The following is a 118,135-nucleotide window of genomic DNA, read 5'->3' on the forward strand; positions in this document are numbered from 1 at the left end:
GGACAGTCATTTGGGAACAATATAAGTAGGAAAATTAGCCTAGCACGGCTGCAGCTCACTGCTCCAAGAGATGGGTCAAATCAAATGCGGAGAACAAATTTCACTTACACCAATGTATGTGACAATAAAGATTATTATTAGTCTGCAGTTGTCCTTTAAGTAGCCTACTTAAATACAATTTTGACTGAGATACCTGATTCTGAATGATTTAATCTGTACATTACTTGAGTATTTCCATTTCTAATAGGCCAACTATAACTTCTCCACTACATCTCGGATTGGATCCAAAAATATTGTAGCCTACTTTTACTCAACTACATTTATTTGACACCTTTTGTTAGGCTACTTGAAACAGGATATTCTGCATAATGATTACTTTCTACTTTAGTACTTTAAAGGAGTAGTTCACCCCCAAAATGACTTTTTTCTATTGATTAGTCAGGCCATGGAGACTAGAGTTCAATAATATTTTTAGTTTTTTGTCACATTCCTAAGACAAAAATGTGATAACAATAAATTTACCCCCATTCGTTCCGGATGGTGACCCGTTTCGAAACGGGTCCCCATCCGGAATCAATGGGGGTAAATTTACTCGAATCAAATTTTTGTCTTAGGATAGGGATGTGACAAAAACCAACTACTCTCCATGGCATGAGTAATCAATAGAAAAAAAGTCATTTTGGGGGTGAACTACTCCTTTAAGTACTAGGCCTACATTTTGATACCAATACTTTTGTGCTTTTACTAAATTACATTTTGAATTCTGGACTTTTACTTTAACAGAGTGTTCCTACATTACAATATTGATACTTTTACTTATAGGACATTTGAGTACTTATTCCCATTTATGATTTCTACCCCCTGTGAGTACCCTCTACCACATACATGGTATTAATACCGGAATACTGATATATTATTGATTTCAGCTGTTGCAATTCCAAACATGCAAACATAACCCCCTTTATTTCAGTCTATATTAGTAGCTTAATAACTAGTATAGTAGTATTAAAATGTATTTTTTTATGTCCAATGTATTTGTATTTAGGTTCATAAAGTTAACATGAGTATATAACTAAATGCGTTAGAAATTAAATCAAAATGTTACATTTCAGGATTCCAATTAAAAAATAACAAAACATAATTCAGGATTCCAATTCAAAAGAAGCAAAAATAGCCGATCTGCTATTTTTGCTTCTTTTGTATGAGATATTAGAATGACAAAGTAGGACGTAGCAATATGCAATGTGGCCCTCTGGAGTGAAGGTGGAAATATAGTGGCCCTCGCCATCATCAAAGTTGCCCACCCCTGCTCTACCATGATCATCATCCTCTCCCCCTCTTTGCGTGCGTGCGCGTGATGCAAGTCTCTCTTGCGCATGCGCAGATCAGATTAACCGGGTACACAAGTTGAAGGAGAGCTTTTATTGTGAAGGCAGAAACACTTCCACCAACAGGAAACAAGTGCATTGAGAGGAGGAAAGGAACTCCCTGCTGCTGCTGGGCGAGAAGAGAGCTACAGCATCAGAAGAAAAACATCCTTCTATTGTTGATCAAAATGTCTTTATAAGGTGGCAGGATATTGATACACAACGATCGTGTTTTCAAGCGTCTATAATGGCTGGCGAGGAGGAGAGGGGGGTCGTGCGAGTGAAAGTCAAGGTAAGAAGAAGAAGAAGAGCATTGCTTTGCTTGTGTGTTACACAGTGATGGCCGCACAGTGGTGATGTGTTGGAACTGGCTGTCTAATAAACACACCATTGTGTTAATTTGACACCAGTCACGAAACAAGTTCTAAATTGACGGCAGATTCGTCTGAGCTCAACTCAAACGGATCTCACCTTTTTATTTGTTGTTATTTCAAGTCGGTAGTTAACCTGGCTACATTGCGTCTGTGTCTGTTAACGTCAACCGCTACTGTGAACGTCATCTTCTCAGTGTGTGACCACCAGTGTCTGTGGCTGGCTGGACGTCTGCGAACCTCTTTGGGAGATGCAGTTGTTGTTGTTATTTGTTTAATCTCAATCAGTGGTAGAAAAAGTACTTGCATTCTTTACTTGAATACAAGCATCAATACTGCAATGTAGAAATACTCTGTTACTTACAAGTAGAAGAGGTCCTGTATTAAAAATGTACCAAAAGGTACTCAAAGTAGAAAGTACTCATTGTGCAGAACGTGCCATTTCAAGTTTTCAAATAACAATCTTTTGAAAATAGCAGATCTACAAGCTCACAATGCGTCGCATCAAAGAAAACAAACAAATGATCTTCATATTTACACATAGACTAGTAGCTGAGATAAGCTATGACGTCAGTGTGTTGTATGTACATGGGATTAAGGTGCAAAAAATAAGTTATGACTTTGCTATGTTTGTTTTATGCACTGCCATGCAGATGTGATGACTGACAAGTGTTGTAATAACATATTTATTTGTTTAATATGGCATACATTATATTGTGCATGGTTTAAAGATTATTTCTCAACACTTCTAGAAATATGACAGGGCGCAGCTTCCTGCGGAGTATCGCTCATTTGCTGTGGATCCACAGATAACATCACTGGAGGTGCTACAACACATACTCATCCGCGCCTTTGACTTAAATGGGTAAGAGAGATGGATGGCTTGCCTGTAGTGCTGCTTCTGCACATATTAATCAGCTGATAAGTGGAATGTTTTTGTTGTTTAAAACTATTTGTGTGCCCTTTTTAATTGTTATTAATGTAATGTTTTGGTATATATTTAGTTAGTTATACCCTGTATAGTTCACAGTGGTTCTCAACCTTTTCAGGCTGTGACCCCCCCCCCCCCCCCCCCCCCCCCAAAAGAATCCTATTTGAACTGGGGACCTCCCACCCCGACAAGCACTTGGAATGTAGGACGAGTTGAGGCATTCAATTTTGTTCAACTTGGTTCCACAGATAAATATTGTGAACATAGCAAATCTATTTACAAGGTCAGCCTATTTTCACAATTATTGCCTCTGATATTATTTAAGAATTATAGTAAATGAAAACCAGTTTTTTATAGTACAGTTTGTTGATTATTTTGATTCAGTAAAGTTTTCTTTTCTTTTAGCTGAGTATCGAATGCTGAATGTGAAAAGCCTGTCAGTTGCAGCCTGGCTAGTAACCAGCCTTTGCAATCATTTTCCTTTATTGTTTTCTGCTTAGGAAGCAACATTTTGGGATCAGTTACTTGTGCCGTGATCGGGGCGGCGTGGAAGTATATCTTTCCCTCCTGTCTGACTGGGATTTGGACGCTGCATTTGTCAGTGCAGCCAAACCCTATCTACAGCTTAAGATGGACATCAAACCTTCAGAAGATAGTAAGAGGACAAACACTGTCTGATATCCAAAAGCGGTTGGTCACATCTAGACTAGAGCATCTAACCTACTCTATCCGTGACTATTTGTCCATTTCCAGGTCCCGTTATGGAAGACTGGGACATCATCAGCCCCAAAGATGTGATTGGCTCAGAGCAGCTTCCTGGGGAGAAGACCAAGTCCTTGACGTCTGCTGCTCTCCCCTTCACCCAGTCCTTGTTGTCCCAGGTTACTGATGACCTTCCTCATCCAGTCAGCCATCTCTTTTACCAGCCGCTCACTGCAGCCTTGAGTCAGGTCCTTTGCTCAGCTTGTCCTCTGCACTAGAGCCTAACCGATATATCGGTTTCACCGACATATCGGCAAATATTTGACTTTTTACTATAGTATTATTGGCAGTTATGCAGCCGATGTGTCCTGATCTTTAACCACTTTCAACCTGGCGGCCCTATTTTGGGCATGTTGATTGTAAAGTGAACATTTTGTAATGTTTTCAAAAATGTTCAGAAATAGCAGATCTACAAGCTCACAACGTATCACATTGCAAAGTGTTGCGAGCTCTTTTTTGAACATGTTTGAATAGGGCTTAAGTGGTTAAATGAAAAAGGTTACGCATTTGTGTATATTATATTTACTAGCCATTGTATATTTAAAGTTAAATGTTCTTTTCATATGTTGTAATTTAAGTATATACTTAATTTAATTATTTGAAATGTCAAAAAGTGATTTGTGATTGTTCAATTATCGGTTGTTTAGGACCACGATCGTCATCAGACCCAAAATTCTGGTTTCGGTCTACTCTGCACCTCACATTGACTCACTAGGAACTCATATTCTTTTACCCTTTATGTGTTTAGATGGGCCGGACCTTGTCCAAAGTCCAACAAGCCTTGACTTGGTCTTATGGGGAGGAGATCAAGCCTTTCAAGCCACCCCTGAGCGACGCTGAGTTCCACAGTTACCTTAATGGACAGGGCCAGCTGACACGACCTGAGGAATTGAGGTTACGAATCTACCATGGTGGTGTGGAGTCTTCACTACGAAAGGTAGTTGACCTGTGTTCTAGTCTGTTCCATACCCACCAAAGTTCTACAGCAGGGGTCTTCAGCAGGGGTTAGAGTTACTACAGGGGGTCCTCCAAATCTTTGAGTGATAGAATTTTCTTTCTCCTTTTTTATATTAACCACTTGAACTTTAGTGTCCATATTCTGAGAACTTTAGCCAAAAATAGCAGATCTACAAGCTCACAAGCTTTTCTATTTTCGGCAAAGAGCTTTGGTGTAGAGGGGAAAAATAGCAGACTAAGTACAGAGTGAAAGGTCAAGTTTAATAAGTATCTACGGTTCTAGTGGTTAAATATCTTAAACCACAAATTGACATGATTCCAAAATACACTGATGATTGTGTTGTCAAACAATGAAACTATATGTCCCTGCTTCATCACTCTCTCAATGAAGGGATCCTTGGCCTGAAAACATTGAAGACCCTTGTTCTACAGTGTAATGTTCATTCATATTATGTTTTCACAGAGGAGTTTGTTGTGTAGCCTACACTGAGGGACAAATGATAATTTCCAGACTCATGTCAAAATATTCCACCTAGTATAGATGAGGAAATAGCATTTGAATACAATGGTCGACCCTATTTATTTGAGCCAGAGATTAGCCTTCCCTACATACAGAGGGTCAAACAGATTTCACCTTTAAATGACAAAGTTGACAGTATTTCAAAATGCATGAAGATTAAATCATCTCATAACTGCCCCTGAGCAGATTTGCTTCAGACTTCTCAGACTCAGAATGTGAGGTTATTGCAACTTTTATTATTTGCATTATTGGCAATCATTAACCAGGTGTATGGGAAATGGATCAGGTGTGGCCTGCTGCGTTTTTCTTCTCTCTACACCGACATTTTAAATACTTAAATGCAACATTGTTTTTCCACAGTTTGGTTCAGTTTATTTTTTTTAAATCCCCAAAATAGACTTTTTAAAGATTTGTTTTTGGGCTTTTATGCCTTTATTGATAGGACAGTAGACTGACAGGAAATGGCGAGAGAGATGGGGAGTGACACGCGGCAAAGGTCGTCCGGATCGGGAATCGAACCGGCGATGCCGCCAGGCATCCATGCCTATGTGGCAATGCCTAAGTGGAACTGCAGAATTCCTGAAATTATTTGTTGTTTCATATCATTGAAAATAATATTTTGACCAATGTCTTGTCACAACATGGTAATTATGTAACATTGATCTCGTGTTCTCAGGTTGTGTGGCGGTATCTTCTCAACGTGTACCCTGACGGACTGAGTGGGCAGGAGAGGATGGACTACATGAAGAGGAAGACCAGAGAGTATGACCAGCTGAAGGGGGAGTGGTCTGTCAGGGTCAGCCCCGAGGACCTGGAGTTCATCCGGGGGAACGTTCTGAAGGACGTCCTGAGGACGGACCGTGCCCATCCATACTACGCGGGCTCGGAGGACAGCCCTCACCTCACCGCCCTCACAGACCTGCTCACAACGTTTGCAATCACACACCCACAGGTGAGTAAAGCCGGGGTCTTCAACGTTTTCAGGCCAAGGACCCCTTAGTCGAGAGAGAGATGAAGCAGGGACCCCCACAACATGTTAGATTCCATATAGTTTTCATCTTTTGACAGCACAATCATTAGTGTATTTTGGAATCATGTCAATTTGTGTTTTCGGATATTTAACCACTTGAACCGTCAATACTTAAACCTTTCACTTGACCTTTCACTCTGTACTTAGTCTGCTCTTTTTCCCCCCTACACCAAAGCTAGCCGAAAATGGCCGATCTACGAGCTTGTAGATCTGCTATTTATTGCTAGTGTTTCTATCACACAAAGATTTGGAGGTCCCCTGTAGTAACTCTGAGGACCTCCTAGGGGTCCCGGACCCCCTGTTGAAGGCCCCTGGTGTTCTTTCCTCTAAACTACAACAAGATTTTCTGCAGCATCTACAGTATGTGTGCTATATTTCCATATGAATTCTCGGTTTATTCCACCATGGCGCAGCCGATAGAAGCAGGTGGCAGATTCAGGTCAGTCAGGCAGGGAGTTAGGCAGTACCTCTGCATGCAAACGTGGCTGGGTACTGTGCCACTCAGTGTATCGCTGGTCAGACAGGATCAGGTGTTCATATTCGACTTCACATTTCAACTGACTTATTCCATGATGACTTATGATCACTGATGTTATGGTTATTTAAAGTTTTATAACACATCAAATATATAATGATGCAACACATTTTTCCCTCAAATCCTTCACTGTGCCTCCGGGCTTAGCCGGGCTCACCAACAAATGCAATTGGCCATGTTCGTGGGTGGGGAGTCAGGCGTGATCTTTGTCGTCACTCTAGTGTCTCGTACAGGTTGATCGCATGCTCAGCAGGTTAGGAATCATTAAAACCCATCATTTCAGCTATCAGTAAGGTTTTGTTGCTTGTAAAATGTAGACTTTGTTCACTTGCCATCGTTCCTCTGCTGAAATGGAAACTTGTTTTGCACTTGTTTTTCAGCCATCGTTCCTCTGTTGAAATGGAAACTTGTTTTGCACTTGTTTTTCAGATATCATACTGTCAGGGAATGAGCGACATCGCCTCCCCTATACTTGCCGTCATGGACAACGAGGCTCATGCGTTCATTTGCTTCTGTGGCATCATGAAACGCCTGGAGGGGAACTTCCGCCCCGACGGGCAGCTCATGTCCGTTAAGTTCCAACACCTGAAGCTGCTCTTGCAGTACTCAGACCCCGAGTTCTACGCCTACCTAGTCTCTCGTGGAGCAGACGACCTCTTCTTCTGCTACCGCTGGCTGCTCCTAGAGCTCAAACGGGAGTTTGCCTTCGACGATGCTCTCAGGATGCTGGAGGTAACTTGGAGCTCTCTGCCCCCTGATCCCCCCGAGACGGAGGTGGAACTCCTGGGGCCGCCGTTGGAGTCGGATGATAGAACCACGCAATGCACAGGGAAGAACTCAATGGTGGAGGGGTGTCTCAGGGACGATGACGAGGATGAGGGAAAAGAAAGGCACCGCAGACGGCACATGCTGAGGCCTTCCAGGGAGGAACCGGACGGAGGCAGGAAGGCTGGCATTGAAGAAAACATGAGGCCAGATGCAGGAGATGGCAGAAAAGGTGATGGAGATTGTAACATATCATGTGTGGTAAAGGAAAAGTCTGTCTCCCCGGCAACTCCTTTGGAGAAGCAAGCTAGTTATGGGGATTTTAAATACTACAGCGCCCGGAATGATGATAGCTTTGATATGGAGGATGCTGACCCACCCGAGGAAGCCCTGGAGTTAGTAACCTCGCAGCCTGATTCGGCCGCCCCAAGCCGCCAGTCCACAATGGACAGCGAGGAGGATCCCGGTGAGCGAGTGCCTCTCATAAACAACCACATTATTTCCTCTCCAGAGATTGAGGGGAGAAACCCGTCTAGCGCACAAAGGGTATCCCCAGCTTCCCTGTTCCCCGGGGGCTTAACCAACTGGAAAACGAGTTCATCTCCATCCCCTACCTTTTCAGCTTCACCCTCCAGCTGGCCAGGCGACTCGCCAGACTCTCCTCCAGCAAAGTACCCATATCCAACTGTAACCAATGGAGAGGCTGCCTCACCAGAGACCGCCCAGAGAGGACTGGCCACCTTTGGCCCTGTGCTCAGCAATACCGGAGCTAACTCTCCCACTAACCCCACTGTAAAAACCTCTGCTGCTTCTCCGTCAACGTCCCACCCTCAGAGTAGATCTTTGCTGTCGTCTCCCATTTTGTCCTTTGGTAGAGGCTCTTCATTGCCCTCTCCCTGCAACAAATCCCCCAGTACCTCTGTCAACATGACCAACTCTACCAAGTCAGAGAGCAGCAGCATTAAACCGTGCTCTCTGCCTCCACCTCAAGAGTTTGGAAAAGGGAATCCTTTCATGCTGTTCCTGTGCCTGTCTATCCTGCTGGAGCACAGAGACCACATCATCAAAAACAGTTTTGATTACAATGAGCTAGCTATGCACTTTGACCGCCTTGTCCGCCGACACAACCTTGGCCGGGTGCTCCAGCGAGCCAAGGCGCTGTTCGCGGACTACTTGCATAGTGAAGTGTGGGACTCCGAGGAAGGGGACGAGGTCAGCTCTGACTCCCCGACCACAGCGACTGCTGCTCCACTTTCCCCCTCTCCGACCCCCTCTGGCAGACCCCTTTTCACCCCTTTATCATCCCCTCAGCCTTCATCTCCAAATTCCACTTACAACCTTGCTACCACAATTCCATCCCCAATATCCCAAGTAGCCTTTTCACCCTCTTCCTGATTCCTTTGAGTGGCCTGATATTTGCATTTTGTACCATATCGAGATTGGCGGCTAAGGACACCAATATGGCAGTTTTTTGTTTATTTTTTTCCCCCCACTCTCTTTTTCAAATTTGTTAAGGATTTGTTTCTAAATATATAATTATGCACTTTGTTGATGAAGATGTTAATGATCCCAGTGTGATTTTAAAAATTGCCTGCCGAGAATGAAACCCCTGCGCAGACTTTGAAATCAGGTTCCTTTTTGGGTACAGAGTTCACTACATTCACTATCAGAATTTTTGAGACACAAAACCGGCCTCCCTGCTCTCCAAAATATCGGAATCGGCTTTAAGAAAATCCATATCTAATGACATGGAGAGCATTGAACCCAATAAACTGACTATTACCCTTGATTTATACTTTGTTGCATGCCATGTCGTGCAACCAAGTATAAACCACCATTTAGTGGCCTGCTGGAGATGCCTGTTGATGGTGTCCCACTTTGATGGGGCTAAAACTAATGCTTTTTCTCCCCTTTATGTACTGTATATTCCAACTAATGTATTTCTTATTACTGTGCTTGGTTATTTATTTGTTTTCTGCCAAGCTATCAAATATGCTCTCACCTTTTTTGGTATTTTTTTGACTTTCAAATATTATAACAATTTACAATTTAGGCATTATCGTCCTAACAGGTATGCTCATGAAAAAATATGTATTATTTATTCCGCTGAAGAAAGGACTATTAATGGATGGATTTGAGATACACTAAAGGACTTGTGCCACAAGAACTAGACAATAGAGACATTCAAGAGGATTGGATGTCTAACATGATAAAACCTTTACAGTCGGAAACACAAGCAACAACTTAACCAGATATATAAGAGCCACATTTTTATTGGCTATTTCTATAGGTTTTCCCATGTAAAACCTTGGAAAACACAAACTCTGCAATATGTGACTTTTTTTAAATACACCATCCCCCCAGCATTGTTATGCTTTTTTCCTCAGAGAGTTATAGAAAATCAAGAGCAAGAGAGACATGCAAGTCAAGACTGGGGTTGGATTTGAACTTGGGTACTTGTGGCTTATGTGAGTCTGTGCACTAACAGGCTGAGCCACCAGTCACCCCTTCTCTAACTGACAATTTGGTTGTGCTTTTTTGCAAGTGTTCCTTTTGAATGAGGACAAATGGCTAACCATATAGTGCACTTAGCCTCTGTTGCCCTTGTCATTTACTTTGTTTACAAGTTATTCATTTTTTCAAGTCACAAAAGTGATTTAAGCTTTGTTTAGTTGGTTTATAAACTCAGCCTTTCCAAACAGGTGGTGTATCTGCATAGGGGAGATCAGGAGCAACATGGTAGTACATACAGTACATACACTGCAGGTCATATATTGTTATCCTGTTATCCAGACCACATAGTTTTAAAACCGTTTTGAGCCAAGCCAAACAGTACCAGACTTTGGCTATGTTCACATTCACATCTTTGTCTGTGAACATACATTAAAGTGGTATAACCAGATGGTGATGCTAGCAGGTGAGCTGAACTCACTTAAAGTACCTGATGACCCATGTCTGTATCTACATTTATCATAGATAAAGTGTTGGGAGTATTTAAAGAAGTACATTATGTACTAATCGATCAATTCCATTTAACTTCAAACACATTTATTTTGAATCAATCAGTATTTGACCTCGTTAAAATGCATGACACCTGGTTTCAGAATTCTTTCAGAGATTTGTTGATGCCAAGAGTCAAACTAATTTAGGATACGTTTGAAATGTATGATATTCTGCTTCTTGAAATACATCCCAGGACTTTTCTATATTTTAACTATGTTACAGTATGAATATATTTGAATGCAGACTGTGATAATGACTCCTTTTTACTAGATTGTCCAGATTATTGGTCTGTATAACATAATGATCACCTGGGCTGTTGCACCCCTTAACTATCGGTAACTTAAGTATTAATTGTGAAGTATGTTATCCATCCCTTTTATTCAGGAAAGGACTACTACTACTACTACTTCCCAAAGATGGTTGTTTTGTTCCTTTCTGTTACGTTTTAATGTGCAATCCAGTGTTGTTTTTTCCAAAGAAACTTAAGCTGTGTATGCTTTAAGTACTTAGGCTACAGTACTGTGTTGAAACAACGTTACTGAAGCTAACGTGATTCTCTTAAGTAGAGGTCACAAATGCACAGTCTTGATAATTAACTTCCGCAATGGCTAGTGTAAACTTCTACAGATCTCTGGACCAGGCACCCACAGAATGAATTTACGACAAACACGTGAATGTTTAGACATTCTCCATCTCAGAACTCTTTCTTTACTGTAAAAACTAAAATCAGTTGGTATGTGCCATGAAAATAAAAACATCAGCCTAGTATGTCCAACCTTTGGCAGAGAAGTGCCTCGTCACCAGTTGTGAACAAGTAGCCTTGATTTATGTATTTTATGCCCATACTTTGTCCTTTTTCATCTTACCATTATATTCTAAAGTGCTATTGTAGGATCAAATTTGTTTCATTTATTGATGTTTTGAACAAGATAGCAGATCCTTTGTTGTTGGGTGATGATATACTGGAATGTGTAGCTGCTCAACATGATTTCTACTTTTGTTAGATTGCACAATTATTCTTTGTTGTTTTCGTTGTTCATTTATATGCACCTTCCTGTCTGTGTTAACCAATTTCAACCTTTGTCCATATTTTAGGCATGTCATATGCAGAATTTAACAAAATTTGCTCAAATAGCTGATCCACAAGTTGTTACGATGAGACACGTAAAGCTTGTAGAGCGGCTATTTATGTGATTCGCCATATGACATATAGGGCTTAAGTGTTTAAATACATTTAATTCAGCCTGGAATTCAGAATGCTGGAGATAGGCAGCAAAAGTGATCGTGTCAGAACTCCGATTGCCACAATGCTGGACACACAGGCCTACTGAACGTGCTTCTCTTTAAAGCAAGATCTGAATTGACATTCGTTGAGATGGCCTTGTGATTATTGTGATTATTACAGTTTGTTTTGTCCCATTGTTTTGTATAATAGTATGTACTGTAATAGGTATTTAAAAATTAGAATCAATTGATGAAACTTGCTGCACTAAAAGTAAGCAATGTGTGCATTTGTACAAAATATACTTCTCATAAAATTATATATGTACACACAAGATACACTTTTTAATCATACACTAATGTATCCTTGATTGTGTATTGTACACAAATAAATTTCTGTTCCATGCAACTGGCTTGCAAAAGGAATGTGTCTACTGTCTAGTGAAGTGCTCAAATTTCTTGATTGACCCATTTGGATCAATGTACTGTATATATGTACAGGTAGCTTAACACAAGAAACTAAATGCTCACCTCTTTGTTTTGTGACCTCAGATGTTCTGAAGAATGTGAATTTCCAAAAGACTAATGTGATTCACTATGACTGTAATTCTAAGCCACAGTTAACACACAGCTCTAAATGGAAGACCTGCAAGTTTATTAATCTTCAAAGTATAACATATTTGAAGCAACACTGCAGTAATCCCAGTAAAACCTACAGTAGTATATATACCCTAGTTCCATGAGGTGAGCTGAATTATTTTATACTAGCGGTTCGGGTGGCTACACAGCCATCACATCTAGAGTTTGGGCCCTTATGCCCATACTGTATATGGAGATATCTGTATCTGTCAGTCCTTGTCCCTTAATGCCCATATATGGATATCCTTGATGTTGGCAGTATATGCCAATATATGGGCATGCTGATATGCCCATATATAGGGATGGGTATCGTCTGCAATACTTTTAATGGTATCGATTGCATGACGTCGATACTATCGTTTCGATACTCTGGAACGCACCCCTGGCCGGTCGCATCTGTAACAGTTGGGCTACTGAGAGTTTAGTAGGCTACACTCGTTACTGTGGAAAATAGCCGACAATAGCCTATAATGTTTATTATGATGATTATCCAATGTCTATACTCTCCGCTCCGCCGCACTGTGTGATAATCATCGTCACCTCACCGCAGCAGCGGTAGAGCAGTTAAACTTAAATAAAAAGTATCGAATATGGTATCGAAAAGGGTATCGTATCGATTCCCAGGTATCGAAAAAGGTATCGTATCGATTCAAAGGTGAACGATACCCATCCCTACCCATATGGAGATCTCTATCTGTCAGTCCTTGTCCCTTTTATGCCCATATATAGAGATCACTATCTGTCAGTCCTGTTTTTTGAGCGGTGGTAAACCGCTCCATAGAGTGGCTGTGCGTGTGTCTGTAGCCTTTTTCCTCACTTGCTTTTTGAGCGGTGTTAACCGCTCAAAAATAACTGCTCACTTCACACTGGGTGTGATTTATTTATTTATTTACCGGGGACAATACACATTAATCAACATTTTAGTTTTCACATCAGTGCGTTAGAGTTGGCAAAGAGCAATAATAATAATAATGGTTATCTATAATAACTATCAATACAAAACATAGACCTATCAGTACAATACAATAATACAATCAAGTAAACCAAAACAATTTAGTTCTGCTGTTATTTTCCCCTCTCTTGCTATTTTTCCTTCTTCCCTCCCTCCCTCCCCCTCAAAATGCCCTTCCCTGTCGTCCCATTGCTCTATACTGCAGGCAGAAGCACATTTTCAATAAAATACTTTTCAATTTTTGGATCATTCGAACAATATGTACAAAGACTTTGGTGACACAGCTTTTACATTTTGGAGCAATTGGAACAAAGACTTTGGTGACACGACATGTTTCTGAGATAAAAGCTGTGTCACCAAAGTCTTTGTTCCATCGTGCATACAGGTTAAGAGTCTGTGGCTGGACGGAGGGTTTTATACGCTTCAATGAATCTTCAAAGTCTTTATGCTGGATGTTGCGCACCTTACTAGCAGCCATGTTCCGGACTTGTGTTGGCCCCAGTTCCCTAATTGGCCCAAGTGACGCATCTTTGGCTAATGAAGTGAGATCACTTCCTGAATAACCCACAGTCACTTGTGCTAAATGGACCATCTCTGTTTGGTTAAGTGGATTCCCATTCTTTCCCAAAAGATTTCTGAGCAGCTTGAATCTTGTCTCCTCATTTGGTAAAGTCACATAGACTCTCTTTGCAAAGCGCCTGAGTACTGCTTCGTCAAGCTCCTGAGGCCTGTTGGTGGCCCCCATTACCAACACTCTCTCATCTCCTCCTGACTGCACACCATCAAACTGAACCAGGAACTCTGTTTTCAATCGTCGACTGGCATCATGTTCTCCTTCACGTCTTGCACAAAGCAGGCTATCGATTTCATCAATAAAGATGATCGAAGGCTGTAATGCCTTGGCAACGGCGAACAATGCTCGGACAAGCTTCTCACTCTCTCCCATATATTTAGAGGTCAAACTGGAAGCACTGATGTTGAAGAATGTAGCATTCGACTCCACTGCAATCGCTTTAGCCAACATTGTCTTTCCATTTCCTGGAGGACCAAATAGGAGCAATCCGCGGGCTGGACTTCTCAGGCCAATAAATAGCTCTGGATTCAATGAAGGAAAGATGACAATTTCCTGGAGTGCTTGCTTGGCCAGTTCCTGCCCAGCAACATCTTCAAAGCTCACAGTTGTGCCACTGTCAACAATTTCATTAAGAATCAATTTGGCCAGTGTGCTGTCCACATTCTTGAAGTTTTTCATGTCCATCTTTTGAGGCTGCTTCATACCAGATTTTCCATTTTGTATTTTTCGCCCTTGTTGAGTGTCCTTTACATCATTGGATCTGGGAGCAGATCTGAAAGTAGTGGAGGGTTTGATGTGATTGCTTGCAGCACAGCCAGCGCCTACTCCAGTCTTTGACTGGGGTGGAGAATCATTTGAGACATTCTGAGGATGTTTCCTCTTAGATTTTACTGTAGATTCCAAGACTGGAAGTCTTTCTTTTACCATGGCGAGTCCAGTCGTCATTTTAACCTGAAGACTCTTTGCCTGATCATACAGCTCTCCCTGTCCTGTGACCTCAACTGCAATACCTCTTTCAAGCTCTGCAATGCTTTTCTTGTACCACTGACAAGCCTCTTCCTTCACACCTGTATTGTCTTCATCGATTCGTAATGCCAGAGATATGCATTTGAACGCCTTTGTGTGATGGCTTATTATAACTTTGCAGTTGTCTTTGTTCCTACCTACATTTGTTGGTGGACATGATTCTCTTGCATTGAAACACACAGCCGAGTCAGTGGGAGTGCTCTTTTTACCAGAGCTGTAACGTTGAATACGCCCATGCACATTTGAAATAATCCAAGGGCTGAATACAAAATAAACAAAATGTACAAAATACTGTCTCAATGTTTCAAAATGATGTTGTATTCTGAACAACATCGTAGCCATCACAGTTACCAGTACAAGAAAAAGTGAATCTACATTTCAATTTCTGTCCATTTAAAGGCTGGTTTTACTCTGACATCACACAGTGTCACAGTGACACTGTGTGACGTCAGACTACAGCTCTGGTTTGTGTTTGTGTCACAAATGGAAACTGTTGCTATGCAACGGACCAAGCGCCCCCCTGTTGTCATAGTGACGAAGCATGATTTGTTTATGATTATGTTGTCGTAGTGACGTCAGATGTCCTCCCTCCAGCTGGCTGGCCTGCTAGCCCTACCAGCAAGTTTCATGCTTTTTAAGGGTGCTAACCACTTCTACGTCTGACCTTTTTCTAAAAGTGCACTTTTGTTGCTTTGCTTATCTGCTGAACTAAATTCCGTTTACACCTTTATCTTACAAGTAATTTGTCTCATTACTAGCCACAGTAGCCAGCCTTGTTGTGTAGTGATTCGTGATGAGCTGGGATCGAACCACAGTCTCCCACTCGCCAAACCGACACGGTTTTTAAACGTATACGGAGAAGTAGGCATTTGCACGCTGATATTCAGTAGTAGGCCTACGGCAAGTCAGACTCTATACTACATCTATGGTTGTCTGACTCTTATCCAAGGCCACGATGACTCCAAACGACTGCGCAGTAGAACTAGAAGCATGGGGAAAAAAATATTTGATGTAATTGGCTCGAAACAAAATGCCGAAACCCGGGATCGAACCAGGGACCTTTAGATCTTCAGTCTAACGCTCTCCCAACTGAGCTATTTCGGCGGTAAAGCACTACTGTTTCTCAGTACAAAATAAACAAAGCAAATAAATGTTAGCGCGGTCGCGGTGAATGATGTGTGTTGATTCTCTCTCTAGAGATCATAGAATTGGGGCCGGGCGGTTCTAGCTGGCATAACTGTCTATCAGGTTGTAGCGGGCAAGCAGTATGAGTCATTCTGTGGTGTAGGGCGCCCCCAGGTGTGCTAAGAAATAAAACTGTTCATGATCAAAATTCATAATTACAAATTATTACAGACATATTTTGAAGACACATTTGCATACCTATTATAGGCGTATAGGTAATGTTCTACTGTGTTCATTATTCAAAAGGGACTTTCGTGGATGAAAATTAGGAGGTGATCAATAAAAAATGTGCGTAAATGAGAAGTCAACGGTTCGTTTCGTTCTCTACAACCAGCAGGTAGCGCTCTTCTCTTGTAAATTTGTGACGACGTGTGACTCTATGCGTGTGACCTAAATATCCCTGCAGCGTTTCCTGTTCCGGGTCGTAATATTGTAGCGAGCGGAGCAAAACGGTCAAGATGTTGGCCCGTTTGGCTCGTTTGGGGCCCCCTTTGGCCCGTCTTCGGCCCGATGCAGCGTGCGGGGCTCGGTTTGTATCGCAGTCGCAGCCATCCGGAGCCGCTGGCTCTGCCACCGTGTCTGATTTACAGCCGTCGCATGCCGGGGAAAGTCACGGACACAGCGAGGTCAGCCCGTACGTGAAGGTGAGTTCAGTTCAGTTCAGCCGCTCTGTTGACAGACTGTCACTGGACACTGTCCAGACACACTTGAAAATCTGGAAGAAAACATAAGGGTAACATGCATTAAACATACAGGCTAGTTTTCTACGTTAGCTAGTCAGCTGTGGTCCTCAAACATTTTCATTTCAAGAACCCCAAACTGTTTTATTAGGCTGCATTTCTAATAGTGAAATTATACTGTTTATCATTTTTATTATCCCCACTTGAGAACCACTGGGCCAGGTTGATATCTGATATTAACTGAGAGTGCAGCCTATCAATTAATGCCAGATTGGTGTAGGGCAGGCCTACAACAACAACCCTTAATATAACACTGAAAGTGTACAAAATACAAATGGGACCATTTGGGGACATTTGTATGCTCTCAGTTGAATGGATAAATGAACACTGAGGATTTCACTGCGTGCAGTCAATCAATGTGCACACGTTTTGTCTGATTTTAATACTTAGAGCTTATTCACCAATCATCAGGTGCATTTCTTCTAATCGATCTCTATTATATACCAGTCCAGTCTACCAATACCTGCACACATGAATGAAAATGACTTGAGGACTGGGAAAGGGCTTGGATATTCTCTGCTAGACATCCTCAGATGAGCAACCTTTGTGGAAATATGATTGAGTTTAAACACTTCCAATGCTTATACTCTTATTAGTTATACTGTCACTTGCAATGTGGGTATTTCTTATTTCTATGTTTAATGTATTAAACCTTTTTTTTTATTTTTTATGTTCTGTCAGAATCCAGATTTCCATGGGTTCTCAACTGATCCTGTGGTTGACGAATGGAACATGAGGATTGGCTTCTTCTTTGGCATCTCTGTGGCGCTTGTTATTGGTGGAACATTTATCCATTACCTACCAGACCATGGGTGAGTTGATTTATTTAAAAAATGTCACTACATGGCACTGTCCATGATTTTGTTATTGTCTTTTACTTCATGGTTCAGACTTTATAATAGTAATTATAGCAAAGTGAACGATTAGTACCTTTTACGTAGCCAGTTCATGGTGGGAATGTTACGCTGTTATTCGCCTTACTGTTCTGTAAAAAGGTATGGACACATTGTACCACCTTTGGGCTGGCAGCGGAGGTGGTCACAGAGGTAAATCGACGTCCGTGTAAAAGGCGCAGTCACAGGGCAGGACGTCTCTCTCTCTCTCCCTTTAGTTTATCCTCCAATGTATTCATACTCACACAAAAACACAGCTTCAATGCATCTATTTTCACAACCTGACCTGACAGGAGACTGGTTGTGTGGAGTGGACAGGAGATTCAGTCTTTATAATAACAATACACTTCTTTCTTTCTTTCTTTCTTTCTTTAAAAATAAATAAATGCATAGGCTATCTGGCTGTATAGTGTACTGACTGACAGCTGTGATGATATCTAGTTGTATGTACGTGGGAGAGAAAGAAAGGATTGAGCAAAAGAGAGAAAGGGAGAATATATTTATGATGATAAAGTAACTTTTGTACTTTTCGAATTATCTTTTTCAATACAGCGTTCAATACGAGTGGTTTGGAAAACAGCTTTTATGTTGCTCTGTGAAGAAAAATGCTTAAAAATACAGGTGCTTCTGGGACTGCTATTTTGTGAAATAAATGTGTAGTTGGGTATAATTCTAAATCTACAGGAGCAGCTGTTATTAAACAGCATAATACTAGATGCTGATGCTGCTGTGTTACTGTTACACGCCACGCCTCTGATTCTGGAATGCTGGCATACAACGTAAGACCCATACAGGCATCTTTGTTTGCTTCTGTGTAAGAAAAAAGCAAAGCTGACATTAATGATGGCTCTTAAATGGGATTTCTGTATTAAAGTGTGTATTGATCGACCCATGTATATCAAAGGGCAGAAGGCACTTGAAGACTACCCAAATATTACCTGTCTGCCCCTATTCCAAATAAGAATAAGAAAATATAGTTTTGTTACACTAATGACTAATGTTGGTAATCATGTGGTATTAAGACAAAACCTACTGGGACTAGCGTGTTACAGGCACAGTAGGTAAAACATTGGTTTAATCCTTAAATTGGAATGCAGTGTTTATAAATTCCTCTTAATATAAAGTTTGTTTTTGATGTAAAAATATATATTTTGGTACCTGTCCTCGAAGGATGATATGTTCAGACTATGAATGATTGGTGATATGAGACTGAAAATTGCAGGACAACTTTGCAGAGGAGTGAATATTGCAGATTGATCTTGACATCGTTTTAGAAGAGGGAATTACAGTGTGATCATGTTTGTTTCTCTTGTCTTAACCCAGCATGCGGCAATGGGCGAGAAGGGAAGCTGAGCTACTGATCAAGCAAAGAGAAGCGGAGGGTCTTACTGTAATGGATGAGAACTACTATGACCCAAGCAAGATTGTGCTGCCTGGAGGTGGAGAGGAGTAGGATGTACAATAAGATTGACATTAACTGTAAATTGTATTAGATTATTATTGTGTAATAAATATGTACCTGTTGGAAATGTGTGATCTTTGTGAACAATAACCTTATAATGGCTTGACATGAAAAACAAACAAATGAATCAATCGTACCAGCTCAGTGGTTAGTTAAGAGTGTCTGCCTGACATGAGAAGGTCAGTTCAATCCATTGCTGAGTCAATACCAAATACTATAAAAATGGCACTCTGCATCAAGGGTTAAGATATGGGTGTCTTTGTGACATAGTAGTGTCATGTATCTTGCATCTTATGACCTATGTTATTCATAATCCATCTTTTACTTGGGAATTCCTAAAAGGGAACTTGACCCCTCTTACTTAATTTTCTTCAAAATGTACCACTTATGGTTCTTGATTTCAGAGAATAGATGATCCCTCCATATTTGAAAACGGTTACAGCTTTTGCTTTAACTAAATTATGAGTTGTTTAAAACGAATTATTTCAAAATGTACCCTTTTAAGTGGATGGAGAAACTTCATTGAGAATTGAGAGGAAAGAATAATAATGGAAACATTTGCATCAGATGCATGTTGAACATTTCCAGCCTTAAGTAATTTAACCCAAAAGAAATTGGGTGTTTTTTTGTTTTGTAATTTATATATTCATACTTCATTCTGATTAAATGCTTTATACTGTAGATGACAGTTAACATTCAAGATGCATGCATTTGGTTTCACAAGTCAATAAGGAAAATTACGATATGGATTATGTACAGTATATAAAAGTGACTGACTGCACAATCATACATACTAGATTAGTTTAATGAATCAAAGACTAACTGCTTATACAGTATGTGTTAAGTAGGTGCAGTGAAATGTTGGTGTAGACTGCCGTTGTGCTACTACAACTACAAGTAATGTCCAACATATTTAGTACAAAATAAAATACAAGTAGGTATTGAACAGTTTTCTTATTTTATTTTTATTATCATGATCCATACAGGTCTACGGTAGGCTACTAGTACTTAAGTATACCGTTATACATTGTAATAAGAATAAATACACCAGCCATATGATGACGGCATTCAGCATGGGGCCAGAGAGCATCCTCAGATGGACAGATTTCTTTTTACAATGGCAGATTTGTCTGGTTCCCAGGCTATCACTGCCTGCCTGGCATGGGAACTGCACTGACATCAACCGCAAAGTGCAAGAGATTGTGATACGGTCAGCTCAGAGCATCAGTAGACGTGAGCTTCCCTCCATTCCAGGTGGCCCTCCACTTTCATCTTGGTGTCCCTATTTTGAGCATGTCATGGGTGAAAATAGGGATTAGAGGTTAACTCTTAATTATTCTTTAGCACAAAAATCAATTGCACACGTTTTTACTGATTGGCTTTTGGTTATATATTTTGGCTTAATATATTATAGGCTTAAAACATGATATTAATTATGCATTTCAACATTTAATGTTTGCAATTACATTTTATTTTAAACCCTAGCATCTCTTCTTGGGCAAACATTCAGCAAATAGCATATCTACAAGCTTACAAGGTGTTGTGTTGTTGTGACACGTGAGCTTGTAGAGTGGCTATTTCCAGCAAAGATATTAGGGGTCGTTGATGTATAGCTAGGGTTTAAGTGGTTTTGTTCATTTATATGTGGATATTTAAACATGTCAGCCTACAAGATAGTTTCCTGAGGAGGGTTATAGGATGCATGACTCCAATTTGGGCAAGGTTTCAGCTCGATTCAACAACATGAAAGCAACCTGTACAACTGCAATTTGTTATTGTTCGCTTATTACTCAGCAGTCCTGGTCTTGGGTGAGGACAAAATTCAAGTTGAGGAAGCGCTAAGTTCTGAACAGGGCAAAATCTGCACTTGGCTTTGCGATAACAAACTTGTCATTACACCTTGGTAAAAACAGAATCTATTATTTTTGAGTCCAAACATACCTGTAGTAGGATTAATGCAAATAATTTCATCTTCAGAGTTGACAATATAGTTATCTCAAGTAAAGAGGTTACTTATTTATTATTTAGTATACCAGAGGCTGTTTACATTTCCGACTAATGAAATATTCAATAGAGGTTAGTTAAATTGTTATTTACGGTATTCAGTATTGTTGATGGCATCATATATAAGATGACATCATCGATACTGAATATATATAACTAATTATAACTGTAACCATTTCAGATCTGATTTCATGTGCTAGGCAGTGCTGATGCATGCTCAACCAAAGGGAAGACGTCGTACGTCAATTACATTTCTCCCACATAACGATATATCATGGCTCACAAGCTGGCCAACTTGGGCAAAGTGTTGTTGCGTCGACGGGTGCTTGACTGCTCTGGTGAGGAAACATGCTTCTCCCGCTGCCTATCCACCCTGGACCTCATCGCCCTGGGCGTGGGCTCCACACTGGGCGCTGGTGTGTACGTCCTGACTGGAGAGGTGGCACGTGAGAAGGCGGGGCCCGCCATTGGCCTCTGCTTCCTCATCGCTACTCTCACCTCCATGTTGTCGGGGCTATGCTACGCCGAGTTTGGTACCCGTGTGCCCAAGACAGGCTCGGCGTACCTCTACAGCTTTGTGACGGTTGGAGAGATCTGGGCGTTCATCACAGGCTGGAACCTCATCCTGTCGCATGTGATTGGCACGGCCAGCGTGGCAAGGGTATGGAGCTCCACCTTTGACAACCTGGTGGAGCAGAAGATCTCTGGCTTCTTCAGAGCCACCATGAAGATGAAGGTTCCTGGAAACATCTTTGCGGAATACGCTGACCCCTTTGCCCTCTTACTGGTGCTGCTGCTCACTGGCCTGCTGACGTTCGGCGTGAAAGAGTCAGTGCTGGTTACCAAAGTCTTTACGGGCATCAACCTTGCTATTCTAGGCTTCATCACCATCTCTGGCTTCATCAAGGGGAAAATGGCCAATTGGAACCTCACAAAGGAGGACTTCCTTAGCTTCATGAAGTCCACCAACCGTAAAGTGGACATACCTGTTATTAATGACAACTTTGGCAACGGTGGATTCGCTCCATTCGGCCTGAGCGGAATTCTGTCCGGCGGCGCTACCTGCTTCTACGCCTGTGTAGGTTTCGACTCCATCGCCATATCAAGTGAAGAATCTAAGAACCCCAAGCGCTCCATCCCCATAGGCATCATAGCATCCCTACTCATCTGTTTTGTTGCCTACTTTGGTGTGTCGGCAGCACTCACCCTCATGATGCCCTATTACCAACTCGACACTCAGAGCCCCCTGCCAGAGGCGTTCAACCATGTGGGCTGGGCTCCGGCTAGATATGTTGTGGCCATGGGCTCTCTCTGTGCCCTCTCCACCAGCCTTCTGGGCTCCATGTTCCCCATGCCCAGGGTGATCTATGCCATGGCAGAGGATGGGCTGCTTTTCCGAGTTCTGTCCAGGATCAATGCCCGCACTAAGACCCCTCTCCTGGCTACTGTGGTCTCCGGCATTGTTGCTGCCTTGATGGCTTTCCTGTTTGAAGTGGCGGCTCTGGTGGACCTCATGTCATTTGGGACTCTGTTGGTTTACACCATAGTGGCCATCTGTGTGCTCATCCTCAGGTACCAGCCAAGACATTTGAATTCCTCCAGCCAGACAGAGTTAGAGGACCGGCCCCTTCATGAGAGCTTCATCCTTAAGCTATTGTTCTGCCCCAGCGGGAAGACATCGACACAGACCTCTGGCAACATTGTCTATGCCACCACAGCCATAATCTCGGTGCTGATCACCATCCTGTGCGTGGTGCTGACTTGTAAACAACCAGAGTTGCTGGCCGCGGATCCAGCCGTGGTGACAGCGTGCGTGGTCCTGGCTCTGCTCTGTGGCATCTGCGCCATCATCATCTGGAGACAGCCTGAGAGCAAAGAGGTTCTCACCTTCAAGGTTCCCCTGCTTCCCTGGCTGCCTCTGTCCAGTGTGTTCTTCAACATCTACCTCATGATGCAGCTAGACGTGGGCACGTGGTACCTCTTTGCTGTCTGGATGGCAATCGGCTTTGCCATCTACTTCTTGTATAGTGTCAGAAACAGCAGTGAGTCAGCCAGCTCACCTGTGTGCAAGTACGAGCCAACACTCCGGAGCAAGGCCCCCATCTACCAGAGAACCTCTGATGACAGTGACATGGTGGATGGTCTCCCTGTCCGTGTTTAGCCTTGATTATAATGAACGCTTTGCCTACCCAGAAGTGACTAACAATGAATACTGTGATACTCTTAGACGTTGGAAGTAGAGGGACAGTACAGCACCAACCTTTTTGTTTTTATATGGTTTATAATTTGACATTGGCTCCAGATGATACTCTGGCTAATTGACATGTTTGTTTTAGATGGGAATTTTTGCTGATGACTTTTTTCCCTTATCAATTACTCACCCCATGTCATGAAAATTCATGGATATTTTTTTGTTTGTTTATGTCAAACTTCTGAGCCAATATTCCAGTATTTGATGAATTTAAGTAAATAGGAGGTCAATCTTAACAAGAGAAATATATCTTTTTTTAAACTGAGATTACCCTGAGAGAGTGGATTTTAGATTTTATAGTTTTGCTTTGGCCTCCTGTTTACTTCAATTGATCAGTTATTGGAATATTGGATCAGGAATGTGACAAAAGCTCACAATGTGTCCTCGCAGAATGTTGGCCTCAGAATAGGTCTGCTATAGGGTTCATGTGGTTAAACAACATTTCAGAGATGTTCAAATGCATCTTGTGCTTGACTGCAGTAGCGCATATTAAGCCCTTTACAGACCTTCATCTATGCATAAAAGTGTCTTTGACCAAGAACACCTGCCAGGTTGATTCCTAGTACAGAGAGAGCTTGGGGAAGATTTCTGGCACTTCATATTTGGCCATGCATAAATCCCACACTGAAGTGTGTGTGTGTGTGTGTGTGTGTGTGTGTGTGTGTGTGTGCGCGCGCGCGCGCATATGCAGTTAAGCAGTCCAGCCGTATCTTGATATTTCTGGACCGCCTCATTTATAAATGTTAATTTGACCCACTTATAAATTAACCACCAGCTTCCCTATTTTGGGCATTTGTCATTACTTGCGCCAGCAGAGCGTGCAGTACAGTGATGGGTGCTGTCTTTGGGTGGGTATGTGGGCGTGGCTAACTGTACAAAGTTATAGGGCCTTTAGCCAATGAGGGAGCATCGTTCTTGGTGACATCACCACCAACCAACAAGTGTCCTCCTCACATACCCATAGACAGCTGAGCCACATACAGACAGAGCTCATCACTCTACTTGCCCGCTCTGCTGGCTCACAACTGTCACAAGTAGGCCATATTTGGCTATCCAAGCTTGTAAAAGCTTGGAAGATATAAAAAAAGAAAAGAAAACAGTGTGTGTGTGTGTGTGTGTGTGTGTGTGTGTGTGTGTGTGTGTGTGTGTGTGTATACAGGTATGTAATGTCATATCCATGACAGATCTGGACTGGGACAACTGGGTGATCTATCCTGAGAGAGACCTTCATCCTTGTTCAGTGTGCATCCTGCAACCCTCTGCTGGAGCTGCACTAGCCTGGGGCCAGCCTATATACAATGCAGCTAACTAGTAACTGCGTCTGCGTATACATCCCCTCCATGTTTTAACCATAGGTTTTAACATGTGTGGGGATGAAGTCTAGCTCCAGCTAGGCTAGAGCTGAACAACCTGCACTGTCCCTCAACATGACTGGATTTACATCCTATACACTGCAACCTAGAGGTCTAGGCAAGGCAAGGCAATTTTATTTGTATAGCACATTTCAACACCAAGGCAATTCAATGTGCTTTATACAGAACATCGAGAAAAGGAAACAATTATACAATATAGGATACAATTAAACAATTAGGATGCATAAAACAAAAGAAGTAAAAAAATAAAATAAAACAGACCTATACGATTACAGTGCAGAAGACAAAGAAACAGAAAAAGAAAGGTAACTCAATCAAAGGCAGGTGCAGACCTACAAACTATGGTGCGTTCCCAGGGACAGAAAGCAGACCTTTCCCAGATGACCTGAGAGATCTGGATGGTTCATGATATTGCACAAAATCAGAAATGAATCCATTCAAAGCTTATGATGTTCTCACTGTTCTGAAAGTTCTGATTGTTGTCCCGGGACAAATACATATTCATTTGACATGAAAAGGATTGAGAACGAGAACAAGAACAACTGAATTACCTCGAAATCCTGCTTGGCTATTTTAATGTTGATATATACATCCATGGCGCCGCCTGGTGGACAGTTGTGCTCTACTGGGCACTAAAGACTGGTAGGCGAGGTTAACTGGGCACAACACACCTTTTCTTATTTTGCCAGTGTGCCAGGTGGAGGCTACTGTAATATGAGGACCTCCAAAGGCCATTTATATATATATTTGGCCGCGGACCCCCATTTTTTTTTTTTTACCCCTGCAAGAACCCCTTGGGATCGCCGGACCACACTTTGAGAAACAACCCTGGTCAAGTGGGGCTGTGGTGTGGGAGCCTGGGCTGCCTTTTGATTGATTGATTGAGGTATTTAAGTTTTGGATAGGAAAAGGGTAAGGCAATGCTTATTTGTTATTTTCCATTGAGATCCTCTATTCAGACTGTTCTGTAAACTATGCCAAAAAATACTAATGTAGCCTATCCTATCATGATGGAATACAAGTTTATAGTGGATAGATTAGATATTATGAACCGCTGACGGTCGCAGTTCTGGCTGTTCTTTTCATGCCATGTCAATTTGCAGTTTACATCCCGCATCGTACGACGGTGTCGCGTGCCGAAAAATAGCAGATCTGTTTAGGCCAGGGGTCTTCAACGTTTTCAGGCCGGGGACCCCCAAACTGATGGGGAGATGGAGCAGGGACCCCCTACCACCCCGTAGGGTGCGGGGGGGGGGGGGGGGGGGGGGGGGGGGCTACGACATATTTTTTATTTTAAACATGTACAAGTTACAACGAGCATGGCCAGGGTGGGCCGTACCACTACCATTTATAAACATACTAGCCTACTTATTAACTGAGAACCAATGTCAATAATATCAACAATCTGTCAATTGCATAGTAATCATGTATTCAAGCTATTCAAAATGGATAGAATCATGATTTATTTTTAACATAAATGTGAAAAATGGCAAAAAAAAAAAAAAAAAAAAAAAACATTTTTTGAAATCTTTTTTTTTTTTTTTTTTTTGCAATAATTTCGCGGACCCCCTGCAGTACCTCCGCGGACCCCCTAGGGGTCGCGGACCCCCTGTTGAAGACCCCTGGTTTAGGCTATTTATTTTTTCGCCGCTCCGCAACACCGTCGTACGACGAAGCACGCAAACCAGGCTTTACTTCCGTTTTATCGCCAACGCCGAGAGGCGTGTATGTGTCTCCCGTAGGAAGTGAGGCCGATCGCCCCCCGCTACCCCCGCCTCCCCGTTCTTTGCTCCCAGACCACGCCCCCGACCGTCGCGATTGGCCGGCTGTACTCTGCTGTACTTCCTGGCCATGTCCAAGGAAGATCAAAGAAGGAACGGACACCAACGTCATTTTCGTCATTTCAGGCTCCATGGGACGCCGCCATGACACTTTGGCCACCCAAAATTAACATTAGCGTCTATGAGCACTTCGTCACTTCCGCCACCCAAAAGTGGCCACCCGGCGTGCCAACTTCCGGGTGTTGTCTGTTCCTTGTAGATATTCCTTGGCCATGTCCTGTTACTGTTGTTGTCGGCTATGGTGTGCAATTATTATTATTTTCCCCCCCACAGTCGGTCCTTCATAATAATGATAATAATAACAAAATAACTCAAAATAGCCTGATTCCACGCTGGCTACTCCCCCCCCCCCTCTCTTCCCAAACATAATAATAATAACAATAACAATAATAAAATGAACTCAAAATAGTCTGATTCCACGCTGGCTACTTTAGACTAAAGCATCAGTCTCCAGACGTTTTTCCCCCTCTCCCTCTCTTCCCAAACCTGCAGTCACACTGCTTTTCTGTGGGCAGTAATGCCACGCTATTCATGTGGTACAGTAATCGAACTTTACATCATTAGATGGTATTTAGCGACGGTCCAACAACAATATTGTCATCGGTCGGTCGGCAGCGTTGTAAATCACGCGCATTTTCATTTTTCCAAAAGTCCAAACGTCTCCGCGTATTCAAACGTCTCCACGTATGAGATGTGAAAATACTTTTCGCTGTACTGTACTGTACTTGTACTGTACACTGACAATAAATTGAATCTCATCTCTCTCAAACATCCTTCTACGCGTGACAGCACTAGTGCGACGCATAACTCTATGGTGCGACGCGACAACAACAGTAACAGGACATGGCCAGGAAGTACAGCAGAGTACAGCCCATAGATATGGTACAGCCGGCCAATCGCGACGGTCGGGGGCGTGGTCTGGGAGCAAAGAACGGGGAGGCGGGGGTAGCGGGGGGCGATCGGCCTCACTTCCTACGGGAGACACATACACGCCGCCGAGACGGGTATGGCTGCAGGCCTGGAGACACCTCCCTCAGCAGATCTTTCTTGTCAGACCTTTCGTCTCAGAACGGAAGTGTGTGTCGGCGCGCTTCCGGCGCTTACGAGTGACGTCACACAGCAGACTTACAAGCTCACAAGGCTCACAACGCATCACAAGCGCAACGTTTTGTGGGCTTGTAGATCGGCTGTTTTCGCCAACCAACACTGCCACCGGTACCCAGTCGTTTTTAGAGACAGCTACATGGATAAATTATTATTGCAGAAAATTCCTCTTCAAACCATTATTGAACACTGGAAAATAACACATTTCTTAATAATTAGTTAATTTATTTTAATAAATATCAGCGGCGAGGCGAGGCGAGGGATCCCCGGGGACCCCCTCTGAGGAGCGGCGGTCCGCGAGAGAGCGAGAGACACTCCGGTGGAGGGTCGCCGGCGACGGTCAGCGGCCCCGTGGTCAGCGGCGAGAGACCCTCGCAGGGCGGCCGACTCACGGCCACCGTGCGGGGGACCGTCGCCGGCGAGGCGGCGACCCTCCACTGGGCGGGGGTCTCACGGACCGTCGCTGCGGTCGCCCCGTGGTCGGCGGGCGAGCCGGGCGAGGGACCCCCGCAGGCCGGCCGACTCACGGCCACCGTGCCGGGGTGTCTCTCGCGGACCGCCGGTCCTCAGGGGGGGTCCCCGGGTGTCCCTCGCCACTAATATTGATTATTAAAAGTTATTTTTCATTATTAAGAACTTTTTCTTTTTTTGTAATGTTATTTTCCAGTTTGAATAAAGGTTTGAAGAGGAACTTTTGGCAATAAGAATTAATGCAATAGCCTACTGTTATTTATTATTAAAAGTTACTTTTCATTGTAAAGAAACGTTTTATTTTCCGTGTTCCAAAAAGGCAGACAAGCCACAGTACAGTGGAACGCAGCTTCCTTTAAGATTTTTTACCCTGTAGACTTGCCGTTGTTATGGTTGTACCTGAGACGAGAGGTCTGACAAGAAAGATTTCTGCTGAGAGAGGTGACTCCACCCCTGCAGCCATACACTCTTGCCAACGCCGGTAAAAGAGAACTGTGGATAGGGTGATTCACTCGCTCTGCTCATTGGCCCAATCAGCCGTCGCTCACATTTTCCCCGCGTCGCATTGGCCAGATGTCCGAGGCATGGGTGGACGTTATCGGCGTGGCACACTGTAAGGGGCGGGGCTTGAAGGGTCGGGCAGGAAAAGAAAAGGAAGGCGAGGAGGCATCTTCTCATCTCACACGAAAACGGTAAAAGGAAAACATTTTACACCGCCTCTCTCTTGTCGCAGTCGGTGCCGTCATGATCCGTGGTTTATGTGTTAAGTTGCCCAATAAGGACACGCAATAAATTAAATTAAGCTCCTAAAGTTAACAGTGTGGCCGACTTTATAAAGCGGGCCGCTGACCCCCATAAACTAAGCAAAGAGGCTAGCTAAAGTTAGCTCGCTAACTGTGTTAGCTTTGATGATGACGGGAGGGGAACTGCCTGTCTGTCTGGCCGACGACAACACTGCTGAACATTTAGCATGCCAAGTTCTCTCATCAGCAGGGGTCATCAATATGTCTGTACACGGGTGGCAAAGACATGGTCTTGTCCGTGGCACATTTTAGATGTTCTTTTTGACACACCATTATAATCTTCTTATTTTGATCATAAAACCCACTGACTGAATGTCAAGTCTCCAGATTTTCTTGAGAATATGTATGACACTGTATGTATGGCACAGTATGAGTCCACTAGTAGTGGTTCTCAAATGTTTTATTTGCAAGGACCACCATAACTCTGAGATTGCACAGATCCATTTGTACACACTCATAGTAAGTTACAACCCTATTATGATCATTCAGGGCTAGCTCTTTATGTGTTTCTGGTAATATTATTGTCCACTCATTTTGTATGTATGTGGCAAAATGTATATGGTGAATTCTGACAAAAATGTCCACCGCCAATGGGAATCATGAGATCTATTTATACAGATCAAAAGCATCGATAAGTTGTATAACAACAATTGAGTGTTGTTATGTATCATTACCCTTGTTGAAGTTGTGGGTCCTAAAAGTCACAGATGTTGGCATCCTGCAGCCTTAGCAGAAAATTTGACTCCCATATTCCTGAAAATAAATATTATTGGCATTTTGTAATATTTATAGTTAGGGCCTGGATTTGTAGCCAGGGCCTAATACGTTGGACATTTTCAAGCGTTGATTAGCCATGTTTGTTATTAAGTTAATGGCCTGTAAACATGTCACTTCTGTCATGGTGATGGCTTGTCAGCTGACTCTGACCATTAGTATCCCACTGCATCATGTAACCCCTGACACATGTCATTATAAGAAATGTTAGCTATCCTGACAGCCTTGACAGCTAATAACTTTCTTCAAGAATGTGTAACTCAAGGCTTTAAGTAACTGTAATGTGTCTGTCACCTACATAGTGCTGTTTTGACAGTTTCAGGTCTGTCATGGCTTTTAGTGGCCACTCACTACAATTCAACCATTAGAACTCATTCATCATATTTCCCACAACTGTTATATTTAAATTGCACCTAACTTCTGACGGGCAATTATCGCTATTTATATGTGTTATTATTTCGACTAAAGGTTAGGGTTAGTGTTAGGTTTTAGGGATACCAGTAGGTTTAGGCATAGTTTTACAGAGGTTAGGGTTTCGGTTAAGTTTAGGCATAGTGGTTAGCATTCACCAGCGTCGGCAGAATAGCTTTTCACTAGGTTAACATTCACCTGCGTCGAACAAATGTTATGTCGAAATATCGACACGCTCCCACTTCTGACTTCATAACATGATAATGGTGGTATTAAGACCATGGGTAATACATGGGACAAGTTTGTAATTTACCTTTTTTTGCTAATAAACCATAAACATTTGTCCCAAGACAGCAATCTTGACAGATCTGCTTAACTATTTGGAATGAGCATTGTGTGTCTATGCTTGAGCGATGAAAAACTCTTCGTCTCACAGTCCTTCTGAATTATAGACTAAATATACACTCTCCACAACACTCCCTACACTGACTAATTTTCTATCATGTTCAGTGCAGTACAGACCTGAGAGCTCTAGATTGATTGTGTGTTGCATTTCTGTCTTAACTCTGAGATATTTGGTTTCAGATGGCTGCAATCCGTAAGAAACTTGTGATCGTTGGTGATGGTGCTTGCGGGAAGACTTGTCTTCTCATAGTGTTCAGCAAGGACCAGTTCCCTGAGGTCTATGTGCCCACAGTGTTTGAAAATTATGTGGCCGACATCGAGGTGGATAGTAAACAGGTAAGCCAGTTAACTGCCTTTGCACAACTTAGATACAAAAAACCCCCCCAAAAAAACAGATCAAATGTTTTTCCTCAAGCTTATTAACAACCTCTGGTTATCATTTGAGATGCTGTCTATTTCAATTTGGTATTCTAAATATGAATTAATCTTCCACTTGATGGTCATTGTCTTATAAACATAATAATCCGCAAAACATTTGGCGTAACTCGCTGTGCTGGTATTGCCTGATAAGTAGGGATGGTCCGATCAGGTTTTTTGGAACCGATCAGCGAGCACCGATCACAAAAGTTTGATCACCCAATACCGATCAATCACCGATCCGATCAAGTTATTATTTATATTTTCTAAATGTTAATGTTTTAACTTTAATTCATTCATTCACTCATGAATTCATTTATATATTTGCCTTATAGTTATTTACCAGCATTACTATGTATTTATTATCATAGCAGTAACTAATTATTCCTTCAGCACTGTGGAAATCAATACCCCAAAATGGCCTCAAGTGGGCATACTGAACGGCTGGTTGATCGGATTCACCGATCCGATCGGATCGGTGAATTTACCTTTTGATCTAAACCACCGATTATCACCGATCACGCTTTGATCGGCCCGATCCGATCCATTGCCGATTGATCGGTAACATCTCTGATAAGCGACCGTTTATTAGTTTATTTTCTAACGGCATAGTACTTTATTACTCGCGCGAGAGGTGACTGTACGCAAGTGAGACTGAAACTTTAATACATCTAGTAAATGTAATGTTCTTGAGAAGCCACTGTTTCAGTACCTCTCGCATGTTTGTGTTTTGCACAAAGACATTTTGCTAACCACACACACCCCCATTGCTGTGAGTTTTCTTTGACAACACGGCAGGCACACTGACAGCAAGACATTAAGGTTTGGGAGGCCTGCTTGTGCGCTCCAATAGGTGAGCAAGTGCCTGCACAGAGCACGCTGTGAGTCGGCAAGCCGCGTGGACGGAATTGTTTCATCCCCTGTTAACAAATTGCACACGTTAGCAGGCTTGCCCGCTAACCACATCATGTAAACACACTGGCTACAAGTGGGCACATGCCACTTCCACCCAGTTAAAGGGAGGACTGAGTAGCCAATGAAAACAATGGGAAAACTGCAAAAGGCATACACACGTTCCCTCCCACCCCCAAGAGAGCAGCCCGTTAATTTGTGTATTTTGTGGTAAAACAATCTATATATTATCCCCACAGGAATCATTAATAGTGTTTGTTCATAACATGTCTCTCAAGTAAATACATTTTCAGGTGGGTTGCCAACTTAATCCAGTCTGGAGAGTAGTGCCAATTTATCAGTTTCAATTTGATAGTGTTCCAGTTCCAATTTTGCCAGTTCATTTTATTTTATTTTTTCTTCATCACTTCCAATTTCACTTGTTTACCCTGTAACCTGTATGAGTTCTTTATCCTGATTAGCCTGCTCTGACAGTGCTGATGGGCATATACACATCTTAGCAACTACTGTAAAACTATACCTTTGGTAACAGAGGACAGACAGATCAGAGAATAAGTAAGGGGGGGGGGGGGCTTTTATGCCTTTATTGATAGGACAGTAGGCTGACAGGAAATGGGGGGAGAGATGGGGAGTGACACAAAGGTTGTCCGGATCGGGAATCAAACTGGCGACGCTGCCAGGCATCCATGCCTATGTGGTATGCACCTGGACCAGTAGGCCAGCAGCGCCCCAGAATAAGTCATCTTCATGAAATGCCAGGCCGTCAGTGTAAATAAGAAATACATCTTCCTGTTTAACCACAGGAGGCCTATACTGGGACTCCTCCAGTTTTCCCTCCATATCACTAAACATCTTCCTCCAAAATAGCTGATCTACAAGCTCAGCGCATTGCAACACGTTTTACAACTTTATTACTTTTTGGCCTTTCTGACTATCTCCGACCAATCGTATATGTGTATGCCCAGCAGAGAAAGCTGTCAAAGCGATCTATGATTTCTATTGATTTGTTTAGTGATCTTGTTTACTTAAACATGCATCCATTCTGAAATGTACAGAGGGGATGCCCCGAAGTCTAAAAAGACAATTTGTTGAAGCTGTACTGCAATCATTCTAGACATCTAGCATTCAGTGTCTGTCAGAGGAGTCAGTACTGTATTAAATGAGTGATCTGCTCGTAGGTTGAGCTGGCTCTGTGGGACACAGCCGGTCAGGAGGACTACGACAGACTACGGCCTCTCTCCTATCCAGACACAGACGTCATCCTCATGTGCTTCTCCATCGACAGCCCAGACAGTTTAGGTGAGACCTCTATCTTAGAGTTCCTTCTTTCTGTCCTATGTTCTCCTTCTTTTTTGTCTAGAGAGCCTGACCTGATACCTTGTGTTTCCACACAGAGAATATCCCAGAGAAGTGGACTCCCGAGGTCAAGCACTTCTGTCCCAATGTGCCTATCATTCTTGTGGGAAACAAAAAGGACCTGCGAAATGATGAGCACACACGTCGCGAACTAGCAAAGATGAAACAGGTTGGTATCCTATATCTGTGGTTTGGTGTCCAGCCATGTCCTAACCTTATTTGTCCAGGGTATAGGATCAATAAAAAGACTGAGAGGGTGATATCTGAGAATCCCATTGGGTTAAGGGCTGATACAACATTAGGTGGCTAATCAGTGAAAGTTAAAGTGCCACTGTGGAAGGAACTCAACATGGCCACCACGCTTATTGTGTTGATCAAATGGTATTTTGTCCTGTTCTTTAAAGCTATGGGGCTATGTTAAACAAATTATCACCTGGTCATTTGTGGATGCCCTCGGTTAGGTTAGCTAAGGCAATGGTGAATGGCTGGGTGGGCAATAATTGTTAGGGTTAGGCTTACGGTTACACACTGACGGAAGCCTGGATAGTCGAAACGTTTGTTAATTTCTAAGTTAACTTAGCCTACTGGTCCAGGCGCATACCACATGGGCATGGATGCCTGGCGGCGTCGCCACTTGTTTTAAGGAGCGCGTGGTAACAACACATTTATAAATGGATGGCTTGCCATATTTATCACACCACGTCCATGTCAATTCCATTGAGCTTTTTTAATTACAGGAAGACAATCCTCTGACAATTCCTCAATTACTTAATTTAACCTGTGAGAATGTCCACTTCAATTGTTTTATCCTCATTCTTCAATACAAATTATATGTAGGTTTTGTATGAATATCTTGTTGCATGTTAAGTTGTCGGCTAACCATTTCATGTACACAGCAATAAAGGCATTATTGTCTGAACATGGGTAACTGTTTTTGTTACTTGATCTGCCAAAACAGGAACCAGTGAAGCCAGAAGAGGGACGGGACATGGCCAACCGCATCAATGCCTTCGGTTATTTGGAGTGCTCAGCCAAGACGAAAGATGGAGTCAGGGAAGTATTTGAGATGGCTACTAGGGCGGCGCTGCAGGCCAAGAAACGAAACAAGAAGAACGCCTGCGTTTTGCTATAGAGAGCTTGGGAGAGACGGGAGAGGGAGGGACGGGAAAATTGAACCAGGCCAAGGAAAAATCATACGCCCCTTCACAGCAGGGTGGAAAGATTTCACATGGGATTAAAAATATAGCAAACCAGGCCAAAAGAAATAGAGATTGGAGGTCAAATATGATAAAAGGGAGTATACACATTTAGGGCCAAGATGATTGCTGTCAGCTGTCAAGTGATAAAAAAATTGTGCAGTTAAGATTTCCAATTAGGTCCTCAACTAAGAGAAGGTTAAGAGTAACAATACATCTCTCACTTAAGCTTTTCAATGTGTGGTGGTGCCCTTAACTAGGCCTGCCTGTTTGTTCTCTGAAGAGAATATGACAAAGATTGCTATTCTCTATGGTTCTAAGCCTCAGCATTATTGCTGTGGTAGAGACAAGTTTGGAAAGAGATGTGGCATCCGTGCATCCAAAATGATGCGTGCTTGCCAAACTTTGTCAGTGACCTCCATGGCTTGCAGTGTGTCTGTCTGTGCTTGTCTTTTCTGTGCAGCCATTCCGTAGGTGTTTTTCTTTTCTTTGTGTTGCCTATGGATAGGTAGACTAACCTATCTTCATGTGGACCAGCTCTTTTACGAACCAATGGTCCAACATTATAGTTCATTTGATACAAGCAATTTTGATTTATTTAAATAGCTAAATGTTTTTATTTGCCTTTGACTATAAATACATATTAAATGCATACTTGGATAATAAGACTAACAGATTTCTTTTTTAGTGTTTTATATAAGCTTGTTCATGTATTGTATTAATTTTACTTAAGAATTTGGTTGATCATTAGTTTGGGCTTTCTAGTCAGTATAATGATATTCACTTGATGTGGCCTGTCAGACGCACTGTCAGGGTTTGAGAGGGGGTATGGTTTTGTATACGGTTGGGTATTAATACTTTTACAAATTGGCATATTCCCCTTTCAGAATAGTTTTTTTGCCTGCATGCCAGGCTGTTATTGGGAGTGATTATTTTTATTTTATTTTTTATTAATGTTGACCCATTCTGGCATTCCCACCACTCCATTCATCACATCTCAAACACCCCCATCACCCTTTTTTCTCTTGTACTGTATGTTTTAACTTTTTGTGACATTCTACTGGCTTAGTATTCTGTATTAGTTGTGCATATTTTGCTAAATCAACATAAAACAGACAAAAAGTTCAATGCTTGAAAATAAACTCTTGAAAAGAAAATGATGTCAATTATCATCTGCGAAACTGCAAGCAACTCCTGAAAGAGCTTAGGTATGTGAGGCAGAATGTGTTTTGTATACAAATTCACCCTCATGTTTCTTCAGTTCTCTTTTCAATGTACTCTAAAGGAAATAAATTGTAATAGGGAATGACCAAATTTATTATTGCTCATATGCTCCTTTTTACACAAAAAAATCAGTCTGCATGTCATTGTTTACAAGCCATGTACAGTATTTCTGATTCACTGGGAGAGAAGTGACAGACCATGTTATTACACAGCATAGACCATCATTTCAGATGATGTGTGGACGTTTCCCAACGTCATTTTAGGGACTATAATGTTTGATGGAGTCCTGCTACGAATTCCTGGTAAAACGGCTCTGAAATGAAAGGCAAGAGATAATGTTATTACAACGTGTTCATCATCGAACATATATACAGTACATGCATGCACGCACACAGTGTGGAACATACCTGTGTCTGGCTCAATAAAGGAGTGTCTGATAAGGAAATCTAAGACGACCATGGCACAGTTGGGTTTGAAGTCATCGGTGACCAACAGTTCTTTCACCTAAAAATGAGAAAACGTACTCCGCAATCATTACATTTAACAACTGTATTTGAAAGAGGTCTGTTTCATTGGTAACACAAATCAAGCCCTTTATAAACACGACCCTCAATTATACTGCATGTTCAAAAGAAATCAATGATTGGGAATTTAATGGTGCATTTTAGGCAACACAACTTAACAAAATACAGAACCTTTTGAGAGGTTTCTAATATAGACGTTCTATTTTGATCGTCTTAAGTACCAGTTCTTATGCCTTAACTTAAAGGCCTGTCCATACTGTCTCTCCGACTACCGAACCTTTCATCGGAAAGGTCCGGTTCGGCTACAAAATGACGTCACTCGCGTCTTCTAAAAAGCATTACCCCGAATTAGTTAAGTCGGAACTATCGGATGAAAAGTTTGGTGGTCGGAGACAGTATAATAGCTGGTACTTAAGACAATCAAAATACAGCCCAGAATGTTAGAACAAAATACAGCCCAGAATGTTAGAAAAGGGCCCACTAACCTTATGTATGGGTAAGAGGTAGAAGTCTTGCACTTCCCCGTCCCCTATCCTGGGCTTGAAGTCAGGAGGAAGTTCTAAGTCAAAGACAAACTGGCTCTCTGGGAACACGCCCTCCTCATCTTCATAGGTATAGCTGTAAAACAGGTGTTTGATTAACCACCCCTATTCTGGGGAAACATTCACCAGAAATGGCAAATCTAAAAGGAGGAGGATGCAAATAACTTGTGACTAGTTTAACCATTTTAACTGCTTTGATATCATCTTGCTACTTGGCTGTGGCAGGAATCAAATTACCTTACAGTGCTCACAGGGCGGGCTTTCTCGGCGATGTGTGCAGGTATACATGCTTCCTCCTCGCATTCTTTGACCATGGTGTGTTTGATGCTGATACCTGCAGCCAGACCACCTGCTGCCTTGAACAATACAGCAGTATATCTCAATGTCAGACTTTATGGCCCTCCAATGCATGCTTTTGCTAGGAAGGAGGGCTTTCTCCATCAAGTTAAAAACAAATCATTTACAAATGGGCAGTCCTGGTTGAAGTTTGGTATGAGAATTTGTTTTTAGATCTCACAAATCAATTCTAGTAAGCCAGGTATCCTGCTTCAATTAAATACATAATATATTTCAAACACAGTTCCCGATAAATGATCAGCCACTGTAGCTAGTATTAACCAAGCAAACCCTATATACTTAATTGACTGGGGACCCACAGGGTCAATACTTGGCATAGGGACGCTAATGGTTAAGTCCCTTTCCTGTACAAAGTCTGACTATGGCTGGGTTTAAATGTCCAGTTTATCATTGCTGGACTAGTGTTTCTCATGCATCAAGGTGTAGCATGTTAGGTGTAGGCTGAGTTTACACAATGCACACTCACCAAGTTGTCCAGTAGCCCCGGGTAGGTCTGCTTAGTAGGAGAGCGCCTCGACAACCACATCCTCACCTCCCCGCTTTCATCCCGACAGTACCCATTTATGTGGACTCCGTAACGCTTCACTCCGAAAAGACCTGTATATTGTGCATAAGACTGAGAGGTCATTTCTGCTTTGTTAGTGAAACGTCTACAGTGGAGAATGACAGGAAGCAGAGGCAATGACATGTAACAGGAAGGGTCTGGAACCCCAGCCCAGACATCACAGTCAGTTCTTTGCCTAAGGAGTGCCAACACTCACTGACAGAACCACCAGGGCGGCATCTGCATTACCATTGCTGCTTATGCAAAGCCTCTGGTGACCAAGGGCGTGCCAGAAGCTGATGGAAAAGAATGTCGATCACGTCAATTCCGATCACAGGCCTGTGTTAAATGTCATTCCCCCCGTCTGACCCCAGCTTCCTGTCTCTCTGAACTGAACTCTATCTAAAATAAATATTTAAACGGCCGCTGACATATAAAAAAGGGGGAGAAAAATCTCTTTGTTACGTCAACATTGTTTGTGTGAATATGTTTGTTTATGCTTATTTATTGAAATGGCAAAAATGCTAAGAATAGTGCTCTGGTGGGGAGACGTGACTTTCCCCAGCTACCAGCGCTCTAGAGCGGGAAGAGATAGGAGACAGACTGGCTCTTCCTGACCGGGGAGAAATGCCGATTGCGCAGCGTTTCTGAAACTATTCATTTGTGTGTGTGTGTGTGCGTGCGTGCGTGCGTCCGTGTGTGTGTGTGTGTGCGTGCGTGCGTGCGTGTGTGCGTGTGTGTGTCGGGGAGCTGGAGGAGGAGACGTACATACATAGATAGCTACAGTACATAGCCTAGATCACATAACGTTGCACGCCGTTTCAAACTGTTTTCAGAGAGACCATGTGACTTACTAATATCGGGCCGTGACACAGGCACTTTAAATAAAGCTTTATAGCTGTATATTGAGTGCATGTCGATACTGTCATTGACTTTGTGCGTACCAAAACCTACTTGTGGCTGATCTTTCCATGCACATCAGAGGAGCGTCACAGAACTTTGCCATTACTTGATATTTCTGAAAGAAGATAATAGTTTGAGGATAATGTTGCACATGATTATGTGCATGTATGGAGAAATACTGTCAGGAGGTATAGCAAGAAACAGGTGTGTGTGGGTGTGAAGCATGACACATCACTGAAAAAGTCATTTATGCTTGTTCAGGGTTCCTCACCTCATCTCGCCATCCCTTCAGACATGTCAGAGTGCTGTCTTGCCTAAGGGTTTGAAGGACCGGGTCGATGGCCTCTGACCTGCTCCCATAGGAGTCTAGAGTATGGCACAGTGAAATGGCACCGCTGTGTGGTGGATTGAAAACGTCAGGAAAACCAGCCAAAATGGAAGCAACTTTGGGCAGGATCCAGCCAACTTGTTCTCCTGCAACCTCGAACCTAAGGCAACTTGCACGACTTGAGCCTGTGTGAAATGGCAACCACATTAGATTCATTGCTTGGTTCACACATACATACAGCCGATAGTGGGGCTGCGTCGTGTTCAATATTTATAAAATCATATTTCACTATATAAATGTGTGTGTGTGTGTGTGTGTGTGTGTAACCAAATAGCCTACCTCAATATCTATATTGTGACCATAATATTTGTAATAAATAATCAGTAATGCCTATATAATAACTAAGTGTGTATTTTAGAGGTAAATACATGCAGCTATAACAGTCAGGTATATGTTCAGAAGATTACATAACGTTACTGTAATATCAAGGAAAAGACAACAATACCATATCAGACACCTCATTTCACAATACAATATCGATATACAGTATTGCCCAGCCCTAGCTGGTAGCAGCAGGCATGGCTCTAGAATGAAAGTAGGCTACCTTACTTAAAAAGGAATATGAGCCATTAGGGTTAGCTTATTCGAAGACAGTGTGGATAAATAAAATAAGAGTTACTGTTGTCACTCAACCACAATTTATCTAGCCTAGTAAACTGACTCCTCCCATCTTCTGTTCGAATCGCATTCGAATGAAGGCAGGAAGAGACTGGTTTACGAGGCTACAATTTATCGTGTTTAGATATTCAAGCTAATTAATCCCATGATGAACCCAACATTCACTGCTTCCAGGCACCCAATAGTTAACATGCATGCTGTCTTGTTACCTGGTGAATAAAAGTTATTCATTCGGCGAAGTAGATGAAGCATTTTATCAGACCAGGTAGTGTTTGCCATTTGCCCAGCAGTGAAGGAACATCTGGTCCATCAGATTCACTCGAGTTCAAACTGTGGTTGGGACGACCTAAAAATTCATAAATGCTCCATATTTTTAGTAAGTTTCCAAGTGAATTTGCGCACTGTTGTGGTTACTCCATTTCCCCCAGTGTAGGTGCGCATGCGCTCCAAACAAGCTTTAGACAGACAGACAGGAACCGATATGTTATAACCACATTATAACTCTGGAACCCAGGAGGAATCATTTACTTTGTAGGTTGCAGATCCGGTATGGAGCGGATACGGGAGACAACAGTCTGGCCATGCGAGACTAGTGTGCATGTGCGTGCATGTTTATGCAAATTACCGGCGGATACAGTAGGCGGGCTCTCGACCAGATCTGAGCCCTGAGCAGCAAATAGATCAACTCGATAAATACATTTAATTCGGGATATTTCACTTTTTATTGTCTACTCAGTAGCATCCTTTAAAATTGCCCTGAAAAACCACTTACAGGCAGCAGCCGTTCGCAACTGGTAAAAATAAATGAACCTAGCCCAACCCTACCCTCCCCTGCCCCTTCTTTGTATATAGGCCTACTGTTTGTTTAGACTTACTGTTTTCTTTTTTGTTTTTCTTTACATATCTACTGCATAGTAGCCTACTGTGTTCTATTTGTCTGTCATTCAATGTTATATGAGATACTTCAATGGTTTCCAGTGGAAATAAGCTTAGTCTTTTCATGGATCTCCTTTTAGTAGACCTTGTACCAGTGAACTGTACCGTCATGAAACTGTACCTTTTCCTATGCAAACTTCTAATAAAGTCTTCAATCAATCAATCAAAACTACTCAGGCTTTTGGGTGCACCCCGGACATTTTTCAAGTTGCTTTATTCAGTTTCAGATATTTGATTTTCATTTTATCAGACGCCTCCTTCCTTTACTTTACAAACCCATTGTAATTTCAAACTCCATTTTAACCATGATAGTTCTGATAGTTTAGGATGGGTGTTTTTCATGAATCTAACATGGGTAAAATGGAGTTTGAAGTAGACAAAAAAAACGTTTTTTTTAAAGTAAATATCCCTTTATATAGGCCTAACTTTTTATGAGTAGCGTACATTTCATTAAGCGTCCCACGAAGCTTGGCCAATGAACCAAGCTTCGCGGACACTGTCGGACACTTATACATATATAAACAGACAAAGCCAGATGTAGAAGCGGTTAGCACCACTTAAAAAGAAAGAGGGATATTCTCTGCTCTCTCAATTTGAGAAATCAGCAGGCATCAGCTTCCCTGATTGGCCAATCCAACCTGTTGGCTCCGCGGAATGGCCATCCACCGTGTGACGTTTGTGCTGCTGTACCAATATAAGTTGTAGCACGTGCAATATGACTATTCCTTGGTCTGGTTTATGAAATGTTTCACTGGATAGTGCAACTGAAAGGAGGACCAAAGAGAGCTGGTCTTGTTGCTGTGGCAGTGGGGCACAAGGAGTACTCTTTTGGAGGGTACTACTGTCCATGGGAGAAATCCCAGAATTTGTTCAACATGGGTCAGATTGAGGTGCATGTCTTCAACACAGTGTCTTTGCGCTGGACAAAGTTACCCCCAGTAACAACTAGAAATGCAGACCGTCCCCTTGAGGTTCCAGCCATGCGCTTGGGTCACACAGCTGTTCTGATTGAAGATATCATCTACATCTGGGGAGGGAAAACGTCCATAGATGAGTACTGCAACGTTCTTTATGCATTTGATGTCAACACCCACAGATGGTTCAAGCCCAAGGTTTCTGGGACTGTTCCAGGGGCGAGGCGTGACCACTCAGCATGTGTCTTGGAGAAGGTTATGTATATCTTCGGAGGATCCAGTGATCTTACCGGATACACTAATGACATCTACAATCTGGACAGCACAACAATGATGTGGTGTTTAATTAACACCAGAGGTTCTCCAACGCCTGTTTCATCACGTCACTCTGCCACCATCATTGGGGCAACGATGCTTGTATTTGGGGGCAGAGGGGACCGGGACGAAGACTACTACAACATCAGAGTGTTTGACACAGAGACCAACTGCTGGTTGTGCACGCCTTCTGCACAGCTACTTCCAGAAGGACGCATGTGTCATTCAGCCTTTGCCTACAATGGAGAGCTGTACATATTCGGTGGCTACAACTTTCTTCCCTTCTCTTACTTACGGAAATTAAATGATCTGTGGAAATTCAATCCAGAGACCTTCTCCTGGAAGAAGATTGAGCCCAAGGGGAAAGGCCCGTTTTCATGGCAGTCTAGTATGTGCTGTTGCAGAGTGGGAGATCATATCCTCTTTGGAGGATACACACGTGATGACCTGTACATCTTAGACTTAAATCCTAGTCTGAAGACATTATGCAAGCTAGCGGTTATTCAGTCCGGTCTTGAGCAGTGGGAACTCCCACACGACATCAGGTGGGAACTGGAAGCCATGATCCCCAACGGCAACAGAAAAAGCTATAACAATGTGGTTCCATGAAATGGAAAGACGGGAAAGACAAGATCACCGCCCTTAATTCAGATTGGAAAGAAAGCAGAGTAATGTGCTCACTAGGCAGCATCATACAGGAAAATGAGACCTCTTTTACCGAGAACAGTGCTAGAGCAGACATGGGATCTCATCTCTAAGAATAGAATCTTTACTCTTCATCAGGAATGAATGTAGAAACAAAGTGCTTTGTGTGAAGGAATCAACAGTTTAGGAAAGATGTAAAGGAGAAGACCTTGGAGGGATAGGAAAATTACTACAAAGGTGGAGACCGTAGTATTTTTTTTAAATGTTCCTCTATCATGTTTGAGGTAGTAATAAAGTGAACAGTAGGTCAGATATCAAGTCAAAATGACCAGTTATGTTCTGAAGGCTTTTTCAGTTTTGTCCAATAAAATAGGTTACATTTCACCCCTTACTTTCATCCTGGTTTGTACAGGACACAGGAAATAGGCTACAATAGTGTGACCCTAAGCATGCTGTGTGTGATCAATCCTGTTGAAGCAAGTAACTCTCCCACCCAAGGACATAGACAACCAGTTATAGATGCTTTATTCACGGGGCCAAATAAGTTCTGGTGTCTCCTTAGCCATGAATTCTATCCCATCTGCAGAAACCATGTTTGGCAGCCGATCTTAGTCCATGTTTGACATGTTCCTTATAACATGGCTTTTATTGTGTTTATTTACAAGTGAAATTCCATCCATCCATCTTCAATTGCTTTTCCGGAATTGGGTCGCAGGGGAGCTCTAGACTTCCCTTTCTAAGCAATATTAGTCACTTCCTCCTGGGGGATCCCGAGGCGTTCCAAAGGTCAGTGTGGAGATCCCCCATAGGTCCTTGGTCTGCTGGGGCCTGGGGGGTCTCCTCCCACCACGTTGGGCTTGTTTTTTTCTGTTAAGTCACTAGTAAATATTGGAAGTTGCAGGTGTTTTGGGGCTTGCATAAATTGTAGTTTCTTATTTGGGCTTGCTTCCTTTAAATCTGTGGTTCTCAAACCTTTTCATGGCAAGGACCCCCAAATTATTTGACCAGCATCTGAAAATATTTTGTGCCAGGGACCCCATAGCCTATTTAAAATATTTAAAATATTCCAAATATCTCAAATTTCTTTCAAATGTTTTTAGATCTACAAACTTGTATGCAGGGTTCAAGTGGTAAATATTATTTTGATGCTATATTAAGTAATTTGGCTGGGGACCCCCCTGTGTGTGATCATGCAACCTAGTTGTTTCTTTTGGGCTTGTTTTCAGGACCTGCCAGCCTGTTTCTCTCACAAAATCTGGCAACACTGGTCTGTTTCCTCCTGGTGCTCAAGCGGATGCTGAGGGAGTAACAACGGTGGCCCATCCTCAGAAACAAGCCTGGACGGTCCCTTCCACCCGGGGCCCTCGGCACAGGTCGGATCATCCATTGTCGGTCACAGCAGTTATCAAAGGCCTAATGATCCACTATATGCTCTGCTGTTGTCAAGGACATAAACTGCAACAGATATCCTTCATTGTTGATGTGTGTGTAAATGACATCAAGCAACAACAGCAATGAAGTAGGCTTGCATGCTACCCCATTTGTTCCGTCTGCATAAATTGCATTCAAGAAACAGTCTCAAATGGCTGCCACAAGAATGTCTCTTGGCAGTAAATATTGCAGACTTTCAAAATATCTTGTTTAAATGAATAATTTAAACAAAAATATCTTACAACCATTAGGTGAAAAAATAAAGAACATTTTGTCCAAATTTTAGCTAGTTTCCTTTATAATTCCATTATGGAAGTGCTAATTGATAACTGATTGTTTCTATGAATTCGGAAAGAACCACAAATAGCCTATTGAAAATCTTTATTTATTGAAAATATACAGTGTTTTTTTCAAAATGTGACATGTTTCTTCAACTATCATAATCAGCTCAGACCTTAAGAAATTTGCAGTCCATTAATTGACTCAGCAGTCACACCTTAAGAAGGTGGTCTTGATAATAGAATAGAATTGACTGAACAGTGTTGTTATATGAGCACAGATGGATGTGTGTGTGTGTGTGTGTGTGTGTGTGTGTGTGTGTGTGTGTGTGTGTGTGTGTGTGTGTGTGTGTGTGTGTGTGTGTGTGTGTGTGTGTGTGTGTGTGTGTGTGTGTGTGTGTGTGTGTATGTACGTGCAACTATAAATCTAAACAGGAGGTGGGGCTGTTTGATTTATTTATTTTTCTTCTCGTTGAGGGAATGACATGAGGTGGTTTTCCAGCAAATAGGTGTTAAGATCTTGCCGTTGGAGCCATCCAGGTCCCCAGGGTCTCCTTTATTCAACACCCTTCATGAACTCCAAGAATTCTGTTGGAAAAGGGAAATGAGCGAGGTCAGGTCAGTCACAACACTGTTCCTTAGATCAGTGGTTCTCAACCTTTTCAGGCCGTGACCCCCAAAATAATCATATTTTAACTGGGGACCCCCCTCCACCCTGACGAGCACTATGAGTTGTTGTTGCATAACACGGTTCTACTGTGAAAATAGCAGATCTACATGCTCACAACGCTGAGGCGTTGTGAACATGTAGATCGGCTATTTTCACAGTTTCTGCCTCTAATATTTGACAATTTGACCAATGTTTAATTTGTAATTTTAGAGATATAAAAAGTCCTTCAATTGTCACTTTATAAATGTGCATATACCCTCTATACACTTAAACTTTATGTTTGTTTGTTTGTTTACTGTTGCTTATTGTAAGTCGCTTTGGATTAAAAGCGTCTGCTAAATGCCTAAACTGTAAACTGTAAACTGTAAAACAATGTTGAACATTAAGTTAATCATCTGGGGACCGCCCTGGGGGTCCCGACCCACAGGTTGAGAACCACTGCCTTAGATGGTAACTGTATGTAAGTTGAGTTGATGTGCGAAGCCTTACCATCTTTCATTATGCTAAAGGAAGAACGTATTTTAACAACGTAAGCTCTATTTTACACGTTGACATATGACAGTGTCATGCAGAACTAATGAAGAAAAAAAGCCAAGCTTGTAGATTGACCAATTAAAAACATTGTGTTCTTTAAAGTTTTTAAAATAGGGATTCCATGTTGAAAGTGATTAATTAACGTCCCTACATAGGAGTGGACCTGGTATTGTGTATGTCCTCAGACGATGAGCTTGTTGAATATCATGATCTGAATCATATGACTAGCCTACACTAATACTGTTCTGAGGGTATGCGCGTGACATCATCAATGCCTACTGAGTGGCAAAAAACTACTTTCTGGCCTTGACAGCCCATACATCTAAACAGAAAAGTCCTATCTGATTGCATTAAACTACGTTAAACTCACTTTCCCACTCGATTTGCCACTCGATTTACCATTCACTTTATGCATACGCATACATACGGTACCTTCTATAGCAGTCTGTATATGTGACTATACCAATGTGTAAGTTGCTCAACTTGTGGTCAGTAGCTCTATAGCAAACCTCGGTCGCGTCCGCGTCTTTCGGCCGTTTTTCGGTTCTCACACCCCCGCGTCTGCCTCCACCTCGCCGAGATCTATCTTTTGAGGGGTCCCTGGTTGCTGTGCGTTCAGCCATTCCGGAGATACACTCCTTCACCCATGCTTCACCGTGCACCCGAGTATAGAGACACACGGGAGACTACAAATATGGCCGCCCTAGCGACCCCACTCCAAGATGCGCTGTGATTGGCCGGCAGTGTATAACCCTCGCTGTGATTGGCCGGTAGTGTGATGACGCAATTTTGCCGCGAAAACCGGTCCCCGGTAGGGATCTTAGAAAACATATAAAGAGAAGGCTTTAGAAGCTGAAAATAACGGAGTGGGGGTTCTAAAACTTTAGCGATTTAACAGTTAGGACAATTTTAAGATTTGTTTTATAAAAAAAGTTACATGGTATAACTTTAACCTAAAAATGAATACTGCTGCTAATGGACTTGAATGTGTGAACATCACATTCCCAATGCTCCAGCAAGGAGAAGATGCAGATGATCAGCAGTCCTACTTTACAACTCTCTGTGCGTTGTGTCATTGGGCCCCTTGCTTGTACCGTCATAGTCAATTTTGCCGTCATTGTTCTTGTCTCCATCCTTCATTAGTTCCTCGATGTCGTCCTCGGTGATGGCCTCTCCGGTGGACTCCAGCATGGCCTTCAGCTCCTCAAGGTCAATGTAGCCATCACCATTCCTTTGCACACAAACACAATGTAGCCATCACCATTCCTTAGCACACAAACACAAAGGAGCAGTGGTGGAACTGTACTTCAGTAAACATATCAATACTGCAATGTGCTGTAGAAATACTCCATAATTCAAAATGTACTTGAGTAAAAGTACAACAGTATTAGTATTATGCAATTATTATGCAGAATGTTCCATTTCACAAGCAAAAAAAAAAAGATCTAGATTGGATATTTTTAAATGGCCGAAATGTATAGGGCTGAAGTGGTTAATGTATGTTTTGTAATAATAATCAAAAACAACAGAATTAACTAACTAGAAGCAGTGCTCTTCCGAGCACAGGTCTCAACCAGGCCACACAAATCGGCCTGTTATAGCGCCACCATGAGGCTGATTTGAAAAATGTGGGGCAGAGGTTCTAGATTGGCATCCAGGGAGTGTGTGTGGTCAGTTTGGCAGCGATCGGGCCAACGGTGACTGAGATTAGCTGCTCACAAACTGCGAGGACGCACGGACGCACGCACGCACGGACGGACGGACGGACGGACGGACGCACGGACGGACGGACGGACGGACGGACGGACGGACGGACGGACGGAGGGAGGGGAAAACATACTCTCCCTCAGCCTTCGGCTGGTGGAGACAATAACTAAAGTTTTCTAATAATTTTAGTGGAGTAAAAGTACAATATTTGCCTCTGAGATGTAGTGGAGTAGAAGTAAAAGAACTGGAAATTGGAAATACTCAAGTACAAATACCTCAAAACTGTACTTAAGTACAGTGCTTAAGTAAATGTGCTTAGTTACTTTCCACCACTGGAAATGAGTCATGGGGATTGGCTGCTTGAAGCTGCAATCTAGAATTTATTTGTTAATATGTAACAGATTGTAAAAAAAATTCGGATGTTAAAGGGATATGCCACTTTCAAAGAAACCTTTGGTCAATTTATCGTCCAATCAGGCTTTTGTGAACACCCTGAACAGATTTTAATTTGCTTGATTCAGTATTTAGATATTTGATATTATTTTATCAGACACCGCCATCCAGGGCCTGTTCCTATACAAACCCACAGTAACTTCAAACTCCATTTTAACCATGATAGATTCATCAAAAACACCTGTCCTTTTTTCTGGTGACTCATACTACCCTCCTAATGCGTGAGCTGGACGTGTTTTTTCAAAAACATTTTTCATTTGTTGTCTCCACCAGCCGAAGGCTGAGGGAGAGTATGTTTTCCCCTCCGTCCGTCCGTCCGTCCGTCCGTGCGTCCGTCCGTCCGTCCGTGCGTCCTCGCAGCTTGTGAGCGCCAAATCTCAGTCGCCGTTGGCCCGGTCGCTGCCAAAGTGAGCACACACATTCCCTGGATGCCAATCTAGAACCTCTGCCCTAAATTTTTCAAATGGGCCTTTTCTAGCGCCAACTAGTGGCCGATGTTTGCTAAACACATTTCTGTGCACTACTCTTACAGATTTTGTCCAAAAATCCTACAAATCGGTAGGCAATATCTCGACAGTCATGTGATCGACACGGATCTGTCCGATTTTGCATATTCCATCCTGATTGGCTAAGATTGGCTTCCAAAGTTTGTGGGATTGAGCCGTTTTGAACAAAATGCCTCAAATCACAAACGCAAAGTGCAATTATCATGAAATCGCGCACACACGTTCCCACTAGGCAGAGGAAGAAATGCCACTTAATTTTTTTTAATCAGCCTCATGGTGGCGCTATAACAGCCCGATTTGTGGTTTTACCTATAACTCCACCGATCAGTTTCAAACTTTGTAAGCGCACTCCCTAGAGGCTAAGGATAAACCTTTGCCCTGCATTTTTCACATCAGCCTTTTATAGCGCCACCTTTGGGCCGACTTATGTAAAACACATTTTTGGATATTACTCCTTGAGATTTTATCCAAAAATCATGCAAATCGGTACACAGTATCTCTATAGTCATGTGATCAAGTCCGATCCATCTGATATTTCATATTCCATCCTGATTGGCTAATATTAGCTTCCAAAGTTTGCAGGATTGCTCCGTTTTTGAACAAAATGCCTCAAATCATCAACGCAGCTTGCGATTACCGTGACATTTGCCACACATATTCCCACTAGGTCAAGGAACAAATGCTACCTTTTTAACATTGTCCTGTTATAGCGCCACCAGCAGGTAGACTTTAGCAAAACACATTTTTGTAACACAATGCTTGAAATCATGCATGCAGCGTCCGATTGCCATGAAAGATCTATGGTGAAGAACATATGCCACCCTTTTTACATTGGCCTATTATACAGTAGCACCACCAGGACGCACGCCCTGGTGGAGACCTGTGCTCGGAAGAGCACTGCTTCTAGTTTTTTATGTTTTTGGGGGAAAATGGAAACAAATTATACAATAAAAATGTATTAAAAATAAATAAAATATCTAAATATTGAATCAAGTAAATTAAATACGGTCCAGGATGTTCACAAAAGTCTGATTAGACGATAAAATCACCAAAAGTGTTTTTTACAACTAGCTCTGAAAAAAGTTGTCCGATGGGTGGGCCGCGAACGCTTTCAAGATTTTCAAGTGGGCCCTGATCCAGAAAATGTTGAGAACAACTAGGCTAGAGTGCAATCAGAATCTTACTTGTCAAACATGCGGAACAATTCTGCCAACTCCTCCTCTGATTTTCCTTTGCTCTCCTCTTTCATGCAGCGCACCATCATCACTAGGAACTCATCAAAGTCTACTGTTCCGCTGCCTACAAACATAAACATGAAACATCACAGTCTCATGACCAATGTCATACTCAGTGTAGAATCATACACAGTGCTAACCAATTAAACCCTATATGCCGGTACTTCATTGACCTGGGTCTCCCAGGGGTGTGAGCTTTTGCAGAATGTACACCGACATGCCCACAATAGGGTTCAAGTGGCGCAATTTTAAAAACGCTGAATAAAAAAAAAATCTGTCTCACCATTCCTGAGATATGCCCGATTATATAATTACAAGGCCATGTCCCTCCACAGAAATACAATATGTTTGTTAACTAAAATGAAGTCGCATTTTTGATTTGTCTTGTAGACATGTTTGTGGGAACATTTTGTGAATAGCACAGTGATGTACCGTCTTCATCCACCTCATCGATCATCTCCTGCAACTCTTCAGGGGTGGGGTTTTGACCCAGCATTCTCATCACCTTCCCCAACTCCTTGGTGCTGATGCAGCCGTCCTCCGCATCCTGGATGAAGATGTCAAACGCGGCCTTGAACTCTGCAGAGAGAGAACGGGTAGAACCATATTTCCCCTTTAATTAATAAGGGGAGAGTTCATGAGTTCCTTATACCTCAGTACATGGAAACAATACAATTAGCAACAGTACTAACTATCCCGATATGTTAACCTAATGGTATAGGTGTTGACATTAATGGTTGCCCGTGGCAAACAAATAAAACGTTTGCTTTCAGGTTGCCCGATGGGCAAGTGTGTTTGAATGGGGATGCAACCTTCTTCATTATATATTATTGGTTATTCATGAAAGAACAAATAATGCTACCGTTTTACAAGTAGCATTTGCGCTCATTCAGACTTTCATAGTGACTGTTGCCACTCGGCAGTTATTGACTGGATTTAACATGGATTTGATGTACTTTTCCGGACAAGTAGGCATGACCTTTGGGCAACTTGACCTGTACTTGCCTGATGGGCAATTGTCTCTGAGACCTTAGTGACAACCCCTTATATTAAATTATACATATAAAAATGTGTAACATTTCTTAATATATTAAATTATACATTCTTATGATAAATGAGTTATAAATGAGTTATTGATAGATAGTTTTTGATGGGCTCCTCACCATTTCTCTGTTCTGCTGTTAAGTTCTCAACCTAAAAATAACACAGAGAGAGAGTTAGTTCATTCCTGAAACTGCACTTCCTCACCGCCTGTCAGTCAGTCAGTAAGTCAGTCAACCTGTCAATCAGCTGGCGAGACAGCCAGCCTGTCGGTCTGTCTGTTTGTCAGCGTAGTGTCCCGCCAGCTCTCACTCCCTCTCCTTGAACCCCCTTGACCATGACCTGTCATGGCCACCGAACCACTTCCCGGCCTTGTTCAGCCCTTGTCACAGCATGACAGAAATGTCAGGCTGCTTTCTTCACCTACTATTCTTGTCGTGTGGCAGAGTAAGATGGGAGGGTTGGGGAGGTTGCAGGGGGTTGGATGGGAGAAGTGGGGGGGGGGGGGGGGGGGGGGGTTCTGGCACCATGCATTACTGCTGGCCATTTGCTTGAGCTGACAGCTGTCTCCCCTCTTCTTCCTCCTCTCATTCTATTGTTGTCAGGCAGTGAAATGCCAGAAATCTTCAACAGTCCGTGGAGGACATCATTTGAGAGACAGGGGATGGTAGTGATCAGATCCATATGGTTCAGAATGTTTGTACACCACTACAGGCTCAAATCTTCAGTTTGAATTGAGTATAAAAAAATCACACCCGTGTGAACTGAGCGGTGGTTTACCCACCTCATAGATCATGTGTACCGATTTTTGTGACATTTGAAGAAAATATGTAGGAAAAGGAGCAAAAAGTGTGTTTTGGAGAAAATTCAAGATGGCGGAAAATCTATCCTGGCGCAAATGGGCGTGGCCTATATGGGGAGATGCGTCTTGACCCAAGGAATCCAGGGAAAAAAGAATTTTAATTTTCCGATCTACGGTTCAAGAGTTACGGGGCAAAGCGTAAAGTGGGCCGTTATAGCGCCACCATGAGGCCGAGTGATGTAATTATTTTTCGATTCATTCTTAAAATCATTATGAATCTCCTCTCCGAGGTTTGAAACTGTAGCTCCTATGGTTTACAAGAGAAAAATACTTGAAAGTGATTTCTTGCATTGTCCCATTATAAGTCAATGGGGACAATTAAGCGTAGTTTTTTGCCGATTACGTCGGCATGGTAAGGCGGATCGGAACGAAAGGTAATAGAACACCATTCCCGGCCGAGCCGCACATTTTGATGTATATATTGCGCGAGTGGCGTAAATGGTGCGGCACTAGTTACGCGCCGAAGTTTAGGCTACATACAGACAGACAGACAGACACGGACGGAGACCCACACACACGGCCACGTATAGGAGCGTTGTGACCACCGCTCAAAAATGGACCGATATGGGTTATGACTATGAGGCGGATAATTTCTGTCAATCAAGAAATCCAATCAAATTAGAAAGTACACACACACACACACACACACACACACACACACACACACACACACACACACACACGTGCGCGCGCACGCACAGTGACTGAAAAGCAAAAAACAACAACAACATATTTACTGGTTTGTTGTTCTTAATCTGAATCTTCCTCCATTATCCTTTAATAGTGCCATTTGAAAGGAACTACAATCTTGGACAATGCTATATAAGATACTCAAGCACTTCTTTACAACCTGTTTTTACAATGTATTTTCCCTCGAACAACAAAGCTTTTCTCTTCTGGCCAGCCAGGATTGATAGCAAAAACGTTTGCACACTCTATAAAAAGCTAGTGTTAAATGACACATGCTCTCTCAGCAGTCAGCATATGACCACTGCTGACTCTCCACGCATGCAGCATTTCGGCATTCATTTGGGAACGCTGGGTGACAAGTTGCAAAGCCAACTGTGGTCATGAAGGTGTTTGGAACTTGGAAGAGGCAGTTGTAGTATATCAGTGTTTACTATAGAGCTACTGTCACTTCTTCCTAGATCAGGGGTCTTCAATAGGGGGTCCGGGACCCCTAGGGGGTCCTCAGAGTTACTACAGGGGGTCCTCCAAATCTTTGTGTGATGAAACCTTTTTTTCTCCTTTTTTATATTAACCACTTGAACCCTAGCGTCCATATTCTGAGAACTTTAGCCAAAAATAGCCGAGCTCACAACGCCTCGCAGAGAAGAGCTTTGGTGTAGAGGGGAAAAAGACCAGACTAAGTACAGAGTGAAAGGTCAAGATTAAGTATCAAGTTCAAGTGGTTAAATATCTGAAAACACAAATTGACATGAATCCAAAATACACTGACGATTGTGCTGTCAAACAATGAAACTATATGGGATCTATGATAAGGTTGTGGGGGGTCCATGCTTCATCTCTCTCTCAACTAAGGGGTCCTTGGCCTGAAAACGTTGAAGACCCCTGACCTAGATCATTCACAAAAGAAAAGTGATCTAACAAAAAGCTACAAACATAATATATCTCTGACAGTGTGAAAATGTACATTTTCACACTGTCAGAGTTAACATCTAGGAGGGTCCGTAACATTTTTTTATTGCTCCCTCAGCTCTGGACCGTAACACCGCTTTCTCCTTGGTTTTCCAGGTATTGTATGCTGGCCTTTGGCTAGCACCCTAACACAATGTATACATTTACAGTATGTACATGCAAGGGGAGTAAGTTCCGAGGCATTGTAGGACCAGTGTTAAAGTTAACACGTCTGCCCGGATGGCTTGTTATTTTCACATGTTCCTTTCTGTCTCCATTAGACCAACAGATACCCATTTGCCAATGGAAAGATCACCTGATGCATGCAGCCCATCTACATGCTACTCTATGTAACAGAGGTAACCACACAGTAAAATCTCAGTATACTGTACGTTTGAAAAGTGTACAATGGAAACAAAAGGACCCTTGCAGGTACATCTGGTTCCATTTGTATACTCCTCTACACATACTGTACAAACTAAACAAACAAAATCTCTAAAATGAAGACTGTATGAAGGGCTTCATCCTGAAGCCAGTCGAGAAGTAGTGCAGCAAATCATACCATGACAGAAAATAAAGCTAGATCATATTTGTACTCACCGCTGCTTTATACACATCATCCATGGCAGCTGATCTTCTCTCTGTATCGTACACACACACACGGTTTCCCCCACGAACCTCAGACAGACACACTCACAAAGACTTGTACCAAATACCTGCCACCCATTTTATCGTTGGGAGGGGTGTGTGGGGGGGTGTGAGTGACGCTAACAAAAAAAATCATTGTTGGGGGAGTGTGGCACTAAAATTAAATGCCTGAGCACGTCATCCCGCTGTTCACATCAAGAAGGGGAGAGAGAGAGAGAGAGAGAGAGAGAGAGAGAGAGAGAGAGAGGGGATCTATAAATAGAGGAAGATCAAGGGTCCAACAATAGGGACGCTTTGGCAGCCGCACCTAAATTGGTGACATTGTCTCTTAGCCCAAGCCTCCAGAGTGACTGGGAGAGCCACCAGAAGCTGGAGTCCACACCAGTCTCACTGGTTTTCATCTCATCTGGCCAATGACATGGGCTGGAGTTCAAGTGTGAGGATAAAAGCTCAGCAGCCTTTTCCTCCACCTCTGCATTAGATTTTTCTCTGACTTTGGTCTGATTTGGGAAAAACTTGTTGTAATTCACCTGAATCGTCCTCTCTTAGGGAGACATACAGTACATTGTTATCGTAGATGTCAGGCAAAAGCATTGACCTTCGGTATCACTACAGCTAGGTCATGAAGTGCCGCCTCATTGGAAAGCTGCTACAATGTCAAGTCTACCATGTGGTGTGTTTAACCACTTAGCCACAGAATATTTAAATAAAACATTTCTGGAAATTATTATTATTATATCTATTTTAATCTAAAAAGTATTTAGAATTTTTCTCCCCATACCTATAATGATATGGCCAAAATTGTGATACTGGGGTTAAACTCTGCATATAAAAACTACTTGAATGACATCACTGAACTGGATTCATCATGTCACCTATATCCATTTCACCGTAAATACCTGAGCTTCCTTGAAGCATAGTGTTCGACTTGTTCGACTTTAGATGATAGCCTCCGAATTGATCGTAATTGATATATTATTACATTTTGTTTTCTGACTTTATATATATCATTTTCATATTCAAAGTGGTAGCTTCAGTCCCATGGCAAAATTGTCATTACGGCAATAAACAGATAAAGCTATTTTAAATACTATGCCCTTGACTGGAAATAGTGAGTGGGGTAGGGATAGTGTGTGTGTGTGTGTGTGTGTGTGTGTGTGTGTGTGTTGTGTGTGTGGGTGCGTGCGTGCGTGCGTGCGTGCGTGCGTGCGTGCGTGCGTGCGTGCGTGCGTGCGTGCGAGAGAGTGAGAGAGAGTGGGGAGGTAGGAGGGGTGATAAATCCTTCCTCTGTAAAGCTAGCAGTAGCACTCTGCCAGGCCATCAGACAGCACCTGACATTATCTAGCAGCTGTAGCGTCGGCCGCAGGTCATAGGTCGCGGCTCTGGTTTTGGACGTGGCTGGCATGGAAAGGAAAGGATGGACTAGTATGGTGCCAATCTATTGGCAAAAGGCCCACAGTGAGCTATAAATTGAAGTTACCTGTAGTCTGTCATGAAACTGTTCAGGCCAGTGTTTCTCAAACTTTCAAATTTCAAGGTCTCCCTTTAACTCTTATCATGTACAAAATGGAACCAAATGAACCTGTGAGGGTTCATTCGGTTCCATTTGTACACTGCCAGAGTTACAGACTTGAGTGGGTCAATTAGAACCCCTAGAGGAACCAACAGAGTCCTTGGAATCCACTTTGAGAACCACTGATGTAACTGTTCAGGCAAACAAGAATCGGTCAGTTAAGTTAACAACCACTTAAGCCCTGTTTTATACTCCACAACGGTGTCACACACACAGCTAAAACAGTAGATCTGCAAGCTCACAACATTCTTTCCAATAGGTTGAAAGTGGTTAATTCATATAGATCACCTGGTCAGGTGACATAATCACAACAACTCAGCTGATAACATTTAATGTTTAGCCAAGATACGTTTTGTGTGTGCCTGGGAAAAACGGGGTGTGCCTAATATTAATATTCATTATTGCCTATTTAGTCTTGAACTGGACAATAAATCTGTAAAATCTGTAAATCTGTAAAATTAGAGCAGTTGTAAACAGCTGTGAATTGGATGAAGGTCCACGGAGAGGCGTTTACTTTATGTTTAACTGCAAAAGGTAATATTAATATTCATTATTGCCTATTTAGTCTTGAACTGGACAATAAATCTGTAAAATCTGTAAATCTGTAAAATTAGAGCAGTTGTAAACAGCTGTGAATTGGATGAAGGTCCACGGAGAGGCGTTTACTTTATGTTTAACTGCAAAAGGTAAGATGAGGACAGCTCTTGTGTACTCATGCTGCTGCATGCTCCCTATGCTGTGCACAGCAAAAGAGCACTGCAGTGGTTCTGAACATTTCCAAAGACTGATTGTGTGACTCCTGTCCTGTCTAAAGAAGCTCCTTACACTTGAACCCTAGCATGCCTATATATTCTGGGAGAACATAGCAGAGAATAGCATATCTACAAGCTGACTATTTTCGGTGAAGAGATTTGATGTACAGTAGCCTATAGAGAAGGGAAACAAATACAGAGTCAACTCGGGTCAGGGTTATGAAGTAAATATAAAGGTTTAAGTGGCTTTAAATGTACAGTAGTCTGTAATGATAGGCCTAATAATAATGTAATGGCTGTAAGTTCAGTTCTGCTCTACTGCAACCACAGCAGGACCACAGGACGTCTGCTGTGAGGACGGGAAGGTCGTAGGTGTGTTGTGCAATATTTGGTTTGTCTGAGCAGTTCGGACAACATCTTTATAATTCTCACAAACAGGATGTGGGGATTACACTGGCATTACGTGGGGAAATAAGATGTAAAATTAGTATTGGAAAGAAAAAGATAGAAAACTGGCTGTGCGGATAAAATTGGTGGGTGCTAGAAACCAGTTCACTCCCGCTTCCGGAATTTTGTGTTGAAATGACATACATTTGTGTACTGCGTGACAGAATAAGAAAACTATTAGCGGCACTGCATGAATGACAAAACATTTGGCTTTCTTCATGTCAACATGGAAGTGGTAAGGGGTGTGTGTGTGTGTGTGTGTGTGTGTGTGTGTGTGTGTGTGTGTGTGTGTGTGTGTGTGTGTGTGTGTGTGTGTGTGTGTGTGTGTGTGGGTGGGGGGGGGGGTGTATTCGTCTAAGCAGCGTCTCAAAACACTCGAAGAATTTCTCAGGCGTGTGGTCGCCATCCCAATGGTCGGGCTCGGGCACAAAGCAGCCCTTTATGCGAGCATCGGTATTGGTGACCCAGTGTTTTCCCTTCCTTCACTTGAACAGCTACGGTCCACCACAGCTGGCTGACAGCCAATAGGCCGCAGATAAACCGTCTGCTTGGGTATTTCGGAGGCAAACGGACGAGACAAAGAGAGAGGTCACACACAGTGGCTTGATGTCACTTATTTGACCTCCAATAGGCATTCTTGTCGACTGTGAAGCTCCTTTTTGCGGGTTGTTTGTACAGAGCCGGTGACGAGGGAGACGAGGGCGTGTATGAGTGGAGAGGGCTGGTGGGGGTGGGGGGTGAAGAGGTGGTTACTTTAAGGTGCATGAATGAGGGCCTTTGTCCCCGTCGCCCCCCCCAAAAAAATCCCTTCTCCCAACTCCCCTGCTTCCTCTCCCAGCTCCTACACATATCCTTCGTTCACCTGTGTTTTTTTCTTTTTCTTGGTGGTCTAGGAGCGCCTATAAGAGGGTGGTCCAAGAATCTGGATTCCTCACACTTGTTTGTAAGGCTCTTCCTCCGCACAGTTTGACCAAGAGAGACCAGGAGAGCGGGAATCCTAATGAAGATGAGCCGACTCGGCCTCCTGTGCCTGTGTGTCTGTGCGGTGAGCTCGCTCGCTTACGGCAGGGCCGTCCGACGAGGAGATAGGCCAGCAGGGTCGAAGCTAAGGCATGCCACGGACAAACCTGAACCCTATGACTCCATTATTCCTGGTAAGTCACGCTTGCTTGGGAGGGGTGAAGCGCAATGTCTAAAATTGCCTGTTCTGTGTATTGGTGTACAGGTCAGTCGTAGTGGGACCTTTTCTGAATTCATGTATTCATCTTTCATAGTCACCTCAGTAAGGCTCTCCTTCTTGGTGCTTAGGCTGCTGTGAGACTGAAGTGATGTTCTGTCTCATTTGTGTCAGGTTTCATTACAGTGTATCAGGTTTCATTACAGCGTATGAGATATGCATGTACACAGTAAACTCCCCAGTGTTTAATGCAACTCTGGGACTGGCGGTGTGCAAGTGGAACCCTGACAGTGTACTATTGGTTCCATTTGTACAATCTCAGTGTTATTAAGACTGAGGATTTCACAGTGTACGTGTATGTTTACCCGTGTCTGTTATCCAGGTCAATGCCAAGTGAATGGCATGTCTCTGTTTGATGGAGCTATGTGGTCCACTCAGCCCTGCTCTCTGTGCCAGTGCAGGAGAGGGATTGTCAGCTGTCAGGCTGTACCCTGTGGCGGTGGTAAGGTCCATAGCTCCTAAATAAAACCCACCTCGCTTCTCTCCTCTGTCCTCTACAAACGGCGCTTATCCATACGTAATTAGCACCTAACCTTAATTCCGCCCAACTCCTTTTTACAGTGCATAACCTTCAAGCTATTCCCACACTTACCAAAGTGCTTATCCTTCAACACTCTCTGCTTAAGTGCTAGTCCATTAGACACTTTGTAGCACTGATATGTTCAGCCTTAAAGCCTTAGCACTGTTGTTATGCACTTCCAACCAACAACATGACTATCTCCTCATGTCAGTAACCTTCTTATCATGTTCCTCTTGGCTTATGACAAAGATTATGTTGACTGATGAACTGAGAGATACTATTGAGCCAGGCGGTTAAATTAACACTACGGATTTCTGCCGTGCAGGATGAGACTCAGTTACTGTAAAGTAACTAAGTACATTTACTCAAGTACTGTACTTAAGTACAATTTTGAGGTATTTGTACTTCAAAATATTGTACTTTTACTCCACTACATTTATTTGAAAACTTTAGTTAGGCTACTATAGTTACTTTGTAGATTTTGATAATGATTACAAAACCAAAATTAACAACTTCAGCTCTATCTACATTCCGGCCATTTGAAAATAGCCGATAGACAAGCTCACAATTTTGAGATTGTAGATCTGCTATTTTCCAATGATTTTTATCATTTTGAAAACTTGAAATTGGACATCCTGCATGATGAGTACTTGCTACTTTTTGTACTTTACTGCATTTTCATTTACTCAATTTTGAATTTTTGACTTTTTCTTTTAATAGAGTATGTTGCAGTATTGATACTTTTACTTAAGTAAAACATTTGAGAACTTCTTCCACCACTGTTAATGGGGTGCGTGGCTTGTAGATAACCGGACAGTAGGCCTACAGTGTGTTGACTACATCATTGCCATGTCCATGGTTCAATTCTAGTGAGAGACCTGTGTTGAAATGTCCTTCCCCTTCTCTCCCCGCAAGCTTCTTTCTCTTATACATGAATAAAATAAACAAGAATAATAACATGGCTTCCATGTGGATCTCAGACTTCATGTAGGCTATGCTCTGTGACATCAGTCATCTATGACAACCTGTGACCCCCCAAAATAATCATATTTGAATTGGGGATCCCCCACACCACCCTGACAAGCTGTAACTGTAGGCGTTACATTTTGTTTGACTCGGTTCCACATATAAATATTGTGATAACACCTTGCAACGTGAATGCGTTGTGAGCTAGTAGTAATTTGGGACCCACCCTGCCCAAAATTATGTGGTCCTGACCCACAGGTTGAGAACCACTGATCCATGGCATAATAATTATCTATTGTACTGTATGACTCGATGTTTGGGCAAGGTTTGAATCTGTAACATTTAAATTAAAATAATATTAACAATATTTATATTTGGGGAGTTATTTCCCTTGGCCTGCTGGCAGCGTGCACAGGAAGGAATTTGGATGGCTGATTGGCCCAGCAGCTCCGGACACGGACACGGACACACACACACACACACACACACACACACACACACACACACACACACACACACACACACACACACACACACACACACACACACACACACACACACACACACACACACACACACACACAACCTCTTTCCACACAGAGCCACTCCATAAAAAATAAGAGCATTCTGAATCTGATGGTTTTAAGACTGCATGGGAGATTTTCACCTACTTCTACATTGGCAGCCCCTAGTGGAGGTGAGAGGTAACTGTTATGATACTGGCACCACTTTATGGGGTTATTATTAGGCCAAGATCCCTGAAGCTCACTGATGTGAACATTCAGCATAATCTTGCATAGCTTTAACTCAATACTTTTGGTTAAAACAAAACCTTTTAATGTTCAAAAGTACAGTACTCTATATGATAGTACTAATCACCCGCTTCAGGAAAACGCTACAGATCAATCCATGCCTCGACCACTCGCTTCAAAGACAGTTTCTTCCCCACAGCCATACGAACTCTGAACTCCCTCTGTACCCCACTCCCTCTCCCCCCCTCACCGTAACTAAATGGGTGTCTGTCTTGTTATTGTTGATTCTATGTTTTTATTGTTGGAAGTGGTAATGGTATATATGTCTTCATGTAGGCTATTTATGTCTTGTTCCTTGTCTTTGTCAGAGCTGAAAAAACATTTGTGCTGAAACTAAATACCACCAACCTGGTTGTGTGGTAATAAAAGTAACCTGAACTTGAACTGGATTGCTAGTGTTTGTTCAGTCACAGGGGTCTCTGTCTCCTCGTCCGCAACTCTTTAATAAACAGAAAATACATTTTCAGTTAGCCAATCAGAGAGTTGCTAGGCCTAAGCTTCATTTGTATAGTATTCAAGTTCCAATTTTGTCTGGTCATTTATTTGTGTCATCACTTCCAATTTCAGTTGTTTAATTGTATCCTGATTCCTGACTGAGTTCTCTCTCCTGCTGGATAAAATGAGTGACCTGAAAATACATTTTCTGTTTAATAAGAGACATGGGTACTCGTGTTACTGAACACTCTATAGCAATGAGTAGGTACTATCAGAATATAGAGCTATTTAACACTTGTTTTAACCTAAGGAAATCACTTGCCCTACCTTTGAGACCATGCTTGCTATTACTCACCTTTGCAAATGTTCTTGCATATAGGCTAATGCTTATGAGATTACCCACTACCACCCCTCATATTCACTTGTCTTACTGTACATGCCTTATACATTTATTCTCAACACAACAGCCACAACACATGTTCAATTTTCAGCTTCAACCAGCTGATTGGTGCTCAGATGGTTATGATGAGCGCTTGAGGGGAAGCATTCACATACATCTTATGTGTCTTGCTCAGGGACACTTTGACACATAGACCAGGGTCAGGGGTCTACAGTAGTGGACCCCCAAAATAATCATATTTTAACTGTGGACCCCCACCATGACAAGCATTAAGAGTTGAGGCATTGCATTTTGTATAACATGGTTCTATTGTGAAATGCGAGGCGTTTAAAAAATGTTTGCCTCTAAAATATTTGACAATTTGGCCAATGTTTAATTTGTAATTTTAGAGGTATTAAAAAGTCCTTGGTTTGTCTACTGTTGTGAGAAAACAATGTTTCACATTAAGCCAATCATCTGGGGACCCACCAAAATAATCTGGGGATGTCCCTGGGGGTCCCGACCCACAGGTTGAGAACCATTGGTCTACAGTATGTCACCTTCTGATCTACCCAGTAACCACTAAGGCTAAGCTACGGTCGCCTCATACAGGTTGATGCCTTTATTTGTGGTCCAGAAGCCCTCTACACATTCCTTACACATTTGTCTTTTATGGCTCATTATTCTCTCCCCAGGTTCAAATAACCAGCAATCCAGGGCCCCAAAAGTTAAGAGGCTGGATGATAGCAGGGTTGAGACCCCAGAACAGAGGAGTGGTCCAAGAGCACAAGAGGTCAAAAAGATACCAGCAGAACCTGTGAGTGGATCAGATCTCATTAAACAACAATAATAAGGATTATAATATTATTAATATTAAACATCATAATAATATAGCTACCGGTATTTTGTTTTATTTTAGTAAGACAGTTTGTATTTGCAAAAAACAAAGACACCAGATCATTTTGAGTTGCAGAACGAAACTGAAATGCATTTGGTTCTGTGTCAGGGACAGGATAGACATGCCAAAAATAACAGATCAAACTCACAACCTGTCGCATTGCAACAGACCATGTCGATCCGTACCAGTGTGCAATTAACTTTAAATTAGGCTTAAAGTGCCTTGTGTATTTCTCAGTTGCCACCTTCTGTGAGGGACAAACCAGTGGTAGCCAAGAAGAAGAAACAAGCCTTGCAGCGTGACAGGACGGCAGTGAAGAGGGTAGCGGTGCCTGTGGTGGTCAAGATGCCGGTGAGGGCACCTGCCGTGCCAGCTGCGACCACGCCCACATTCAGCTTTCCTGCGTCGGAAGAGGACTTTGACTTTGACGATGACGACGACGACGACTACGTCGTCGGACCGCCGCCTCGGGTGCAAGTGCCAGCCCGGCCCACCCTGAGGCCCATAATACCTAAACCCAGGGTAACGATGGCTAGGACACCAGTACCGGTACCTGTGGCACCAGGGCGCCCGGTGGTCACCTTCCCTCAGACGCCCAGCTTCATGGAGTCACTGCCCGCTGGATGCCTGCTGTCAGACTCACTGATAGCCTGTGGCAGCACTGGCATGACACACATGCCCATCATCAAGGACCCGGGTGTCAGAACCCTGTACTTGGCAGGTGAGCAAACTGAGGAAGCGTGACAAAAAAGACTGAAATACACTACACCAGGGGTCTTCAACGTTTTCAGGCCAAGGACCCCTTAGCTGAGAGAGAGATGAAGCAGGGACCCCCAGATTCCATATAGTTTCATTGTTTGACAGCACAATCATCAGCGTATTTCGGATTCATGTCAATTTGTGTTATCAGATATGTAACCACTTGAACCGTCAATACTTAGTAAACTTGACCTTTCACTCTTTGACCTTTTCACTTAATCTGCTCTTTTCCCCCCCTACACCAAACCTCTTTGCCGAAAATAGCCGATCTACAAGCTCACAACGCCTCGCAGCACGAGGCGGTGTGAGCTTGTAGGTCTGCTATTTTTGGCTAAAGTTCTCAGAATATGGATGTTAGGGTTCAAGTGGTTAATATAAAAAAGGAGAAAAAAGGTTTCTATCACACAAAGATTTGAAGGACCCCCTATAGTAACTCTGAGGACCCCCTAGGGGTCCCGGACCCCCTGTTGAAGACCCCTGCACTACAAAGTGAAATCCTCAGAGCACCTCGGTGCTCTTTTATCTGTTGTTGTGTGAACAGATTTGTATAAAAACAGCACGAGACGCTTATTTGTACTTGCTGGTCATATTTGCAAGTGTACTTGTCTCTATCACTGCACACTCACAGTATCATTCATAACACTATGATCCATAACTGAAAATCATTAATAAAGTGTAAGTCATAAGAAAGATAGAATAGAATTTTACTGTGCAGGATGAGATTCTTGAAGGGTTTCCCATCGGGTACCTGGCTAACTTGTTTGATCTATTGTCGATACCTTCTTCTTATCCTGTCAGACAACCGAATCAGTAAGATTCCTGCGAGGGCTCTGGCAGGCCTCCCCAACCTAGAGTGGCTGGACCTCAGCAAGAACAAGCTGACTGATGCCTCCATCAGCCCAGGTCTTTTCCAGGTCTGTTATATCAATAATCTGTTAAAACCTCAGTGTTGTTTTAACTCAGAAAGTATAGAGATTGTTTCAAAAATCAATACATTTATTAATGTATAATACAGACAATATGGAACCTGGACAGAGTCTTTTTTGAAGGTTTGTTTTAGGTGTTATTGCTTCATAGACATTAGGATTGAGGACAGAGCAAAGGGTTGACTACCGGTATAATATGACATACGTTTCCAGTAGAAAGTGAAACAAGGGACATTGCGATTATGTGGTTGATGCTCTATCCAGTCAGCTTCCACTGCACACCCCAGGGTGTTCTATTTTAACCATTCAGATCTCTCCCACAATCGGTCAAGGAGCTGTAATTTACACTTGAAGCCACCGAGACCACCTCCAGCTAAAGTGGGCCTGAGATCCTTCATTATACCCGTCAAAACCTGGTATTGCTGAAGACAAACTGTCTGTATGTAGTGTCAACGCCTAGCCAGGGTGCCTGGCTGTGTCCAGTTAAAACTCTCGTGTGTTGTCTACCCCATTCCTAAACACACTCTCCCACATAGCAACCCCATGTTACAAGAGTTTATTGACCATTCTCATGGCACGTTTGCACAAAATCTATTATGCTGTTGTTTTGGTACAGTGCTGTTTGACCAGTGTTGGGAAGATACTTAAATGAAGTTAGTACATACTCTTCATAAAAAGTAACTAAGCTACACTAAAAGCTGTCTTTTAAAATAAGTAGCTATTGAATCTAATTTGTACCTAATGTGGTTGGTATGTGGTTGAGGGCATGTTATGACTCTGAGTGATTGAATAACAACAGTGTAAAAGCAACAAATGGATGAGACAGAGAATTCTCGATGGACAAACTCATAGCTCACTCCAAACTCATCTGTTGAGTCATATTGATGTGCCACTGAAAATGCAAAGCTGGATCTTTTGTCAAGCTACCCACCTGGGTCATTCCTACTATTCGTGCCATTTCAGCCTAGCCAAAACAAAATTGTTCAGCTGTCAGAAGAATATATCTGTCCAGCTTAATTAATTATTTCCTAAAATTAGGACCAAATGCATCACACATGAATGGGACAAATTGTCAGTCAGTCAGTCAGTCAGTCAGTCAGTCAGTCAGTCAGTCAGTCAGTCAGTCAGTCAGTCAGTCAGTCAGTCAGTCAGTCAGTCAGTCAATCAATCAATCAATCAATCAATCAATCAATCAATCAATCAATCAATCATTCAATCAACCAATCAATCAGGTTTGTAATATGGGGGACCATAACAGGGGGTACATTTTATGCTAAAGATGGCAATTACTCCTCATGTAATAAAGAATATGGTGGCACATTGGGAACACTGAGTAAGATCTTTGTATCAACCATATTTTCAGAATTGTGAAAATGGATCAATTTCCTCTATAGTTAAGTGTAACAGGGTGGACATGTTGTGTTTTTACCACAACAGTAATTTTTGTAAGATTTTATTGAAGGGAATCAAGGGATTGCCCCTTGAGATGCAGCATCTCATTTTCAAGAGGGACCCATAAAACATGAAATACAAAAGAACATGAACAGAGGACATAAATACATACAAGACAAGAATACAGATACATTCTTACACAGATAGCTTGCTCACCCTCACCCACCCGCCTAAAACCTTGATAAAAAAGTAAAATTAAACAGTGATACTTATTCTTATGGTATATGGTTTCCTAACAAAACAAAAAAATCTGAAGTCATATGTGCCTAGATTAATATTCAGGGGACATTACAGGCCACACATTAATTTCAAGATTTGAAATGTAAAAAATAAATGTTCACAATTAATGACATTTGGTGAGATACATTAGAATTGATACTATACAATCATAATCATATTTAATTCACCTTGGGAACATATTATTTTTTCTATGGTGGAGAACCTTAAAGATTTTTGGAATTAGTATTTTAGCTTATTTTACACAAGATGTCATGGGGACACAAATGGCACCGAATACTAGGAATGAACCTGACATGTTAAAAACAAACAAATTAAAACCTATACTTGACCTGGCAACTAAGTAGCCGGAACAAAGGCACCCTCCTGTTTTCGCTGTACAGTCTTTGCCAAAAATAGCTGATCTACAAGCCTCAGCTATTTACGCAGAATGTTAGTCCTAGAATAGGGATGCTTGGGTTTGAGTGGTTAATTACTTAAAAGATACATCATTCTGAAAATAGTCAAGCTTTCCACAAGCTACTGGGAAAAGTAGTTAAGCTATAGAAGCTTAAATACTTATAGTTATTGCTCAACACCATGTATAACAAAATGTGGAGAACACAACAGACATTGGAGGGAGTTTGTGTTGACTTAAGCACATCTGTCTTGTGGCTGAGTATTTGTTATTTATACTTTTACTGTAGAGTTTAAGCCCCCTGGTCCAGTATGGCCCCCTCACACTGGATTACACCAAATTGTTGCAGTGTATTGGAGAGGACAGTCACAGTCAACAGACAAACCCACATATAAAACAAGTACAGCATGTTTGGACTTTAACTACCTGTTCTCACTGGGGTGCAATGGTGACTACAGCCAAGAATCATCTGGGAGCTGGCAGTGGTGATTTAATATCTCATATCCATACATCCCTTTAGGGAGTTGTGAGGGATGGGGAGGGGAGTAATGTGCAGTACATGTGTTGACCAATCATTCTCAATGTGAAGTGGATGGTCCACCAGGGGTCCTCGAGGGGTTCCAAGCTGTCCCCATCGAATTGATTTATATGGTAGTTAGGAAATAGGACGCAACTGGACCCTTATGGGATTTACTGTCAGAGTTAAAATGATCACCAAGGATTTTATAGTGTAGAGTAGAGTAGATTGGATTCTCAGAGATTAAACAATGTATTAAATTCTGTTAAAAAGGTTGATCACTGATTTTGACACTTGGTTTGTTTGTTGCAGAATCTGACTAAACTCAGGAGGTTGATTCTGGACAACAACAATCTGACCAAGGTGCCAATGTTTCTCCCAGCTTCCCTGGTGGAGCTGAAGATTAACGACAACAAACTCAGCGGCCTTACGCCCAGCAGTTTCAAAGGTGGGACACTTCCTACATTCTCTGGGGCGATTATTTAACAACTAACGAGAGATGCTCTATCCTAGACAAACAATTGGGAAATAGTTGACTGTTTATGGGGCCTGACATCACAGTGCAAAGGCTACATGAATAGAGAACCTTCAGAGATAGGATGCAGTATGATGTAGCCTAGTTCATCTGTAGGTCACATTTGTTTCTTGCCTTACAATCTAACACAAGAGGTGTGTTATTTGAGGTGAGTGTTTTAGCTAGGAAACAGGGCACATATTCGGACATTGAATGAGCTCAACCGGGGCAACTACTTAAAATGTCTGAACTTTTTTTGGAATGGTCTGTTTAGGATTGTCTAAACTTCTGAACCTGGAACTGGAGGACAACGACTTACACGATGGAAATGCCTCTCCATTGACCTTCCGACCCTTGAGGAAGCTCATCTACCTTCGCCTGGAGGACAATAAATTCCGAGCCGTCCCCTCTGGTCTGCCCACCTCTCTGCAGGTCTGTTTGCAGAAGCTAACCATGCCATGTTTTAAGATCAGAGATCAGCACATGTTGAAAACATGACGCTCCTGATGGAATTTTTCTCGTTTGTCCTCTCAATAGGCGTACAGTTGCCTGGTTAATAAACCAGACTCTATCACACACTTCGTTTTCACGGGGTGGTGTTGTGCGGTCTGGTTTATTAACCAGGCTAGGCGTACAGTATAGCCTACAGTCGAATGCTGAATGTTAATTTGTAACTCTGAAGAGAATGCATGATGAAAATCGTTCACTTTTGTTTAGCAATTGCACATTAACCTTAAACTATATGTTATAACCTGCCCAGAATAGAGTTCATGGGTTCAGGATTTGTATAGCCCCTGTTGTTTGTTTACATTGCGTATTGCACTTACCACTGACCAATTATACCAAGTGACTGAATAAGTCAATTATTTCTGCATATTATAGCTTCTTAGCTATTTCATTCATACGTTTTCTTCAGCTTACAGCTCTCATTGTACATAAAACACACGCGCACGCACACACAAACACACACACACGTACGCACGCACGCACGCACGCACGCACGCACGCACGCACGCACGCACGCACGCACGCACGCACGCACGCACACACACACACACACACACACACACACACACACACACACACTCACTCACACATGGTAGCGGGAAGTGGAATGTATAGTACGCTACACATATAAAACCCTCTAGCATTAGCATACACACCCATGCACACACATATGCACGCAGATAAATTACAGGTAACACTTTTTTTTAACTGATTTTACTATATATTTTTTAAACTTAAAATGTATTTTGTTACATGAGCACATATTCCCAGGGTCAGCATTTTACATAATTTTCATCATCATATTACAGTCCAATTCAATCCATTTCTCCCATTTTTCAAAAAACAACTCTTCCTGTATCCTGAGTCTATGTGTAAATCTCTCCATTACATAAAGTTCCTCCACAATGCACAGCCACTGCTCACAAGTTGGGGAGTCCAGTGGCGTCAGTTCAGCAAAAGCTAAGGTATGGCAGCATGACTGGTGTATGGCAACAAGACACCAGTCATGTTGCCATACCTTAGCAACAGGCACAATGAAAAGTGCATTTTATTATTTCCCCCTGTAGCCAAGGTATGGCAGCTGCCATAGCTTGCCATGCCCAATTGACGCCTCTGGGGGAATCTCATTGCTTTTTTGCTGGCTGCTAATAGCACAACTGATTTTACTATTGTGTTTATAACTTTATATGACTGTGTATAATGATGTATTGTGTAACTGTACACGTAACTGAGTATGACTGTGTGTAATTCTATGCAACAGTATAGCTGTGTTTAACTGTATATACATGTTTCTTGTTTTTGTAGGCTCTCCATCTTTCTGATAACAAAATCGAGGTGGTCCATGCTGGCATCCTGAACAAGACCCTCAACCTGAGGGTCCTGGACCTCAGTCACAACCGCATCCGCGAGGACCGCATCAACCCACGAGCCTGGATTCACCTGTTGTAAGTCTTACAATTCTCTCTGAGAGTGTACAACTCAAATAGACCCGTAAGAGATTTTACTGTGTAATCCTTTTGGCTGTACAACCGTTCTCTGGAATACAAAGGATAGATATGGTGCAAATAGTTCTATAACCTCGTCACTTAATGACTGCAGAAAATAGATTTGTTAAACTTATTTTAGACTTTTATCCCAGTAATATATAGGAGAACAAAAGTCTTATTTTCAATTATATACCGGTAGGCGAAATAAATCAAGGCTTTTAACAAGTTTGATATAGTAGTATTGCATGAACCATATGAGACGTTACTGCCTCCATGAGGAGAGTTTTGAAATAGCACTCCATATTTACTATGGGTTGGCTAAAGTGATGGTTAAACTTGAACTTGTGAGTGACTGACTAACATAATCTAATTTAGACTATTACATTTGTCAGAAAACAAGCAAACATTCTCATTGCAATATGTGGCTCAATATTTAGACTATTTGGCTATTTAATTAATCGTTTTTGTTCAGAATGTTGCTGTAAGGGGAGAGTAGCTAGTAGGAGAGAGAGAGAGAGAGAGAGAGAGAGAGAGAGAGAGAGAGAGAGAGAGAGAGAGAGAGAGAGAGACCTTGGCAGTGTGTCTTATTGGCTTTAAGTAGGCAAGCGTGTTTGTGTGAGAGAGCTTTTGCCCCAATGTTGCTTTTCTCTTCACAATGCCTACAGTATACTTGATTCCCCCTGTGTCCCATTTTCAGGAAGCTGGAATCTCTGGACCTGTCCCACAACAAACTGGTGCACGTGCCCTCTTTCCTCCCCTCTGGCGTACGACAGCTCACCCTCCACCACAACCAGATCGAGCGCATCCCTGGCTACGTGTTCGCTCACTTGCACCCGGGCCTGGACTCGATCCATTTGTCCCACAACAGGCTCCGGGACGACGGCATCGATGACGTGTCCTTCATGGGCCTGTCGGCCTCGCTGTCCGAGCTGCTGCTAGACCACAACCAGCTGCGCTCCATCCCTCGAGGCCTGCTCCAGCTCAAGAACCTGCAGCACCTCCGGCTCAACCACAACCTCATCAGGTACAGTAGCACCCATGCATACTGTAGGTCTCATCAGCTAACACCCATATGTCTCCATGTGCCCACAATCTCACCAATGCCTGCTCAGCTTCTTTCTTTATTCCTAAATGCTCTCATGTAGCTCTTTCTTTCTTTCTTTCTTTCTTTCTTTCTTTCATAATTTCTTCTTCCATTGTTATATTCTTCCTTTCCTTTCCTTTCCTTTCCTTTCCTTTCCTTTCCTTTCCTTTCCTTTCCTTTCCTTTCCTTTCCTTTCCTTTCCTTTCCTTCCTTCCTTCCTTCCTTCCTTCCTTCCTTCCTTCCATTGTTTTTACATTCTTTCTTTTCTCTTTTTTCTCTGACTCCCTCTTTTCTTTTGACTCCCTCCCTCGGTCCCTCCCTCATCTTTCTTTGACTCTGTCCGCTATAATCCATCTCTCTGCGTGCATACGTGTGTGCATGGGTGTGTATGCTAATGCTTGCTTGTGTACATGTGCATGCTGTACAGCTAAGAGTAACAAGAAAATCTAAAAGTATCTTGAGCAAAGTTCTATAGAACTAGAAAGTTGCCTGTGTGTGTGTGTGTGTGTGTGTGTGTGTGTGTGTGTGTGTGTGTGTGTGTGTGTGTGTGTGTGTGTGTGTGTAGTGCACAGTTCTCCCGAGTCAGCAAGATACTCATCTTCATCACAACCTAAGTAACCATAGGCATCCAAATCTCAAATTGCTACCTCATCAAACATGTAATTACTGTTCTCTGTTGTTGTCTCTGTGACGATATGGGAGCTGTAGCTCATCTGACTCTCCGAAAATGTCTACTTTTTTACAGCTTCAAATATTTTTGGATATTCCCAGATTTTAATTCATAATTCAGTTATTGTGCAATATATTTTTCTTCCGTATTTCTACAAAATTCACATTTCTAAACTTCTATGACATATGACTCCGAATTCTAGTCAGAATGACACCAGCAGATCCAACGACATAATACGAATTGTCAAACAAGAAGTGTGTGGGCTTCATGACAGTGGTTTCTGCAAAAAGACACTTGCCTCATCCTCTTTCTTTTATTTTTACTTTTATTTGCAATTAAACAAATTATAAAAATGTCAATGCCAAAAGTAAGGTCACCAAATAAGAAATCATTCCAAGATGCACAACATACTTTTGACTCCTTGTCGGTTGGTCTGGCGGAAAGTAGCTTGGAATGCAAGGGATGCAGTCTCATTGGTTGATTTCTTGTACTGAAGTCAAAGACCGATGCGATGCAATGAGAGTGCGGTCTAGGCAACGCCAACTCGGGACTCCTGAAACACGGCCCTCCACACTCTCTTATAGCATCAGGCTGTTGCACCGCAGTGCATCTACTATAAATAGGTGCCTTTCCTAAATTTGCCCTGTGTTGGCTCCCACAGTGGCAGTTTCATCAAAGATCAAAACAACAAATAGATGATTCATCATGACATGACAAATGTAGTGTGATATTTTCAATTAATTTCAATTCAAACGTTATTCCAAACACACAGGCGGTCCATAGAGTAGGCCTACATATCACACATGTGTGATATGTGTGTCAATATCACACATAACAAAACTAAAACACAAACAAAATCATTGATATTTGATAAGGGTCCATAAAAGTACTATTAAATGTATTAAGAGGGATGTTTAGGGCAGATTCAAAATTGGAGGGTAGAAAGGCCAATCAGCTGATTCATCTGGCCCTCGTCTTCATAAGTACAGTCCCAGACAGGAAATAACTACTTAATGCATTTCATCTCTAAAAACGTTGATTGTTCATTAACAACAGGGTCTGGGTTCTTTCACAAATAACGTTATTTTAGTCTATTACAGAGAAATTGCTTCACCAGGCACTGAACTCTCCCTCAAGTAGGCTACACCTCCAGTGCCTTTTGGTCATCAAGGCAAATAAATGTCTGGGCTATTGTTGGAGCGCAGACTGCTACTTTTCTTTTAAACAACCGCGTCCGTCTGTCCGTCCTTCCTGTCCGCAGCTATGTCCCAATGAACTCCCTGTGCGACACACGCGCCACCGAGGACTCGCCGCTGATCACAGTTCACCTGCAGTACAACCTGATCCAGCGCCGCCTCATCCCCCCCACCGCCTTCTCCTGCATCAGGAACTACCACAGTGTTCTGCTGCGGCCCCAGAGCCACGACGACTATGACTATGAGTGAACCAACACTGTATACTGCTTCTCAAACCTTTTCTGTTCAGGGACCCCCAGTTATATATGCATGTTATACGTAGGCCAGTGGTTCTCAACCTTTTCAGGCCGCCACCCCCGAAATAATCATGTTTTAATTGGGGACCCCCCCCCCTCCCCACCCTGACGAGCACTAAGAGTTGATGCATTACATTTTGTATAACACGGTTCTATTGTGAAAATAGCCGATCTAAATGCTCACAACGTGAGCATGTAGATCAGCTATTTTCACAATTTCTGCCTCTAATATTTGACAATTTGGCCAATGTTTAATTTGTCATTTTAGAGGTGTTAAAAGGTCCTTAAATTGTCACTTTAGAAATGTGCAGATACCCTCTATACACTTAAACTTTATGTTGGTATGTTTACTGTTGAGTGAGAAAACAAAGTTAATCATCTGGGGATCCCACAAAATAATTTGTGGACCCCCTCGGGGTCCCAACCCTCAGGTTGAGAACCACTGTCATAAGCCATGGACCCCCATTTGACGCAATGTTTTTTCTCTGGGACCTCAATCCACACTGTATTCATCAGTGTTAATTTACCTCCGACAGTGTGTTTGGTCCACATGGTTGTACACTGTCAGAGTAACAGAAGGGTCCATTTGGTTGCTAACGATCAATCATTTAGCTGGGGATCCCCTGGGGATCCCCTGAAATCCTGGAACCAATGAACTTACCTTGTTTTTCATACTGATTGCAATTTTTGTGTTGATATTTCAAAATGTAAGGATAACAGGAATGCTTCTATCTTTTACTTTATGACACAGGACATTTGTTTTGGTAACACTGTCTATAATGCATTATGAACATACATGCATTATACACTGTTTATAATATATTATAGACACAAGCTTCATTGCAACAGTTACAATTTACCCTGAGTGTTTAAATAGAACCAAATGGACACGTGGGTCCTTTTGGTTTCGTTCATACACACTTGGAGTTAGTTACAAACCCATGAGATGTCCTTTTGGTTCCATTGATACATAAACAGGATTTTACTGTGTAGTATACCATGCATATCGTGATAGTTTGTAGTTCTAAAGTTACGTTTTGCCCTCTCCAGACTTCCATTGCATTTTTTAACATGAGCCTAAATTTGTGCATTTCGAAACTGTTATGTGCTCTTTTTTACTTTTATAAATTGACATGTATGTGTGATAAAAAAAAATATATGTTGATTTGTGGAGTTGATCTTGTTGAACAAAACATGTGAATATGATCATAAGCCTCTGTTTGCAGAACAACATATATATTTTATTTCATCCAAACACAATGCAACAATTCCATTGGATATCTGTGTGTGTAATAAATGTTGAAGGAAACGTGCGTGATGGCCTACGAAAACACATCATGAATTTGTCCCTATCTCCAACACAGACAAAATACAGAATCACAGCTGGTTGCTGATCCATTGTTTGAGAAACTCCAGGTTTGCTTTCTGCTGCCACTGTGTCTGAAGTTGTCCGGCTCTTTCGTGTCTACTCTAACAATCACATGAGACCATGGAGAGACCAGAGAATTAGATGGTCTGCTCAAACGCTGCCTCCAAGCCTTGAATAAAACCTCCAATTTCCAAATTAGCCATTTGTTTTCAACGAATGTGGTGTGTGGCGCACAAGAGGAAGGCTAAACAGTGTAGAGGAAGAAACAGTTAGGTGGGACGAACCGTTTATATGAGTCATTTTCAGGAGTGTATAAATAAGTCAGTCGGGCTGCAGGTGTGGTCCCCTGTGGTGTTGAGCCTGTTTACATGCCTGATGATGCAACAATCCATATCCCATTATGGTCTCGCTCAACTGTCAACTGTTTATTTGTGAATGGAGAGAATGTTCTAATATGACCTTGAAAAAGAACGGTACAGAACCTGCTTTAACCAACAGTAAAATAGTTTAGGTGTCTAGGTAGTTACTACTAACCAACCTCGCCCACCAGGTGATCGTTAACAACGGGCGGTTTGATCCGGTCTAGGCGGAAACCACAAGCCGAAGAAGCGGCGTCGCTTTGTTTTGGCTCCCTCCCTTTGTTTCCCCAATCCCTATTACAATGCTCGAGTAGCCTAGTGTAGTCTTGCCAGTCGCTACGAGTTGGAATAAAAGATGCATATCCCAAACACATTTTTCAAAAGCAAAACTACGCCGCATCAAGGAGTTTATTAGGTAGGCCCTAAAAGTATGTCCTTGAGCGCAGGGGAATTATTTGGGGTTAAAACTGAATCCGGTTTGATAGTTCCGGCAAATTGTAGTCCTTTGAGTACTACAACATGACGTAAAGTGGTTTCCTCTCCCGTCCGGATCAAACCTCGAAAAGTGAAGTGATCCCAGACTAGTTACTACAGACTTTGGATAATAAATAAAAATGTGTCTCTCATATGGAACTGTCCCTGGCATCTCATAAGGCCTAATACATGCAAGCCATAAAGGCTTGTATTGCGTGATGTAGTTTAAAGTTGTTTTATGCTGTATATGTGGGTCCATCTTTGTCCCTTTTATGCCCATATATGGACATCGCTGATGTAATCAGTATATGAGCATATATATATGGACATGCCTTCTTTTGTGCCCATATATGGAGCTGACTGATTTGTTTGTGGTTGACGCCATTACGACACATTGAGGTTAGACAACACACTCCATATTTGGGCGTATAGCTGCATTGGTAGCTCCTTTTGGCTGAGTCAGAGTGGCGCCAGAGGTCCATCTGCAGCCCGCCTGGCTGCCCACCCTCTCATTAGTCAATTCTAATAAAGGATAACAAGGCTTCTCCCACGTCAGATTGTGACATATAATAAATGGTGCATTTATATAGCACCTTTATCCAAGGTGCTTTACAGAGATTGTGCATTATTACATTCACCCATTCACACACACATTCATGCACCGATGGCGGAGGAAACCATGCAAGGCACCAACCAACCTGCTGGGGAGTTTAGGGATTCAGCGTCTTGCTCAAGGACTCTTCCACACTAACTCTGGGGGAGCCCGGGATCAAACTCTACCCCTCAGCCACTGCCAGAGTTTGGGCACTCTGGTCATCCAGTCTGGACAGTGGTGGACAAAGTACTCAAAAGCAGTAGGCCTACTAGTTTCAAAATATAGATACTGGTAAAATGTTACTCAACTAAAATCACACCTAGTGTGAAGTGAACGGTGCTATTTATGAGTTAAATCATCAAGTGTCCCGCTAGCCAATCAACTTTAAGCCTTATGTTGCAAGAAGAAAACCCTTGGTCACATCTGGTCAGCTGTTGGTTTTTGAGTGGTGGTCAAACCACTCCTAAGCGAGTGTGTGTGTAGGTTTGTATATGTGTACAGTATAGCCTGAGCATGAGCTGCAATACCGCTGGTGACCCACACACACGCACAAGCATGCACGCGCATGCGCACGCACGCACACACACACACACACACACACACACACACACACATACACACACACACACACACACACACACACACACACACACACACACACACACAGAGACACACACACAAACACATACTGTATACACGCACGCACACACACACACACACACACACACACACACACACACACACACACACACACACACACACACACACGCGCGCGCGCGCGCGCTACACACACACAGCCACTCACACACACACGCACCATGCGTTCACTTCAAACTTGGTTTGATTTTTATCTCAGCTGACATCAACCATGCATGTTAGCGTTAACCACTTAAGCCCCATGTTATACTTTGTCGTGTGATGATGTCACAGGCAAAAATAGACCATCTGCAGGCTCACAAGTCACAACACGTCGGCATCATGATGCCTTATGAGCTTGTAAATGTTTGTGAAATTAGGGTTCCAAATCCACCTTTACTAGTGGTTTGGATAGATGAGAGCCCACAAGGTAATTACTCCCAGTATAGTTATTTCTTTCTCACCATAATAACTGCTGGTAAGCTAAAACCTGAACAACAAAGCCTTTATTTATTTGATGTGGTATCCAGGAAATAGAACGGGCCAGGTTGGAAGCTGGAAAGTTCACAGTTCTTATTGTTGTTATTTTTAAATAAAATGTATATCCAAGTTAATATTCCAATTTAAATGTTTATTACTGTGTTATTAACCTTTTAAAAATGTCATGCATAGGTACACGCAGAAAAACCTCTGCCGTTTAATTTAAGACAATCTCAATATGTAACTAGAAATACTGTTCCTACGAAACAGTGTGGGCTCGCTCGTGACTATATTCTGCAGCGTGCTAACTGTGAAATGTGAAGCTCAACCAATACTCCAGCTAACACCACTCCCAATTACTCTCAATTTCACCTCATTGGCTAAGGGCCTTTGTACCGCCTGCGACGGTAATTATTAATGTTAAATAAATATGGATTATGGATAAAATCCATAACCAAAATAAGAGACACGAGCCAAAGGACAGTCCATAGATTGTTGTATTTGAGAGGAGTCAGACAGAGGAGACAAACAGTGAGCGTACCATAGGGGTAGCTTTCTAAATCTCTCTCTCCCAAAATGGAAGTTTAACATGTATATAAAGAGTACAGTTATGACAGTAAGAAGTCGTGGAATTTATTCATTTGCTCATATATCATAACAAGGAAGTAGTAGGAACTCATTGATTCGTTCCTATATCATAACAAGGAAGTAACAGGAAGAAAGGGACACGTAGTGTTGGTAATTTTCCACCACTCGTGACTTATATCAGACAGAGGAAGACAGTGAGTCTGGTGACATACAGTATAAACCAAAACATGATTCTATTCAGGGCATTCAAAGTTATTATGACCTTTAATCAGTTTGCCTGAACCTACAGTATGCGACCAAATTGTGGTCTCTTATATACTGTACGTTCAGTTCATATTATGCCTTTATATGGTCATATGAGACTCATACACCAATAACATAATTATGTATCATAATTTATCCTAACAATCTATCCTTTTCATTTTTGTATGAGGTTCATATGACCTCCATATTATACATTTTATCAGGGTAATAATAATAATAATATTATGAAGACTTTAATAATATTTATAAATTCAAATTTTCAAAAGACTGTAATATATATATTTTTTAAAGAACTGTAATAAATCCTTAAAGTTAAAGAAACTTGACACCTTCATTCATCGTTTCTTACAGATGAATGAAGACAGAATTAAAATTGAATAAACAGATAAAAATAAAGAATAAAGAATGAAAAATGAAAAAAGAAAATATGAGTTGATCGGATGACCATTGATCGGATGATGATGATGAGGATGATGATGATGACGATGATGATGATGATGATGATGTTGACGTTGACGTTGGGGCATTGTAGAGACGTGAGGGAGGAGGACGCAGGATGCAGTTGATGTGGGGTCGTTCTTCTGGGTCTCTCAGGTGATTCCTAGGGGGGACGAAGACTTGGCCAGTTTACTGTTTCAACAACAATTTAGTTCATCATGATAGTGTTTGTACTACACATGGCATCAACAACAGTGCAACAGAATTCTCACCGACAAGGCACGATTTTTACATCGTGCCGCTGCGGTTGATTGGCTCGTGCACTGGTCTGGCCGGGCCTCAGGTCGTGGTTCGTCTGCACCCCATCTCAGTCGTGGTTGTCTTCAGTTGACCCGATTCCTCCTTCCCCACACTGCGGTCCTCTCTCCGTCACCGTCAGCCCATGAAACAGAAATATTTCCAATTAAGTTTCAAATAAATCTTAAATCAATGAAAAACCAAATTAAATAAATTAAAATCAAATCAAAATTAAAATATATTAAACCTTAGACTATAGACTCCCCCCTTTTTTACAACAAGTTGTAAAAGTTAAATAAAATAATTTAAATTATTTAAATCAATGAAATGAGCTTTAAATCATACACTACAGTACAGTACAGTAGCAGCTTGGGCACAGGGGAGTCAGTGATAAGTAATACGCCTCAGGGGCGAGAAGCGACCTTGTGTCTAAAGGTTGTTATGGTAACCAGGGGACAGGAAGTTCCCAACCGAGCTTTATGGGTAATGAAGTCTTAACAGTAAAAGAACAGGGCAATTAAACAAAATACCATAGACAGTAAACAATCAGAACGTTTACGAAAAATAGGAGAAAGGAAAGTCTAAACAGAGACATGTTCCCATAACAATTCTCTCACACACAGACCATCTGACCTTGAAGGCGGCAGATGTCTAACAGGCACACAGGCACACATACGCACACACCTCGACAGGCATGAATCACAGTCAACACGCACGCTCACGCACGCACTCACACAAGAGTGATGGAGAGGGAGTGGAACAGATAAGGGGTTAAAGCGACATTTACGCACACACAGGCACATGCCCGCACTCACACATACAGTATTGGAACACACACACAAGTGCACGCACGCACGCACACGCACTCATGCTCACAGAGATGGGAGTCAGAGAGGGGGGGGTTTACTGAAGCAGCACCCACACGCAAATCTTCTGCTCGCACACACATACAGTACGGTAAATTCATTCTCACAGAATCCATTCATCACATAAATGAAATTATAGTATAATACACAGCCAGAATCCTCTGGAGGATTTTAAATCTTAACGTTACAACATATTATATTAATTTAGGCTAGTTCCTGACTCCCCTGCCTGCATCGCGACTGCAGCAAGGGAGTGAGGGACAGATAAGAGTAAACGGGAATTATCAATACTGTAAACGACCATAATCCTATGGATGGCTCTAAAGTCTTAAAGTTACAACAGTTTAAATTAATTTAGGCATCAATAATTTGAGTTAGTTATTCTTAATCTTAAATCTTAACTTTAATTTCTCAGAGACATTTTAAAACGTCTTAAAAGTACTTAATATTACAGAAAACAGAACTGGTCAGTAACATAGTCAAAGATAAAATATTTGTTTCTCAATTTCCAATGGCTGGGCCAAGCCATGAAAGTGAGAGACCTAAATAAACACAGTATTATCGGTACAGTGAACATAACAGTAACAAACTGACAAATACTGACCCTTCATAGGGTCCAGACATAACAGTAAAAAGCTATAACCGCAACTGACTAGAAGTACTCGTTAAATTCAGGCCGACTAGAAGTACTTGCCCTAGGTTATAAGCCAAACATATAATGACCATTCATAGGGTCCAAACAAACTGACGACAAAAACAACTGTACCGTAAAAAGTTAAAGTCAGTATTGTCTCTGCACTCCTCATCACAATGAGAGAGCGAGAGCACGAACCAGAGATAGTTAAAAATAGATTAAAGGTGTTGTACATACACCCTTAAACTTTGTAAGAAGAAACAAAGAGATTTACGAGTTACGACCATTCAGTATCTATAGATAAGGGTTCATTTACGACGCGTGTCAAACCAAAACGTTATTAGGAGCTATCGGACTCCTCCAGACGGAGGGAGAACATCATTCTCAAATCATATCAATTATCATAACATTAACATCGTTAATTCAAAATTCAAAGACACGACACGTTACGGGGATTTAGTAAATATGTACTTATCTTAATCACTTAGGAATTTGCCGATGCGCAGAGATCCAGGAGGTGCAGCCGGGCGGTGGTGCATCGGTGGAAAATCCAGCCTTTCGTCACGGTCCGGTGCTGCTCCTGGATGTCTACGCGGTTCCACATTAATCCAAAACTCAGATAACACTGTTGTCTAAATAAAATCCTTTGTCTGAAAATACAGAAATGTAGGATTTCCTGGCTGGTTCCAGATACGTGTTGCAACATTGTTCCACCGGGGGAGAGAAAGTGAACCTTAAATGGCTAACAGCCCTGAACACTTATCCGTCCCTCAGTCGGCCAATGTTGCAAACAGTATCCCGGCTCGATTAGGACCATTTGAAATGTAAATTATTAATGTTAAATAAATATGGATTATGGATAAAATCCATAACCAAAATAAGAGACACGAGCCAAAGGACAGTCCATAGATTGTTGTATTTGAGAGGAGTCAGACAGAGGAGACAAACAGTGAGCGTACCATAGGGGTAGCTTTCTAAATCTCTCTCTCCCAAAATGGAAGTTTAACATGTATATAAAGAGTACAGTTATGACAGTAAGAAGTCGTGGAATTTATTCATTTGCTCATATATCATAACAAGGAAGTAGTAGGAACTCATTGATTCGTTCCTATATCATAACAAGGAAGTAACAGGAAGAAAGGGACACGTAGTGTTGGTAATTTTCCACCACTCGTGACTTATATCAGACAGAGGAAGACAGTGAGTCTGGTGACATACAGTATAAACCAAAACATGATTCTATTCAGGGCATTCAAAGTTATTATGACCTTTAATCAGTTTGCCTGAACCTACAGTATGCGACCAAATTGTGGTCTCTTATATACTGTACGTTCAGTTCATATTATGCCTTTATATGGTCATATGAGACTCATACACCAATAACATAATTATGTATCATAATTTATCCTAACACTCACTATGCGACGGAACTCACTATATAAATAATGAAGATAACATAGTGAGAACACAATTAAAAGACCACACTTTTAAGCTATTATTTTCCTATCGATGATGATAATTGGGTCTGAAAATGAACAACTTAAAAAAACAAACATAACAAACCGATATCCTAGATTTTCACCACTGTCACCATTGCCATCTCTCTCTCCCCTTCCCCCCCCCCTCTCTCTCTCTCTCTCTCTCTCTCTCTCTCATCTTCTCTCTCTTCTCTCTCTTCTCTCTCTTCCCTCATCCTGCCTCCTTACTCTCGCCCTGTCACCCAAACCGCAGAGACGAGGGGACCAGGCCAAGTTTTGGTCATGACTTAAAATAATCTCCCTCCCTTTCTCTCTCTCTCTCTGTCATTCTCTCTCTCTCTCTCTCTCTCTCTCTCTCTCTCTCTCTCTCTGTCTCTCTCTCTCTCTCTCTCTCTCTCTCTCTCTCTCTCTCTCTCTCTCTCTGTGTCTTCCCTTGGTCTCTCTGTTTCTCAGTGTGGCTGACTCTTGCTATAGTTTTGTGGCAGGTACTAAGCAGAGCTCCCTCTCTGCTGGCAGGCAGGCTTGTTGACCTTTAGCACGAAGATGAAAAAGTGAAGCAGCTCTTCAGTACAACCTGTATGTTCGTGGAGAGTAATTTTCATCTTTCAACACACTGTGGGACTTACTTGCCTCATTAACGGTATGTATATGACTCATTGGTGGTTAATATTTCACAGATGCTAAATAGACAGAATATGCATGCATGGTTTTGGAGCTTGGCATTGGTACATGGACAATATGTTCTCAATGTGCTTGTACACGTGTTTGTTATCTTTACATTTTAAATGTCAACGGAAAATTGCAATCATTATGAAAAACAACAAGGTTAAAAAACATTGAAAAATGAATGTGTTAATTATCTTCTTGTATTTGTGTGTGTGTGTGTGTGTGTGTGTGTGTGTGTGTGTGTGTGTGCGCGCGCGCGCGTGCGCGCGCGCGCGTGCATGTGCGTGCGCGTGTGTATTTGTGCGCGTGTGTGTGTGTGTGTGTGTGTGTGTGTGTGTGTGTGTGTGTGTGTGTGTGTGTGTGTGTGTATGTATGTGTGTGTGTGTGTGTGTGTGTGTGAGATTCGGCATTAATGGAACCCCATAGTGTGTGTGTGAAGGCTTGGCAAGGCAGAAGGTCCTGCAGTCCTGTCTTCAGTTGTCCAGCACAGACATTAAGCATCATCTGACAGACTGCAGTTTATTTCTCACCAGCCTCAGACACATTATTCATTCTGGTTGGAGATCAGGCATTGTGGCAATTTATTCAGTCCCGTAGGAGATCAAGTATGGGGACACTGACACTTCATTCGGTCTGGTAGAAGCAAGCATGGTGGCAATTTATTCTGGTAGATCAGGTATGGTAGCACTTTATTCTGGTAGATCAGGCATGGTAGCACTTTATTCTGGTAGATCAGGCATTCGGTCTGGTAGGAGCTCAAGCATGGTGGCAATTTATTTGGTGTGGTAGAAGCGAGCATGGTGGCAATTTATTCTGGGTGGAGATCAGGCATGCATGGTGACACCCATTAACACGCTAACAATAGGAGGAATGGAAAATAATAGGAACTGTTTGCCCATGCAATGCCCTGATAAACTCAACAGGAGAGGGTCTCAGGTCAGAAACCTGTGTGTACTCGCAGAGACTTGACCCAGGGCTGACTGTTTTGGAAAAGATTGACCAAGTTGGACTTGGAATTGTTCTATATAAAACTCCTCTATGAGAGCGGCCAGTTCTGTGGCTTCCTACAAGCCTTGCTGTGGTAAAGGGTGTGGGCGTGAGCTCCCCAGAGACGGAGCAGAGAGGGGGGAAGCAGAAAGGCACTCACAACACGTGGCACACACAGGGAGCCAGCTCAACAATGTTGAGGCGCCCCTGGTGCTATTCTGTCATTTTGTTTTGTTTAAAGAGAAGGTTTCACAACATTAGGTGTCCCCCCCCTTCCCTCCAGTTATATACTTTCAGAGTGAAATGGGCACTGTGCTAACAATGTATGTTACTGTCTAGTGCAGCACTGTGGCTCTGTGGTCGAAGACCCCTGATTGCAGCAAACATATAGAATAAATAAAAAAAACTAAAGATAACAGACATAGGTGAAATCTTTCACAATCAATCATTCAAATTAAATTGTCAATTATTTCTCCAACTTTACAGTTCCACATGTGCGGGGCTGCCGGGGCATATTAGTGAAGTTTGATATTTAAAGTACAATCTTTCAAACTGAAGCAAAAGGACAATGTGTACAGTACAGCACCAGCTCTGCTCTGAACGGACAGCGCCTTTCAGAGCATTCTGCAGATGTCATGGTGCTCTGAAGACCACATCTCCTCCCCGCTCCATCATTTCACAGACTTTCAACCCAAACCACTTAATTGTTGGGGGGGTATAAGACGACAGGGTTTTATGTGAGAAAAGGCCATGCAATGAAGATAGATCATATGTGTTGGTGCAAATAGCCATCTCGCATCACTGAAATGAAGGCAGGCTGTCAGGCAGAGAGGGGTTTTCTTTCTATCTTTTTATCTTTTTTGGGGGGGATAAAGTACTGTACTGTACTTTTTGCACAGTGCTGATGAAGCAAAAACATATCTGGGACCACGCTGTTCCGTGACAGAATAAATGCACATAATTATGCATGTGGTTTCGTTTGACTAAAGATTCATATCAACTGAAGTCCCTATTTTGGAGATTTATTTTAAACTCAAACATTTTCAAAAATGTCGAGAATAGCAGCTCTATGCAAGCTCAGAACGTGTAGGTATGCAATGTGTTGTTGTGAGCTTGTAGTTGTCTGTTTTCGCAATATTCTCCAAAATATCAAGGGCTCAAGTGGTTAAATGTAACACAAAGTGTGATCCGGGGACCCCCAGGGTTTAATATAGCATTAATTCTTGTAGACAAGCTATTTTTTTAAAACAACATCTTGCAACGTGATTTTCCCTAAAAATAATAATTAGACATAATATTTTCCTCTGGGGGTCCCTGGCACAAAATCTTTTCAGATAGGGGTCTGCATGTGGTCTAATAGCCTACATACGGTATCAATTTGGGGGTCCTTGACTAGAAAATATTTGACAACCACAGGAATATGCAATGCATGAAATAAAACTCCCATTTATCTTTCATACAGGGCGAGACATCTTGAACAGCAGACGCAGGAAACATGCGTCCCATCACCACTGTGCTTCTCCTGCTGGTGTGTGTGACACCACTATGTGCCCGCTCTGTTGTTCAGCAGTTCCAACAGCGAGGCCTCCCCGATCTGGGAAAAAGTTTTGATGTGGATTCCCTGATGATGATGATGATGAACGATGAGGTGGACGGCTCCGGCTACGAGGAGGAGTCGCACCCCTCACACCCAACGTGCCCATTCGGATGTCAGTGCCACCGGATGATAGTGCAATGCTCTGACCTGGGTGAGTGAATGTAGATGATCAGTGTTCGTTTATAACCTCACCATGTAGAAAAGTAATAATAACTAGAACTACTGTTCCTACGAAACAGTGTGGGCTCGCTCGTGACCATATTCTGCAGCGTGCTAACTGTCATGTGAAGCTCAACCAATACTCCAGCTAACACCACTCCCAGATTTTCCACACCTCAATTGCACCTCATTGGCTAAGGGCCCTGCCTTTGTACTGTCTGCGACGGAACTCACTATATAAATAATGAAGATAACATAGTGTTCTCGCCTTTCAGGCGAGCCCACAATAATTACCGGTAAAACCCTCTCACCAGTGTCCAGTGAGGCCAGTGAGGCGACTCATGACGTTGACCTTTTAGATTGGCTATTCCCACGTCCTTTTTGGCGTTTGACACTTAGTCACGGTCATGCCGTTTTACGTAAACTCGCGATTTTATAACTTTTGATAACTTTTCATCTTTTGTGTATGCTGAGTGAGTTTGAGGTGGATCTGACCATCCTCCTAGGAGGAGTTTGTTAAAGAACAACACATAAAAATGGCATAATATGCAGTAAAACATCACAATAATTTCAAAATGGCTGACTTCCTGATGGGTTTAAGTCATGGCTCCAAGATACTTTTTTGTAAATCATTCAGGGGTGTACCAATTTTCATGTACAGTATGTTGTCAAACCGTATTGTGGGCTTCAACTTTGACATTTTGTAGGAGGCGCTATTGAGCCATGCCCCTTTTTGAGAACATTAAAATATGTAATTTTTTGCTAGCCTGGCATGGCCAGACTAATATCACTGCGTAGATATTAGTCTGGAATCTCTTTGTGGAACTTGCCTACATTTCCAAGGGCAGGATAAAAAAATGCCTCTGGTGATGAACGTGCCCCATATTTGCATTTTGGGCCCTTATAACCCACAACTTCAGGGGCAGTGAAATCCAATCACAACCGATTAAGGCCAGACCAATTCTGCAGAGAGCTTTTTTTCCCCCCACTGGTAGATTAGTCTGGTTTCCAGGCACATTTTTGGCCACATGTGATGTGCGCAAAGTTGTACAACGTTTTGAGCACATTTAGGCCCTCAAAAAACGTGATTCGTTTGTGTGAAGAAGAATCTTTGCAATTTCAATAGGGTTTTGCACAATGCTCAGTCCCTGTGTACGATAATAGCAGTTATGTTTTATTATCGTTGGAAATGTTATGAAAATGTATATATTTTCTTACATTTGATCATGTTCACCTGTAAAGACAGGCCCTAAAATAGTAATGCCAGGTTCAAAGTGGTTACAATTGGTTCAGGGTCTCATATTATTTTCAAATGACAACATTTACATTTGGTTTTGTTTAGTTGAAGAAAAGAAGAAAAAAAGAGTTATGGTGGTCCTTGCAAATAAAATGTTTGACCACTACTACTAAAAAAAGAAAGGTTTGTGTACTGTACATGTACACCTGTTTATATACAAACAGTTAGTACCGGACGGTGAAAGTACAGTCGTTTCTGCCCAGCTACAGTACAATATATCCCACCAGGGACGTGCTGGGCCCCTGATTCAGCCCGGGAAAAAGAGTTGGAGAGGCCCTCATTGCGTGCTATAGAGAGATCTCTATAGCGCTGCTGCTACTCAAAGATTTGCCATTTCAGATCATGACAAGTGACAAGCCAGTGGGCCAATTACATGAATTAGGCCTATATTTCGTTGTTGTTGAGTGGAAACCTTGTATGTCCAAAACCATTTGTTTTGTATTTATCATTTAAAAAATGATTTAAACTAGTGAAAACAGCCGATCTACAAGCACACAATGCCTCGCACTGTGCTTGTAGATCTGCTGTTTTCACTACTTTTGTGCGACGGCCTTGTATGATGAAGCAGGACTTTGCTTTGCGAAAAAATCTACAAATTTGAAACTTGGAGATACAAGGTTTCTGCCCGACAGTGACGATTTACTTTGTTGGCTGCCCAGCCCCAAAAATGGAACGATTTTTTTTTTCTTTCCTAATGGCCAGCCTGGACCGGCCGAGAATGAACCGGCCATTCGGGAGTTGTCCCGCTTTTCCCAATGGCCAGCACGTCCCTGTATATCCCACTGTCTCCTTCCACCCTGTGCCGTGCAACGTGGATGCAGTCTTTTTGCAGCAAATTACATACTCCCAGACAACAACACAAAGTGCAGCATGCTCTCACAGCCCGTAGCCAGTAGCCACACAGCATTACCTAACGTTTAGCAAATTACAGTCTGATGATAAAAGTAGCCGGTTGACTCATAAACCTTTCAGACAGCGCGGAGCTCTTTGTAAAATCTTAACGTTTGTAATGTCCAGATCTGTCCGAAAATATTAAAGCCTGATAAGCAATATTGCTATTCCTGTGTAATAATGTATAGTTTTATGTGGGAAAAAACTAAAACTAAACACATTGTATTCCTCTTCAAATTGTGCAAGAGTTGAATATTGATAGCAGTTGCCTATTGATTGATGCTATTACAGGTCTATATTGGTTACTTTTTTTACTTGACGTTAGTAATGTTATTTTGTTGTTTAAAAAGAGGCTAGGTGTGAAGTGGAATCCTAGTTTCTTTAAAGCAATACATTGTTCTCTATGCACTGTGCTTTTGTGACTATTTACCACATGTAAGTCACTTTGATAACAGCATCTTCTAAATGCATAACTTTTAATTGTAAATCTGTTTCCCCCCCCCCACAGGTTTACATTATGTGCCATATGACATCCCCCCTGACACCAGACTGCTGGACCTGCAAGGCAACCACATTACTGAGATCAGAGAGAATGATTTCAAGGGACTTACCAACCTCTATGTAAGCATCAAACTGTGCAAGATCCATTTTGTTCCATTTCTATACTTACAGAGTTAAATGAACACTGAGGATTTGAATACAGCATATCGTCGTTGTCGGGCGGAAACCTCGTATCTCCAAGTTTCAAATTTGTATGTTTTTTCGTAAAGTAAAGCCCTGCTTCATCATACAAGGCCGTCGCACAAAAGTAGTGAAAACAGCAGATCTACAAGCACACAACGCCTCGCGCCGCGAGGCGTTGTGTGCTTGTAGATCGGCTGTTTTCAATAGTTTACATCGTTTTTAAAATGATGGTGAAAAATGAACGGTTTTGGACATACAAGGTTTTCATCCGACAACGACGATATACTTGGGTTCTGATTCCCACAAGGTTCAACCATATTAAGATGATGGAGGCGTCCAAATATCTCAGCCAGACAAATATAAAATACATTGGGTTGCATATTTTACCTTTGTCTGACTGAGATAAGCTTCTCAGGTTTGAATCAAGCATTTTTTGAGCGGTGGAGCCGCTCCTCTGAGTGGGTATGTCCTTATGTGGCTATGTGGCTGGCCTGCTATGTGGCAATACCTCTGCTGACCACAAACACACACACACACACACACGTTAAGGGAGGGGCGCTGTTGAGCAGGCCGAGCACACTCACACACACGCACGTACGCAAGCACAGTTAGCACGCACGCACGCGTGCACACACACACACACACACACACACACACACACACACACACACACACACACACACACACACACACACACACACACACACACACACACACACACACACACACACACACACACACACACACACACACACACACACACACACACACACACACACCTCCCTTATATGAAAACACCCATCATTGCCACTCAAGCCTCTATTCAGGGTGAAGAGCTATCCACCGCAATTTGAGGTGGAAAGCTTTCCACCTCAAGTCAGAAAATAAGTGGAGGCCATCAAAGTCAGTCACGGTGAAGTCCTATTCACCGTGACTGACTGGTCCAGGTCGACCAATCAGTGAACGGGGTGAAGAGCCTATCTGTCTGAAAGTAAAAATCACACCTGTGTGAACTGTGAACTGAGCGGTGGTCGTGGAGGCTGTGCAACAGCACTACTGGGTGGGTGCAGCGGGGTTAGTGTGCTTTACAATGCTGTAGTTTCTTCACACACTCTAATTTATTTGACCCTAAAACATTCAGTTTGAGTGAGAACAACAGCGCCCCTCCCTTAACATGTGTGGTCAGAAAAGGTACTGCAGGCTTGAGGCTACATACACGGACGGCCGGACGGCCGGACGGCCGGACGGACGCATACACACACGGCCACGTATAGGAGACGGTGTGACCACCGCTCAAAAACAGAGAGATGTTTCGGGACTCGCGGTGGAAAGCTCTTCACCGCGAGGAATGATGTAACGTTGTAGTTTTATGACTCAAAAAGACTACACCGCGGTGGATAGCTCTTCACCGCGGTACTCTGATAGGGGCGTCAGAAGGAACATTGTGTGATTAACTTCACTTTAACACTAACACATGTTTTTTATTTTATTTCTCTGTTTCTCTTATCTGCCCTGACACGCAGGCTCTGGTCTTGGTCAACAACCAGATCTCCAGAGTCCACCCTAAGGCCTTGCTACCCCTCAGACGCATGCAGAAGCTTTACTTTTCCCATAACCAGCTGACCGCCATCCCCAAGAACCTGCCTCCTTCCCTGGTGGAGCTCCGCATCCATGACAACCAAATTAAGAAAATAGCATCTGGGACATTCTTGGGTCTGGACAACATGAACTGTATCGGTGAGTGGATTGTCATTGGCCGAGTTTCCCAAAGCTATTTTAGCCCATCGTAGCTCACGCATGGATGGTCGTAAAGGCCGAGCCCTGACCGTCATGTTCCCGGGTTTACATGGGTTCGGGCAGAGCAACCACACCTTCATTCAGACATCACAAAGTGCTTAATAAAGTCTCACTCCTGTCTAAATACGGTACGGCTTTCTATAATTACCCGTATCGTCCGTGTTCTTTAATAAGAAGCCTTTATCCAATCGCATTCTGTTTTCCCATGTATTTCCTGGCGTTCCCCATGCGCACCAACCCCATTGAGATAAACAGACAGTGATCGGATAAAAAGGCTTCTTATTAAAGAACACAGGGGATACAGGTAATTATAGAAAGCCGCACCGTATTTAGACAGGTGTGATACTTTATTAAGCACTTTGTTTGTGAAATCTGAACGATGGAGTAGTTGTAGGGGGTAAATAAGTCGCTCTGCCCGAACCCATGTAAACACGGGAACATCGGGGGTCTCTACGACCATGCGAGAGCTGAGAGCTACGATGGGCTTACGATGGGCTAAAATCGCTTTGGGAAACCCGGCCAATGTCTCTATAATTCACCACTGTCGTCGTTGCAGTTATAGTTATGGTGCGAACTCTGCCACCCACTTGAGATAAAACATTAAAAAAAAAGTCATATTTATAGTTGTCGTTATAATTATTGTTATTGTTTTTTTATTTGTTATATCGTAATACGTATGTTTTATCATGGTAAAGCCAGCAAATAAGACACGTTTGTATTGTATGTTCATATTGTGTACCTTTCATTACTGTTCAATGCAGAGTTGGGCCGTAATCCTATCAAGAACAGTGGCTTGGAGCCAGGTGCATTTGATGGACTTCGACTGAGTTTCCTGCGCATTTCAGAGGCTAAACTCACAGGCATTCCAAAAGGTAAAAGTCCCATACACACAGTAAAAGCATCTAGGTACAGTATATAGGCTCTGTGCATAACTGTAGTCCCAGTATCCTGAAGGCGGCATACCTGTTTCCTGTTATGATTCATTTTCCAATAGCTTCGAATAGAGGTGACAGGTACTGGTATGCCGTCTTCAGGAAACTAGGACTACAGGTATTCACAGAGCCTATTAACAGGGCAGTGTGGGTGTCGCCAGTGCGATTAATAATCTATAACTGCTTTTCCCCCAACATATCAGACCTCCCTTATACAATCCATGAGCTGCACCTGGATCAAAATCAAATTCAGGCTGTTGAGCAGGGAGACCTGGTACAATATGGGGAGTTGTACAGGTAGGTAAAGAATTCAATTCAAAGATGGCAGGTACTAAAATACAACAAAATACTAAAATGCAGGATCTTATCAAAAATGTTCCGTCATTATTTGTGCTGGCATGTGTGCCATGTTTGCAACTTCATATGTTTATGTGCACGTTTCCTGGTACTATAGGTTGGGCCTCGGCTACAATCAGATCCGCCACGTCGAGCAACACAGTCTGCACTATGTGCACAACCTACGTGAGCTTCACCTGGACAACAACCTGCTGAACCATGTGCCCGATGGTCTGCCTGAGATGAAGTACCTGCAGGTAGTAGAGGACTGGTGGTGGCCAGGAGTGGCTTGAACATCTACACAAAGACAGTGTTTATTACACGGCAAATCAATCTAAACTAAACTAAACCACTTAAACCCCCTATACCAGGGGTCTTCAACAGGGGGCCCGGGACCCCTAGGGGGTCCTCAGAGTTACTACAGGGGGGCCGCCAAATCCTTGTGTGATAGGATAATTATTTTTAATGAACAACTTGAACCGTTGCATACTCTTGAGGAGAACTTTAGCAAAAAATAGCCTCACAACGCTCAAATAGCCACACAACGCCTCGCACGCTTGTAGATCTGCTGTTTTCACTACTTTTGTGCGACGGCCTTGTATGATTTGCGAAAGAACATACAAATTTGGAGATACGAGATTTCCACCCGACAACGACGATATACTAGTGTTGTTGCTGCTCTTATACCACTATTATTACTGGGGTTGGTGGGGGCCAGACAGTAGCCCCCCGCCTATTGGGGAACCCTGCCATACAGTAATCCTCCAATTGAAATCCAATCCCCTGTGCTTGTTTCCCCCACAAGGTGGTGTACCTGCACTCCAACAACATCAGCGAGGTGGACGTGGACGCCTTCTGCCCCCAGGGCTTTGGAATGAAGAGGACCTTCTACCATGGCATCAGTCTGTTTGACAACCCAGTCAAGTACTGGGAGGTGCAGCCCACTACTTTCCGCTGTGTCAGTGACAGAATGGCCGTACAGTTTGGTAACCAGAGAAAATAGTGCCTTAACTGGGTAATGGACTGTGGGGAAATGCAAGCCACCCAGAAGTAAATAGGCTTTATTAGGCAGAATGTCCAGAAAACATTATGAGAAAGATTAGGACATATGCATTGGATGAGACCACAGCAAGCTTTGTGGTAACTTTTGACACACAAGGCTGTCAATAGAACTCATTATGATTGGTTGAAGTTTGGTTATAGTGTGTGCCAGCGGCTACGTCATTGTAGTCCTTAGCGGCCATTTTTTGGGTCAAAACACAGGTGTTTCAATTGTTTGATTGCATAGAACTAATGCTATAGTCTAATCAGAACACCTGTGTAAGGCTGTGTTTACCCAAGAAATGGCCGCTCTTAGAACTACATTTGGCACACCCTATTACTGCAGCTTCCCATGGATGGAAAGGACACATCCACATAGAGAGGTCATTTTGAAGGTAATGAGTCGTATGAATCAAGTTGTTTGACCAGACACAATTTATGCAATATATATATTTTTTCCCTTTTCCACTTTTTTCACTAAAATTGATAATAGCAGTCTTTGTTGATACAAAATCTGATGTACTCACAATGCTTTATAAACTTTGTTGAACGTTGTTGATGTGTTGCCATTGTCATTCATTCTTGTATGAAACGTATTTACACATACCTGAAATGGGGGGGGGAGAGAGAGAGAGAGAGAGAGAGAGAGAGAGAGAGAGAGAGAGAGAGAGAGTCAGAGAGACACAGAGAGAGACAGAGAAAGAGAGAGGCAGAGACAGAGAGAGACACAGACAAACACACTGTATCCCATCAGGTTTGAGAGGCTGCAATGTGTGCATTTTGCCTGATTGGTGATCCTGTAAGGTTACTTTTACTTATTGTTCCAATAAAGTCAAGAGGATTCACTTCTAAAAGGATCTGGCTCGACTTTGTATTATCCACAAGTTTCCAGTGTCCCATGAACCCTTGTATGAAAGTTGGGCATCACTTCCCGTTCTTCTTAGCTGCAGCATAACTCCTGTCCATAAAGGTACAGATATAACTAGAAGCAGTGCTCTTCCGAGCACAGGTCTCCACCAGGCCACACAAATTGCCCTGTTATAGCGCCACCATGAGGGCCATTTGAAAAATTTGGGGCAGAGGTTCTGAATTGGCATCCAGGGAGTGTGTGTGCTCATTTTGGGATCGACCGGGCCAACGGCGCCGGAGATTAGCTGTACACAAACTCGGAGGACGAATGGGCCTGTTATAGCGCCACCATGAGGGCCATTTGAGAAATTTGGGGCAGAGGTTCTAGATTGCCATCCAGGGAGTGTGTGTGCTCACTTTGGCAGCGTCCGGGCCAACGGCGACTGAGATTAGCTGCTCACAGACACAAACTGCGAGGACGCACGGACGGACGGACGGACGGACGGACACACGGACGGACGGAGGGGAAAACATACTCTCCCCCATGCCTTCGGCTGGTGGAGACAATAAGCTCCTGTCCTGTGTTTCATGACTGGTTGCTGTTGCTGCTGTGAGTGACACCTGAATCTCTGCAGGTGGTGATATAACCTCGCGTCACCAGACTTTCCACCTCTGAGGAAATACATGGTTACTTGGTGCTTGCTAAGTGATTAGAATCAGCCGTGTGGAGGAAGTGAAGCCCACATTAACACATTCCCTTTTCCCCAGTAATCTTGTGGATACATTTTCAGAATGGGTAGCAAAAATATAGTAATATAACAAGTAATGTATGTAATACTGTTGCTAGTAATATGTTATTACTTTTTAAAGGAGTAATAAATAAAGATTTATATTACACCTCCTGGGCAACTTGCCCAACTCTGATTACAAATGTTTTACATACAAGGACCAGCCTCTTAGCAAGTCAGCCAATCTGATGCTTTCACTCTTGCCACAGGGCATATACAAAGCACTATTTGTTGACTCATGACACATGCCCAGTAGGACGGGTTACCTGAAGAGATATTCAGTCAGTCTTTCTCTGAGAGACACTTGTCAGGAGCCTATAATGGAATACCAAATGCAGGTAAGAAGTTTTAAAGGTCATACATTGAATTCAATGATGGTTTGATTTGCCCAGATCTTTTTTTATTTTTATTTATTTATGGTAGCATATTTTGTGTGTTTCTCTATAGTCTGATTGTATAACGTATGATGACATTGACAGCAGGTGTAAATTCTTGCCATCCACTGTCTGGTATTTTAAAAGAAAGAAGGGACATCTATCCACTGTCAGATTTATGTCAACTAGATGGATTCCTTCCTTCCACAAGATTTAATAGTGGTGCAGAATAAAAAAAAAAAAAAAAAACAATACATTAGGACAATAATAGTGATTAAATAAAATGTATACCATTGCTAAAACAGGAGAGAGAAAATAAAGCAGAAAACAATATCATGCATTCACCTCAACATGCAATGCAATGCTGCCAAACCTGCTTTAAAACTAGACAAGTAGGTGGAGATCACCGTAAGGGTTGTTTTTTCTGTTGCTTACATGCTATTCTTTAATGAACACAGATTGGTGATATCGTGTCTGCTGCCAAGTTTGGAGACTTGATTGAATTTTCATACCCTATTGGATATTCACACTGGGGAGTATATGAAGAAGATGGACATGTAATCCATTTCGCTGTAGCAGGTGGGGCAATTAAGTTGAATGTCTATATATGTTTACATGAACCACTTTTAACCTACAGTAGCATCTCTACTTTGAGCTTAATTATCTTTATCGGCGAGTATAGGTCTATTACCCCAAGTTTAGCAGAACTACAAGAACACATAGCAACACAAACAATTTGATGCATTGTGAGCTTGTAGACTGTCTACATTTATTATTGGCTATTATTCATCCAACATTGAAGTAGACTATATTGTTGGGCTTAAATGGCTGATTATCTGTTTTCATTTTAAATCACATTTAAAGGATATAATACCTTCTTCACATAATATGTATGTCAACATTGTTAAGCTTTTATTTGAAATACATCTGTGAGGGGATATACATAATGTATTATAATAATTAAAGAAAAGTGATTAGGTAAAATAAGAGAAAAACCTTGATTTTATTTAGACAAATTGAAAATCAAAACACAAACATTTGAGTAAGATCAAATTTGTCAATGCAGGTGTTGTTTTTCTTTTTAAAATTTCTCCTGCTCCTTTTAGATGAGACCAGGTTGATGGCTAATGTGCGCAAGTACATGCAATCAGCTTTCCCAGTGTGTGGAGACCTTCTCCTGGGGCAAACCATGATACGCAGGATGCCACTGTCTTTGGTGACTGTGCCCGCTGGAGCCCACGTGTTGATCAGTAACAGTCGTCATGCATTCCAGCCATCCTCAAAGGAGGATATGCAGAATCGCCTCGATGGCCTTCTCAATGTGGAGTTCCAGTATGATCTGTTCTCCTTCAACTGCGAACACTTTGCCACATTTGCACGATATGGAAAGGCTGTCTGCAACCAGGTAACACGTTTGCTTTGAGTATTCTATTATTAAATCCCTTTTTTCATAGAATCATTAGTATTTGACAATATAACAAACCATAGGATCATTACATTCTAGTATTTACTGTACATTATTATGCCTATAATAATATTTTTGTCCCACCACCCATCAGACTAATGTTTGGAGCACCCATGATTTGTACTACTGCTGCTACTACTTAATAACAATAATAATAACTAGAAAAGATCAATAGGAAATTGCAAGTGTGGTTGCATATTTATTGCCTGGATAGCCAGAACGTCACCACTGCCTCATAGAACCCCCATAAAACTCAAAATAATTTGTGCTGCTTCCTGATTGGCTATGTTCACGTAACTTTTTGGCCGGACTAGAACAATAGCCTGGTTGCCTTAATAATAATAATAATAATAATAATAATACAATAAAAAGGTTGTTTAACAGTGTAAACAAGCAAGCAAACATACAAACAAACAAACTGTAGAATCAAGATCACTACAAAGAATCAAAGAACCATGGAATATAAAAGTGGATGTTCTATTTTGTGAATCATTTGTTTTGCATTTCTTCTAGATTCCTGGAAGACCCAAGAATAAAGAGTGTAAAAAGGCAACAGAATTGTTTGAGGACACCGTTGCCTCCAAAAGGATATCTCAGGACTTATTCAAATAAGCCTGCTTTAACTTCTTTCTAATTTCCAGAGGAAAGTTGTGTGACTGACAAACACTGATGATCGCTGTTGTTGGACAAGGTCTGAATGTATCTGATGTACTGACAGTGCTTTATAAACTTTGTTGAACGTTGTTGATATGGTGCCATTTCCAATGTCATTCTTGTATGAAACCTATTTACATATAGTACCTGAGATGAAACAGAGACAGAGACAGAGAGACAATGCACTGTATCCCATCAGGTTTGAGAGGCTGCAATGGTGGTGACCATGTAAGGTTACTTATTGTTCCAATAAAGTCAAGAGGATTCACTTCTAAATGGATCTGACTCGACTCTGTATTATGCACAAGTTTCCAGTGTCCCATGAGCCCTTGTATGAAAGTTAGGCATCACTTCCTGTTCCTCTTAGCTGCAGCATAACTCCTGTCCATAGAGGTACAGGTATAATATATAAGCTCCTGTCCTGTGTTTCATGACTGGTTGCTGTTGCTGTTGTGAGTGACACTTGAATCTCTGCATGGTGATAACCTCGCCGTCCTCGCGTCACCAGACTTTCCACCTCTGAGGAAATACATGGTGGTGATTACTTGCCCAACTTGCCCAACTCTGATTACAAATGTTTTACATACAAGGACCAGCCTCTTAGCCTGTCAGCCAAACTGATGTCTTCACTCTTGCCACAGGGCACTATTAAATAGTGCCCTGTGGCAATTTTGTTGGCACATGACACATACCCAGTAGGGCAGGGTTACCTGAAGAGATATAGAGGCTATGCGCATGCATAAAGTTAATGGCAAATCGAGTGGCAACCGTGGCAAAGTGAGTTTAGCGTTGTTTAACGTCGTTTAATGCAATCAGATTGGACTTTTCTGTTTGGATGTATGGGCTGTCAAGGCCAGAAAGTTGTTTTTTTTGACAATCAGTAGGGGTTCTAGCCTGACACTCAGCCTGAATTGACATTTCGTTTCACTTCATTAAAAAAATTAAAGGGGTGTGGCTAGCGATTCAGGGTCTGGAACTAGGCTATAGGTGTTCCTGCATAGCTTCCAGGTATGATGACGATGTCACACGTAGGCTATACAGTACCTTCTATTCAGTCAGTCTTTCACTGAGAGAAACTTGTCAGGACTATATAATGGACTACCAAATGCAGGTAAGAAATTTGAATGGTCATACACTGAATTCAATGATGGTTTGAATTGCACAGGAAAAAAGTGAAAATGTATAGCATATTTTGTATAATCTACAGTCTGATGTTATAACTTATGATGACAGCAGGTATAAATAGTGAGTTTCTTGCTATCCACTGGTATTGTAAACCTCTAAGAAAGAAGGGACACCTATCCACTGTCAGATTTATGTCAACTAGATGGATTCCTTCCTTCCACAAGATTGAATAGTGGTGCAGAATTAAAAGAGTACATTAGTACAATAATAGTGATTAAATACAATTTATACCATTGCTAAAACATAGGAGAGAGAATATAAAGCAGAAAACAATATCATGCATTCACCTCAACACGCAATGCAATGCTGCCAAACCTGCTTTAAAACTAGACAGGTAGGTGGAGATCACCGAAAGGGTTGTTTTTTCTGTCGCTTACATGCTATTCTTTAATGAACACAGAATGGTGAAATCGTGTCTGCTGCCAAGTTTGGAGACTTGATTGAATTTTCATATCCTGGATATTCACACTGGGGAGTATATGAACAAGATGGACATATAATCCATTTTGCTGCAGCAGGTGGGGCAATTAAGTTGAATGTCTATATATGTTTACATGAACCTCTTTTAACCTAGCATCTCTACTTTGAGCTCGTCATTATCGGCAAGTATTAGATCTATTACCCCAAGTTTAGCAGAACTACAAGCACAGTGGCTGATTATCGGTTTTCATTTTAAAGAGGTGGTGCAATGATTTTTCCCCCCCCCCCCCTCTAAAACATGATTATCAGGTATTATGATTATACTAGGAAGATTTTTTCAAAAAAAGTACCGGTATACAGAAAGAGTTAAAATTTAGTTTTTATGTGGCCACACCCCCATGCCATTAAGTATGCATGGATGTCATGGTGGGTGGTGACCCAGCTGAAGTTAGCCACACCCCACAGTGTTGGGTGAATGGTAATTTTAACTGACACTTTTGACCACAAGGTGGCAGCCTCCAAGAGAAAACAAACAAATACCAAGAGAATACATAATTGCTCATAAAAACCGCACCAGGGGGTCTAATGAAGTACTTTCAACCTCCTATAGACACATGAAAAACAGAAAAAGTACAAAACAATGGCACCACCTCTTTAAATCACATTTAAAGGATATAATACCCTTTTCACATAGGTATGTCAACATTGTCAAGCTTTTACTTGAAATACATCTATGAGGGTATATCATTTATTATAATAATTAAAGAAATGTGATTAGGTAAAATAAGAGAAAAACCTTGATTTTATTTAAACAAATTGAAAATCAAAACACAAACAATTGAGTAAGATCAATTTTGTCAATGCAGGTGTTGTTTTTCTTTTTCAAATGTCTCCTGTTCCTTTTAGATGAGACCAGGTTGATGGCTAATGTGCGCAAGTACTGGATGCAATCAGCTACCCCCATGATACGCAGGATGCCACTGTCTTTGGTGACTATGCCCGCTGGATCCCTCGTGTTGATCAGTAACAATCGTCACGCATTCCAGCCATCCTCAAAGGAGGATATGCAGAATCGCCTCGATGGCCTTCTCAATGAGGAGTTCGATTTTAATCTGTTCTCCTTCAACTGTGAACACTTTGCCACATTTGTACGATATGGAAAGGCTGTCTGCAACCAGGTAACACATTTGCTTTGAGTATTCTATTGGAATATATATATATATATATATATATATATATATATATATATATATATATATATATATATATATATATGTTACCCCGGCCCGCAATAACATTCAACAGGCAGGACTCCAAGGTATAATAGAAAAATGTAACAATTTTATTATCATTTAGTAAAAATAAGGAATTGCAATAAAACCTATAGTTTTATTCCAAATTCATTTAAAATATCAAGTGAGCAATGACATCAACATATAGACAAATAGAAATTTGGTCACACAAGCTAAACAGCTCTGCACTCTACTTATCAGCATAAGTCTAAATCAAGGAGCCAAACCATGCTCACTTGATTGGCTGATTGGTGCCTTGTACTCAAATTACAAAGGAAACACTACCAAGAAAAAGGAACAGCGGTCAAACCTAGGCCACTCACTCAACATGAACCTACAACCAAATACAAAACACAGTTAACTTACAATACAAATATCCAATAACAGTGGGTGATATTAAAAGTAAAGATGAAACTTTACATTGATGAAACTACATTACCATGTGACTCTGCATGGTTGCATGCAGTGACTTGGTTCACAATTGCCACACCCACACTACTCCAACTGCAGCAGATAAACTGAATGCCAGCACAAACAGGTAGAATGTTACATGATTCACATCATAAGCAGAAATGTATGAAGCCCTTTTCCATGTAGAATTATACTGTACTCACATTACATATCCAGTTTACATGCACAATTCCCTGGAGAGACACTCCTTGCATGTTTCAAACCCATGAACGGTACACACCTGATGATATAACAAACATTTTCCATTTTCAATGTATAACAACAAAAAACAAACGCATCGTAAAAACAATAAAACACCAAACAGGCTTACCACTCTCAAAGTTGCCACTCAACCAAACCTCCTCCACTCACAGCACATTCCCCAGTATGGTGTTGTGAGGACCCACAGGTTGGCAGCCTTCTACCTGCCTGTTCAGAAAGACCTTAAATACCTGTGTCCCTCTAGGCTAGGGGCTACATATATATGGTATACAAAAGTGAATGTTCTATTTTGTGAATCATTTGTTTTTCATTTCTTCTAGTTTACTGGAAGACCCAAGAATAAAGTGTGTAAAAAGGCAACAGAATTGTTCCAGGACACCGTTGCCTCGAAAAGGATATCTCAGGACTTATTCAAATAAGCCTGCTTTAACTTCTTTCCAATCTCCAGAGGAAAGTTGTGTGACTGACACTGATGATCACTGTTGTTGGACAAGGTCTGAGTGTGTCCATGGATTCTCACACACACTTTATTCTTTGTATAATATCCTTAACATCCACACTTTCTTTAGACTTCCATTTTATCACATACACGCACGCACGCATACACACACACACACACACACACACACACACACACACACACACACACACACACACACACACACACACACACACACACACACACACACACACACACACACACACACACGCATGCATACAGGCCTACACACACACGCACGCACACGCACACGCACACACACACACACACACACACACACACACACACACACACACACGTCACACACATGTGAAATAGGCTCCCATTGGAACTAAAGGCCCTTACATTGTTATGTCCAATGGTAATTTACATTAGTTCACAAATGTATAAAACTGCACTGAGAATTTATTGTCCAAGATCTTACACTTTTCAGAACAGACTATTTCTGATTTGTGTGTGCAATTGATAAATCTGAAAGATAGCCTATCACCGGGGGCGCCCCTTATATATCACATATGTGCTGGCCTACTGGTCCGGGCCTATGCCACTTTGGCATTGCCACATAGGCATTGATGCCTGCCGCCGGTTCGATTCCTGATCTGGACGACCTTTGCTGCATGTTACACCCCATTTCCTGTCAGTCTACATTTCTATCAAATAAAGGCATAAAAGTAGTGATGAAGAGACATTGGTTGTGTTTTGATTTATTATAAGAACTCATTTGATGCCACAGATGTTTCCTTAATCCTTTCACAGATGAATACAATTTCCACTCTCTTTTTTAATCGATGTTGCACAGATAATTATCTCAATAGGCTATTACTCTAATCAAACTATTTGCTGCAAGAAATCTTAATGTATTAGGTATACTATTTTAATAAAATAAAAGAGAAGATTTGTGTTGTTTAGTATATTCAAAATTATTCCCAATAAAAGAGGATTCACATGCGACACGTGAGCTTGTAGATCTACTAGAATTTGGATAGCCAAGGGGCTAAAGTGGTCTAAGAAGTTTTTATAATAAATTATATTAATTAACCATTGGTTAATATAATTGGTCCGTTACCAATTCTGCTGGGACCCCATGGAACCCCTTCAAGGACCCTTGGGGGCAGTTGTTTAAAGTAACTAAGTACATTAACTCAAGTTAACTCATTAACTGTACAATTTTGACTGAGTGACTTTTACTTTATTGGACCCATTTCCAATTTTCAGTACTTTTACTTCTACTTCACAATATCTCAGAGGCAAAATTTGTACTTTTACTCCACTACAATTATTTTTAAACTAGTTACTTTGTAGATTTTCATTATTATTACAAAACATGGGCTACATTAACCACTTCAGCCCTATATACATTTCGGCCATATTTAAATAGTAGGTCTACAAGCTCACAATGCGTGTTGTAGATCTGCTTTTTTCAAAATATTTATAAAAATGTGAAGTGAAATGGGACATTCTGCATATTGAGTACTTTCTACTTTAGTTACTTTAGTGCATCTTTATTTTATTGTATTTGTATTTATTATTTGTACTTTTATTCAAGTACATATTGAATACAGACTTTTACTTGTAACAGAGTATTTCTACATTGCATTACTGAAACTTTTACTGAAGTACAACATGTGAGTACATACATTATCTGCTTGGGGGCCTCGGACCCCATTCATTCATTCAAGTTTCCATTCAATGGATGGGTAAGCTCTCTGCTGCCCCCTGTCGTTTTAGAGCTGGGCTCAAATCCACCCGGAAGTGACTTCCATCGTGATACTGGAAGTTCTTTCATTTTAGCTGAAGAACGAAAATGGGCATGAAGATGATAATTCACTGCCAGTGTCCGTGTGAGGAGTCACAATAATACAACAAAACCCTCGTCCCTGGCTTCGACCGACTCGCAGCGCACGCCAGCCGTCTGAAAACACACGCAGCGAAGCGCGCAGCGTCGTCGGAGATCTGCAGAAGGAGCCGAGGAGGTAAACGTGGTGAAAGAAAGCTCGCTTGTTTTCCATGTAGCCGCTAGCCAACCCAGCTAAGCTCAGCTAACGGCTAACGCAGGCTAAAGCCCTAAACCAAACAAACAAACATTACTCACGTAACGTCCACTTTGTTTGTTGTACAGTCAGCTAAGGAGTAGTCATTTTTGTTGCATTCCTGATTTGTGTAGCTAACGGTTAGTAACACGGTATGGCGCTAGTCGTTGTCTTAAATAATAACGGCACAAGTTGTTGTTGGGACTCCTAGCTAACGTTAGCTGTCTGTGTGGAATAACCACCATAATATATCACGGCCTTTGCGTAATTGCTTGGTTTAAAGCAGTGGTTCTCAAACGTTTCATGTCAATGAACCCCATATTGACACGTATTTATAGCCCGCGGACCCTCATATGAAAATGTATGCCAGGCCAGGGACCCCCATAAAAGAAGAATTTTACGGATATATAGCAGTGAATTCCAACCATTTTAATTTCAAGGACCCCCAGTTTGACATGCATTAGGGCTATGGACCCCCATTTAATGGCATTTCTATCTCTGAGACCCCAATTTATATTGTAAAATCAATGTTAATTCCCATTTGTACACTTCCAGGGTTACATGCCCATAAGGATACCATTGGTTCCTAACTATCATTTATCTGGGGACCCCCTGGAACTCCCTCAAGGTCCCCTGGGGTCCACGGACCCCACTTTGAGAACCAATGTACTTGCCAACAACGCGCTGCTAGCTTGTAGATGTTCTTATCGGCAAACGACGCTGTTATGTGTCTTGCGATTGAGAGTTAGTTAGCTAACAGTACGTTTGCTGGCCTAGTAAGCTAAGTGCTAGCGTTATAGTAATGGTCCTCTGACATTTTATAATTAATCAATTTGATGATCAGTTTGATTTCTAGCAGTCGTCGGTTAGGTTAATAATATAGTGACGGCTGTTAGACATTGGACGAAACTGTTAGATTACAAGTTTCTCATGTTTATACCCAGGACTGAATAAAGTTGCCATATGTTTTGGTCGTTTGCACTTAAAAAGTCCAAGAGCACGAATCTCTTATTACAGCAAGCAACCATTAAATAATGAACTGATATGTGTCATGTGGAACAGATGTTTAAAGGGTTCTGCAGACAAATAACAAAATATTGCCCACCCCTGATTTAAGGCTTCGGGGATTAATAAAGTATATCTCATCAAGGCTTTGGGCATTTTGCTTTAAAATACAACATTCTGCCCCAGTGCCATATGAACCTGAAAACTGGCTTTAATTCATTTCTGGCACTTTGTCGAGTGTCAACACAATCTTGTGCACAGCTCTCATTTTGCATTTGGGGGAGTTTTGTTTGAGCTAAAACAAATTTGCATTAAGATCACTTGAATTAAAATTGATGTATTACTTCCACTGAGCACGTTGTCTTTCGCCCACATCCAAACTAGTGTTGCTGGTAGTTTTGTGTTTTACCTCCCCCACATCTCATTTGCACATAGTGAGTCAGTCGGAGTAGTGAACGTCCTCCAGACACTGTGGGGATTCCGGCAGCACTCATCTCCACCTGGCCCTGAGATGACCTCACAGCAGCCTCCACTACCTAATGCAAACATCGACCCTCCCCAGCTCGGCTCACACAACTCCTCTGCCCACCAGGCCCGGCCTCACATTCACGCTAACCAGCTGGACTCTACGCAGAGCAGTGCGGTGGCTGCCCATCCTCCCCCCCGCAGAGCCCTGATGGGTGGACCCGGCTCCTCTGCTGCCGTGGCCGGCGAGGCCGCCAACCGGAACGCTTCCGCCTCCTGCCCCAACTCCACCTCGTCCAGGCGACCTTCGTCCGGGCGCTTTGAACCCTGGCCGGAGGAGGCAGTGGACAACTCGTACGGTCTCTATTCCCTCCACCGCATGTTTGACATAGTTGGGGCCCAACTCACCCACCGGGACGTCCGGGTGCTGTCTTTTCTATTTGTGGACGTTATTGACGAGTACGAGCGCGGCGGCATCAGGAGTGGCAGGGACTTCCTTCTTGCCCTGGAGCGGCAGGGACGCTGTGATGAGACCAACTTCAGACATGTGCTGCAGCTGCTGCGGATCATCACACGCCACGATCTGCTGCCCTACGTCACACTCCGAAGAAGACAGACCGGTGAGTACATGATTTTATCCAATTAAGACCTGGGGCGGACTCTACAAAGGCCTTCTGAATCAGTACTAGTTCTCACACTTAAAAGATTTTCTAAAAAAGTTGAAAATAGAAGCATGCAGCACAGCACTGTCTGTGAGCTTGTATATCTGCTATCTTTGAATAGCCAACACATAGATTTACCCGGTTTCAGGGTAATACCAGAACGGCTTACAAATGATTTGGTCAGCATGGCCAGTGATGGTTCAACCTAGGTGGCTGATACCAGTCTATGCAGCACAGGCTGCACAGTCGTAGAATTAGCTTGATTAAATTAAACAATTAAATGAACTGTCGATGGTTTGAATTCATTATCATTCATTATCACGAACAAAGGCTACATATTATTTGAGCAGCTCAAAATATTATTCATAAATGTCACAACCACTACTGCATTCCACTGAGTTGCCATGGAAAATACTGTACATGAGAGCTTAGTTTATATCTTAAAGAAAAATCATTGGACTAGCTTCAGACTCAAGCTAAGCTGGTTCTCCAACCCAGATTTTCATATAGCTACCATCAGATGGTGGGTTAACCGCTAGCTACATTAACAACTTGGACGCCAGTCGACTTTCAGATCAACTATCTCACTATGGACTTCCCTGCCAAGCGACTTTAATCGACTTTTATATAAAAGCATTGTTTAAGCTTAATAGACGGAGCGAAATGGTTAGCTTACCTTTGGATGGTATCAACTATTATTAAAGCTTGAACTATATTGCATCAATTTGGTAACATCATTTGTACACTGGCCAAGATCTTTTTTATTTCTGTGATAAAAGAAAATGCTACATACTCTTGCAAACATCTGATCAGCAAGAACTACTGTATCTGTCATTGATCGTTCTTGCCTGGCCTCATCAAGTAACTAGTAAATCAAATGTTTTTCAAAATATGCATTTCAAAGTCTCATTGTTGTCGGAGCCAAAGCCAATGCAGAGCCAAATCCACAAAGGCCTATGATTAAGTCTAGAATAGAAGTGTGATGGACGAAGCTCAATTGAATTTGTGTCCTTGCCTTGACATAGCCTAGAGGGCCGTCCACACCAAGGACTATAACTATCGTCAACCAATGTTGTCGTTACAGTTGTGGTGTGGACTCTGCCATCCGCTTGAGCAACAACAATTGTTTTAAACAATATATTTTTAGTTATGGTTAGTGCTTAGTGTGGAGTCTGTGGACCGCCCTTAACCACGTATGCTCTATTTCATAATTCATACTCATATGCTGGTATCGCGTGGCCAATCTACAAACTCAATATTACAGTTTTCACCCACTAGAGGTTCGCTATGCTGCCTTCACACCTACATCGCACTGCCCAACTATTATACTTGTATAAGGAGATCTCTGTATCTGTCAGTCCACCCTTTCATGCCCGTATATGGAGATCCCTGATGTCATCAGTATATGCCCATATATGGAGCTGACTGATTAGTTTGCGCCTGATGCCATGACAACACACTCCAGTCACACATGAGCGTAACATCAGAGGTCCGCCCGCCGGCCCTCCCGTAAGGATTGAAAGTGTTTAACTCTGCTGTGTTTTTTTTCCCTCCTCAGTGTGCCCAGACCCTGTTGACAAGTACTTAGAGGAGACATCCGTGCGCTATGTGTCCCCAAGAGGAACAGGCCAGAGCAGGGAGGCACCACCCCACAGAAGGACAGGTGTGTGCACATTAACCCATTTTACTCTGTATTGAAAATATAAGCCTGTTTAAATTATATCAAATGACGTTCTATCCTCTTGTGCGATCATCAGGCCCTCAGCCGGTGATTTGCTGTTCCCCTAGTGGATCCCAGGTGGGGGTCCAAACAAAGCCTGCCCCCCCTGCACTCAACCGTAAGAGGAAGAGGAGCCACAGCACAGCGGACTGCAGAGAGAAGCAAACCTGCGGTAATAAGACAGTCAAAACCTGGCAACTCGTTTCTCACCCCCTCATTTCAATGAAAGTTACTCCCCTCCTTCCGAGTTTTGGCCAATGGGTTTGATGACATCATAGGCCCACGTCATACATTCACAAACTAAAGCCCATGATGTTCATGTTTTGGCCCCAAACTTGCTGTTCCAGAGTTTGTCACTTCCAAAAGCCCTCCTGGGAACTTGGTTGTGACCCAAAAGTTTGTCTTCATGCAATTTCAGATACTTTGTGCCACACTGCCATAAAAAGTATAAAATAGGGTTTTTAAGTAGGGATGTGAAATAAAATCGGTTTTCGACTCGATTATCGAATATGAGCCGAAAATAAATAAATATATATATATCTATTTTACTTTTCCCCCCAAAAATGTTTTAATTGCTTGTTCAAAAACGTTATAAGAGTTAATGTTTTCCAAATGTGAGAGGAATGGTGTGCAGAAGAAGCCGCTGTCCCTCACGGTGTCTGTGTCGGAGTGCATGTCTGTGTTAATGCATGCATGCGCTAGTCAGGTCTGCGGTCTACAGATTGAGAAACACTGCGCTGGTCTATTGTGTGCGCACATTATATCGGTGCGCGCCGACTGGATTTCTTTACCTCCTGCCTTGTGCATGAAGCCAAAGCTTGTTAATGACAGTGTCGCCATCGTGTGCGGTGATTCTGTCAAGATTGACAATAAAACACAGCACAAAGTATGCGTATTACTCGTCGTCAACGTCAGTGATGTCAAATCACATAATGCAAGACACCCGTGTGGACACGGTCAGATAGCGGGGGGGAGAGAGAGTGCGAGAGATACAGACCAAACCTCCACATTATACACGGCAAAAAGGATCCCTGACAGCCAAGATGATAGCCAAAGATATTAGGGAAGAACCCATTTGCCTTGATATTATAGTGTTGTCGAGAGGAACGGCTTCTGTGAGCCTTGTTTTGTGACGAGCAGCGTATTTTGCCCTCCTATCTCAACTGCGCAAAAAAAAATAATCGACTCTCAAATAGTCGTTTTGCATGCTTATTTTTAAGTATTCACTGCTACTATGTTTGACCCTTGTATCATATCAATCCCTCTACCCAGATATCCGTCTCCGGGTGCGTGCCGAATACTGCCAGCATGAGTCGGCGCTCCAGGGCAACGTTTTTTCCAACAAACAGGAAGCAGTGGAGCGGCAATTTGAACGCTTCAATCAAGCCAACACCATCCTCAAGTCTCGAGACTTGGGCTCCATCATCTGCGACATCAAATTCTCTGAGCTCACGTACCTGGATGCCTTTTGGAGGGACTACATCAACGGCTCACTGCTAGAGGCCCTCAAGGGGGTCTTCATTACAGACTCCCTAAAGCAGGCTGTGGGCCACGAGGCCATCAAACTGCTCGTCAATGTGGACGAGGAGGATTACCAGGCCGGGCGCCGCAAGCTACTTCGCAACCTAGTAACGGGTGGAGGAAGCTCAGCTGGAGGCAGTAAAGAGACCGCATCCTAGACACTCATTCCAGAAAGTGGCAGAGGGGACGGGGAAGGGGACAGCTTTGTCCCTGTCCCACTAGGTGTATAACTAAGATGTGCTCATGTTTTCTGAGATGCCTCAAAGCTGTCCCATAGCTGTTAAGGGAGCTGGAGTGCTTCAAGGTATTCCATGAGAACTGAAGTCTGAGAGAATCTTGTCAGCAACCCCCCCCCCCCCCCCCCTGTAACTTCTGAAGGGAATGACATCTTTTTTGTGTGCGCGCAAGAAGAGGAAGGCACCACATACAGGTTAACAGTGTTTTGAATGTTAAGCTTTTTATTTCTTATAAGGGGAGAGCAGGGGGACAATGCTAATATTGTAACTTGTGCATTGAATATAAAAAAAGGTTTACCATCGTCTTTGGTATCACATAGCTCATTGATACATACTTGTCAACTCCCCTTCGTTGAACGCTAATAATCACAAAAAGTGACTTTGATTTGTTGTCCCTCACCATTCAGGAATGGAAATATGTGAGATAAATGCCTACACCAAGAAAAAAAGAGAGAAACAAGTTAGTCAATCTCAGAACGAGAGAACCTCAGTTCCTCCGATTGATTTTTTTGTTTTGTGTGCGTGTGTGTGCATTATTTCATTGCATTTGGTTTAGTAAGGCTTGATTGGACTAACCCTATTGCTATATTACTGATCTGTTATTGGATGTTGTAGAAAGGTGAAGCCCATAGTTGACTCACAATTTGTTTTCCTAATTCTGAAGACTAGTAGGCTATTTGGCCAAGATTTTGTATATGAGGTTTCCTTCCCTGTAGAATCCACGCCGCCTCCTACACCATCCTTCATGTTTAGCTCATGCGTGTTCATTCTGGAACTCCCTTTCTTGGTCATTCCCAACAATGTGCTCACAAGTGGCTGACAATATCATCATGTTATGAACAGTCGTGATAATTATTACGTTTATATTTTTTAATGTGCAGTCTCTGGTCATTAATGCTTTCTTGATCATTCTGACGTATTTCACGTCTTCTCAGCGCAACATGGAACGGTGTTGATTACTGAAGTCTTGATCAAATTTTACTTATTTGCAGTTTTGTCAACATAGTACACTTTTCTCTGCACAATTTTTAATTGGCAATAATATGTAGCTACTCACTTAGCAGTTAACCAAATGTTAATACTCACTACACCTGTTAAGCTTTGTCTTAAAATTGGAGAAAATGCTTCAGTGACTGCCTAGGTGTCTGGGCAAAATAAATATTCAGGTTTGAACTAGTTTTAAACAATTACTGTTCGATTTATTTTGGACCAACTGTACATTGTGGACGTGTCCAAGGACTCTTCCACATTTTACTGCTTGCCAATGCCATACCTTTAATTTGGTAAATAAACTTCGGACTAAAATTCGGACTTGATTAAGTCCGAATTCCACCTTTGCAGTGTTTCAAGTGGCACTATAATGCTCAATTGTTCAGATTTAAAATATAATTTCTTATCTTTGATGTCTATTTGCTATGGTGGCCTGAAGGCAACATTGCATTCAACGAATGCTTGTGACAGAATACTCTGACTATTGCAGATAATCACTTCATTCTATGTTTTGCTATATTCATAAGATAAGGATGCATAGCAAGGAGGCTGTTAGTGTGTTGCCTATGGCACGTAGGATTCAGCATCACATTCTTTGCCATTAGGCTTCTCTCAACGCCACAGGAATCATTGGGGAGCAGTATGTGATGCAGTTAATATTTTAGTGTGGATCTTAAAAGTGACATGGACGGTTTATACAAGTCCCATACCACATCTCATTTGCCACTAGCTCATTTTCTTTACCCCTATCCTTTCAAGAGTTTTTGTTTTGCAAACCAAGTCTCAAAGCTCTAAAATAGGTAGCAGGTTGAAACGGAAAAGGAAAGGATCAGATAGAAAACAAAAAACAAACAAACAAAAAAAAAACAGTTTTGGTGTTTTTTTTTTTTTTACATGATATTACTTTTATATAGCATATTACAGATCGGACTTCAGTAGATTTCAAAGTAAGATCCCTGCTGACTGATATAGCTTTTTTGATAAAGGGATCTTGTCTGTATATCTGTCTTGAATGCCAGTCCTTGACTTATCTCAACAAACATTAGTCCAATTGACTTCATACTTGCTGGGTTTATTGCTGCAGACCCAATGAAGTGTCATGTGAAGTGGAACAGAAGGGCTGTGCTCCAGAAATGGCCCACTCTGTAGTCTGTATAGTGCCCCAAACCAGAACTGCACCACACCATTAAGACCTGAGGCCCATTCTACAAATGCCTTCTAAATCACTAGTTCTCACACTTTAAAATGGCTGATGTGAGCTTGCATATCTGCTATTTTTTAATAGCCAACGCAAAAATCTAAAATGACAGATGCTTTCCCAGTATTAATGGGTTAATATAGTAATAAAGCATTTTTACCATGGACTCCTTTTTTCAACCTGGTTCATATTTTAGTTGCATTTAGGCTATTTGAGATGGGAGTGAATGGAGAAGAGTGCATTTTTTATTTTAATTTTAATTGTAAATTACAATTTCCCATCTGTAGCTTCCGACCACGGAAGCTACAGATGAAAATTAAGTGGCAGTATGTGGACTAATACTAGAACAAATACAGTTACATGATCTACAAAACATCCATATCGCTTTGGGTTTTATTTTAATTTTAATCAAGAGTTGGCATCTATCCGATTAATGGTGCGCTGATACCAGTATGCTGCATGCCCAATGTCATTTGTCAATATGGCTTTTGTTGGCCACTGGTATCAGTGAGTTGTTGATTATCAAACAATTGTTAATTAGTGGCACTGAAGATAACTACACTAAATTTAAGTTACACTTGATAATTAAAGCCTGTGCAACGAATTTCAAAAGATTCAAAGAGGTTTTCTTTTTCACTCACTCATACAATTACTGTACAGTCAGTTTTGACATGTGTGACAGACATGTCTGTATCAATAAAAGCGTATTCAATACTCAGGCTTATACTCTTGTATAGGCTTATATGTCATCAATTTGTACTTGGTCATCAACTTATCCCATCGATGCAACTCATGACTTCATATTCCTTTCTTAGTTAATTACCGTATTCTTGTTTCGGATTGCGAAGCACTGCTCTGTCCTTATGGATGACAGATTTTTGCCAAATGTTTTGCAATCAAATAATGCCTCTGACGTGAAATGGATATATCGTAACCTTGTATAGTTTTCTTTTTTTCTTTCTTTTTTTTCTTCAATTGGGCAAATGGTGGTTCGAACAGCATTTTGCTTGATTTATGTTCAAAGTTTAGTATACATTTTTACTAAATGTTTTCCTGGCAATGAACCTCTAACCTTCGCTCTCCAATCCATGGGTAAATGCCAGAAAAGATAAGTTATGACTGAAAGGCCTCTAATACTGTGAAACTGAAATGAGAAAAGGTAGGCCTAGATTTATACTTTTCCCTAGTGGAATTTCACATAAAGGTTGCAAGCTAGTATCTATTATATAGGTTGTTGTATGTTATGTTCATTGTTTTATGCAGCTGTCTTTATTACTTAACTGCATGTAACCTGTTATGATCTCCAAAAACGTAAGACTCAAACTCAAAGGTCTGTAACCGTTTGTAGATAACTAATAGGCTAGCAAATGTCTTTATCTCAACCATTTCTTGCACAAAGCAGACAATTGACTGTTAATAAATTGAGTGAATGGGTTTGTTCAAGTTAGTCTATGAAGTTATCTAGATGTTTTACGGTGTAAGGCTTAAGAAAATAATTTCCAATTTTCAGATAACACTGTAATTCAAAGTTTGTGTTCCAGTGATAGCAAAGAGTCCAACAGAAACACCACTGAAACTAATGTAATATTGAATGCGGTCTTGTTAATTGACCGGTGTTGAATAAACGGCTTTAGTGGAGCCTCAAGCCACATGGAAGTACTGTAATCTCATTATGTAATCGAACATCAAATAAATGCCACATTGCAATTGTAATGGAACAATTTTAATTGGAGCTCTCAAAATTCACCTTTAACTGCAGTACAGTCAAATAGCCCACCTTTAATTACACAATGATGAGAAGCAGGAAATGCAACCTTTTTTGTGTGTGTGCCCATTTTGGCCTTATGTCAAATGTTTTTACCTTTCAATTTTATTTGTGTCGACCAAGAAAGAGATTGTGGTATTATGTGAATATTTACATGGTTACATTTGACTGGTACATTTATGTCTGTACAAATCAAGTTAATTTGTTCAAAAATCAATAAAATGTTGTATAATCAAACTTTTGTGGCACATGCTTTGCCAACATTGATATCTTTCATAGTTCATTTTTACATTCCCAGTGTTAATGTAGCTTTTCTTTTCTCCTGCACACCTTATATAGAACTTTGCAAATGATGAAGACTACAAGCAGCAAAAAGACTGCGACACTGAGGAGGAACGCCAGTACATCCAGGCCATGGTACACATACCAGGGCATCTTGTACGACTCTGTTCGCAAGTGTGCTGCCCCCTTGTTCCTCATAACAAATTCTACCCCGAAAATTGCTCTTTCCATTGGTTTGAGGGGCTGGTCGTGATGAAGCTGTGACATTTTCAGCATTCTCTTCCTGTATGGTCTTTTATCATCCAGGAGGTCTGTGAGTGCTTCTGTCAAGGTGTCTACTTGCAGCATTGTCACATCTAGGACTTTAGCCACACCCCTGGCCTCCAAACGCACCATGTTGTCAAACTGGTCAAGAATGAGCGGGAGGCCTAGCATTGGAACCCCGTGATATATGGCCTCGTAGATCCCATTGGTGCCACCGTGTGTGACAAATGCTTTGGTTTTTGGGTGGCCCAGTAGATCGTTCTGCGGCAGCCAATCCACAATCAGTGTGTTATTGCCCAGTGTTGAAGGCTTCTCTCCCAGGTGCCTCCACACTACCTTCTGTGGCAAACGGGCAAACGCTGTAGCTACCACCTCTGAGATCTCAGGGAGGAGGCTCTCCAGGAGACTTCCAAGAGACATCACCACTACCCCATGTTCTCCAGAGCTTTGGACAAAAGCCTCTAACTCTCCTGGCAAAGGCTTTGATGGCTTACATTGAAATCCCCCTACGTAAATCACATTAGGCATGGTTGGGCGTGGGAACTCAAACACAAAGTCAACTCTCATAAGCCACAGGTCAGCCCCTTGAAAAAGAGAGTAGATATTGGTGTTTGGATCAAGGAAGTCATCACACACGCCTTGGTAGAGTGGTCTTGTGACGACGTGATCAATGTAAAGGCCGATACCATAATGTAAGACATTTTTCAATTTATTGACAAAGCTCATCTTATCTGAGACCAGTGAACCAAGAGTTGGCACATACGACAAAGGCGAGGGAGCTATGGCAAAATGGCCTTCTCCGCTGCTTATCCATCGAACATTAAGCACTGTTGGAAGACCTAAATATTTCCCCACTATGACACCTCCTGCAAACCCTGGGTCTGTCAACATCAAATCAAAGTGAGAGGCTCTCAATTCGTCCACCAGCTGCTTGTTTTCCATCACTAGACGAGCCATCTCAGCATTAGCACGATGGCACTCCTCCAATAAACCCATTAATTCCTGGTTCAGGGCAAGGAAGGAGGATATGGATCGGTCTCTAGTCCAAAGCTCCAGGTTTTTCCTCATATAGGATGACATGTATTTTGGGTCCTCAAAGTTGCTTCCCACTGATACAGGCACGGTCACAGAGTTATAGTGGCTAGCTTTCTCCTTGATATACCAGCTGGAAGAGGAGCGTACAATCGTTATATTATGGCCTCTCTCATGCAGCTCTCTCAAGAGAATGTCCATGTTGAGCCAATGACTGCCATCTACAGGGTACACCAGTATCTTGCCGGCTTGGCTTTTCACAGGAATAGTTATCAGGATGCCAGTCAGGAGAAGCAAAGTTAAAGGTCTGGGAAACTGGGGAACCGCTGCCTGCAAATGCACACTGTATTCTGTATGCTGGAGAAAATAGGAATACAGTATATGAGCATTGTTGTTAGTGTCATTTATTTTCAAAGATATACCCAATATCCAATGTTCTAAGTAACTGGTTGAAATGTCTGTTGATTTATGTTGCTATTTAAATCTAGTCTCTTAGGCAGGTTTTACCCTTTTTTCCATTCAAGGACAAAGCAGACACACTCGCACGCGCGCGCACACACACACACACGCACGTACACACAAACACATACACACACGCACGCACGCACGCACGCACGCACACACACACACACACACACACACGTCACACACACACACACACACACAAATATATCACAGAATGTGCAACTTACCCTTTTAGCTTGCATTTTGTTCTTTTTTCCTTTGGGGAAGTACCACAAAGTAATCCCCTTGAATGGAATGGTATCTGAGCTCAGATACGTCCCCCTTTACTGTGTACACAGTCAGGAGCATAGTGTATGGCGCACCGTGCACTTTGGCACAATGGTATATCAGCTTGTGTGAACTTTGACACATAACAGTATCTCTGAATCCACCTCAGGACTGGACAACAAAGAAACACATGTTCTATAATCCCTTGCCTGCCCCAGAAAGAACATTAAGCCCGATTTATACTTTGTGGTATGATGGTGTCGCATGCCAGAAATAGCACATACAAGCTCACAATGCGTTGCATCATGCCATTGACTTCCAGTAGGATGTGTGTGTGTGTGTGTGTGTGTGTGTGTGTGTGTGTGTGTGTGTGCATATACTGTACTATGTATTATGTACAGTATAATGTATTATAAATAGGTCATAGGCCTGGGCCTGTGTGTGTGTGTGTGTGTGTGTGTGTGTGTGTGTGTGTGTGTGTGTGTGTGTGTGTGTGTGTGTGTGTGTGTGTGTGTGTGTGTGTGTGTGTGTACGTACAGTATGTACTTACACATATTACCTCACATTGCCTGGATTATGCCCAAATATGACACCACCATAACTATGACATCACCAACATAAAAGTTAGTATTTGAAGAAGGTTCAGATTCCGATTGTGCTGAATATAACTGGAAATCCTGGTGTTTACACAGCACATTTTGGTAACTGTCTATACCTCAAGCCACTCATTTATAGTATAGGCATGGCCAATGGTGGGATGCCTCAGTTCGAGGAAGTGGTGAGGCAACAGCTGGAGAGCTCCATGCACAGAGAACTGGAGAAGCTACTGGACAGAATATCAACGGCCGCCGAGAGGGAGCTGTCCAGGAAAGACACTGACGGTTTCAAGAAGCTGTTCCACAGGTTCCTTCAGGTGAAGGGACCGTCCGTGGAATGGAACAAGATAAATCAACCTGCTGAAGATTTAATCCAGCCTTATTATAAAATAGCTGCTCATGACCTCCCGAAAAGCAGTGTGGTTGACAATCTCAACAAGCTTGTGGTGTTGAAGCTTAATGGAGGTCTGGGGACCAGCATGGGGTGCAAGGGCCCAAAGAGCCTCATCACCGTCCGCGACATGAACACCTTCCTGGACCTCACTGTGCAACAGATGGAGCATTTGAACCAGACGTACAACACAGATGTTCCTCTTGTTCTCATGAACTCCTTCAACACGGACGAGGACACGCAGAATATTCTGCATAAGTATTCTCATCACCGTGTCAAGATACACACCTTCACCCAGAGCAGGTACCCACGTATCAACAAGGAGTCCCTTTTGCCAGTGGACATGGACAACGACACAGATGGGTGGTACCCACCTGGCCACGGAGATCTCTTCGCCAGTTTGTACAACTCTGGCCTGCTGGACCAACTCATAGCCCTGGGAAAGGAGTACATCTTTGTGTCCAACATCGACAACCTGGGAGCCTCCGTGGACACCCACATCCTGCACCAGCTGGTCAGCCAGTCCAATAGCAAGCACTGTGAATTCATCATGGAAGTGACTGACAAAACTAAAGCCGACGTTAAGGGTGGCACCCTGATCCAGTATGAAGGTAAACTGCGGCTGTTGGAAATTTCCCAGGTGCCGGAGGCTCACATTGATGACTTCAAGTCCATCGTCAAGTTTAAAATCTTCAACACCAACAATCTGTGGGTCTCTCTAAATGCCATCAAGAGGCTGCAGGAACAGAATGCCATAGACATGGAGATCATAGTTAACCCTAAGACGCTGTGCGGCGGTAAGAACGTGATCCAGCTGGAGACGGCCGCGGGCGCGGCCATCAAGTGCTTCAACAACGCCATGGGCATCAATGTGCCACGCAGGCGCTTCCTGCCCGTCAAAACCACCTCTGACCTGCTACTGATCATGTCCAACCTGTACAGCCTGGAGGCGGGCTCTCTCACCATGAACAGTAAGAGAGAGAGCCCCACCACACCCCTCATCACACTGGGAGGCTCCTTTAAAAAGGTGCACGAGTACCTGAGGAGGTTTCAGAGCATCCCTGACATGCTGAAGCTAGACCACCTTACAGTGTCTGGAGACATCACTTTCGGCAAACATGTTTCACTGAAGGGAACAGTAATCATCGTAGCCGCCAACCAAGGGGACCAGATCAATATTCCTGATGGCTCTGTGCTGGAAAATAAAGTTGTGTCTGGCAACCTCTGCATCTTGGACCACTAAGGCCTTCTCCCTTACCGCTCCTCCAGCCTCCAACCTTCCTTATCCCACATCCTGTGACCAAGACTCCTTCATCCCAGTCGTGTTTTTGAGCGGTGCAAACCGCTCCTATAAGTGGCTGTGCATGTGTCTGTAGCCTTTTTCCTCAGCGTTCTGCCATAGCAAAATGTGTACACGTAGCATCATGTTTGTCTAGTGATGTCATGTCGTATGTCTGTAGCCTTTTCCCTCAGCGTTTAACGTGTGTGTGTAGAATAGCCTGTACATCCTAGACTCAAATCCGAGTCTGAAGACGTTATGCAAGCACGACCACCGCTCACTTCACATTGGGTGTGATTTTTTCTATAGGCCTACCATCAGTTTCAGCTTCACCCAGCTGATGGCTACTCAGATGTTTACAATGAGCACTCACTCAACTGGTAGCAGTTATAAGTGTTTTGCTCAGACACATTCCAACACATATGTGAACCAGCAACCTTCTGATTACCAGACAGCCTCTCTACCCACTATCACCACAAGGAGCGTCTCAGGTTAACGTGCCACCATTCTCTCGAGACAGAGTCTGTAGCTAGTAGCTACTCAAAGGAAGAGGGACAGACTGAGTGGGTGTTCCCTTTTCTTTGACGATGGCTTGCCAGATTGACGTGCCACTAACATAGCCTACACAGTACAGTCCCACTTTGTGATTTATTTGGTAGACGCGTCCACACGTTGCACCGTGCGTGTTGGCAAGCCATGGTGAATGGTATGTTATCATGTGAAGCAAAATCTGTATCTCACTCTTAGCCAAATCACAGCAGCCGTTCGCATGGGTGAGGTTTTGAAGGGGCATACTTGCAGACCTTGCACCTATTTATTTCTGTATTTCCTCACCTATTCTGTCTGTCTTCAACCATGTTGAAATTGGTGTCTTGAATATTCAGGCTATCAAACCCAAAGTGATAAAACCCACACATGCAGTAAACTGAGATGAGATTTCAATGGCATAGCACCGAATGCCTTGTCAAAAGGAGAAACTTTACTATTGCAATTAACAGTTGGTGAAATGCCACAGCAACACCCCCTCACCCTGATGAAGCAGCCATTTCATCACCTCACTGTTGAAGCGATTGGGAGGGGGCCCGGGGGGAACCAAACATGGTCGTAGAGGAAGAAAAATACATTTTCACACGAGGAAAAATAAACAATCACCAGCGTCAGAAAGTGACCGGCTGATGTTCAAAACTGTTTTCTCACAGAATAACAGTGTTTTGCAATGAAAATGCGATCTGAACTCAAGGAAGAGATTACTATGGCTTTCAAATTTGGGCTAATAAGGGTCTAGGTAAAATTCATGACCTGTATATAAAGATTAAACAATGTGTGACATTTAAAAAACTAGTGGTAAAATATGACATTGCCAGGTTATTACTTGTGCAAGCAGAGCACGCAAGTACTGTAATCGGCTGGGTATGTATATGTGACCAGGGCACTTAGGCCCGGAAACAGGAAGCCAGACAACGCCACTCTGGGAATTTCACCCAGAGAATATCTTATAGAGTAGACATATGACACAATATACATTGAATACCCAATCACAGGTTTAGTAAGGAATATGAGCAGAGACATGAATTTCCAGTTAAAGAACACTTATTTTATTTATAACTCAAGGCAGAATTAAATACCATAAGGCTTCAAATACGAGCAGTTCATGAGGTCAGATATTATCAATTACAAGATACTATTTAAAATGTAGTACAAACTATATCAATGTCACAAGAGTTAAAATCACAATACCGCCCTACAGTACCAGTAGCTGGGGTGCCAATGATATGCCACACACACAGGAGGAAGGCAGGGAGTGAGGGGGAAGGGGTCAGAGTCTCACCACCACCAAAAGCGCACACAGGCAGACTGAATTCACTGCAAAGACACAAAAGAATGTTAGACACAATAAAATGGGAATAAGCATGCAGCAAACATTAGGCCTATCATACACTAAAAGACCCAATGCCGCCTACCACCCGTGACCAACCAACTGTTGTAACTTGTGGCTACAAATATGGCCCACTGGTACTACTGGCACAACCTGAGCCAAATAGGCTATACTTCTGAGTTTATATTATTATAATTTTGCCACGAGCTGGTTTGCACGAAGCAATAATCAAAATAAACCTAAACTAAACCAAAATAAGCCCAAAGAAAATAACTAAATGATCAAAATAATAAGGACAAAAACAGCAGGGGCACCAAGCTCCTCCTATTAAAACAAGGACATTAAATAATTAAACAATGATCAATACAAATTAAAACAAAGATACAACTACAATACAGGCAGCCCTTTACCTCAGAGAGAGCCACACTATAGGCAATGAGAGGCCTTGCCGTCGTCACACCCGGTCCATGACAAAGGCCACAAGCGATCAGGGGCTAAACAGCAGCGCCACATGCGAAGCCGCATATGAGGCTTTGGCCTATACAGATGGGGGGAAACACCGCTTATCCCACGGAGGGATTCACACTGTCATGCCTGCAACATTAAAGAACATTTCAGATTTCGCTCAGAATTCACATTTATCAATACAGGTGAGGCTGTGCATACCTTCAATGAGTCTCTCTAGCACCCGACCCAATGCACCACCAGGCAACCACAACAAGCCAGCCAGCTACTAGATGGCTGGGTGTGGCTCCCTTTTATATAGCAGGTGTCTCAGCTGTGCTGAATTGGGCTCATTAGGGGCCGTCACATGACTCAAGAAACCCAACCCACTACATATATGCAGTAGGTGACTGAGCGCTCTTGGTAATGTCTTCATTAACGGGCAAAGACATAGGGACATGAGGCCAGCAGCCAATGAGGTGCAGCCAAAGGGTAGATTCATTGCCCATACATGGTGTTACATGCGAGGCCAGGAACAGTATTTCTAGTTATTATTATTTTTAATATTTACAATTAAGGAGTTTCATTAGCCTGGGAACCACACAGATTCGCTAATTCGGCAAAAAAAAAAAAAGAAAACAGAATCAGAATCAGAGTTTCATCCCGGCTAGTTTGATCCAAAAAGCCTGACAGATCTAACCTGACTCCGCCAGATCGTGGCGTATTGAGTATCTCGGCTTATGACAGAACTGCTTTTGTCTGAATTAGAGAATTTGGTCTCGACAAAGAGTAGAATCAAAGGGTAGAATTTAAAATCAGGCCTTTTGACTCAGAGGCTTTCAGGAAGAAACCAAAAATACATAGGGAAGGCAAATGTACACACTATAACCATACCAGGGGTCTATTAGGGCAGTGGTTCTCAACCTTTTCAGGCTGCGACCCCCAAAATGATCATATTTTAACCATATTTTAACTGGGGACCCCCCCACCCTGACGAGCACTAAGAGTTGAGGCATTACATTTTTTATACGGTTATATATTGCGAAAATAGCAGATCTATACATGCTCACTATTATTTTCACAATTTCTGTCTCTAATATTTGACAATTAGGCCAATGTTTAATTTGTCATTTTAGCTGTATTAAAAGTCCTTAAATTGTCACTTCAGAAATGTGCATATACTGTATGTAGTATGTACCCTCTATAGCATACATGGGCAACTGGCGGCCAAGGGGGCCACATGCGGCCCCCACCTTCACTTAACGTGGCCCTCAGGTTAATGTCGGAATACTATAATAATATATTGATTTCAGCTGTTACAATTCCAAACATTCAAACATGACCCGCTTTCATTACTTC

The 118,135-nt window shown here is 42.3% G+C and overlaps 14 protein-coding genes across 16 annotated transcripts; 10 read left to right on the top strand and 4 right to left on the bottom strand.

The window, feature by feature from the left end:
- Window positions 1–1,516: 1,516 nt before the first annotated feature.
- On the top strand, window positions 1,517–11,653 carry tbc1d25 (TBC1 domain family, member 25). 2 transcript variants are annotated; one of them, XM_080733411.1, is made up of 7 exons: window positions 1,517–1,659; window positions 2,491–2,603; window positions 3,170–3,324; window positions 3,423–3,619; window positions 4,180–4,368; window positions 5,585–5,860; window positions 6,903–11,653. In XM_080733411.1, exons 1-7 carry the CDS (start codon window positions 1,615–1,617, stop codon window positions 8,631–8,633), a joined length of 2,706 nt encoding a protein of 901 aa, XP_080589537.1. In that variant the 5' UTR covers window positions 1,517–1,614; the 3' UTR covers window positions 8,634–11,653. The 2 variants fall into 2 exon arrangements, with proteins under 2 accessions (XP_080589537.1, XP_080589538.1); XM_080733412.1 differs by having other exon boundaries at window positions 3,423–3,550.
- LOC308290884 (spastin-like) lies at window positions 9,383–14,311 on the bottom strand (the record flags this gene model as incomplete). The annotated part of the gene is made up of 2 exons (XM_080732798.1): window positions 9,383–9,405; window positions 13,345–14,311. The coding sequence occupies 2 exons, from the start codon at window positions 14,309–14,311 to the stop codon at window positions 9,383–9,385; spliced, it is 990 nt and encodes a 329-aa protein (XP_080588924.1).
- Window positions 14,312–16,249: 1,938 nt separating this feature from the next.
- ndufb11 (NADH:ubiquinone oxidoreductase subunit B11) lies at window positions 16,250–19,102 on the top strand. Its single transcript, XM_080733315.1, has 3 exons — window positions 16,250–16,482; window positions 17,260–17,390; window positions 18,795–19,102. Exons 1-3 carry the CDS (start codon window positions 16,297–16,299, stop codon window positions 18,922–18,924), a joined length of 447 nt encoding a protein of 148 aa, XP_080589441.1. The 5' UTR covers window positions 16,250–16,296; the 3' UTR covers window positions 18,925–19,102.
- Window positions 19,103–21,211: 2,109 nt separating this feature from the next.
- On the top strand, window positions 21,212–23,098 carry LOC308290885 (cationic amino acid transporter 3-like; the record flags this gene model as incomplete). The annotated part of the gene is made up of 1 exon (XM_080732799.1): window positions 21,212–23,098. One exon carries the CDS (start codon window positions 21,212–21,214, stop codon window positions 23,096–23,098), a length of 1,887 nt encoding a protein of 628 aa, XP_080588925.1.
- Window positions 23,099–28,606: 5,508 nt separating this feature from the next.
- Window positions 28,607–35,569, top strand: rhoaa (ras homolog gene family, member Aa). Its single transcript, XM_080733062.1, has 5 exons — window positions 28,607–28,669; window positions 30,551–30,706; window positions 32,878–32,998; window positions 33,094–33,224; window positions 34,014–35,569. The coding sequence occupies exons 2-5, from the start codon at window positions 30,551–30,553 to the stop codon at window positions 34,185–34,187; spliced, it is 582 nt and encodes a 193-aa protein (XP_080589188.1). The 5' UTR covers window positions 28,607–28,669; the 3' UTR covers window positions 34,188–35,569.
- A 27-nt stretch (window positions 35,570–35,596) lies between these two features.
- tpk2 (thiamin pyrophosphokinase 2) lies at window positions 35,597–39,769 on the bottom strand. Its single transcript, XM_080733061.1, has 8 exons — window positions 39,561–39,769; window positions 38,617–38,858; window positions 38,397–38,460; window positions 37,365–37,495; window positions 36,779–36,897; window positions 36,485–36,617; window positions 35,883–35,979; window positions 35,597–35,788 (listed from the first exon to the last, which is right to left on the bottom strand). Exons 1-8 carry the CDS (start codon window positions 39,628–39,630, stop codon window positions 35,742–35,744), a joined length of 903 nt encoding a protein of 300 aa, XP_080589187.1. The 5' UTR covers window positions 39,631–39,769; the 3' UTR covers window positions 35,597–35,741.
- Window positions 39,770–41,030: 1,261 nt separating this feature from the next.
- LOC308290886 (kelch domain-containing protein 3-like) lies at window positions 41,031–42,125 on the top strand (the record flags this gene model as incomplete). The annotated part of the gene is made up of 1 exon (XM_080732800.1): window positions 41,031–42,125. One exon carries the CDS (start codon window positions 41,031–41,033, stop codon window positions 42,123–42,125), a length of 1,095 nt encoding a protein of 364 aa, XP_080588926.1.
- A 2,301-nt stretch (window positions 42,126–44,426) lies between these two features.
- Window positions 44,427–53,140, bottom strand: LOC308291222 (troponin C, slow skeletal and cardiac muscles-like; the record flags this gene model as incomplete). The annotated part of the gene is made up of 6 exons (XM_080733181.1): window positions 44,427–44,458; window positions 46,169–46,305; window positions 48,925–49,039; window positions 49,408–49,554; window positions 50,139–50,169; window positions 53,117–53,140. 6 exons carry the CDS (start codon window positions 53,138–53,140, stop codon window positions 44,427–44,429), a joined length of 486 nt encoding a protein of 161 aa, XP_080589307.1.
- A 3,802-nt stretch (window positions 53,141–56,942) lies between these two features.
- Window positions 56,943–72,538, top strand: LOC308290887 (extracellular matrix protein 2; the record flags this gene model as incomplete). The annotated part of the gene is made up of 10 exons (XM_080732801.1): window positions 56,943–57,090; window positions 57,496–57,615; window positions 60,981–61,102; window positions 61,421–61,904; window positions 62,741–62,856; window positions 65,784–65,919; window positions 66,260–66,417; window positions 67,798–67,937; window positions 68,677–69,003; window positions 70,995–72,538. 10 exons carry the CDS (start codon window positions 56,943–56,945, stop codon window positions 71,176–71,178), a joined length of 1,935 nt encoding a protein of 644 aa, XP_080588927.1. The 3' UTR covers window positions 71,179–72,538.
- A 10,313-nt stretch (window positions 72,539–82,851) lies between these two features.
- On the top strand, window positions 82,852–90,052 carry LOC308290888 (biglycan-like; the record flags this gene model as incomplete). Its single annotated transcript, XM_080732802.1, has 7 exons — window positions 82,852–83,104; window positions 85,809–85,921; window positions 87,508–87,721; window positions 88,543–88,653; window positions 88,917–89,010; window positions 89,168–89,306; window positions 89,855–90,052. 7 exons carry the CDS (start codon window positions 82,852–82,854, stop codon window positions 90,050–90,052), a joined length of 1,122 nt encoding a protein of 373 aa, XP_080588928.1.
- A 2,007-nt stretch (window positions 90,053–92,059) lies between these two features.
- LOC308290889 (phospholipase A and acyltransferase 2-like) lies at window positions 92,060–94,178 on the top strand (the record flags this gene model as incomplete). The annotated part of the gene is made up of 4 exons (XM_080732803.1): window positions 92,060–92,065; window positions 92,560–92,680; window positions 93,208–93,506; window positions 94,080–94,178. 4 exons carry the CDS (start codon window positions 92,060–92,062, stop codon window positions 94,176–94,178), a joined length of 525 nt encoding a protein of 174 aa, XP_080588929.1.
- A 5,927-nt stretch (window positions 94,179–100,105) lies between these two features.
- On the top strand, window positions 100,106–110,009 carry dedd (death effector domain containing). Of its 2 annotated transcripts, XM_080733636.1 has the most exons (5): window positions 100,106–100,261; window positions 101,759–102,408; window positions 104,009–104,113; window positions 104,208–104,342; window positions 105,443–110,009. In XM_080733636.1, exons 2-5 carry the CDS (start codon window positions 101,835–101,837, stop codon window positions 105,847–105,849), a joined length of 1,221 nt encoding a protein of 406 aa, XP_080589762.1. In that variant the 5' UTR covers window positions 100,106–100,261; window positions 101,759–101,834; the 3' UTR covers window positions 105,850–110,009. The 2 variants fall into 2 exon arrangements, with proteins under 2 accessions (XP_080589762.1, XP_080589763.1); XM_080733637.1 differs by lacking the exon at window positions 100,106–100,261 and having other exon boundaries at window positions 101,650–102,408.
- Window positions 110,010–110,180: 171 nt separating this feature from the next.
- ugt5e1 (UDP glucuronosyltransferase 5 family, polypeptide E1) lies at window positions 110,181–112,919 on the bottom strand (the record flags this gene model as incomplete). Its single annotated transcript, XM_080732804.1, has 2 exons — window positions 110,181–111,711; window positions 112,906–112,919. The coding sequence occupies 2 exons, from the start codon at window positions 112,917–112,919 to the stop codon at window positions 110,181–110,183; spliced, it is 1,545 nt and encodes a 514-aa protein (XP_080588930.1).
- Window positions 112,920–112,932: 13 nt separating this feature from the next.
- Window positions 112,933–114,420, top strand: LOC308290891 (UTP--glucose-1-phosphate uridylyltransferase-like; the record flags this gene model as incomplete). The annotated part of the gene is made up of 1 exon (XM_080732805.1): window positions 112,933–114,420. The coding sequence occupies one exon, from the start codon at window positions 112,933–112,935 to the stop codon at window positions 114,418–114,420; it is 1,488 nt and encodes a 495-aa protein (XP_080588931.1).
- Window positions 114,421–118,135: the final 3,715 nt, after the last annotated feature.

The sequence above is a fragment of the Nannobrachium achirus genome, assembly GCF_963921795.1.
Source record: "Nannobrachium achirus genome assembly, chromosome: 9".
NCBI lineage: Eukaryota > Metazoa > Chordata > Actinopteri > Myctophiformes > Myctophidae > Nannobrachium > Nannobrachium achirus.

What these genes read in the sequence shown, in the direction of transcription:
- ndufb11 (XM_080733315.1), top strand. Translation starts at nt 16,297, where the DNA reads ATGTTGGCCCGTTTGGCTCGTTTGGGGCCCCCTTTGGCCCGTCTTCGG. An exon ending in AGGTCAGCCCGTACGTGAAG is followed by an intron (nt 16,483 to 17,259) that starts GTGAGTTCAGTT and finishes ATGTTCTGTCAG; the next exon opens with AATCCAGATTTCCATGGGTT. An exon ending in CATTACCTACCAGACCATGG is followed by an intron (nt 17,391 to 18,794) that starts GTGAGTTGATTT and finishes GTCTTAACCCAG; the next exon opens with CATGCGGCAATGGGCGAGAA.
- tbc1d25 (XM_080733411.1), top strand. Translation starts at nt 1,615, where the DNA reads ATGGCTGGCGAGGAGGAGAGGGGGGTCGTGCGAGTGAAAGTCAAG. An exon ending in CGCGCCTTTGACTTAAATGG is followed by an intron (nt 2,604 to 3,169) that starts GTAAGAGAGATG and finishes TTTTCTGCTTAG; the next exon opens with GAAGCAACATTTTGGGATCA. An exon ending in TGGAGTCTTCACTACGAAAG is followed by an intron (nt 4,369 to 5,584) that starts GTAGTTGACCTG and finishes TCGTGTTCTCAG; the next exon opens with GTTGTGTGGCGGTATCTTCT.
- tpk2 (XM_080733061.1), bottom strand. Translation starts at nt 39,630, where the DNA reads ATGGCAAACACTACCTGGTCTGATAAAATGCTTCATCTACTTCGCCGA. An exon ending in TGAAGGGATGGCGAGATGAG is followed by an intron (nt 38,461 to 38,616) that starts GTGAGGAACCCT and finishes ATCTTCTTTCAG; the next exon opens with AAATATCAAGTAATGGCAAA. An exon ending in CATGGAAAGATCAGCCACAA is followed by an intron (nt 37,496 to 38,396) that starts GTAGGTTTTGGT and finishes CACAATATACAG; the next exon opens with GTCTTTTCGGAGTGAAGCGT.
- dedd (XM_080733636.1), top strand. Translation starts at nt 101,835, where the DNA reads ATGACCTCACAGCAGCCTCCACTACCTAATGCAAACATCGACCCTCCC. An exon ending in ACTCCGAAGAAGACAGACCG is followed by an intron (nt 102,409 to 104,008) that starts GTGAGTACATGA and finishes TTCCCTCCTCAG; the next exon opens with TGTGCCCAGACCCTGTTGAC. An exon ending in ACCACCCCACAGAAGGACAG is followed by an intron (nt 104,114 to 104,207) that starts GTGTGTGCACAT and finishes TGCGATCATCAG; the next exon opens with GCCCTCAGCCGGTGATTTGC.
- rhoaa (XM_080733062.1), top strand. Translation starts at nt 30,551, where the DNA reads ATGGCTGCAATCCGTAAGAAACTTGTGATCGTTGGTGATGGTGCTTGC. An exon ending in TCGAGGTGGATAGTAAACAG is followed by an intron (nt 30,707 to 32,877) that starts GTAAGCCAGTTA and finishes ATCTGCTCGTAG; the next exon opens with GTTGAGCTGGCTCTGTGGGA. An exon ending in AACTAGCAAAGATGAAACAG is followed by an intron (nt 33,225 to 34,013) that starts GTTGGTATCCTA and finishes CTGCCAAAACAG; the next exon opens with GAACCAGTGAAGCCAGAAGA.